The sequence below is a fragment of the Conger conger genome, chromosome 16 (genome assembly GCF_963514075.1).
Source record: "Conger conger chromosome 16, fConCon1.1, whole genome shotgun sequence".
In the NCBI taxonomy this organism is placed as follows: Eukaryota; Metazoa; Chordata; class Actinopteri; order Anguilliformes; family Congridae; genus Conger; species Conger conger.
The window spans coordinates 40291610-40407772 of NC_083775.1; the positions used below are offsets into that span (position 1 = coordinate 40291610).

At 43.5% G+C, this 116163-nt stretch overlaps 3 protein-coding genes across 7 annotated transcripts; all 3 read left to right on the plus strand.

Annotated features, from left to right (window-relative positions):
* The first annotated feature begins 16009 nt into the window (after positions 1 to 16009).
* On the plus strand, positions 16010 to 29148 carry nfatc2ip (nuclear factor of activated T cells 2 interacting protein). Its single transcript, XM_061225320.1, has 9 exons — positions 16010 to 16147; positions 16774 to 16887; positions 17132 to 17186; positions 19206 to 19326; positions 21039 to 21122; positions 21375 to 21582; positions 24887 to 25031; positions 25213 to 25325; positions 27572 to 29148. Exons 1-9 carry the CDS (start codon positions 16121 to 16123, stop codon positions 27731 to 27733), a joined length of 1029 nt encoding a protein of 342 aa, XP_061081304.1. The 5' UTR covers positions 16010 to 16120; the 3' UTR covers positions 27734 to 29148.
* Positions 29149 to 30003: 855 nt separating this feature from the next.
* spns1 (SPNS lysolipid transporter 1, lysophospholipid) lies at positions 30004 to 57221 on the plus strand. Of its 5 annotated transcripts, XR_009705629.1 has the most exons (14): positions 30004 to 30327; positions 35123 to 35326; positions 36179 to 36244; positions 36755 to 36891; positions 37059 to 37210; positions 42206 to 42272; positions 43743 to 43885; positions 44862 to 45014; positions 46268 to 46457; positions 50170 to 50235; positions 50498 to 50596; positions 50842 to 51010; positions 54681 to 56721; positions 56892 to 57221. XR_009705629.1 is itself a non-coding variant. In XM_061225296.1 (13 exons), exons 2-13 carry the CDS (start codon positions 35128 to 35130, stop codon positions 54749 to 54751), a joined length of 1512 nt encoding a protein of 503 aa, XP_061081280.1. In that variant the 5' UTR covers positions 30004 to 30327; positions 35123 to 35127; the 3' UTR covers positions 54752 to 57221. The 5 variants fall into 5 exon arrangements, 4 of the variants coding, with proteins under 4 accessions (XP_061081280.1, XP_061081282.1, XP_061081281.1 ...); XM_061225296.1 differs by having other exon boundaries at positions 54681 to 57221; XM_061225298.1 differs by having other exon boundaries at positions 35126 to 35326; positions 54681 to 57221.
* A 13256-nt stretch (positions 57222 to 70477) lies between these two features.
* LOC133115428 (uncharacterized) lies at positions 70478 to 92292 on the plus strand. The gene is made up of 13 exons (XM_061225336.1): positions 70478 to 70874; positions 76804 to 76935; positions 77333 to 77372; positions 77477 to 77517; positions 78193 to 78253; positions 80703 to 80755; positions 87890 to 87931; positions 88707 to 88758; positions 89494 to 89570; positions 89816 to 89866; positions 90181 to 90243; positions 90457 to 90518; positions 91466 to 92292. The coding sequence occupies exons 1-13, from the start codon at positions 70760 to 70762 to the stop codon at positions 91490 to 91492; spliced, it is 816 nt and encodes a 271-aa protein (XP_061081320.1). The 5' UTR covers positions 70478 to 70759; the 3' UTR covers positions 91493 to 92292.
* The last annotated feature ends 23871 nt before the right edge of the window (positions 92293 to 116163 follow it).

Here is a 116163-nt window from a genome sequence, read left to right on the forward strand (position 1 = left end):
TCTTCCTGTCTCTCTATACTATATACTGTCCAATAAAGCTGAAAAAGGCCTAAAAAAAAAATATATATGACTGGCTAGGGGGAATGGCCTGTAAGATAAACTGAGTGTGCTCAGGCAATGAAGGAGCTGTGCATCCTGAGCCGCCAATCCACTATTTCATACGGGACTCCTTATCAGCTCCCACATTCAGCTCACGGCAGGTTTATTCATTTTAACTACTGCACTGGAACTAACACTGGAGTTAGTGTTTGCTTTGGTGCGGCAGTGTGTGCTCAGCACTCTCTCCCCTCTATCTTAGTAAATAGTCCAGAGGAGGATTATAGCGCTGCCTGAGAAGCACCATATTCTCTAAAGAACAGCTAGCTCTGTACCCCAGAACACCAGCTTTTGCACGGAGCCCCCATACCGGGGTTGTAGTAGTGCTACAAAAGAGCTTGTTGTACAAAATCCTGAGTGACAGTGTGAATGCATTCTGTATTTAACTTTCGTTTGTTTGTTTTTGCGGTCAGTCCATGCACATTTACATCGTTAACAAGCTATTATTACAGCTTGTTTTTCAATTGGACATGATTTACACGTACAGCAGCCTTACACCTGTTGGACGTGATTCATGAATTGCACGTAGTTTCACCAACAGCAGCCTTTGAGACTGTGATTATTCACATTGTGGTGCTCATTAATGGGGCCAATCTGTATGCTAATTTTCCTCCTCGTTCGCATAGCGTGCATCTATCTACCCGTATGCCGGTATGTACAAGTGCAGACTCGCCATGAGACAACAGGTGAGACAATTGGATCCGGTCATGACGAGTTTTGTAAGAGGCTGAGTTGCACGGTCTCGGAAGTGGCGGAAACGTATGTTTTTATTCATGCTCTATTCTGCTTATAGAATGCGTGAATGTCGTCGCAGTTCGGAAGGAGGACTGTCCTCTCTGGAAGAGTGCAGCACACGCAGCAGCAATCAGAGGGCAGGCGCTGATTGGTGTCAGAAAGGACAGGATTTCTATTTTCCCCCCACTAGAGATTCATTAGTTTTCCGGCTGTGGCAGTGTCCGCGCGCATGTGATCGTCTGTTATCGTTGTTTCCCAGCTTTGATGTCATATGGGTCAAGATTATTAACATTTCTAATCAGTGCGGCTTTGCTGATTAACGTTAACAGGCTACGTCTGTCCTGCCTATGCAGTTCTCTACTTCCTCATAATTGTGTGGTCTTTGTACTTATGTATTGCATGTAAACATGGCTGCTTCATGATAGTTACCATGGGTTTTTTTACTTTGACTCTGGGCTAGATTAAAAAAAAATGTTTTCCCCTTGCTCAAGAATCAGTTGCCCCTACAACAGTGAATTGCCTTTAAGCCCTTGCCACGCGTGGATATTTAAACCGCCATGCTAATTAAGAGACCTCTGCAGACAAAGCGATGCTGGGATATGTATTTATTAACATATTCCTGAGTATCCCCAGCCATATGATGAGTACTCTGCCTATGAGCATGATGAGCATAAAACCCTTCAGTAAATTACACTACTTCATTACATTGCACTGGATTGTGTTCACCTGGCAGACACAGCCTGCAGAAGTGAAGAACATCAGTGTTAGTCTGAGGAATAGAAAAGTGTGATATAACCCATGAGTGTAATATTAACCTCCCATACTGCCTGGTACTGCCCTGTAAGGGACACACCGGCAGCTCGGCATATGCCAAAATGGCTGGTGTGGGTGGCAGACTATAGCGCTTATGGTGGAAATGAGCACTGCGTATAAAAAGCATGGAAGTGGGACACTGGCTGGATCCGGTTTGATGGTTCTTTAAAATTTGTTATTAGATGACTGTCCCCAGGAGCAATGCAGGGTTAAGGGCCTTGCTCAAGGGCCAAACAGCTGTGCAGATCTTATTGTGGCTACACCGGGGCTTGAACCACCAACCTCATATACCTAAAGCTGGGTATACACTGTGCGATTTTTGCCATGACTCAAAATTACATTAGCAGACAGGGGTGGTACATAAAGCTGGTACCATAAAGCCTTCACAATATGTCTTTTTGAAACTATGGTAAATATACAATCGTTCCTAACTGCCAGTTTTACTATAAATGTTGAGTGCTATGCTTTGGTGGAATGCAGTATTTATAAACTGTAGCGACCTGTTGAATGTGAGCAATGTAGAAAAGAACGTAGACTCGCAGTGTTCTGGATGATTGAACCACATGATCTTTGGTTTCGATGCGTGTGTAAAGTGTAATTAGCATAATTCCCTACCAGAAATGCCCCCTCCCCCATGACAGTGGCTTTTGCTTGAGAGACTAGGTGGCCAGGCTTATATTATATAGTGAATATAATAGGCTATCATAGGCTAATATTGCACTGTAGGCAATTCACTTTGTATTTGGGAAAGTAATCTCAGTATAACCTATAGCATATGTCTGCATTTCAAATTGGCGTGGCCTAGTCTACTGCATTTTATCAGCCTGTTTGGCAGCGTGTCCATGGGACTGTCAGCAGGTAACATTACATTACTGGCATTTGGCAGACGCTCTTATCCAGAGTGACGTACAGTTGATTAGACTAAGCAGGAGACAATCCACCCCTGGAGCAATGCAGGGTTAAGGGCCTTGCTGAAGGGCCCAACAGCTGTGCGGCTCTTATTGTGGCTACACCGGGAACCACCAAACTTGCGTGTCCCAGTCATTTACCTTAACCTTACCTTAAGTGGTTAGGTTGCATAATTGACTGCATTCGCCTACTGTAACTCTGTGCACTCTTGTCCCTTTTCCGGTAGCATAGGCTGTTGGAGGGTGGTCTTCTATTACCTTTGCCCTAATCTACGTTATTTTTTTAAAGCTAAAGTGCCGTCGAGTTGAATGCACATTTTTAGCAAAATTGTGAACCAACAGTTGCTTTAATTGTGTAATCCGCAATCGGAGCTTTTGCACAAATAAAAGGGCAAAGGGTGAGCTGTTCTGTGTTGGCAGGCAGTGGCCGACATTGTTGCAAGTAGCAGATGGAGAGTGAGAGATTGCAGTGCCGTCACCAGCACCGGGCTTTCGTGGCTTCAGCCAGGAATCTTTTTTGAAGAGCCCTGAAACTTTTAGTGTTCTCCCTGTGTGCTGAGTTGTTCGCTAACTTCTCGACTGACTGATAAAAGCATGATTTCGCCCACAATCTTGTGATTGACATTGCGGACAGCCAATGAGAGTGTAACTGTGGGCGGGCTGTCGGAGACTACTCCAGCCTTGTAATTTTTCTCACAGTTTCTCCACGATTCAAGCAGACTGAAGTTATGCAGCGTTCCATTTCCAACTTCCGACCTCCAAGCTTTTCAGCTGCACGATAAACAAAAAACATGGCTGACGATGAAACACTGGTGGTGTTTATGTGGCAAGTGTATAACCGCATGAACTGTCCGCATTCTGCACTGACCCAACGAAAGTATACCACTTGTTAACTGTGCTCCGGTCCAGCTACATTGGTAATTAATCTACAAAAGTCAGTGAATGGGGGATGGATTCACATATTTTTTTGGGTATTTGCTTTTTACATTTTCCCAAATAAAAACACATTTTCAGACTATACCTTAGCCCCCCTTACGATATACTTCTTGTCTAACCCTAACGCTTAATAAATACATAAAAAATTGCACTTACGATGACTATTGTCTTTTTGTTTAGAACAGCTCTTCATGCGTGTTTTGCTATTTATGGATTTGAAGCTTTTAACGCTTTTAACTTGTAGAAGAACCTATGCACTTGTAAATCGCTTTGGATTAAAAGAGTCTGCCAAAGGACCTAACCTAACAAATGACCTAACCAGCTAACTAATAAAATTGGCAACATTGTTTCACATCAATTCGCACGCAGAACAAGCTGTACCATATGTCAGTATATTTTATTTTAATGTCATGCAGGAACAAATACTTTGCGTTGCATTTTAGTTGATGGTTTACTATTTACGATGTGTGCCTCCATGGGTGCTGCCATTGTTTGTGACGTCAGACAACTGATTCTCGTGAAGTCGGGGTAGATTGATTTGCATCGAGTCCACAGGTACTTTGTGTGGAACGCAGCATTCGCTACGAATTGTGATCTTGACACCGTGTGATGATCGAAGCACGTGCTTCATTACACCAAAAAGTTTAAAAAACATATATGACAAGACGGTTAATAAAAGTAAGTTATCTGTTGCAGCTAGCTAATGTTAGCTGCAAACTGTACAACATTTTACCTAGCTAGTTATATTTAACGTTAGCTATGTAATGTATTTCTAAATTAGTTTGATGAGCAATCTATGAGATTGCTTGATTATATAGCCTACATTTTATGATTAAAACATTTGGTTAAGAAAAGCAATGTGGTAAAAATAGTTTTTTGTCCACAGGAGACTGTGTTTGCACCCATTGTGTTATGCAGACTTTATGCAATCTTCATCTGGCAAAAACAAAGCTATAATTCTATAATTTAGAAATACACATTCCTTAAATTCTTACAAACAACAAAATTTATGAGATTGTTTCGTGAATATGAGAAAAGAATAAAATGAACTATTATATGTTATTGGAAACATAATTTGGAGAAATTAGATCAACAAAATACCTACTGCTTAAATAGTTATACAAATAAGTCATATTATTAGTTATATTAAATAGTCTATACAACAAAGGGTGGCCTGTAGCGTAGTGGTTAAGGTAAATGACTGGGAGCCGCAAGGTCGTGGTTCTAATCACGATGTAGCCGCAATACGATCCGCACAGCCGTTGGGCCCTTGAGCAAGTGTCACGTTTCAGGTCTGCCATGCCATGTTTTATGTTTATTCATTTTGTCTTAGTCACGTATTGTCTTATCATGTATTATGTTAGTCTAGGTTTGTCATGTTGCTTAGTTTGTTTCTTGTTACGATTTATTTTCTTGTCATGTCTAGTTACGATTATTTTACCTTGTTATGTTGAGTGGTTATCGTCTTAGTTCGTTTAGTGTTATGTTTTGATTTATGTTTATTGTTACGCTGACTGGTCGTTGTTTAAACATACACTTTTACATGTCTTTCCGCAAACCTTGTGTTCCGGCTTTCTCTCCCTCTCTTTCTGTCACTCACACCCTAATTGTTTCCATTTGTCTATTTACTAAAACTACTAACGCTAGATCAGGATTGGGTAAAACTAACAAACTAATCATGTGTTCATGTTACATTACGTTTCTCGTGCATGTAATTTACTAATTTACTAATGCTAGGGCAGGATAGGTTTATTACTAACAATTACTAATTACCTTGTTAAACTTGTCATCCATCACACCTGTTTTCCATTCCCTTGCTGCTCTCTAACTAAATGTCTACACCTGTCTACACCTGCATTTATAGCCCAGTCGCACTTCTGTTCTTCGCGAAATTGTCTGCCTCTTGTACGTCAAAGCAACTCTTGAGCATTACTGTCATTGAGTACTCGTTAAGATCCAAGCCTGCCTACCAACCATTGTTTATTGATTTCTGTTTCGTTGACCATCGTTTGTTTTTTTGACCACGTCCACGCCTACAGTTTTTGTACCTTTGCCTCGCTGATTGTTTTATGGTTTCGACTTCCGCATCGCCCTCGACTACGACCCTGCCTGCCGTCCGCTTGTACTTCTGCCCCGCTGACAGCTCTCCTGCTACCGGACCTCCCTGCACGTCTACCGACTACGAGTTCGCCTCTTCCCTTGGCACCGTGCTTTTTGTTTGTTTACTGTTTGTTTGGCTGGATCTACGTGTATGGACTTTGCTTGTTTTGACTACGCTCCTGGGATTCGTCCCGAATAAAGCCCCGACGGGACTTTATCCAACTATTGTTTCTGAGTCGTGCATTTTGGGTCCAACCCCCACGCACCCGTCTCAGAACAAATTCACCAACTTCTACCGAAGGTTCATCCGATCCTACAGTCAAGTGGTCTCCCCTCTAACCAAGCTCACGTCCACTGCGGTGCCATTCCGGTGGAGCCCCGAAGCTGAGACGGCCTTCACCAAGGTCAAGAGACTGTTCTCTTCCGCTCCCATCCTGGTACACCCCGACCCTACCCGCCAGTTTGTGGTTGAGACGGATGCTTCTGACACGGGGGTGGGAGCTGTGCTCTCTCAGGTGGTGGCTGCGGACAACCAAGTACACCCCTGCGCCTTCTTCTCCAAGAAGCTGTCCCCGGCGGAGAGGAACTATGATGTCGGAAATCGAGAACTGCTGGCAGTCAAACTGGCGTTGGAGGAGTGGAGACATTGGCTGGAGGGGGCCGAGAAGCCGTTCATCGTTTGGACCGACCACAAGAACCTGGCATACCTCCAGACAGCCAAGACGCTAAACTCCCGACAGGCCAGATGGGCACTGTTCTTCGAGAGTTTCAACTTCTCACTCACCTACCGCCCGGGTTCTAAGAACCTTAAACCTGACGCCCTTTCTCGCCAATTTAACACCTGTGTTGAGCGTGAGGTTCCTGAGACCATCCTTCCGGCCTCCTGCACCGTGGGGTCCGTCACTTGGAAAATCGAGTCGGTGATCCAGAGGGCTCTACGGGAGGAACCCGATCCCAGGTCCAACCCCGGATTACACCTATACGTGCCTTCAGCCGCTCGGACACAGGTGCTGCAATGGGCCCATTCATCCCTTCTTTCCTGCCATCCCGGCTTTACCCGCACCTTGGCGGTGCTGAAGCGGAAATTCTGGTGGAGTTCCATGATCCCTGACACCAGACACTTCATCAAGGCTTGCACCACATGCGCCAGAAGCAAAGCATCTCACCAGGCCCCTGCTGGACTGCTTCAACCATCGCCGGTGCCCAGCCGACCCTGGAGCCACATTGGAGTGGATTTTGTGACCGGACTTCCCCTTTCCCAGGGTAACACCACCATCCTGACGGTGGTGGATCGATTCAGCAAAACGGCACACTTCATCCCTCTGGCTGGATTGCCCACCGCCCAAGAGACAGCTGACGTTCTCGTGAGAGAGGTTTTCCGCATCCACGGACTTCCCTCGGACATCGTTTCAGACCGGGGCCCCCAATTCATCTCCCAGGTTTGGAAAGTGTTCTGCGTGGCCCTCGGGGCCACAGCTAGCCTCTCTTCAGGCTACCACCCTCAGTCCAACGGTCAAACTGAGAGGGCCAATCAGGACCTGGGGGCCGCTCTACGCTGTGTATCGGCCAATAATCCTGCCGCATGGAGCAAGATGCTTACCTGGGTGGAGTACGCACACAACACCTTACCCTGCGCCGCCACCGGGAAATCGCCGTTTGAGGTCTCCTTGGGCTACCAACCTCCACTGTTCCCTGACCAAGAAGCCGAGATTGCTGTTCCCTCCCTCGCCACCCACATGAAATGGTGCGCCAAGGTTTGGAGGGATGCCAAGGCCGCGCTGTTAAGCACGGCAGACCGTAATCGGCGTTTTGCTGATCGCCACCGCACTCCAGCTCCTGCCTACAAACCAGGTGACTCCGTCTGGCTGTCCACTGGACATTCCCCTCCAAGCCACCTCTCACAAACTGCAACCCCGCTTTATTGGTCCCTTTAAAATCCACAGTATCATCAACCCTTCCTCTGTAAAATTGTCACTCCCTGCTTCCCTTAAGATTCACCCCACTTTCCATGTTTCTTGTATTAAGCCTGTATCCTCTCACCCCATATGTCCCCCGGATCGCCCACCACCTCCCCCCCGCATTATTGACAACCACCCTGCATTTACTGTTAAAAGACTCTTGAACATTCGTAAGAGGGGCCGTGGGCTGCAATACTTGGTAGACTGGGTCGCTCCCAGTCTCATTCTGGACAATTCACTCATTAAGGACTTCCATCGTGACCACCCTGACAAATTCAAAGGACCGCCAGGAGTCGGTCGTTAAGGGGGGGGTCCTGTCACGTTTCAGGTCTGTCTTGCCATGTTTTATGTTTATTCATTTTGTCTTAGTCACGTATTGTCTTATCATGTATTATGTTAGTCTAGGTAGCACTGCCGCCTCACAGCAAGGAGGTCCTGGGTTCGAATCCCCGTCGGCCGGGGCCTCTCTGTGTGGAGTTTGCATGTTCTCCCCGTGTCTGCGTGGGTTTCCTCCGGGTACTCTGGTTTCCTCCCACAGTCCAAAGACATGCAGGTTAGGCTGATTGGAGAGTCTAAATTGCCCATAGGTATGAGTGTGTGAGTGAATGGTGTGTGTGCCCTGCGATGGACTGGCGACCTGTCCAGGGTGTATTCCTGCCATTCGCCCATTGTATGCTGGGATTGGCTCCAGCCCCCTGCGACCCTGTTCAGGATAAGCGGGTTCAGATAATGGATGGATGGATGGATGTTAGTCTAGGTTCGTCATGTTGCTTAGTTTGTTTCTTGTTACGATTTATTTTCTTGTCATGTCTAGTTATGTTTAGTTACGATTATTTTCCCTTGTTATGTTCAGTGGTTATCGTCTTAGTTTGTTTCGTGTTATGTTTTGATTTATGCTTATTGTTACGCTGACTGGTCGTTATTTAAACATACACTTTTACATGTCTTTCCGCAAACCTTGTGTTCCGGCTTTCTCTCTCTCTCTTTCTGTCACTCACACCCTAATTGTTTCCATTTGTCTATTTACTAAAACTACTAACGCTAGATCAGGATTGGGTAAAACTAACAAACTAATCATGTGTTCATGTTACCTTACATTTCTCGTGCATGTCATTTACTAATTTACTAATGCTAGGGCAGGATAGGTTTATTACTAACGATTACTAATTACCTTGTTAAACTTGTCATCCATCGCACCTGTTTTCCATTCCCTTGCTCTCTGACTAATTGTCTACACCTGTCTACACCTGCATTTATAGCCCAGTCGCACTTCTGTTCTTCGCAAAATTGTCTGCCTCTTGTACGTCAAAGCAACTCTTGAGCATTACTGTCATTGATTACTCGTTAAGATCCAAGCCTGCCTACCGACCTACCTGTTTTGACTACGCTCCTGGGATTCGTCCCGAATAAAGCCCTGACGGGACTTTATCCAACTATTGTTTCTGAGTCGTGCATTTTGGGTCCAACCCCCACGCACCCGTCTCAGCAAGGCCCTTAACCCTGCATTGCTCCAGGGGAGGATTGTCTCCTGCTTAGTCTAATCAACTGTACGTCGCTCTGGATAAGAGCGTCTGCCAAATGGCAAAAATGTAATGTAATGTAATCAAGCTCCTTGTTTATTATATTTATACATACAGACTGATAAACATTACAGCAATTTAACGTGTAAAGGTAAAATGCATGGAACACCCCTTCCCAGCTCAGCCCTAAATGACATTGCCTCAGCCCTAAATGTATTCAAACCTTGGTGAAGCCCCTGAGAGCAGGAGTAATAACAAGAGGAGAAGCACTCGGAGCAGCAGCAGGACTGCAACCCCAGCGATGGTGTGGCCGCAATCCAAGCAATGGGGCCGCCGTGTTAGATGATACCGCAAGTACCACCTCAAGTCATCTCAAGGGTGGCTGCATCATTATGCAGGGTAGTCAGAGAAACATCATGTTGCGTAGATTATTATAGGTGACGTCATCAAGAACATATTTTTGAGATCGTTTTTGTTTAGACATTTTGGCTCAAGCTTTCGGCAGTCCCGGTTTGTTTACATTATTGCGTGATGCCGCCAAGTTTAGGTAGCAAATAACAATACTGAATCCTTCTATAAAATAATATTTTATTTAAAAATCAACACGAATGCATCCAATCCGACGCTAAAAGTAAACCGCAATTCAAACGTTTTGCCAAAAACGCGTCTTTGCATAGTCTCCGTGCGCTGTGTTTCTTTGTGTGCTGTACAGTCTCAATGTTCTGCCCGCATAGACACGGCTCTATATATAGCCATTCTACCGAATTGGTTCAAAGTCAGGTTGGAAATATTTTGAAATTTTGTATGTTTTATTCCCAAAACTTTGTCCGTATATATATTGTACCATATCTAAAGTACACATATCTAGTAAAAGAACCGTCAATTTTTATATTGTATTTTCAGACTGTTGGAATGTTTTTCCTCTCCCAAAAATTGTCACTACCGAAACATAGTAATACACTATAGTAAAAAAGTATTATATTAACCTGTTAAGATTGTGTTTCCTTCCCTTCTCTAAAGAGTATTTTTACAAATATTTCTTGAAGGTTTTCACAATTAAATCAATAAAAATGAAATTTTTACCAAATTTAAAAGTTCAATTTATACAATTCATCAAAATCTAAATGCAATCTTTCTTTGTAAAATGCATAATACTGATCATATTGATTCCAGAGTTGATGATTGATGAAATTGAACATACATTAAACCAATCAGTATCATAACATTTTAGTTGATAACTCAATATTCTTTCTTTTTTACAAAAAATCCAGTGTTTCGGTAGTGACTGCACTGTTTCGGTAGTGACCACAGTATTTTGTTTGCAAGGTTGTATCGTATTCCCTCAACCTTATTGCTTAATCTTAACTCATAACATGCCTTATGTTGGGAATATTACAACACAAATGTTTTGTGGTCATTAGAATAATTTTATTTTTGAAGACATAAATGGTTATGGATGAACAATTGTTAAAGTACAAACATTACTTATCAATGGAAAATAATTACCCAAGTGGGTTCAGTAAAAGAGAAGAAGAAAACATTGACAAATAACTGATATTATGCTGTTGCTGTCAGGCTTCTGAACGCTAACCAATGTATCCTCGAAAGGTTTGTAACAAATAGATTCAACATCTTAAAGAAAAATACACCAGAAAGTGATATGCAGTTGAATCTGAATGAATGAACTGATCATGAACACAAATTTCACCACTTGCACACGCGCACACACACGCGCGCGCAATTGTAACAGAGAACCATCAGGATTTCATTAAAACAGCAACTGGTCTTCATGTTGCTTCAAACATTACTAGTATGTCTGACGTTATTGCTGGTAGTGAGCACCTGCTTATTGTAAGCCATCATAAAACGGGTCTTGAGTGGTTAAGCCATCTTGCAATCTTAAAAGACGCTATCGCTCTGGATACTCTTTACAGCCAGGCGAATGGAATGAGAGTGGACACACACCGCTGATGCCCGACTATTGTCATCTCGACTTAAGAACATTTTGACTATGTCCATGGTCTTTTTATTACCAGTTCTCTGATAGGTGAACCTCGGCTGTGGCTTGTCTACAGTCTTGTTGAACTCTTTGTGGGAGATACCTACTGTTTTTCTGAGCAAACTAACAAGTTTGTATTTTCTGAGCAACCTGTCTGAGACAGCTCTTCTGAATGCATTTTTCTCTTTATAGCTGACAGACTTGTATTTTTCTTCATTTGGTGAATAAGTGTATTGTGAAAAAGAAGGGTCTTTCTGATATGAGCAGGAACTCTGTGCTTCTGTACATCCTTCCGAGTTTTCCTTCTTGGGGAACAATTTGACTTGTCTGATGTCAACCTCAACCTTAACCTCTGACACCTTTTTTTATATTTTGCTTCCCTCCGATGTCTTTGACCTTCTGCTTTAGGTTCTGTAATTTTCTGTAGTTATACATTTTTGCCCTTCTCCTTTTCTTGTCTGCTGGTCTATGCTCTGTTGTCTGATCAGCCTCGCTAGAAGTGCTAGGTGGTGTGGAAGCCCTGCAAAATGTCTCCATCTTGCTCTGTCTTTTCACCAACACCCTGTGCTTTTGCTGTCTTTTCCTCCATAATTTTCTGACCTTCCTTTGCTCCCTGTTGGATAAATCGCTGATACATTTCAACTTTCCTTCTTCCTTTCGTTTCTTATTTCTTTCTCTTTCCTTCCTTAAATATTCTTGGTGTTTCACTGGGTCATCCCTCACTCTTTGTCTGTATTCTCTCAGCCTCTCTGCTCCACTTTTTCTAATTCCTTTTGGCATGTTGGTGTCTTATGATTCTTTCTCCCTGAACAATTTCAGATAGAAATCAGCATTATCTACATGTTTACCATTTAGTCCACAAAACATAGCCTAGCTAATGTTAGCCTACATAGTTACCAACATCAGAAGACATAGACTAAACTGTGGTCACACTACTTATGTAGCCCTAGCTAGCTACGGCAACAAACTATTTTCATTTCATCATCTCTCACTCAAACAAAAATGTCCACTAGCCACGATGCTAATTCTCGCTATGTTAAACTCCATTGACTTATGCTAAAAACGTTAACGGTCTAAAAGTCCGTACAGGATGGACAGGAGGTCCCTCCAAGGCAATGGTAAGGGAAACACTGAAAATAGATGATTGAACATTCCATTTTGCTAGCATAACTAAAGAATGCTAGCAAACACATGGCTATAGCAATAGCTTTGCAAACATAATATTTTGCATAAAACCCCAAAAAGTTTACTTTATTGAAGAGAATATGTGTTCCATTCTTAAAGTTACACACTGATTTTCAGACTTTAGAACACATTTATTTCAAAATGATGGGATTTAACTACTTACCATTCCATTTTGTCACTACCGAAATGATCATGTCACTACCAAAACTTTACCATATGTTTCGGTAGTGACTGTTTCGGTAGTGACAATTCTAGCTAACTTTGAGCATAACTAAAGAATGCTAGCAAGCACATGGCTAGCATACACATCTTTGAAGAGGTGTACACACATAAAAACATAAGACTTTGCATAAAACCCCAAAAAGTTTACTTAATTGAAGAGAATATGTGTTCGGTAGTGACAATTCTTAAGGTTACACGCCGATTTTCAGATTTTGGAACAGATTTATATCAAAAGTATGGGATTTAGCTACTTACCATTCAGCCATGAGGGACAGGGATGCAGTGTCACTGCCTGGTCAAAAATGCAGGGGTGTGGCTAAAAACCAGGCTCAGCCAATGGACTAAAACTCTTGTGTTTCGGTAGTGACGTGAAAACTGGTATAGTTTTTTAATTTAAAAATTAAACCCACAATAAATCTAAATCTTCCAACTTCTGTTTAAACTTAATCATAAAGATCTTTGAAATACACCATTGAACAAAATCTAAAAAAATGTTTTAAGTGTTATTTACAGAAATTGAAATTTAGATGTCAGGGTTTGGGACAGCTACTTCCCAATAGAAAGTACCCTATAAATGATGCTTTTGTATATATTTAGCTTATCACTATCTAATTTAATGCCTTGGGTTTAAATAGACCATAACATATTCTTAGTAAATATCTATGTCTGAATACTTAATTGTTTTGTTGAATAGTTTTTCTTGTTGTGGGACCGCACTTTGAACTAATTCGGTAGAATGCCCCATTAATGGTTCCGCCCGTATAGACACGGCTCTATATAATGGTTATTCCCGTATAGAAACGGCTCTATATAATGGTTCTGCCAGTAGATGGTGCTTTGCCTAGAAAATCTGTAACGATGCTGAAAATAAGTAGGCATCATCGAGATAAGAACTGGGGACAGCTTCGGCTTACCAGTTCAATTGGCTCCTATGGGAACTGCTCAATGGCGCATGAAGCCACTACACGGAGGCTGCCATGTTTAATGGGGATTTATTTTGCCACCTATAGGCTAGGTGAAGGAATGAATCAAGGGGCCAGCTTTCTAGCAATCAGTTTCGCCAAGTGATATGAAGTCGCCCCCTAGTGATACTTATATTGTGTCTCAAAAAGCCTCTTTTCCCAATGGACCCAGTGCATTAATGTATGACAGCAAATTAAAAATATTTGCATTTGTATATTGTTGTAATCTATGCTACATTTTTTTCCCCTAGCACAAAGGCAAAGATATACAGTCCTCCCCAAAAGTATTGGAACAACAAGGCCAGTTCCTTTGTTTATGCAATTCACTGAATACATTTGGGGTTGAGATAAAATGATGGAACATGAGACAAGAGTTCAGAATTTCAGCTTTTATTTTCTGAATTTACACCTCGATGTGTTAAACTTCTTAGAACATAGCACCTTTGGTATCAGACCACCCAATTTTTAGGTGAGCAAGAGTATTGGAACAGAGAATATTTAATTAAATGAAACACTTAATATTTGGTGGCATATCCAAGTCTGTGGCCCATTGACATCACCAAACTGATACATTCTTTTTTTGTGATGCTTTACCAGGCTTTTACTGCAGCCTCTTTCCATTGCTGTTTGTTTTGGGGGTGGGGGATGATGAATATCAATAATGATTAGTGAGCCCAGCTCAGAAGCAGCCATGCAAGCCCAAGCCATGACACTTTCCCCACCGTGTTTCACAGATGAGCTTGTATGTTTTAGATAATGAGCAGATCCCTTCTTTTTCCACACTTTGGCCTTTCCATCACTTTGTGAGTGAGTGAAACTGTTACACTTTGGCCTTTCCATCACTTTGTGAGTGAGTGAAACTGTTACACTTTGGCCTATCCATCACTTTGTGAGCGAGTGAAACTGTTACACTTCCAGTTGCCCCGTGTGGCGGAATTCTTTCCCATAGGTTTCTATTGTTTCTATATATTTTATACTCTCAGGGGTGACTGGGATGAAAAACAAAAAATCGTACGTCTTCTGTGCGGCTCAGAAAAATCTGTCCCTGCTGAGTAATTACTTCATGTGTGAATAATTTTGAATTTAAAAGTACTGTCCTAAATAGAATAAATTCAAAGTTAAGTGGACTTCAATGTGGAAATTTCCTTTTTTTGCACCAAATGCTTAAAGGAAAAAACCAACATTTTGGGAAATATACCTTTTGTGCATTCACTGGCTCAATTTCCATGTTAGCATAACATGTTAGTTTAGCATTGAAGCCTATCAGAGTCAGTAGCCTACCTCTTTCTAAGTGAAGAAATACACCTTACAGCAACTCCAAAGCTGTCTTATTTACAAAAGGTATCATATGTATTTGAAATACGAGAGACGTTGTTTTTGGAGAAGTTAGGGGGTTGGAACTAAAACCGCCGAACACGCATGTATCCTCTTCCGTCTTCCACTGGTTGAGCGGAAGGTAGTTTTAACTTCTCTGAAAACAACGTCTCTCATTTAAAAAACAAAAAATTCTGCATGTGTATTTCAAATGGACCTAAGACCTAAGACCTAAGACAGCTTCATAGTTTCTGTAAGGTGTATTTCTCCTATAGGCTTTATGCTAAGTGAAAACGTTATGCTAGCATGGAAACCCACCCAGTGAATGCACAAAAATGAAGACGAAACCAAACATCTCGTCTGGGTAACATGATATTTTTGTCTTTCACGACGGTCACCATGTCAGAATCATAGTGCCATAAATTCTTGCCGTGTCTTGGCAGGGAGAGTGGCAACACTACAAGTATGACCCCGACCAATCATCGTAGGCTGCAGTCATCACACCATCAGCTGTCAACACGATCTTGCAGGAGTTCATGGGTCTTCGGGGAGGAGGGTCAAGAAATTGTCCGTCATGGTTATGATGCTGCCGGTCTTGTGTTCTGCTATTTCTCGGCAACATTTCTCTTTTTTGACTCTGTCACGGTACTCCCTCGAAGAAATGTCAAAAAGGCAGGGGTATTGTTGCCACTCCTCAACGCACCTTTTCTCGGTGTTGGTGTTCCACCTGACCGCAGCAACAGCGGCATCCCTCTTCCTCTTCGCCATCTTCACCTATGTGCACCAGAGACCACTCTGTCAGCCTATTGGCCAGCGTGAAGGAACATGTCATTGACCGTCGTCAAGAGTGTCAACCTAGGCAGGAAAATGCTAAACATTCTGACATGCTACACTTTACATTGGGGTGTCGTGGGGCTCCCCAGACGCCACGTCGCTGATCTTCGCTTATGTCACATTACAAGGGGTGAAGACGCCCGTTCGTCGTTCCCCCCGTAGTCTGATCGAGGCATAAATCGGAAAAAAAGATATATTTCCTTTAAACTGCAATACGTCCGGAAACCGCTGGAGTTTGCGAGCTTCAGGGGCTTGTTACGGTAATCCCTGGTCTGTCCCACTGCACTCTATGTTCTTATACACTCTATGGTCGGTCCCACTGAACTCTATGTCCCCTGGGCTGGCATGGTTGTTTGAATGTTTGAACCAATAAGATGCAAGGTTTTTATTTAATAAACCACGCCTTTAACACCAGAGAGCAAATTAAGCCATCGTAGTATCATCCATTAGTAACGAAGTTGTGGAAAAACGTGTCGATTGGCAGTTGTTACAGCGATACAGATAGTCGAGGGTAAAAGAGGCACCGCCCACCCCTTCAATGTGGAAAATGATGGCTGAAATTGTGGCAAGTGTGGCTTTTCAGAAACGTTTAACAACATTAGCTAGCTTGCTCATATTTCCTTTGTTTTAACGTTAGTCAGTGGTAGCAGCGTGTCTTTATCATGCTTTCTATGCGTTAATTCGTTTTCTGGGGTTACTTGGTGAAATTCGGTTAGCTACTTGGCTAATACCAGCTTGCTAGCTAACTCACATAACGTTAGCTGACGTTAAGTTCGTAGCTTGCACCTTTAGAAACAATTTTGTTCATATTGATATTATTATTAGTTGAATCGGCTTTGACATCAGTTCAAAGATCATCCTTGTTCGCTAATATGAGCTAATTTAGCTTTTTCATTTAACTTGCTAGCTAACTTAGTTAAATAGCACCCGTGGTTGTTTTTGCTATTTAAGGTAAGTTGGCTAGCTAGATGATTTGTCTCGCTCAATACATTTGATTTATTTTTTTCTTTCCCATTTGTGATTCCAGGTCAGGCAACGTGAATTAACTTTCATGATATGACATCGTTTAGCATATTAGCTGTTTCAAAGTCTGGCTGTCCTGCTATTTAGTTCGTGGCGGATTCTGAGAAACGGTCCATATTGTAAGGGTTCTTGTGAGTGATGCAGATTCTTGAGTAACTTACCTTACAGGTGTCTGATAGTGACAGTGATTCGGAGGTCGGGACCCCAGTCAGACCGCCGCCAAAAAGACGACGAATCATCGACCCGTCTGCCCTAATCGCTGTACCCATTTACTCCAACAAAGTGCGTTTCAGATCGTCATGTCCGTTCAGTATTTGTGATAGATTGATAGTGAACTGTTGACTTTTGAGAACCCAAAAACGTTAAGACTGAATGTATGGTTGGTGGAAGTAGATACATAAGTGCCATATGCGCCTATTTTCATGAAAATATAATATTGTGAGATTAACGTTTTGTGGATTATTTAGCTGGGTGTGACAGACCAGTGTTTGTGTTCTAGTAATTTATTTATTTATTTCAATTTTAGGTAAACAGCAGTTTGCAGTTGAAGCCGACTGTTTTCGCGCACACAGACTGTGCAGGTATTGTACACTTTTTCTCTGACTTGCATTAAATCACTCTCTCTGATCTAGTCTGTCACTTTCAGAGTCTGTTTATGTACAATACGGGTATTACTGCACAGAAAAGTGTAGCATGCGCTCCTTCAACAGCTTAAATCTACACTCAGTGGCCAGTTGTTTATTAGCCTTCTTTTTTTTTATGACTTGATCTTCTGCTGTAGCTCATCCACTGGTCCTGGTTTGTTGTGTTGTGTGTGCCGGGTTATTTGAGTTACTGTTGCTTTCATGTCAGCTTGAACCAGTCTGGCTATTCTGCTCTGACCTCTCTCATGAACAAGACATTTTTGCCCACAGAACTGCCGTTTGCTAGATGTTTTTAGTTTTTCCACACCATTCACTGTCAACTCTTGAGACTGTGTGTGAAGATCAGCAGTTTCTGAGATCCTCAAACCCCCCTGTCTGGCACCAACAATTGTTCCACCATCAATTAGAACACATTTCTTCCCCATTCTGATGTTTGGTCTGAACAACAACTGAACCGCTTGACCATGTCGGAATGCTTTTATGCATTGAGTTCCTACCACATGAGTGTGATTAGATATTTGCATTGACGAGCTGGTATACAGGTCTTCCTAATAAAGTGTATATTTGAACTAGGTGATGCTGACAAAGTATCACAAAAAGATACATAATTGAGACTGATTTTGGCATGTATTAAAATGACGCACTGAAGGCGACAGGTCCTGAAATTGGAGAAATGCCTGATGACAACAGGCATGGAGAGGCACTGTCGGATTAACTTGCATCCCATGTAAAATAACTGAGAAAGACTGCACAATGAAAACACAATGGAGCCACAGCCACAACACTGGACAAATCCCCTTTCAAATTTGATGACAATATCACAAAATGAGCATTCTGCATTGTTTTGTCTAGACAGTTTTCCAAAAATGTGGAGACTCCAAAAGGACATGTGGAAACTAAACTATATTATTGGTCTTATGAAGTCCTCTATTTTAGATATAGGCATTGCAACATTTTTTTTTTTTGTCATAAAATGTTTTTGGCATAAAAAATTAATAATTGTTTTTGCCGAAGTGCAACAGTCTCCGGGCTTATTGAAAATTCTACTATCTTTACGCAGGCAAAACTATGTTGTGTTGTTTTATGCAAGCCTAACAAATTATACACCATTAGAAACTTAATGTCATTAGCTAAAATTATTTTCAGTCGTCTTCAATAACATGTATGTAGTGGGTTCTTTGCTGGACAGAAATAGTTCTGTGACTGACTGCGCATGGATAGGGAGAATGCCTATACTGCATTACTGTTACTGGTCATAGAAGCTCACCTGAGCTCACTGTGCTCCAGAGCACCTATACAAAACGTACATAATGGCATTCAGTATTAACTTGATTGATGGACTAGTTCCACTGGTTTGGGCTGACAAACCGTTCCCTTGGACAGAATGCTATTCCTTGTTATAGGTGCAGTGACTTTACCAGTCAAGCTCACACAGACATGAGTCACAGGAAGACGCTTTGCCAGAAATGACCCAACAGGGTGGTGCGCAGTGAGGTGCCTGAAGCCCCTCCCATCTCTGGGTGTCACCCTGTCTGGATTTGACAGCAGACCGTGGGGCTCAGACACTACAGCAGTGCCAGACCGTGGGGCTCAGACACTACAGCAGTGCCAGACCATGGGGCTCAGACACTACAGCAGGGCCAGACCATGGGGCTCAGACACTACAGCAGTGCCAGACCATGGGGCTCAGACACTACAGCAGGGCCAGACCGTGGGGCTCAGACACTACAGCAGTGCCAGACCGTGGGGCTCAGACACTACAGCAGGGCCAGACCGTGGGGCTCAGACACTACAGCAGTGCCAGACCATGGGGCTCAGACACTACAGCAGTGCCAGACCATGGGGCTCAGACACTACAGCAGTGCCAGACCATGGGGCTGAGACACTACAGCAGGGCCAGACCATGGGGCTCAGACACTACAGCAGGGCCCAGCTCTTTCATTCGTTTCTTTCCAGGTGATGATGCAGAGGTGCCAAAACTGTGGCCTCCGTCACAGACTCCGCCCCGTGCAGAGGAGAAGCCAATCACCACCATGCTCTCAGACTCGGAGGAGGACCCTGAGAAAGATGATAAAGAGTGAGCCTTTGAATGCATTTTTATGATATTACTTTATGCCCTGGAATGTCTGTTGCATGTCTTGGATGCCCTGTCTCGCACTATAGCAGAAGCATTAGTCTCCATCAGTTGCAGACGAGCATGCCCATGTAAAACAGAAGTCTCCTTGGCCAGTAGGTGGCAGCATTGGCATTGAAATTAGCACCTGCCTCTAGAGCTGGAATATTAATGTCAGTGGCAGAGGGTGAGCAGTTGGTAAAAAGTAACATTATTGCATTATGTCCATTAAGCAGACGCACTTGTACAAAGTGGGGCAGTAGGGAGCACCATGGCTTCGCAGCGAGAAGATCCTGAGTTCAAGCCTGGCCGAACCTTTCTGTGTGGTGTTTGCATGCCCTCCCCATATCCACCCGACATCCGCTTTCCTCCCACAGTCCCAAAGACATTGGAGAGACAAAATTGTGTGTTCCTGCCGTTGCCCTTGGCCAAGGCACTGGCCTCAGACCTGGAGTTGGTCCCTTGGTGCCGCACTGTGGCTGCCCACTGCTCCCAAGTAACTAGCATGGGTTGAATGCACATTTTGGCTGTAACGCTCACAATTAAATGAATAAATAATTTACTGGAAGCTGTAAAACTACAGAAGCATTGCAGTCTTGAGTTTTCTGTGACACCAATGAGCCCATCAGAGCCATCAGAACAGGACAAAGTCCCAGCGCATAACGAACAGCAAGATGAAACTGTTTGAACTTCACTGGGATCACATAAAACCCTCTGAATCTTAAAGAAGATGGTAGTGCTCAGAATTTGAGAGAAGGCCACAGACGCGGCACAGCTGAACAAAACATCAAAGCAGAACATTGTGGGGTTTTTCCAGCAATGTCCATTGTGGCAAGAGAAAGATACCAGCGGCTTATCCGATTTCCGACCTTTTGAAATGAGCAGACTACCTTGACCTCTTGCCTGTTGCAGCAGTCAGAAGCTCTCTTTCACAGGACACTCAGAAGCGCTCTTTCACAGGACACTCAGAAGCTCCCTTTCACAGGACACTCAGAAGCTCTCTTTCACAGGACACTCAGAAGCGCTCTTTCACAGGACACTCAGAAGCTCCCTTTCACAGGACACTCAGAAGCGCTCTTTCACAGGACACTCAGAAGCGCTCTTTCACAGGACACTCAGAAGCTCTATTTCACAGGATACTCAGAAGCTCTCTTTCACAGGACACTCAGAAGCGCTCTTTCACAGGACACTCAGAAGCTCCCTTTCACAGGACACTCAGAAGCGCTCTTTCACAGGACACTCAGAAGCTCTCTTTCACAGGACACTCAGAAGCTCTCTTTCACAGGACACTCAGAAGCTCTCTTTCACAGGATACTCAGAAGCTCCCTTTCACAGGACACTCAGAAGCTCTCTTTCACAGGACACTCAGAAGTGTCGAACACAATCATGATGCACAACGATCCTCTTTGATCCAGCCTCTACTATTTTAAAAACTGGGTCCATATTCAACGGTCCAACAGTTTAATAAATTAATTGCCCACGTCATGTTTTCATTTGATCCTTGACGCACGACACGTGAAGTAGACATTTGTCCAATGAACGTTATGCTCAAGGAGTAAAATATAATCGACAATCAAATATCAATTTCAACAACAAATATCAGTGTGAAATTGTGAGAGGAAGATCTTCCTTTCTTTATTTCTGGCTAATTTTTTGTGATGGTCTTATGTTTTTAGGGCAAGCTTCCGCTCGCTGTCTCCGCCCCCGCCCCCGCAGAGCCCTCTGGCCAAGGTCACCGTACGGGCCAATCGCAAGATCAGGTGCACTGGTCTTCTTCTGTCCTGTGTGTGCGTGTGCGTGTGAGTGTAATGTGCATGTGTGCTTGTGCGAGTATGTGTGAGTGTGAGTGTATGTGCGCTCGTGTGTGTGTGTGTGTGCGTCAGTCTATTTGTGTACGTTCATGTGCGTGTATTTACTAAGCGCTCTCCCCCTCCCACCCCTCTCTCTTCATCCACCCACATCTGTCACTGTCTCCCCCTCTCTCTCTTCATCCCCCCTTCCACCCGTCTCAGAGAGCTGGACAGAAAGCTGAACGCCATTGGTTCACTCCTGTCCCCATTGCCGGCGGGCACGGGTGGCGGCAGCGCTGCTTGTGACTCTGACGATGACGTCGTCTTCACCTCAGCCCCGCAGGCAGCGCTGGAGCGCGGCGCCCAGTCGCGGGAGATCCCGCTCAAATTCCGCTGCCGCATCGACCTGCACAAGATCCCTGTGCAGTCTGTAAGAACCGACATGCCTACATAGCAGAGTCCCGCTGCTCGCGGGTAGTGATCATTTTCATGTTTGTGGATTTGGTGCTTTTCACTTGTTGAACTGGTTGGGCAGTGCAGTCTTCAACACAGAGATGGTTCAGTGTTTTATTCCATCTGCATTTCAATGAATTCAATTAACCCGGTCATTCGGGACACCCGGGTGGGGCGGTCATGCTGATTGACCCCTGTGATACTCAGGACTCAGGGGTGAGGGGGGTCACGCTGATTGACCCCTGTGATACTCAGGACTCAGGGGTGAGGGGGGTCACGCTGATTGACCCCTGTGATACTCAGGACTCAGGGGTGAGGGGGATCACGCTGATTGACCCCTGTGATACTCAGGACTCAGGGGTGAGGGGGGGTCACGCTGATTGACCCCTGTGATACTCAGGGGTGAGGGGGGTCACGCTGATTGACCCCTGTGATACTCAGGACTCAGGGGTGAGGGGGGTCACGCTGATTGACCCCTGTGATACTCAGGACTCAGGGGTGAGGGGGGTCACGCTGATTGACCCCTGTGATACTCAGGACTCAGGGGTGAGGGGGATCACGCTGATTGACCCCTGTGATACTCAGGACTCAGGGGTGAGGGGGGGTCACGCTGATTGACCCCTGTGATACTCAGGACTCAGGGGTGAGGGGGGTCACGCTGATTGACCCCTGTGATACTCAGGACTCAGGGGTGGCTTAACAGCACAGTGAAGTCCAATTCCTCAGGGAAAGGTTTCGCCCACTGCTCCACAGCAATTATCCAGACGGGTGGTTTTAGTGATTTGGAGGCCCCAGGCATAGACCAGTGTGGGGCCATTCTCCATTTTGCAATCATTTTACAAATGCAATCATAGCTAGTGAACAAAAACTATTTGGAAGCAGCTCTTTTCAGTTGACAAAGACACAGCATGAAAGGACAGACCCAAATGAGAATTCTAACTGAAGAACTTCAAATGATCTTCACTCAGTTTGAAGACAATATGGCGAGAAAAATATAAGTGTTCTATTATAAGATAACAAATTATTTCAAGACAAAAAGTATAGTATAGTGCTATTTGATAAAGCATTTTAGAGCCGCTCTGTGATGGTGGTGGTGCAATTGCTGCTGCTGGATGCTGAGCTGGAGCAGTCCGAGCGGGTGTCTGATTTGTGGTGGGCTGCTGCTGTCTGTTGACACTTTCCTCCCACACTGTACCTGGTTCGAGTGCGGTGGGTGCATGACAGGCTGATGGTGACTGTCTGTCTCTGATGCTAACTTGAATTCATAGTATTCTGTGACGTCACTCAAAACGAACCGCGGCCATATTGTACGGATGCACAGTGCTCCAGTGGGCTAAAATACAAACCTCCGTCAAGGCATGCAGACAAAATGCACAAATGACAACTAGAACCAACCAATACCAACATGAAATATAAAGACACTTTAGATAAACTATCATGGAGACGATATTCCAGTTTGCCTGGAAATAAAGGGAAGAAACATAAATGTAGCTGAGGTGACTGATTAATCTTCCAACACATTTATTACAGCCACAGAGCTGTTTCGCCAACTGACAGACAAGTCAAGATTACTAGCAGAGTGGCCAGTGTGTTCATTTAAAGGTACAATAGGTAATTTCCTCCTAACGGTCAAGAGAGGAACAACAAACAAACAACCTCAAACCACAACACTGTTTATGCTTCCCACAGTCTATGAATATAACACCTAATATAAAGCGTTATTATACAGTTGAGTGTTTTGGAAAACTGACAGTTACAAACGCTAGCCTGCCGTCTTTTCGTAGTGTTCTAGTAAGAAAATGTTCGCCGAACAGGTGAAATCTTGACTTTGGTGTGCTACATAACACTATTTATATTTGTTGTCTTTTTGAAGTAGCTAGCTTTAGCTAACCAATTATATTGTGAGCAAGCAAGTTGGCTGAGTTACTTGCTGGCTATATAGCCTAACTAATATAGTCTACCACAAACGATGCAACTGTAACTTACAGTTTGAGAGAAATAAAGGTTTAGCTAAACAGGGATGACTGAAGACATAAAGAGATAGAAGGAACATGTAGCTACCCAAATTGCACTCCAGACAAGCGATCATTGAAACGGTATACTATTTCTTATCTAGTTAGAAAGCCATACCAGTTTGCTATCAGTAACAAGCTAATTAGCTATTACTAGTTAGATTCCTGAATTGACAAATATCCACCTTAAGCACAACGCTTGTGCAATCGCTACTATGTTCGTATTGCCTATATTTTATCGTAAGCTAACTATTGCTAATGTGCTTGTTGCTACCGATAAGAAACTGGTATTGTTTCATAACTAGATATGTAGTTTTTCGCTTGGATAATAAACAATAGTATACAGAGTTTCAGTGATCGCTTGTCGGCAATTTGAGCAGCTACACAAACAATCAGAATAAGCCCCCACGCCATTGGTTGTTGCAGTTAGAACCAATTCTCAATGAATGAGCTTGAATTGTTGGACAGCTGTACAATGTTTTGATACAGAGTGACGGCCGGACAAATGTACACTTGGAAACCCGAATTTAAGGACTATAAACACAGGCAGAGGGTGCGACAACATCTCAGTGAGCCTTTTTCAATCATAGGAAGGGATTCACAATGGTCTTGTAACAATGTTTTAACACAAAAATCTTACCTATTGTACTTTTAATATGAGGATCTCGCTTAACGTAAATTAGCGAGCGCTAGCAAACGTTAACTAGCCAACTAACGATAAGTAACTCGCCGGCTAATTTTACCCTGCTTTACTAACGTGAGACAAACGTTAACGTTAGTTGTCAACACTGCCATTAATCAATTTGTTCTGGCTAAATGCTACCTTGAATTAAGTGATCAGAACACACACTTCTGCTTTGTGAAGGCAGGAAATCTTTGCGGTTTGTTCTGGCTAGCTATAATTCCTCCTGGCTTGGCTTATCCTCTCCCTCATTCTCTCACCCCTGGGATTCTATAACCGCTGTCGGTTCTGCTGTTGCGTGCCTCCGCACATTATGAGCTCGGTGAGGCTTGGCATGATATGATATTTATCGATTTATCAAATGCAGTAAATGGCCCGCCAGACAGACATTGCTTTTCTGTAACTCTATCCCCCCCTTCTGTTATCGTTGAGGCAGTACTGCACCTCCACACTTGGGGCCAGCTTAATGCTTCTGTGACAAACCTTATCTATTCGGTGCTGATATGACGACCAATCAGCATGATCAATGTGATCATCTGATGATGACACATGAGGGGGGAGGGACTGACCACAGGTTTCTATCACAGACTGCTCCTCTCAGTGTGGCGGTGCAGCAGCTCTCAGTCAGACTTAACGTCCCGCCCTCCCGCATCCTGCTGTTGAGGAAAGACACGGAACTTCCTGTCGACTCCACGGCCAATGAGCTGGGCCTGGGCATCGCAGACATCATCGGTGAGACCCCTATCATGCTAGAGAATGTCGTTTTTTAATGTTTCACGCAGTCAAATGCCTCAGTGTAGTTTCTAGTTTCTGGAGTCATGTAGTTATCTGAGAGGTGCTATTGGCAGTTTTAGTAAACCCCTTGTGGACTCCAGGCTGTCCCCTGTCTTCCGCTCAAACCGCTCTTTCCTAGACTGTGTAGTGATCGCAGAGGGACACCGAGAGAAAGAGAGTGACCGTGACATCATCACCGTACGACTACAGACCAAGGACAAAGGGTCTGCCCAGGACTACTCCGTACACAAGGTCATTACTGACTGGGGCCAGACTACACTTCCTGTTCCTGCTGTGTCTTTATGATATACAGTGGTGTGAAAAAGTGCTTGCCCCCTTCCTGATTTCTTATTTTTTTGCATGTTTGTCACACTTAAATGTTTCAGATCATCAAACAAATTTAAATATTAGTCAAAGACAACACAAGTAAACACAAAATGCAGTTTTTAAATGAAGGTTTTTATTATTAAGGGAGAAAAAAAATCCAAACCTACATGGCCCTGTGTGAAAAAGTGATTGCCCCCCCTGTTAAAACATAACTTAACTGTGGTTCATCAAACCTGAGTTCAATTTCTTAGGATACCCAGGCCTGATTACTGCCACACCTGTTCTCAATCAAGAAATCACTTAAATAGGACCTGCCTGACAAAGTGAAGTAGACCAAATGATCCTCAAAAGCTAGACATCATGCCGAGATCTAAAGAAATTCAGGAACAAATGAAAAAGAAAGTAATTGAGAAAATCAGTCTGGAAAAGGTTATAAAGCCATTTCTAAAGCTTTGGGACTCCAGCGAACCACAGTGAGAGCCATTATCCACAAATGGTGAAAACATGGAACAGTGGTGAACCTTCCTAGGAGTGGCCGGCCGACCAAAATTACCCCAAGAGCGCAGCGACGACTCATCCAAGAGGTCACAAAAGACCCCACAACAACATCCAAAGAACTGCAGGCCTCACTTGCCTCAATTAAGGTCAGTGTTCATGACTCCACCATAAGAAAGAGACTGGGCAAAAATGGCCTGCATGGCAGAGTTCCAAGACGAAAACCACTGCTGAGCAAAAAGAACATTAAGGCTTGTCTCAATTTTGCCAGAAAACATCTTGATGTTCCCCAAGACTTTTGGGAAAATATTCTGTGGTCTGACGAGACAAAAGTTGAACTTTTTGGAAAGTGTATGTCCCATTACATCTGGCGTAAAAGTAACACCGCATTTCAGAAAAAGAACATCATACCAACAGTAAAATATGGTGGTGGTAGTGTGATGGTCTGGGGCTGTTTTGCTGCTTCAGGACCTGGAAGACTTGCTGTGATAAATGGAACCATGAATTCTGCTGTCTACCAAAAAATCCTGAAGGAGAATATCTGGCCATCTGTTCATGACCTCAAGCTGAAACGAACTTGGGTTCTGCAGCAGGGCAATGATCCAAAACACACCAGCAAGTCCACCTCTGAATGGCTGAAGAAAAACAAAATGAAGACTTTGGAGTGGCCTAGTCAAAGTCCTGACCTGAATCCTATTGAGATGCTGTGGCATGACCTTAAAAAGGTGGTTCATGCTCGAAAACCCTCCAATGTGGCTGAATTACAACAATTCTGCAAAGATGAGTGGGCCAAAATTCCTCCACAGCGCTGTAAGAGACTCATTGCAAGTTATCGCAAACGCTTGATTGCAGTTGTTGCTGCTAAGGGTGGCCCAACCAGTTCTTAGGTTTAGGGGGCAATCACTTTTTCACACAGGGCCATGTAGGTTTGGATTTTTTTTCTCCCTTAATAATAAAAACCTTCATTTAAAAACTGCATTTTGTGTTTACTTGTGTTGTCTTTGGCTAATATTTAAATTTGTTTGATCTGAAACATTTAAGTGCGACAAACATGCAAAAAAAAAGAAAAAAAAAAAGAAAAAAAAAATCAGGAAGGGGCCAAACACTTTTTCACACCACTGTATAGGTCGGCCCGTGCCAGATTTTATGTCTGATGTGAAATGTGTGTTATTATAGTTATTAACATTACTTTGAATATAAATTTGGTCATTGTGTGGTGGATACATCCCTCTCTGATCATTTATGGTTATGGTTAAACAATTCCACCACTTTACACTTTAAAGACAAGCTGAAATCCAAATTAACATTTTCCTCAATTTAGTTCATTCTTCATTACCATAAGCATACATCTTAAAGTATATATTCCCCAAAAATTGTGTATTTTCACACCTAGGTCTTTTCCATCCACTTCCTGGCAAACAAGATTTTATGAGATTTGATGGCATCACATCCCCCCCCCCCCCCCCCCAGAGCTATAGGCTATGGCTCTGCATCCCCCTCCTCATTTAACATCAGTCAAATCAACTCCCCGCCCTCCAAAAATCCCCCCCTGAAAAATCTGCTAATTTCTGTTTCAGCTTGCCTTTTAAGTCTTGCTTGCGCCCTAGTGGCTGTGCTGTGCATTGGCTACGGTGGAGGTGAGGCAGCACACCCTCTCACTTCCTTTTCCTTCTCAGGAAGCTCCTCTGGGGTCCGTCCTCTCTCAGTACCTCTCCCACCTGGGCGTGCACTCCCGGCACAAGGTCTGCTTCCTGTTCGACGGGTCAAAGGTCACAGACAGTCAGACACCCTCCCAGCTGGACATGGAGGACGGCGATGTCATTGAAGTGTGGGCCTGACGATGTGGTTGCACGGCAACTGGAGAGGAGGACTTTGGATGCTCTCTCCTCGTCAGTGCTGCACAGGAAAGCAGGGAGGGCACAGCAATAACTCTGCCACTGTCTTAACACCCAGCAAGGTGTACTGGGATATTTGAATAAATATACATTATTGGCTTAATATTAATTTAAGGATTTTTATTTCAGGACAATTGAATAGGGGTTATGTGCAAGTTTGTAAGTCTGAAATGAAATGACATTTTGGTAAAATGGCAGTGTTTGTTTTTTGTCATGTTGCCTGCACTTCACCCAAGTGTGTAGTGTGTAGCTGCTTTGCTGAGAGAGAGCTGGTAGCTGTTGTGAGTATAGCAACACTGAAGCAGCGCGTGTGCTTTAAGTCGATGAACCCAGTTTAAGCTCAACCCTTTGAAAAGTAGGTTTTCTGGAAGTGTTTTTAGATTTTGTCAGTTATTGGGCAAGGGTGAAAGGGCGCCACTGAGGTGTTATTGGTGCCAAGAGTATGGTCATGTGGCAGTAATGTCGGCGAACGATGCACAAGTGTAAATGGTTGGCATTTATATAGCGTATGTATTATGATGGCGGCACGGATGGTGCAGTGGGTAGCACTGCCGCCTCACAGCAAGGAAGTCCTGGGTTCGAATCCCCGTCGGCCGGGGCCTCTCTGTGGAGTTTACATGTTCTCCCCGTGTTTGCGTGGGTTTCCTCCGGGTACTCCGGTTTCCTCCCACAGTCCAAAGACATGCAGGTTAGGCTGATTGGAGAGTCTAAATTGCCCGTTGGTATGCCTGTGTGAGTGTGTGTGCCCTGTGATGGACTGGTGACCTGTCCAGGGTGTATTCCTGCCTTTCGTCCAATGTATGCTGGGATAGGCTCCAGCCCCCCTGCGACCCTGTTCAGGATAAGCAGGTTAGGATAATGAATGAATGAATGTATTCTGATGAATGGTTCAAGACTTCGTTTTCAAATTAACTCTGTCATCAGCTAGTCAGCCTGCAAGGAAGTGCTCTCCCCTGCCAGCATGTAGCCTAAAATATTCTAAATAACTGAGCAATGTTTAATTACATTTTTGTATTCAGCATAAAATATTATGCAGGCCTACTTTTTAATAGAATAAATATGTTTTATAAGTAATTCTGTTGATTCACACCCCTATTTTATTGCGATGGTCATTAATTATGCTAGTGAGATTGTCACAAAATCTCAGGGGATCAAGATAGTGGTGCATGCAGCTAAATACATTTTGGGTATTACTGATGTGAAGGGGGACAAGATTCAGGGAATTTTAGAGAAAGGGTTTGGTGGGAGTCATATACCAGGGAATTATAGATTGTTTTTGTTAATTTTATGATTGCCTATAAAGCTTTGGCAATATGTATTGAAAAATGTCATGCCAATAAATCATTTTGAAATTGAAATAGAGAAATCGAAATTAATGTGGGTTTAGGGATGATGATGGGAGGGTTACATATTTTGAAGAATCTATATGAAGAAATTCCAACGAAATTATTACGTACATTCAGTTTTCCAACCGCCGTTAAACAAAACTGAAGAAGAAGACGTACTAAGTGTTCTTTAAGTCCACTGGGTGGCACTGTAATCCTGGTCCTAAGAAAGTGGTCACCTAAGTTTCACCTTAAAATCAGCAACCTGTCAAGAAACCAGGTCAGTTTAATAATCCGCTGCTTTGACCGACCAATGCAGTGCCGAGTAACTAAACTAACTAAAACCAGTAGACCCAGTGGCTTTAAAAAATTTTTTTTATTGATTGTACCTAGCTGGGTGAGTCCAAGAAAACGGAACTACCATCGTCAAACCTTATAATGCGCCCGTTTGCGTACCATTAACATAACTAACCAATATTGTGGGGTGTTTTTATATGGCCATCTTGCCGTGAGTGTAGGTTTGCTAACAATGGGATCACGAGGATTCTGCGTCTCAGTTCCAAGTGTCACCACATCTCCGCATCGGGCAGGCAATCTTCTACGATAAACTGCTGATGACTTGCACACACACACACACATATACGTTTTATGTATGTATGTATATAATGTATATAATATGTGTATGTATAGTATGTATGTATGTATGTATAATATATGTACATGTATATATATTATACATACATGCATACATACATAGAAAAACAGCTTGGCTTGGTCTGCATGCAAATATATCCTAAAAATAGACACACGAGTAGAGGAAAGTGCTGTTTGCATCCTGACCGCTGATGTCAGTGGTGTCGCAATACTGTGTCCGTCTGTTATTTACAGTTCAATGGTCCGTCGTCATGTGAGATGAGCTGAAGTTTATACAAATTAAACATGGCGGCCGTGAGTGCTCAAAAGCAACGCCGCAGTTAACTCAGTAGGCTAGCGCAGATAAGTACATCAATGTCTTTAGACGGGAACTGAAAGAACGACACTACCTGTAAAAACAACAGAAGTGGCATAAAGCAAGGACAAAGAAATCCAAAGGCATCGGAACGCGTCTGGTTTCGCAAATCACTGCTCTAATTGTCAGGTAAACAAAACAAAATAGCTAGCTAGCGTTAGCCTAGCTAACTAGACAACAAATCACAAAGATAAAGGCTACAGGTAAGTTGGATATCTAGATGGCAATTTATATCTACATATGTAAAATAACGGGTTTGTGCAGTGCGGATGAATGCCCCACTCTGCTAGCTTGATAAACATGCTTAGCTAACTAAACAACCAGTTGCTAGCTAGCTAACGTTTAGCTACGTATTAATTTAGCTTGTTCGATGGTTAAGGCTAAACTTACTTGCCGTTTGCGTTTCAGTTAACTTCGTCTAGAGCTAGCTAGTTATATTATTAGCAGTCCCAGTTAGCTAACGTTAGCTAATTAGCCCAAGCAAGCTATCGTTGCCTTCCAAATTAGGGGGTGCCCTAACTTTATATGAGATAATTAAATGGCTAAGGGCTTGTTCCTCGGAGCTCATGGCTTCAATTCTCGGGTGGTGCGCTGCTCTTTTCTTCAGCAAGGCAATTAACCTGACCTGCTTCTGTCGCGTGTAACTTGTAATCGGTGAAGGCCACTCGGGGTAAGAGCGTCTGCTAAATGTGATCTTTAATAAAGACGTTAAAAAGGCAGCACGTAGCTATCTAAAAAATGTCGCAGCCTTACTATCAAGCTCTCTAGAATAAATATTGCATCAAGCAAGTCATGGCACAGGTAGCCTATATCTGAGGTCCAAGTGTCCTCCAGTCCTGGAGGATTGCATAGGGTTTGGTTTTCGGTGGTCACCTTTCACCAGTAAATTTAAACTACAAATCCCTGCAGACACTGGCCTTTCCGGACTTGAGTTTGGCACCCTTGATAGGGGCACTGTATGGGCATTCAGCTGATGTTCTTAGCCATGGTGACTAAAACGACAACGAATCTGCAATTCCCTGGAGAGAGAGAATGGCCGCCTCGGTTAACAACTTGCTGACTAGCCTATTGCACAACAAACTATTGGACTGTTGAACATCAAAACGTTATACAAACCAGGACGACTACCTGAACAAGTATTACACAGCATTGAGTGAACAACACCAAAGACTTCTGTTGAGTCTAGTGTGTGATCCTAGTTATTTGCATCAGGGGTTTCCAACCCTGGCCCTTGAGAGAACCACCGTTTGCCAGATTTGATTCCGATCCCTGTCTTGATTATTGTTTTGCTGAAACAGAATTTAACACAATGCTAGATTAGCTCCTGCTATCTCATTTAACTATTTTTCCAAAAATGGACTTCAGTTCAGTGTTCAGTCAGCTCGATTCAATTCGTTAGTTGATTCACTAAATGTTCATCAATAAAGTAAAGTAAAAGTGTCTGATTAAAAAAAACAGCTCTTGGGTCAATGAGGCCCAGTAACAATTTCTGTCAGGCTGGATAACACAGACCTTTTGTTGTAAATGGATCATTTTAATTGTGTTGAACACAACAAAGTGTGGTGTCATGTCCCGTAAGGCATTTTTCTACATTTTTTAATGCAATTTTTATGAAATAATTAGTTGTAAATGTTTTACTTCCTGAGCACAACATTCTTGTTGACACCTCACCTTGAGTATTTGTCACTGGCCCTCTTACTTCAGGGATGCAGTTCAGATTGGAATAAAAACCACAACCACTCCTTGGTGGGAGCCCTCAATTGAGGTCACTGGGGTTAAAATAGTGTCCAAGGTCCACAGGGTCATGGTGTTTTATAGGGCACCCCGCAGGAGCCGGACAGACTGTGTGTCAGATATGCGCTTCTTCTCAGAATTAGTGCTGTAGGCCAACAAGCTTATTATTCTTGTGTTTTTGAGCTTTTCGTATCATCCTGGAATATTCCATTTGTGTTCCATACTGATTCAAGTAAAACAGTTGCAATTTTGGTAGAAGTACGATGCATATTTTACCTGCTGTTTTTCCAAGCTGTTTGTAAAACGTCTTCCTACCTAATATGATGTATGTTTTTCCATAATTATAGGATGACATTGCAAAATGTTAACACTGACCACAGGAGGCGGTCAGGAGGGGTTAGGGACTTTTCAGAAAAACCTGCTCTTTACGAATGTTTTGTGGCCATTTTTTATACTAAAAACCAGAAAGAGAAGGCTGATGCATGTGGGCCTTTAATTTTTGTTCTTTCTGGGCTGTTAATGCTTTGTAGATAACGGCAGTCCTATGCTCCAGTATGTTTGTCTAAGCTCTGTGGTATATCAAGCCACCAATACCAGCCCAAACCTGTCAGATTGCTTGACTCGTATATAGCTATATATTGCAGATTGAAAACCATTAGAAACCACACAGGTTTTGTTTGGTCATGTAAGTCACTTGAGGCGGCACGGATGGTGCAGTGGGTAGCACTGCCGCCTCACAGCAAGGAGGTCCTGGGTTCGAATCCCCGTCGGCCGGGGCCTCTCTGTGTGGAGTTTGCATGTTCTCCCTGTGTCTGCGTGGGTTTCCTCCGGGTACTCCGGTTTCCTCCCACAGTCCAAAGGCATGCAGGTTAGGCTGATTGGAGAGTCTAAATTGCCCGTAGGTATGAGTGTGTGAGTGAATGGTGTGTGTGCCCTGCGATGGACTGGCGACCTGTCCAGGGTGTATTCCTGCCTTTCGCCCAATGTATGCTGGGATAGGCTCCAGCCCCCCTGCGACCCTGTTCAGGATAAGTGGGTTAGGATAATGGATGGATGGATGGATGGATGGATGGATGTAAGTCACTTGGCCAGTCTAAAACCTTCAACTATTTCACCCTAATAAAGTCCTTTGGCAGTGTGTTTTGGGTCATTGTTTTTCTGCATGATGAAGTTCCTCCCATTTAGTTTGGATGCATTCCATGTTGGCAGACAGAATATTTTTGTATACTTCTGAATTTTTTGCTACCATCAGGAGTTACATCATCAATAAAGATTAGTGAGCCCACTCCAGAAGCAGCCATGGAAACCCAAGCCATAGCACTTCCTCCACCGTGCTTCATAGATGAGCTTGTGTGTTTTGTACCTTGAGCCGATTCCTTCTTTCTACACACTTGGGTTTTTCCATCAGAGGTTAATCGCCGTCTCATCAGCCCATAAAACTTTGTTTCAGAACTTCTGTGGCCCATCTCTGTACTTATTTGCAAATTGTAATTGCGCCTTCCAATTCTTACTACTGATGAGTGGTTTGCATCTTGTGGTATGGCCTCTATATTGCTGCTCTCTAAGTCTTCTTCGAACGGTTGATTGAGATCTCTTCATCTCTGCCCTGTGGAGATTGTTGGAGATTGTTTGTGATGTTAGGGCGACATTGGCTCAGGAGGTAAGAGCAGTCAGGGTTGCCGGTTAAATCCGGCCCTGGGTGTGTCGAAGTGTCCCTGAGCAAGACACCAAACCCCAAATTGCTCCTGACGAGCTGGTTGGTGTCGTGCATGGCAGCCAGTCGCCGTGTGTGTGTGTGTGTGTGTGAATGGGTGAATTTGAAGCATCAATTGTACAGTGCTTTGGATAAAGGCTCTATATAAATTCCAACCATTTGCCATTTACTATGTCACTGACTGATGACATTTCCTTCCCAGCTCTCAAAATGTTTCTGTCATCAACTGCTGTTGTTTTCCTTGTTCGACCTGTTTGATATCTGTTGCTCAGTATGCCTGTGGTTTCTTTCTTTGTCAGGACATTCCGAGTTGTTGTACAATGGCTTGTGCAATGACTCTGATCGATTTCCCCTCTTTTCTCAGCTTCAAAATGGCTTGCTTTTCTCCCAAAGACAGCTCTCATGTTCATGTTGGTTTATCTTGTCTAACACAAATGCAGTCTTCACAGGCAAAACCCAAGGCTAAAAAGAGTAGACATTCAGAACTATTTATTGTTTAACACATCAATCTAACAGGACACATCTGGGCAACAAGAAACAACTGTCACGTTTCAACAACTTTTGCTCATCAAAAACAAAGGAATTGACCAATACCTTTGGAGGGGACTGTATATACTTATAAACCTCTGCTGTGTTGGTGTTAACATAGCCTTCAGTCTTTTTGAGGAATTTAATAGGTAAATTAGGAATGTCCAAACGTGCGCCCATGCTCTCTCATGCACACACGCACACACACACGCACACACACACGCGCACACACACACGCACACGCACGCACGCACGCACACACGCACACACGCACACACGCACACACGCACACGCACACACACACACACTCACTCACACACTCACACGCACACGCACACGCACACGCACACACGCACACACATACACACTATATTTCCAAGAGGGTACTATCTGCTGAGTGGGGACTATGAGTTCTAGAACATTTGCTGACACACACACACACACACACACACACACACTGACTTACTCTTCCCCCACTTCCCCATAACAGAGATGGCTAAATGCATGTATCACGAGTTTCTTTGACCTTTCAATTCCCAGTTTTTGCATGACGCTATAGCAACAACATACACCAAGTAACAGCTATGTTGCCAAAGGCTGTAAATATTAACTAATTAATTTCATTATAATCTTAATATCAGTTTTTTACGTTGTGCCATTACTACTTTCCTCGACTCCTACAGTCTCAAGTTGTACATTACATTACATTATTGGCATTTGGCAGGCGCTTTTATCCAGAGCGATGTACAACAAAGTGCATACCCATAACCAGGGCTAAGTGCGCTGAAAGACCCTAGAGGGAAGTACAATTTCAATTGCTACCCGTACAACAAAGATAAGGACCAGGGCCCATCTTTTTTTTTTTTAATAAACAAATAAACAAACAAGCAACAAAAAATATTTTTAAAATACAAGATGGGGGAAAAAAAAACATTGTATGAATGAATAATAAATGAATAAAAAAAAAAACCAGGTAAAGGCCATCCGGAGAGAAATAAGATGAGGCTTGTGTGTCCATACAGCAGTGATGGCCCTCGCTGAGCCAGACTCCGATGCCACGCCCTTCTTCAGCGATGACAGCGAGGCCGAGGGGGCCGACGGGCCGGAGGCGGGGCTTGGCCAGGAGTTGCCGCCCAGCGGGGTGACCGATCGGAGGGCGCATCTGACCGTGGGTGTGCTCTGCTTCATCAACCTGCTGAACTACATGGACCGATTCACTGTGGCTGGTACAGCACTGCCCCTGTCCTGTGTCCTGAGTCTGCCAACATCACAACTGCCCCAGATCCATTTTAGACTAACCCCACTGAGTCTGCCAACATCACAACTGCCCCAGATCCATTTCAGACTAACCCCACTGAGTCTGCCAACATCACAACTGCCCCAGATCCATTTTAGACTAACCCCACTGAGTCTGCCAACATCACAACTGCCCCAGATCCATTTCAGACTAACCCCACTGAGTCTGCCAACATCACAACTGCCCCAGATCCATTTCAGACTAACCCCACTGAGTCTGCCAACATCACAACTGCCCCAGATCCATTTCAGACTAACCCCACTGAGTCTGCCAACATCACAACTGCCCCAGATCCATTTCAGACTAACCCCACTGAGTCTGCCAACATCACAACTGCCCCAGATCCATTTCAGACTAACCCCACTGAGTCTGCCAACATCACAACTGCCCCAGATCCATTTCAGACTAACCCCACTGAGTCTGCCAACATCACAACTGCCCCAGATCCATTTTAGACTAACCCCACTGAGTCTGCCAACATCACAAGTCACAAGACACAAATTTGTGTTGGGATTTATATTCAGTGTCCCAGTATTCCAAATAGGAGCGCTTTGCGGTTTGGATTTGTGTCATGGCTTGGTTTACTCTAATCTGAGTTTGGTTAGCAGTGCTGGTCTTACTATGATTTGCTTGTTTACTAAATTCACCTGTGCCGGCTAATTTCCAGATCACCTGAGGGGACTGGACTTGAGTTTTGTGTGCCTCAAACCGGAGGGAGTTTTAATGGAGATGTAGCCAACATTTCACAGGTCTTTTTTGATTGTCTCTCCCTCTCTCTCAGGTGTTCTTCCAGACGTCGAGCAGTTCTTCCAGATTGATGACAGCAAGTCTGGGCTTCTGCAGACGGGTAGGATTCAGTCCACAGAGGGCGTGTGCGTGTGCGTGTGCGTGTGCGTGTGCGTGTGCGTGTGCGTGTGTGTGTGTGTGTGTGTGTGTGTGTGTTGGCCAGTGCGGGACCCAGAGGGCTCGGTGTGTTCAGTGAGGATGATGAAGATGGGGATGGGATGTGCTTTTCCCTCTCCTTGTTCACCTTTGAGCCAAGCTTTGAGTGTAGGATGTTGCTGTGTTCAGTAATTCAGTGTGATTCATTGTGGGAAGGGTCTGTTGTCAGTCATACATGATCAGCCTTCCCAAGATATACTTTTATTAGAGATGTGTCAGGTGCTAACATTAGCTGTAATGCTTGTAGAAATAAATGGTAGCAACAGTTGTGAATGGCAAAGGAGTACTCAGCCTGTTGCTGCTCTAAAAGACTGAATGGAAGTGGATTGGTAACTTCATGAAGGGTGCTGCTCCTGATAACAATGATTATAAATCCTTCCTCTCTGTCTGCCCCCCCCCCCCCCTCTTTTCTTAGTGTTTATCTGCAGCTATATGATTCTGGCTCCGGTGTTTGGTTACCTTGGCGACAGGTACAACAGAAAGCTGATCATGTGCGTGGGCATCAGCTTTTGGGCTATGGTCACTTTAGCCAGCTCCTATACGCCCAAAGACGTGAGTCCGTCCTTGTCTGTCCTCCTATTATACCTGACAGATTCATGATGTGCAAAGGAAGCCATGTATAATTGGGCTGCTCTGAAGCGTGTCAGGTGTAACGTGTAAGGGCACACAGATGGGACTGAGGGATTTGACTTTATGCCCCTGTGCACTCGCTCCCTCAGTATTTCTGGGCGCTGCTCCTCACCCGAGGTTTGGTGGGGGTGGGGGAGGCCAGTTACTCCACCATAGCCCCCACCATCATCGCCGATCTCTTCGTGAACGAGAAGAGGACCCGGATGCTCTCAATCTTCTACTTTGCCATCCCTGTGGGCAGGTGAGGGCAGTTCTACAACTATGAGGACAAGTGTTAACCTAGCACACTGCATATTGTGCTTCTCTATCGGGTAGCACACTGCATGTACAGTGCTTCTCTATAGCCTAGCACACTGCATGTACAGTGCTTCTCTATAGCCTAGCACACTGCATGTACAGTGCTTCTCTATAGCCTAGCACACTGCATGTACAGTGCTTCTCTATAGCCTAGCACACTGCATGTACAGTGCTTCTCTATAGCCTAGCACACTGCATGTACAGTGCTTCTCTATAGCCTAGCACACTGCATGTACAGTGCTTCTCTATAGCCTAGCACACTGCATGTACAGTGCTTCTCTATAGCCTAGCACACTGCATATACAGTGCTTCTCTATAGCCTAGCACACTGCATATACAGTGCTTCTCTATAGCCTAGCACACTGCATGTACAGTTCTTCTCTATAGCCTAGCACACTGCATGTACAGTGCTTCTCTATAGGGTAGCACACTGCATGTACAGTGCTTCTCTATAGGGTAGCACACTGCATGTACAGTGCTTCTCTATAGCCCAGCACACTGCATATACAGTGCTTCTCTATAGCCTAGCACACTGCATGTACAGTGCTTCTCTATAGCCTAGCACACTGCATGTACAGTGCTTCTCTATAGGGTAGCACACTGCATATACATATGTTTCATGTTGTTCCCACAAATAAGTGCCGCATAAGTCATCACAAACAGTGGAATTGCCCATATATTTGAAAGGTCCTTAGCAACACAAAAACTGGCCTTCACAAGTTTCCCTTGTGATTACAGTAAATTCATTACTTTACCATAATTACATCTGTCAAGAGAAACTTTGAATTAATTTTTAAGATTGGTCTTGTCCATTTGTAACGTCAGTCACAAAAAGCATTTATTTTATTGCAGCTTTGATGTTTTTAGCTTTCCATCATGATTTTCTTTTTTGTGCCTCTTACTCAAGGCTATGAGTAACTTATCCATAGCAAACAAAACCTCAGCTCGACTATTTCTGCTGACAGGGCTGGTTTTGAAATATGTAATGTCAGTCACTTTTTAAAAAAGGATCAGAATTTCATTCAATTAATTTAAGCTCTATATACAAATGTTAATTTTACCCAAATCAATAGATACGACCTCATTTGGATGTTGAAAATTGGAAATAGTTTTCTCATGTTCATACTGCCTGTTCAAAATGATGTGTTCTACTCAAACATACAAGTACTGAAATTCATTTTTAGTTCTAAGTATTTTGTCATTAACGGCAAGGCTCCACTGCAGCCATCAACGTCAGCTAGTTTGTCAATGTACAGACAATCGATCGGGTCCCACAGAACATTTTATTTTTCTCCCTCTATAATAAGGTGCTCGTCATCCATTTGTGCTTGAAGTTCTGGCCGGGAGTGTTAGCTGTGCTCGTTCACAACACCTGGAGTACATGCAGCATCTTGTAACCCACGTGAATAGCCACCCACTTCATAAGTTGTATGGAGTTAAATAAGAAAAAATAAGTTCAACAACTACATTTCTTAAAATCAATTCACTAAATGGGAATGCACATGCGCGTCAACCATCGTGAAATGAACCTCGGCGATTCTCTAACTTTGACGCTGCCATCGAACGTGACGCGATGGCTATTGTGGACCCACTGTAATTAATTATAATTAATCGCTGTCCTGCTCTCCTCTCAGTGACTGTTGCACGCTCCTCTCTCCTCTCAGTGACTGTTACACGCCCCTCTCTCCTCTCAGTGACTGTTACACGCTCCTCTCTCCTCTCAGTGTCTGTTACATGCTCCTCTCTCCTCTCAGTGACTGTTACACGCTCCTCTCTCCTCTCTCAGTGTCTGTTACACTCTCCTCTCAGTGTCTGTTACACGCTCCTCTCTCCTCTCAGTGTCTGTTACACACTCCTCTCTCCTCTCAGTGACTGTTACACGCTCCTCTCTCCTCTCAGTGACTGTTACACGCTCCTCTCTCCTCTCAGTGACTGTTACACGCTCCTCTCTCCTCTCAGTGTCTGTTACACACTCCTCTCTCCTCTCAGTGTCTGTTACACGCTCCTCTCTCCTCTCAGTGACTGTTACACGCTCCTCTCTCCTCTCTCAGTGTCTGTTACACTCTCCTCTCAGTGTCTGTTACACGCTCCTCTCTCCTCTCAGTGTCTGTTACACACTCCTCTCTCCTCTCAGTGACTGTTACACGCTCCTCTCTCCTCTCAGTGACTGTTACACGCTCCTCTCTCCTCTCAGTGACTGTTACACGCTCCTCTCTCCTCTCAGTGTCTGTTACACACTCCTCTGTCCTCTCAGTGTCTGTTACACGCTCCTCTCTCCTCTCAGTGACTGTTACACGCTCCTCTCTCCTCTCAGTGTCTGTTACACGCTCCTCTCTCCTCTCAGTGACTGTTACACACTCCTCTCTCCTCTCAGTGACTGTTACACGCTCCTCTCTCCTCTCAGTGTCTGTTACACGCTCCTCTCTCCTCTCAGTGTCTGTTACACACTCCTCTCTCCTCTCAGTGTCTGTTACACGCTCCTCTCTCCTCTCAGTGACTGTTACACGCTCCTCTCTCCTCTCAGTGTCTGTTACACGCTCCTCTCTCCTCTCAGTGACTGTTACACACTCCTCTCTCCTCCCAGTGTCTGTTACACGCTCCTCTCTCCTCTCAGTGTCTGTTACACGCTCCTCTCTCCTCTCAGTGTCTGTTACACGCTCCTCTCTCCTCTCAGTGTCTGTTACACGCTCCTCTCTCCTCTCAGTGTCTGTTACACGCTCCTCTCTCCTCTCAGTGACTGTTACACGTTCCTCTCTCTTCTCTCCTCTCAGTGTCTGTTACACGCTCCTCTCTCCTCTCAGTGTCTGTTACACGCTCCTCTCTCCTCTCAGTGTCTGTTACACGCTCCTCTCTCCTCTCAGTGTCTGTTACACGCTCCTCTCTCCTCTCAGTGTCTGTTACACGCTCCTCTCTCCTCTCAGTGTCTGTTACACGCTCCTCTCTCCTCTCAGTGTCTGTTACACGCTCCTCTCTCCTCTCAGTGACTGTTACACGTTCCTCTCTCTTCTCTCCTCTCAGTGTCTGTTACACGCTCCTCTCTCCTCTCAGTGACTGTTACACGTTCCTCTCTCTTCTCTCCTCTCAGTGTCTGTTACACGCTCCTCTCTCCTCTCAGTGACTGTTACATGCTCCTCTCTCCTCTCAGTGTCTGTTACACGCCCCTCCTCTCAGTGACTGTTACACGTTCCTCTCTCCTCTCTCCTCTCAGTGTCTGTTACACGCTCCTCTCTCCTCTCAGTGTCTGTTACACGCTCCTCTCTCCTCTCAGTGTCTGTTACATGCTCCTCTCTCCTCTCTCTGTGTCTGTTACATGCTCCTCTCTCCTCTCTCAGTGTCTGTTACACACTCCTCTCTCCTCTCTCAGTGTCTGTTACACGCTCCTCTCTCCTCTCAGTTACTGTTACACGCTCCTCTCTCCTCTCAGTGTCTGTTACACGCTCCTCTCTCCTCTCAGTGTCTGTTACACGCTCCTCTCTCCTCTCAGTGTCTGTTACACGCTCCTCTCTCCTCTCAGTGTCTGTTACACGCTCCTCTCCTCTGTGTCTGTTACACGCTCCTCTCTCCTCTCAGTGTCTGTTACACGCTCCTCTCTCCTCTCAGTGTCTGTTACACGCTCCTCTCTCCTCTCAGTGTCTGTTACACGCTCCTCTCTCCTCTCAGTGTCTGTTACACGCTCCTCTCTCCTCTCAGTGTCTGTTACACGCTCCTCTCTCCTCTCAGTGACTGTTACACACTCCTCTCTCCTCTCAGTGACTGTTACACACTCCTCTCTCCTCTCAGTGTCTGTTACACGCTCCTCTCTCCTCTCAGTGTCTGTTACACTCTCCTCTTAGTGACTGTTACACGCTCCTCTCTCCTCTCAGTGACTGTTACACGCTCCTCTCTCCTCTCAGTGTCTGTTACACGCTCCTCTCTCCTCTCAGTGTCTGTTACACGCTCCTCTCTCCTCTCAGTGTCTTTTACACTCTTCTCTCAGTGACTGTTACACGCTCCTCTCTCCTCTCAGTGACTGTTACACGCTCCTCTCTCCTCTCAGTGTCTGTTACACGCTCCTCTCTCCTCTCAGTGTCTGTTACACGCCCCTCCTCTCAGTGACTGTTACACGTTCCTCTCTCTTCTCTCCTCTCAGTGTCTGTTACACGCTCCTCTCTCCTCTCAGTGACTGTTACATGCTCCTCTCTCCTCTCAGTGTCTGTTACACGCCCCTCCTCTCAGTGACTGTTACACGTTCCTCTCTCCTCTCAGTGTCTGTTACACGCTCCTCTCTCCTCTCAGTGTCTGTTACACGCTCCTCTCTCCTCTCAGTGTCTGTTACACGCTCCTCTCTCCTCTCAGTGTCTGTTACATGCTCCTCTCTCCTCTCTCAGTGTCTGTTACATGCTCCTCTCTCCTCTCTGTGTCTGTTACACGCTCCTCTCTCCTCTCAGTGACTGTTACACACTCCTCTCTCCTCTCAGTGTCTGTTACATGCTCCTCTCTCCTCTCAGTGTCTGTTACACGCTCCTCTCCTCTCAGTGTCTGTTACACGCTCCTCTCTCCTCTCAGTGTCTGTTACACGCTCCTCTCTCCTCTCAGTGTCTGTTACACGCTCTTCTCTCCTCTCAGTGACTGTTACACGCTCCTCTCTCCTCTCAGTGACTGTTACACTCTCCTCTCTCCTCTCAGTGACTGTTACACGCTCCTCTCTCCTCTCAGTGTCTGTTACACGCTCCTCTCCTCTCAGTGTCTGTTACACGCTCCTCTCTCCTCTCAGTGTCTGTTACACGCTCCTCTCTCCTCTCAGTGACTGTTACACGCTCCTCTCTCCTCTCAGTGACTGTTACACGCTCCTCTCTCCTCTCAGTGACTGTTACACGCTCCTCTCTCCTCTCAGTGACTGTTAAACGCTCCTCTCTCCTCTCAGTGTCTGTTAAACACTCCTCTCTCCTCTCTCTCTCAGTGGCTTCGGCTACATTGTAGGCTCCAAAGTGAATGATGTGGCAAAGGACTGGCACTGGGCTCTACGGGTGAGTTTTTTTTCATGAGGTGTGTGTTTGTGTGTTTGTGTGTGTGCGCCCGCCCGCCCGTGTGTGTTGGTGGTTTTGAGACCGCAATTGCATATTGCACGTGTCTGCTCATAACATGAGCAAACTATCCACATAAACAATGCCTGATTATTGTGTGGTTAAAGACTGCCAAGATAATATTGTGTAAAAAAAAAAAAAGGAAACTTTTGTACAGAATAGGATGGGTTTTGCAAAGACAACGGTTCTAAAGCCAGATGCTGTGCCAACTGTCAATCAAGAGCAAGATAAGGTTTGTTCCTTTGAAGACAACAACAGTTGATGACAGAAACATTGTGGGAGCTGTCAGAAAAAAGGTGAATTCAGCAGTCTAAAAACACATGCAGCAAGCCAATGACTGAAAACACACTGCCAACACAACAAAGGACTTCATTCGGGAAGGTTTTAGACTGGCCAAGTCAATCACAGACCTTAACCTGATTGAGCATGCATTTCACCTCCTGAAGAGGAGATAGTTTTGGGGAGTTTGCAACATGGCTCAGGCCGTAAGAGCAGTCGTCTGGCAGTCAGAGGGTTGCCGGTTCGATCCCCCGCCCGGGCTGTGTCGAAGTGTCCCTGAGCAAGACGCCTAACCCCCAAATGCTCCTGACGAGCTGGTCGGCACCTTGCATGGCAGCCAATCGCCGTTGGTGTGTGAGTGTGTGTATGAATGGGTGAATGAGAAGCATCAATTGTACAGCGCTTTGGATAAAGGTGCTATATAAATGCCAACCATTTACCATTGACCATTTAACTGAAACAGGCTGCAGTAAAAGCCTGGAAAAGCATCACAAAAGAAGAACGAAGCAGTTTGGTGATGTCAAAGGGTCGCAGGCTTGACCCTTTGACCATCCATAACGCAGTGCCAGTGTCACTCCTTCATGTAATCGAATTAACGCAAGGCTTCACATTGAGGACATAATGTTTAAACCATTGTAAGCACATTTAAGATGATGTAGCCGGAGAATAGATAATTAAATTAGATAATAATTAAAACTATGATGTCTCCTCAAAAGAAGTCCTTACTGGAGGCTTGAGGAAGTCAGATGCAGCACTCCAGTGCGTTGACTACAGTCTGTGACACATAGCAATCTAGGTAACACAGAAAGTTTTGTGACAATTAAACTGGCGGGCTGCCACAGTTGAGTTTGAGAAATGCCAGGATATTTGTTGGTTACGTTTTTTTCTTAAATTCATGTCATTTTTTTTGTGGTCATGCATGCGTGTGTGTGTGTGTATGCGTGCGTGTGTGTATGCGTGCGCGTGTGTGTATGCGTGCGTGCGTGCGTGTGCGTGTGTGCACGTGTGTGTGTATGCGTGCGTGCGTGTGTGTGTATGCGTGCGTGTGCGTGTGTATCCGTGCGTGTGTGTGTGTATGCGTGTTTGCGTGCGTCTGTGTCTGCGTGCGCGTTTTAACTGCTCTTGTGCCCGTAGGTAACTCCCGGCTTGGGGCTGTTGGCGGTGCTGCTGCTGGTGGTGGTGGTGAAGGAGCCGAAGAGAGGGGCCATTGAAGCTCGTCCAGAGCACTGCCTGCACAGAACCAGCTGGGCCTCAGACATCCTGGCGCTCAGCAAAAAGTAGGCCCCTCTGCCCCTGCCCTGCCCTTAATTCCTTCTCTATCTTCACCTGCTGCCCCCAACCACCTTCTGTATCTTTGTTTGCGGTTCTGGTTATGGCTTATATTCATATTTGCGGTTGTGTTGTGCTTATGGTTTGCGTTCATGTTTGCGGTTGTGTTGTGCTTATGGTTTGCGTTCATGTTTGCGGTTGTGTTGTGGTTATTGTTTATGTTCATGTTTGAGGTTGCGTTGTGGTTGCGGGGCGACATGGCTCAGGCAGTAAGAGCAGTCGTCTCATTGGCTCAGGCAGTAAGAGCAGTCGTCTGGCAGTTGGAGGGTTGCCGGTTCGATCCCCCGCCTAGGCTGTGTTGAAGTGTCCCTGAGCAAGACACCTAACCCCCAAATCCTCCTGACGAGCTGGTTGGCGCCTTGCATTGGTGTGTGAGTGTGTGTATGAATGGGTGAATGAGAAGCATCAATTGTACAGCGCTTTGTATAAAGGCGCTATATAAATGCATTGGTGTGTGAGTGTGTGTATGAATGGGTGAATGAGAAGCATCAATTGTACAGCGCTTTGTATAACGGCGCTATATAAATGCCAACCATTTACCATTTGTGGATTATGTTCATGTTTGCGGATGTGTTGTGGTTATTGTTTATGTTCATGTTTGCGGATGTGTTGTGGTTATTGTTTATGTTCATGTTTGAGGTTGCGTTGTGGTTTATGTTCATGTTTGAGGTTGCGTTGTGGTTATGGTTTATGTTCATGTTTGCGGTTGTGTTGTGGTTGTGGTTTATGTTCATGTTTGCGGTTGTGTTGTGGTTAATGTTCATGTTTGCGGTTGTGTTGTGGTTTATGTTCATGTTTGCGGTTGTGTTGTGGTTTATGTTCATGTTTGCGGTTGTGTTGTGGTTAATGTTCATGTTTGAGGTTGTGTTGTGGTTGTGGTTTATGTTCATGTTTGCGGTTGTGTTGTGTTCTCCTCTCCCACAGTATGAGCTTCATCCTCTCCACCCTGGGCTTCACCGCGGTGGCGTTTGTGACTGGATCTTTGGCCCTCTGGGCCCCAACCTTCCTCTTCAGGGCTGCTGTCTTCACCGGAGAGAAGCCCCCCTGCCACTCTGAGCCCTGCGATACCTCCGACAGGTGAGTCTGTGGACAGGTAACACTTCTGATACCTCCGACAGGTGAGTCTGTGGACAGGTAACACTTCTGATACCTCCGACAGGTAATACTTCTGACACCTCCGACAGGTGAGTCTGTGGACAGGTAACACTTCTGACACCTCCAACAGGTGAGTCTGTGGGCAGGTAACAGTTCTGACACCTCCAACAGGTGAGTCTGTGGGCAGGTAACACTTCTGACACCTCCAACAGGTGAGTCTGTGGGCAGTTAACACTTCTGACACCTCCAACAGGTGAGTCTGTGGGCAGGTAACACTTCTGACACCTCCAACAGGTGAGTGTGTGGGCAGGTAATGCCTCCGACAGGTCTGTCGGGTAAGTCTGCACAGGTAGCACCTCTGACAGGTGAGTCTGTGCTATCAGACATATAGGTTCTGGAAAAGGTTCAAAGTAGGGCAACCAGATTGATTCCATGTATAAAAGATGAAAGTTATGGGACTTAAGATGCTTAATCTCTTAGTAAAAGCTTAGTAAAAGGAGACTTAGGGGAGATTTGATTGAAGCTTTCATCATTAAAGGGATTAATGAAGTGAACTACAGGCGATTCTTCAGGGTGAGTGAGCATTGCTTGTCTGAATGCCGTGTTCTCATCATTATGTTATGTTAAGTTGGGGCTCCGGCAGGTCAGTCTTTAGACCGATACAGTCTCCGACAGGAAATACCTTTCGCAGTATTCCTATCGATGGGACACGTTAACAGAAAACGGTCAAGGGTGAAGAGAGTGGACTCATACCCTATACCATGAATGCCCCTATACCAGCCGTTGGAACAATTGAACATTGTGGATTCCATTTCGAGATTCTAGATTTATAGAAAAATTTAAAGTTGCTGTAACACAACAAGGAAAACGGATTAATATGGTCTATTTCAAATGCCCTCTGTCTGGATATTACAACACTCATTTTGTACTCGAAATAGAGGTGAAGAAGATTAGCTGTTAAACACAAGAACAAATGCAAACAGAAGAGGCTGATCAGAAACGATGAACTTCTTGCTTTTGGAAAGGTCACATAGCTGCACTGAAGGCCGCCTTCAGAATCTCAAATTGGCTGAACGGAGAATGTAGGCAGCATATCAAACTGTTAGAAAATATGCTAAAGTATCATCATCATCATAGCTTTCGCTGTATTATTGTAATTATAACTGTATATAAGTTAATATAAGCATGTTCCTGTATTTTGAGCTGAAGGCTAAAAGCTGTGTTATGTCCCCCAGCCTGTATTTTGGGATAATTACCTGTGTGACGGGAATCCTGGGCGTGGCCAGCGGAGTGGAGGTGAGCCGGAGGCTGAGGCAGACCACCCCACGGGCGGACCCGCTGGTCTGTGCGGCCGGCCTGCTCCTGGCTGCTCCCTTCCTCTACCTGGCCATCGTCTGCGCGCAGGCCAGCACCGTCGCCACATACGTGAGAGCCGCCTCTCTCCGACACTCTGACAGCTTACAGTTATGATGCGTTGTGTGTTCAGTGATGCTCTTCTGCATACCACTGTTGTAATGTGTGGTTATTTGTGTTACTGTCACCTCCCTGTCAGCTTTGACCAGTCTGGCCATTCTCCTCTGCAATAGTATATACTATAGCAATAGTAACAACAATAACAAGAATAACAACATCCATAAAGATAATAAATCAATGAGACATGTACAGTCAGGTCCATAAATATTGGGATGTGCTTTAACTGCAGACTTTCAGCTTTAATTTGAGGGTATTTGCATCCAAATCAGGTGAACGGTGTAGGAATTACAACAGTTTGTATATGTGCCTCCCACTTTTTAAGGGACCAAAAGTAATGGGACAAACTAACAATTAATCAAACTTTCACTTTTTAATACTTGGTTGCAAATCCTTTGCAGTCAATTACAGCCTGAAGTCAGGAACACATAGACATCACCAGATGCTGGGTTTCATCCCTGGTGATGCTCTGCCAGGCCTCTACTGCAACTGTCTTCAGTTCCTGCTTGTTCTTGGGGCATTTTCCCTTCAGTTTTGTCTTCAGCAAGTGAAATGCATGTTAAATCGTATTCAGGTCAGGTGATTGGCTTGGCCATTGCATAACATTCCACTTCTTTGCCTTAAAAAACTCTTTGGTTGCTTTCGCAATATGCTTCGGGTCATTGTCCATCTGCACTGTGAAGCGCCGTCCAATGAGTTCTGAAGCATTTGGCTGAATATGAGCAGATACTATTGCCCGAAACACTTCATAATTCATCCTGCTGCTTTTGTCAGCAGTCACATCATCAATAAATACAAGGGAACCAGTTCCATTGGCAGCCATACATGCCCACGCCATGACCCTCCACCACCATGCTTCACTGATGAGGTGGTATGTTTTGGATCATGAGCAGTTCCTTTCCTTCTCTTCCCATCATTCTGGTACAAGTTGATCTTTGTCTCATCTTTCCATAGGATGTTGTTCCAGAACTGTAAAGGCTTTTTTAGATGTTGTTTGGCAAACTCTAATCTGGTCTTCCTGTTTTTGAGGCTCACCAATGGTTTACATCTTGTGGTGAACCCTCTGTATTCACTCTGGTGAAGTCTTCTCTTGATTGTTGACTTTGACACACATACACCTACCTCCTGGAGAGTGTTCTTGATCTGGCCAACTGTTGTGAAGGGGTTTTTCTTCACCAGGGAAAGAATTCTTCTGTCATCCACCACAGTTTTTTTCCGTGGTCTTCCGGGTCTTTTGGTGTTGCTGAGCTCACTGGTGCGTTCTTTCTTTTTAAGAATGTTCCAAACAGTTGGCCACACCTAATGTTTTTGCTATTTCTCTGATGGGTTTGTTTTGATTTTTCAGCCTAATGATGGCTCATATTGAGAGTTGACAGCAACAGATTCCAAATGCAAATAGCACACTTGAAATGAACTCTAGACCTTTTATCTGCTCCTTGTAAATGAGATAATGAGGGAATAACACCCACCTGGCCATGGAACAGCTGAGCAGCCAATTGTCCCATTACTTTTGGTCCCTTAAAAAGTGGGAGGCACATATAGAAACTGTTGTAATTCCTACACCGTTCACCTGATTTGGATTTAAATACCCTCAAATTAAAGCTGAAAGTCTGCAGTTAATGCATATATTGTTTGTTTCATTTCAAATCCATTGTGGTGATGTATAGGGCCAAAAAGAGGAGAATTGTGTCAATGTCCCAATATTTATGGACCTGACTGTATGTGTACCTTTTTCAATTGCATGCGTGTTATCACTGAGCCTATGTGTCTCTGCTTTGTATCTCTGTTGAGGGCCTGATAACTATTCAGTGTGTTTTGGGACTGTTGTTCCAGTGGTCCAGACAGGAGTTTTTGATGTGTTTTATAATTTGGTTGACTCTAATGGGCAGTTGTGAAGCAGTGCTGGTGTGAAGCTGGTTTGTTTGTGTTTGTGGGTGTTAATGTTAGTCTAGAAAGGTTCAGAACCAGCTGACTGAGGGGATACTCTTGGGTTTGGAGTGCCATGAATTGTAATGAATGAGTTTGGTGGACTCATTTTTAGATGGTCAATGAAATGCAATGCCCTTTTCTGAATTTGAATGAGAATTGGGAATCTGCCTAATTCAGCCCTGCATGCATTATTAGGGGCATGTCTATGTACTTGTAGTATTTCAGTTTTTACAGAATTCTGCATGCAGGGTTTTCCCATGTGGTTTAGTCTTGCTGACTGAGTGGACCTCATATTTCACTTCCATATAGCATAATAGACAAGGATGACAGTGTCAGATTTTTGAGCAGATTCTAATGGGAATATTTATTATCCAGGTAGTCGTAGCTTAGTGTGTGTTCTAGCGTGGTGCTAGAGTAAAGAGGCATCTGCTTTCCTGAGACCCGGGCTTCTTTCGGAAGATCATCATTTTTGTCTTTGTCAAAACTGGGCCTTGACAGTAAATTTGACAGTGTTGGGGAAAAATGCCCTTTTTAACATTTCACAGGTGAACATCGTCTGATGAAACAGATCCCAGTAAAAACAACGATAGCTATACTTGAGTTTAACTTTCGTATTTATTTGCAAAGTAATAACAGAAAGTGAAAAAGCTTACCGGCTTTCTGATTTGAATCACACATAGTAAGACTTATACACACTTTTCCAGAAAGACATGAAGCTGGCCATGAACATTTATCAGTATTTTGTCTTCTGAATACCCCTTGTTGATGGTAAATAGGCATTTATATAGCGCCTTTATCCAAAGCGCTGTACAATTGATGCTTCTCATTCACCCATTCATACACACCCTCACACACCAATGGTGATTGGTGGCCATGCAAGGCACCGACCAGCCCGTCAGCAGCATTTGGGGGTTAGGCGTCTTGCTCAGTGACACTTCGACACAGCCCGGGCGGGGGATCGAACCAGCAACCCTCCGACTGCCAGATGACTGCTCTTACTGCCTGAGCCATGTCGCCCCTTGTTGACCTTGCTGTAAGACCAGAATGTGCTAGCTGAGAAGCGGAGACATTAAGGTCAAAGGCCGTTTGTCTGCTGGAAGAGAGCACTTAAGACAAAAAGTGGTCTAATAGTAAGACAATATTTCTCCAGCAGGTCCAGAGGCTGCTGTACCCTCTGTGCTAACACCACCATTAACTAACTCATTTATGTAGATATTGAACAATGTTGGACTCAAACTGCGGCCCTGTCTCACTCTACGACCCTTTGTCAAGAAATCAGTTCTTTTTTTTGCCAATTTTACAGCGCACTTGTTAGTCATATAAATTGACTTAATTATGTGATACACTTTACCCCCTACACCCACAGTGCCTGTTGAACCTGTTCCTCATCAAGGTGCTTCTCAGTTTTGTGTCTTGTGACTGTGGTTAGGAAGTGTACTGTCTTTTTAGGACCAGATTCATTTTACTTTTCATCAATGCTTTTGTGTGCGATTCCCAATAAGTGATATAATTTAGTTTCAGTTTAGTTGCAATGTGGTTGATTGTAATTGGTTTTGTAGTTTTGTTCTGACCCTGAACCAGTGAGGGGTTTGTATGTGTTGGTGTATGGTTCAGGGCCAGTTGAGTGAGGGGTTGTTGGAGTGAGGGGTTGTTGTTGGTATCACAGGGCTTTGTATTGTCTCTCTCTATCTTCCTCCATTTTGAGTCACAGTATTGACTCCATTCCCTTCCCACCCAGGTGTTTATTTTCTTTGGAGAGACCTTCCTGTCCATGAACTGGGCGATTGTAGCTGACATACTGCTGGTGAGTCCCTCTCTTATCCTTCTGCTGTAATGATGCTTACACGTGCTTTAAACACACTTTACACACACTTTACAGCACCACCAGCACTTACACAGTGTGAAACCATGCAAATGGTTTTGCTTCCTCTTTGTGGCTTCATAAGAGGCTAGGTGAAGAAGCTGGAATAGGACATGGGGCAGTGTCTCTGCATGGTAAAAGTGCTGCACCTCAGTACAGAACTGAACAGAGGTCTGACTTGCCTCTCATCTCTCATTTTCTCCAGTACGTTGTTGTGCCAACACGTCGCTCCACAGCCGAAGCATTTCAGATTGTGGTTTCCCACCTGCTGGGAGATGCCGGGAGCCCCTACCTCATTGGTGTGGTCAGTACCATCGCCCTATTGGCTGAAACACACCTCCCAATGTTTGACATGCACTCAGACTCATTGGCTCACACACTCTTTTTCAGTAGTTTTCAGATCAACATTCTTTCATTTGTATATTTTGGATGGTAACACATTTTGTTGAACATGGGATCTGCAGGTATTGGTTTGAGATTTTAGTATTTAGTATTTATGCATATAAGTATTTATGCATATAAGTGTACCAGCATGCACTCCCTCCCCAGGTGTCAGACTCCCTGCGGAAATCAGACTCGTACCTCTGGCAGTTCCGCTCTCTCCAGCTCTCCCTCCTGCTCTGCTCCTTCGTGGCTGTAGGGGGCGGGGCCTTCTTCCTGGCCACCGCCCTCTTCGTGGAGAAAGACCGGCAGCTAGCGGAGAGCTCTGCACACTCAGGTGATAGCACACGCGCAACCACAAACACAACCCACTGACCAGCTGAAGTCCCTAACCCCTACCCCTCTGCCTCCTGCGGTCAGCTCTCTGTGTTAGCACAGTCAGCTCTCTGTGTTAGCACAACCTCTCTGTGTTAGCACGGTCAGCTCTCTCTGTTAGCACGGTCAGCTCTCTGTGTTAGCACGGTCAGCTCTCTCTGTTAGCACGGTCAGCTCTCTGTGTTAGCACGGTCAGCTCTCTGTGTTAGCACGGTCAGCTCTCTGTGTTAGCACGACCTCTCTGTGTTAGCACGGTCAGCTCTCTCTGTTAGCACGGTCAGCTCTCTGTGTTAGCACGGTCAGCTCTCTGTGTTAGCACGACCTCTCTGTGTTAGCATGGTCAGCTCTCTGTGTTAGCACGGACAGCTCGCTGTTAGCACGGTAAGCTCTCTGTGTTAGCATGGTCAGCTCTCTGTGTTAGCACGGACAGCTCGCTGTTAGCACGGTAAGCTCTCTGTGTTAGCATGGTCAGCTCTCTGTGTTAGCACGGACAGCTCTCTGTGTTAGCATGGACAGCTCTCTGTGTTAGCAAGGACAGCTCTCTGTGTTAGCACGGACAGCTCTCTGTGTTAGCACGGTCAGCTCTCTGTGTTAGCACACTCAGGTGATAGCACACGCGCAACCACAAACACAACCCACTGACCAGCTGAAGTCCCTAACCCCTACCCCTCTGCCTCCTGCGGTCAGCTCTCTGTGTTAGCACGGTCAGCTCTCTGTGTTAGCATGGACAGCTCTCTGTGTTAGCACGGTCAGTTCTCTGTGTTAGCATGGTCAGCTCTCTGTGTTAGCACAAGCTCTCTGTGTTAACATGGACAGCTCTCTGTGTTAGCACGGACAGCTCTCTGTGTTAGCACGGACAGCTCTCTGTGTTAGCACGGACAGCTCTCTGTGTTAGCACGGTCAGCTCTCTGTGTTAGCACAAGCTCTCTGTGTTAGCATGGACAGCTCTCTGTGTTAGCATGGACAGCTCTGTGTTAGCATGGACAGCTCTCTGTGTTAGCACGGACAGCTCTCTGTGTTAGCACGGACAGCTCTCTGTGTTAGCACGGTCAGCTCTCTGTGTTAGCACAAGCTCTCTGTGTTAGCACGAGCTCTCTGTGTTAGCATGGACAGCTCTCTGTGTTAGCATGGACAGCTCTGTGTTAGCATGATCAGCTCTCTGTGTTAGCACGGACAGCTCTCTGTGTTAGCACGGACAGCTCTCTGTGTTAGCCCGGTCAGCTCTCTGTGTTAGCACGGTCAGCTCTCTGTGTTAGCATGGACAGCTCTCTGTGTTAGCACGGTCAGCTCTCTGTGTTAGCACAAGCTCTCTGTGTTAGCATGGTCAGCTCTCTGTGTTAGCACAAGCTCTCTGTGTTAGCATGGTCAGCTCTCTGTGTTAGCATGGTCAGCTCTCTGTGTTAGCACGGACAGCTCTCTGTTAGCACGGTCAGCTCTCTGTGTTAGCACAAGCTCTCTGTGTTAGCACGGTCAGCTCTCTGTGTTAGCACAAGCTCTCTGTGTTAGCACGGTCAGCTCTCTCTGTTAGCACGGTCAGCTCTCTGTGTTAGCACGGTCAGCTCTCTCTGTGTTAGCACGGTCAGCTCTCTGTGTTAGCACGGTCAGCTCTCTGTGTTAGCACGACCTCTCTGTGTTAGCACGGTCAGCTCTCTCTGTTAGCACGGTCAGCTCTCTGTGTTAGCACGGTCAGCTCTCTGTGTTAGCACGACCTCTCTGTGTTAGCATGGTCAGCTCTCTGTGTTAGCACGGACAGCTCGCTGTTAGCACGGTAAGCTCTCTGTGTTAGCATGGTCAGCTCTCTGTGTTAGCACGGACAGCTCGCTGTTAGCACGGTAAGCTCTCTGTGTTAGCACGGACAGCTCTCTGTGTTAGCACGGTCAGCTCTCTGTGTTAGCACAAGCTCTCTGTGTTAGCATGGACAGCTCTCTCTGTTAGCATGGACAGCTCTCTGTGTTAGCACGGACAGCTCTCTGTGTTAGCACGGACAGCTCTGTGTGTTAGCATGGACAGCTCTCTGTGTTAGCATGGACAGCTCTCTGTGTTAGCATGGACAGCTCTCTGTGTTAGCATGGACAGCTCTCTGTGTTAGCATGGACAGCTCTCTGTGTTAGCACGGTCAGCTCTCTGTGTTAGCACGGTCAGCTCTCTGTGTTAGCACGGTCAGCTCTCTGTGTTAGCACGGTCAGCTCTCTGTGTTAGCATGGACAGCTCTCTGTGTTAGCATGGACAGCTCTGTCTGTTAGCACGGTGGCGAAAGTGTAGCTTAAGTGGAGAGAATATAATTGTGAAGGAGAGGGAGAGAGGAGCAAAATAACTGGTAAATAACTAACTGACAACTACCCCTCTGCCTCCTGCGGTCAGCTCTCTGTGTTAGCACGGTCAGCTCTCTGTGTTAGCATGGACAGCTCTCTGTGTTAGCACGGTCAGTTCTCTGTGTTAGCACGGTCAGCTCTCTGTGTTAGCACAAGCTCTCTGTGTTAGCACGGTCAGCTCTCTGTGTTAGCACAAGCTCTCTGTGTTAACATGGACAGCTCTCTGTGTTAGCACGGACAGCTCTCTGTGTTAGCACGGACAGCTCTCTGTGTTAGCACGGTCAGCTCTCTGTGTTAGCACAAGCTCTCTGTGTTAGCACGAGCTCTCTGTGTTAGCATGGACAGCTCTGTGTTAGCATGGACAGCTCTCTGTGTTAGCACGGACAGCTCTCTGTGTTAGCACGGTCAGCTCTCTGTGTTAGCCCGGTCAGCTCTCTGTGTTAGCACGGTCAGCTCTCTGTGTTAGCATGGACAGCTCTCTGTGTTAGCACGGTCAGCTCTCTGTGTTAGCACAAGCTCTGTGTTAGCATGGTCAGCTCTCTGTGTTAGCACAAGCTCTCTGTGTTAGCATGGTCAGCTCTCTGTGTTAGCATGGTCAGCTCTCTGTGTTAGCACGGACAGCTCTCTGTGTTAGCACGGACAGCTCACTGTATTAGCATGGACAGCTCTCTCTGTTAGCATGGACAGCTCTCTGTGTTAGCACGGACAGCTCTCTGTGTTAGCATGGACAGCTCTCTGTGTTAGCATGGACAGCTCTCTGTGTTAGCATGGACAGCTCTCTGTGTTAGCACGGTCAGCTCTCTGTGTTAGCACGGTCAGCTCTCTGTGTTAGCACGGTCAGCTCTCTGTGTTAGCACGGTCAGCTCTCTGTGTTAGCACGGTCAGCTCTCTGTGTTAGCATGGACAGCTCTGTCTGTTAGCACGGTGGCGAAAGTGTAGCTTAAGTGGAGAGAATATAATTGTGAAGGAGAGGGAGAGAGGAGCAAAATAACTGGTAAATAACTAACTGACAACTAGATCAACAGGGTTCTCAAAAGGTGTCGAAAGGCTCAGTTTATTTAGCAACGTCATTCGCATTCACTAAAGTTTCTGGATTCTTAACACACTGATGGAAATGGGGAGGAGTTATAACTGGGTGATATCGTCGTGTTTGGGGTGGAGCTCATTTTCTTTATTGTCGGCTAACGTTCAATTAGCGATGCACTAAAAATGAAAGAAGTAGATTACACATAAAATTAATCTGTGGGGAGGAACTGCATATGAAATAATGATTGTTGAGTTTGAATAATTTTTATGTATTTATATATTTATTTTTCTCAGGCGATGAACCCATTGTCGTGCCAAAGAGAGGGAGGTCCACGAAGGTGCCCGTTTCCAGCGTTCTGATTTGACGACAGGAGGAAGTTACGCTGGGAGAGTCCTGAGGAAGCTCCAGGGGGGAGTGGCCAAGCCTTTCTGCCAATCCCGCCGCTGCACACACGAATAGCCAAGGACTGTTTCCTGTTTAGGGAATATTTTAATGGTTATTTATTACTATTGTCTTTTTTTTTGTTTTGTTTATATTGCTGTTAATTCTTTGTTTGGGAACATTCTGATTTGCTTGAAAATGTACAATTATTGTAAGATACGGACTTTCTAAGATTGGTTCAGCATAGCTATCCGAGTTCCTTTCCCCTACTCTGTGTGTGTGTGTGTGTGTGTGTGTGTGTGTGTGTGTGTGTGTGTGTGTGTAGGTGTGGGGACAGGCTGTTTGCCGCAATCCCAGTGCTGCCACTAGGGGCAGTGACAGGTATGCAGTGACAGATCTGTTTTCATGAAGACGGGTTCATATAATCACATCTCACCGTCTGACGGAAGCCCGTTTAGAGTATTTTGGGAGCTTGGAGTAAAAAAAGGGTTTAAGAGTACAATACTGAATTTTGATGAGTGTCACTGTTTTAAGAGTTTAGGGTGGTTTGTTCGGAATGCTCCCTTGTAGTTCCCTTGCAGTATTTGCCTCACAGAAACCAGGGGTGGTAGTTGAATTAAACCTGTTCTTGTCAAGGGGAAAGACTAAAATAGTTATGGCAAACTTCAGGGATATTTTACCACTTGTGTGTGTTCTGTTGTTGTGATACTTTTCCATTAATTGCACAGTTTTCCGTTATCTTGCCTCACCTAGTTTCTTGGGTCTGAATCAAAAGCTAAATTAAAGCGCTATTAAAACGAAAATGGAAACCAGCACAATCTGCAGCTCTTTAGAACCAGGAGCGAGGACCACTGGTCTACTGTATAATCCTGCAGTGTAACTGCTCTACTGTATAGTCCTGCATTGTAATGGACACAGCATCATGCTTCTACATATTTCTGGGTTTTACTTCAGTCTCGGACTATTAATCTCATTGTCTTAAAGGGGCAGTTCACCCAAAAAAATGTTAGATACAGTTCCCCTTGATATAGTGGACCTCTCTGGATCTCATCTTCCATACTAATCAATGCACCGTCAATTTACATGCAAAAAAATCAACAGGAACATCTCTGTCCGAATATACTGACGTAGTTACAGACTTCAACAGAGCTCAAAATAGCACATTTAATCGAGAATTAGTCAACCATCCACTCAAGCACACACAAATTCAAAAAGTCATCAAATCTCAATGTATTCACATCTCAGCGAAACTATCTGGATGCTTAGATGGTACTCTGGGTAAGTGAAAACGTACTTTGATAAAAATGTTTGGGCGAACTGCCCCTATAAGACTACTAATGGTTTTTTAGGTCAATATCATTCATAATTATAGTCTATGTTCACCGAGCCAATGACTAATAACCATGAATGATAACCATGCTTCATTGCTTATCTTGGGAATTATACTTCCTTGTTTAGAAATAATATGCAGGTTTGTTATCGCAATGTTCTGCAGTTAAACGTTTGAGGGACTGTGGAGAGACATAGGGGTTCTTCTGGTGGCTAGTGGACTGGCTGCTGCTGAGGAAGCCTCTATTTTGGGACAGGAAGTGCAGACTGTGGCTGTGTTCAATGTAGTAGGAGTAGTATGCTGGTGTGTGGTTGTGAACACTGGTCTGTTAGGCCATTTCCTGTGTTTACATGATGCTCTCACAGTGAGTGACCTCCTCCTCCCAGGCCAATCGGCATGGATACAGTCCCTGATCTTCCTCACTAGTCGAGATCTGACAGGACTTCCACCAATCACAGAGTGCAAAGGTAGAACCGTGCAAATGGTGATTTTTAAATATTACTTCCTTGTCATCCGCAGGGAACCTGGGAATATATCCACAAATCACACTTGCCAGTGGTCTGTCTGGTTGTGGCAAACATACTTTGCCATTGGCAGAGCCCCTCCGTTCATATACACTACTGGTCTCCAACCCTGTTCCTGGAGAGCTACTGGGCCTGCTGGTTTTTGGTTTCACCTGTATAATCAGCACCCTGCTGAGACACAGGTAGCCAGGTGAGGTGAGTTAGCTGTGTAATCATCTGCTCTAATTGATTAAGTGCAGAGTAACAACAGAAACCAGCAGGCCCTGTAGCTCTCCAGGACCAGGGTTGGAGACCACTGAAGCACAGTCAGCCGTCAAAGAACGTGAGGCAACTTGACTTGAACATTAATGAGGACTTTGGAATAGTTTTCTTTGTTATGCCTTTATTGTATGTTGAAGAAATGATCATGAGATGCCAAGGGTGGGCTTCAGTTTGATTCCTTTTTTTTCTTTTTTGTTCTAACAAAGGCAATTGTTATATTCTAACTATGTTTTTTTTTTTTGTTTTTTTTAAAGAAACGTGTAACAAACAATATAAAATTGCTTTTTAGTGTCATTTTGTTGTCAATTTTTTTTCAATTAAAGGATGGTTAAAAATTGCTTCAGTCTGGTATCCAGCTTTGACTCTGACAGCTTTTTTGGTGGATATCTGATCTCAGTCAGCTGGTTCTGTTTTTTTGCACATCATCTTTGTGCCTGTTGTGTATGTTGAATTAGCATTCTGCAGTGCTTTTTCTAAGCTGTCTAGGTCGGTTTCCAAAAAGGCCATTTGGTGAATCCGAAGGGACACAGGGTAAACAAATTATGGGTCTTTTGAGGCTTGAATTACTCTACATTGGATACTACATTACCCTGGAAGAAATTTCCTGAAATGCACCTGTAAAAACTTCTCACTTTCCCCCTGCCGTCACCCTCCCCCTACCTGAATCTCCCTCTCCTTGTTCTCCCCACTGGCAGCAGCAGATCCAGAAGATTGTAAAAAAAAATAATAATAATAATAATTGCAATAATTAGAGTAATAACATCTAGTAAACTACTATAATGATTTCAGGTCCAATGGTTTTTTGTCAAATACCCATCCCCCATGAACAAGAGATAATTTCACACGCCATTTATTATTCACAAGCAGGCCAGCTCCTTAAAAGAATAATTGGATGCTTACCAATATAAAATGGGGTCATGTTTCGGAGAATCCTTTCTTTTTAGATGGAAATATCATTTTGTTGACGGGTAAGCAGTTATATTGTTGTTGCTAGACAATGTTGACCGAATTGATACCGTTATGTTTAGTTGTGAATGGAACCTCCAATAGTGTAGAATGAGCTTGCGTATTCATTTTGAATGGTGATAAAGACCACTTTCACTGCAACTACTTAGCCGTGAATTATTACCGTGCATTTACTGGGAAATAATGCACACCCCTCCAGCCAATAAGAAACAAGTATTTAGTCAACTCGTGGTATAATACCCTATTATTCACAATGATCCTGTTCACACAAACAATGGATATTGGATTTTATTTTAAATCTTTTGTATCAGCGGGAAAGTTAATTAAAATACGTATTTTTGATACAATTCTTTATTGTTAGTTATCACATGACTAAAACAACCTCAAGCTAAATTTAAAAGCTGATGCCAAAATAAAAGCCATTTACTGATTGTCCGATTCATAATCAGAATAGTCGATTATTCGTTTCAATAGTCGATTATTGCGTCCCCCCACCTCGTTTTGCCACCCACGTTACAAAATAAGCAACTGCTGTCGCTAAAGCAATGACATAGCAAAATAGTTTTAATGCTTTCATACAGTACAGTATATCTTGTGACCACATTGACATTCGGGCCTGCGTGATAAGGTTAATATCTGGAAAGAAATCCATCCATCCATCCATTATCTGAACCCGCTTATCCTGATCAGGGTCGCAGGGGGGCTGGAGCCTATCCCAGCATACATTGGGTGAAAGGCAGGAATACACCCTGGACAGGTCGCCAGTCCATCGCAGGGCACACACACCATTCACTCACACACTCATACCTACGGGCAATTTAGACTCTCCAATCAGCCTAACGTGCATGTCTTTGGACTGTGGGAGGAAACCGGAGTACCCGGCGGAAACCCACGCAGACACGGGGAGAACATCCAAACTCCGCACAGAGAGGCCCCGGCCGACGGGGATTCGAACCCAGGACCTCCTTGCTGTGAGGCGCTGGAAAGAAATGCTGTTGAATTTTTAGGAGATTTCAAACCATGGGACGAAGGACTCGATTGGTTCACTTTACCAGGGGGAACCGCTGAAATGTAGCAAAATGTAAGTGTGGTTTTGACCCTATGTTCAGAGATAAGAGTTATTGATTCATGCGATACTGGTGTCAAAACGTGAATTTAAATGTAGCCTAATTTACGCTGCAGCCTATGCATTTTCAGTCTATAACCAGGCATTTCAAATTTCATTATCAAAAACATAACTAGATTATAACAGTGATAGACATAGATAGCTAAAAGGGTTGCACAATTCAAAAGGTGTCTGTCTTTGTCCACCTGTCTTTGCTTTAAATACATTAACGCACAATGCAAGAAAAGTGTCAAAAGTTAAATGAAAATGCAATCATCAAGGCGGGGCGACATAATGCCAATGCCACTGTAAGAAAGGTGCAGAAACCAACATTGATTCAAGTGCACAGCATTTCTTAATTTCCCCATAGGCTTTATTTGAGAAACTCACTACCTGAGTAGGAAAATAACATAATATTAGTTATTGTACCATGGTTTCATTTTGATACCATAGTTTTTTGTTACCTTGTAAAAATGATATACCGTTATATAGGCTACTCTATAAAACATCATTATATCTTTAAAAATATATATATTCAATGGTATCTGGAATTATAAAATCAGTAGCCTAATAATATTGTCCGCTGCCAACTGCATCGGCACACGTGCTAGCTTCATGTATCAATGTAACATTAAAGGTAATAGGTAATTTTGGACTCCTAACAGTCAAGAGAGGAATTGCAACAACAAACAACCTCAAACCACAACCCACAGTCTATGAATATAACGCGTATATAAAGCGTTATTATACAGTTCAGTGTTCTCGTGCACTGTTTTGGAAAGCTGACAGTGACCAACGCAACAGAGCCTGCCGTCTTTTCCGTAGTGTTCTAGTAAGAAAATGTTCGCCGAACAGGTGACTTGAATTTGGTGTGCTACACAACACTATTTATAGTTTTTGTCTTATTGAAGTTTTCACTTTAGCCAGCCAACTATATTGTGAGCAAGTTATTTGGCTACGTAACTAGCTGGCTATAAAACTAAGATAAGATAATCTACCACAAATGATGCAACTGTAACTTACAGTTTGAGATAACTATTGCTTATCTAGTTAGAAAACAATACCATTTCGCAATCTGTAACAATAAGCAATTTAGCTATTACTAGTTAGCTTCCCGAATTTACAAACATCCACATGAAGCACAACACTTGTGCAATCACTACTGTTCATATTGCCTATATTTTATTGTAAGTGGATATTTGTAAATTCATCAAGCTAAATATAGATAATTTGCTTGTTGCTACCAATAACAAACTGGTATGGTTTTATAATTAGATATATATGTGATGTTTGAGTTTATAATAACCCTGAGGGCATCCGTAGTGTGTGACGTCATGGATTGTAATGCTATGCACGACAGTTGAAATAAATAACATGAACGGGGTAGCTGCGTGATTCTTTGAGCCAAGAGCTAGCAATATAAGTGTCTGATCTAAGTAAGTATTAAGAGGCAGACATAACAATGGCGACGATATAGCGAAAGTAAAAGTTTAGTTAACTAAAAGTGAGTTAAGATAGCTAAACATGGAGAAATCCGGAATACAAAACTTCAAATGTTTTGACGATCCCTCCACGCTTGGTCCAAGATGGACGAGGTGGTTAACGTCGTTCGAGCTATTTGCGGACGGCAAGGGACTGATTTTGGGTGACGGCGCTACAGATGCTACGAAGCAGAGAAGAAGGGCTTTGCTTTTGCACCTTGCTGGCCCAGATGTACAAGACATCTTCCAGACACTACCAGACACAGGGCCGGCGACAGATTATGATGGAGCGGTCAGAGCCTTGAACGAATACTTCGTGCCGCAGGTGAATGCTGCATTCGCTCGTCAGACTTGACTCAGAACTCAGGCGAGACCATTCAGCAGTTTGCTACTCGTCTGCGATTAGCTGTTAGGGACTGTGGTTATGGTGCAGATGTGAAGAACCAGATAAGAGATGCTATATTGAGCAGGTGCACGTCGTACGTCGATGTACGTGAGAAGAAAACTGCTAGAGGAAGGCGCCGGTTTGACGCTTGTGCGCGCACTGCAACTTGCCTCGCAGTGTAAAGAAATTGAAACGCAAATGGCGGCAATGTCGGGCGCAACCATCGGAGACAGAAACTGTTCACCACGTTGCACAAAAAGAAGGGAGACGTGGGACACGGTTCAAAGAACATTCTAGATGGAAGCCATTGGAAGGAGGAAACGAGAAGAAGTGTTACAGATGTGGACACACGGATCACTTCAGGAAAGATCCAAATTGCCCCGCTTGTGGACAGACTTGCCGTAGATGTAAAGGGAAAGACCACTTCGCTACGGTTTGTCGTACCAAGTCTAAAGAGTCAAAACAGGGTGTGAGGAATGTAGAAGAAGAAGATGAATATGCATTTGTTGTAAAAGAGTGTAACATGTCCGAGAGACTTACCTTTTCTGTGGGAGGAGTAAAACTACAGATGTTAGTTGACTCGGGAGCAACTAGTAATGTGAAGATACATGGGAGGGACTGAAATCAAAAAACATAAAATGTCAGTCATATGTTCCCAAGGCAGAAAAGAGGTTATATTCTTATGCCGCTAGTGAACCACTGCCCATTAAAGGTGCATTCAAGTGCAAGATCACAATAGGTGACAGAACAGAACAGACAGAGTTTGTGGTGGTTAGGGGTAAAGGTGAGGCTTTACTAGGAAGAGATACAGCTATGAGGATTGGAGTCTTGAAAATAGGAGTTGATGTTGCAGCCGTAGTGGACACAAAGCAGTCACTAGAAAGGCAGTACCCAGAGCTATTCCAAGGGGTTGGAAAACTGAACTCAAAGCAGGTGAGCTTATACATCAACCCAGACGTGAAGCCTGTAGCACAGCCTCTAAGGCGTATACCATTCAACCTCCGGGGGGCAGTAGAGTCCAAGATAAAAGAACTGATAGACATGGACATTATAGAACCAGTAAATGGCCCTACCCCCTGGGTAAACCCTGTGGTTATCATACCAAAATCAGATAAAGATGTGAGACTATGCTTGGACATGACACGGGCAAACCAGGCTATAGTGAGAGAAAGGTACTCCATTCCAACCGTGGACGAGATCCTGCAAGGCTTGAATGGATCAACTGTGTTTAGTAAACTAGACCTAAAGTGGGGATACCATCAGCTAGAACTGAGCCCAGAGTCGAGAGGTATCACAACCTTCGCAGTACACAATGGAGTGTACCAGTACAAGAGGCTGATTTTCGGTGTGTGCTCAGCCAGCGAGCAATATCAGCACGAGGTGGCAAACGCACTGACGGGAATAGAAGGAGTTGAAAATATCTCCGACGACATAATAGTACACGGACCAGACCAAGAGACACGCGACAGGCGTCTCCATGCCGCCCTGAACAGACTGATGGAGAGAGGTCTGACCCTGAACCCAGACAAATGCCAGTACAACATGGACAGGTTGGTCTTCATGGGCATCTTGTTATCCGAGAAAGGCATCGGACCGACCGCCGAGAGAGTGCGAGCTGTGGCCAAAGCTCGTGAACCAGAGAGCGCCGAGGAAGTGAGGAGCGTCTTAGGACTGGTCGGTTACAGCAGTAGGTTCATACCACAATTTGCAACATTATCAGAGTCGCTGCGACGTCTAACAAGACAAGACGCACCATTCGAGTTTGGCAAGGAACAGAGAGATGCATTCAATGCACTCAAGAACGAACTAGCAAGAGCAGGTACTTTAGCATATTTTGATAAGGATTCACAGACCAAAGTAATCGCTGATGCAAGCCCTGTGGGATTAGGGGCGGTGCTAGTTCAAATCCAAAAAGGGAAAGAGGTGCCAATATATTATGTAAGTCGTAGTCTGAGTGATTGTGAGCGTAAATACTCGCAAACCGAACGAGAGGCCCTGGCTCTTGTGTGGGCATGCGAGAGACTGCATCCGTATATTTATGGCCGACAGTTCGCTTTAGTAACCGACCATAAGCCCCTAGAAGTAATATACGGACCATACTCCAAACCCTGTGCCCGCATTGAGAGGTGGGTACTCCGCCTGCAACCGTACGACTTTAAAGTGATGCATATCCCAGGCAAGAAAAACATTGCAGATCCACTATCACGACTATAAGGAGAGACAGCAAAACAGGAGAAACACCACCACGGCTCGGACGAGTATGTGCGGTTCGTGGCTGTCAACGCAACGCCAAAAGCACTCACAACCAGAGAGGTGGAGGAAGCCTCGGTAACCGATCCAGAGCTCATTGAGGTGAGGAGAGCAGTCAGAAATGGACGGTTTGAGAACTGCAAAGCATATGCAGTCATAGCGAATGAACTGTGTGTAGTAGGACACTTAGTCCTCCGTGGGACACGGATCGTGCTACCCCCAGCTCTACACGCAAGAGCACTTAACCTAGCACATGAGGGACATCTAGGGATTGTGGGAACAAAACAACATCTCAGAACAAAAGTCTGGTGGCCTGGAATAGATAGAGCAGCTGAGAAACACTGCAAAGAGTGTCATGGGTGCCAGATAGTGGCCAGACCCGACCCACCAGAACCGCTGAGGCCCACACACCTTCCTGATGGACCCTGGCAGGATGTGGCCGTGGACTTGCTTGGTCCCCTGCCAACCAACCAGTCTATCCTTGTAGTGGTAGATTATTACAGTCGTTATAGCGAATATGACATCTTGACATCCACGACAGCTGAGAAGGTTATTGATAGCCTTGAGTCAATATTCAGCCGTCACGGTTTAGCAGTCACCATCAAATCTGATAATGGTCCGCAGTTTAAATCTGAGTTGTTTCGAGAATACTGTGAGAGCAACGGCATCATGCATCTGAAGACAACACCCAAGTGGGCTCAGGCCAACGGAGAGGTCGAACGCCAGAACGCATCACTGATGAAGAGAATCAGGATCGCTCATTCAGATGGTCTTGACTGGACAAAGGAGCTGAGAAAGTATGTGACTGTGTACAGAAGCATTGAACATCCCACGACTGGGAAGAGCCCAGGAGAGCTACTCTTTAAATGCAAGATAAGAGGGAAACTACCTGACATTAAAGAGGCACGCGCAGCCGCAGACATGGAGGTGCGTGACCGAGACAGTGAGCTTAAAGGCAAATCCAAACTGTACACTGATGACCGCCGGAGAGCACAGTGCTCAGAGATTGAAGTTTGGGGACACCGTACTCATAAGGCAGGACAAAGTGGACAAGTTTACCACTCCCTTTAAAGCCACACCACACAAAGTTATCAGTCGAACAGGCAGTCAGATGATAGTAGAATCTCCAACAGGAGAGCGCTATGCGAGAAACAGCACATTCATAAAGAAATACAGTGAATGGGCCGGACGAGACAACCCAGGAACAGAACCAAACACAATGGTTGAAGGATATCACAGTGGACTCTGATAGGGACCCAGTGACTCCGCCGACACCCACTGACACCTGCATGTCAGACATGCCCAGCGCAGGTAGACCTCAGCGAACCAGACAGGTGCCTCTGAGACTGTCTGACTATGACCTAACCCACTAAGAGTAGAGGCATGGGAGGTGTCAGGGGGGAGAGTGTTTTATTATTTTGTTTCATTGACTGATATAATTGATTGATGTTCAGGAATAATGTAATCATTTGATTATTCTGTGAGATACAGGTTTGAAGGTATCTATGGAAAAAAAAGTGTTTATATAAAAAGTTGAAAAATGTATTTACAATTGTTCAAGAAAAAAAGGGATGTGATGTTTGAGTTTATAATAACCCTGAGGGCATTCCGTAGTGTGTGACGTCATGGATTGTAATGCTATGCACGACAGTTGAAATAAATAACATGAACGGGGTAGCTGCGTGATTCTTTGAGCCAAAAGCTAGCAATATAAGTGTCTGATCTAAGTAAGTATTAAGAGGCAGACATAACAATTTTGGTTTTATAATTAGATATATAGTCTTCGCTTGGATAATAAGCAATAGTATACGGAGTTTCAGTGATTGCTTGTCTGGAGTGCAATTTTGACAGCTACACGAAATCTGAATAAGCGCCCACGCCATTGGCTGTGGCAGTTAGAACCAACTTTCAACCAATGACCTTGAATTTCTGTACAGCTGTACAATGTTTTGATAGAGTGACGGCCAGAAAAATGTACACTTTTTCACAAAAATCTTACCTATTGTACCTTTAATTATGCGCTCTCTTGGGAGAGAGCAAAGCGCCTACTGCTGCTCTCTGCGCTGACAGCTCGCGATGCAACATAGTCACTTAATCACAATCCGCGGTGAGTTTGTTGTATTTTCTGTCAGCTATTATTATTTGTTTTCACATATTAGGTAACTAGTTAACACATTCAGTTCTATCAGCATTTACCCGGAGTAAACTACCCTCAACAGTAAAATAGTTGTAACGTTAGAAGAATAAAGTAAACCATATTATATGCTACACAATCCCTAAGGTTAGCTAGGGCTATCATATCTTCTGGCAAATACAGTAGGGGCCCCTCCCTCAGCTGTTACAAAATACTTTATATGTCTATCACATATAAAGTATCTTTCAGTCAGTCTATGAGAATCACAAAAAAATATATGTGTATAGCTAATAGACCAGACCAGCGAATCCGGGTACTTTGAACTACTTTGAAGTACACGCCCCTGCTCGATCGATCCGGTGAGAATGTGCTGAAGTGATTTCGTAACTTCAGTGTGCCTCCGGACTTGGCGCAGGTGCAGATAGAGACTAGCTTTTAACATTGCTTGTTCCCGTAGTGAGCCAACTTGCACACAATCTAGATTTAAATGATGTGATATAATTTTTTTCATTGTTGCTACTAATAAGCAGCTTACATAGTTTAGTCTTCATCAATTGCAGAATAGGCTATATCCCCTGGCGCAATGCAGGGTAATGGGCCTGAAGTTATTGCTCAACAGCTGTGCAGCTCTTACTGTGGCTAGACCAGGCATCAAACCTGTGCACTTGTGGGTCCCAGTCATGTACCTTAACCACTACACTACAGGCTGCCCTCTGGGAGACAATGTATACGTTGGACAATACAGATTTTCGGCTGGGATCAACCTTCTGGTCTTTGTCAGTTGTGCAGATGTTTTTGACGACCCCTGTCAACAGTAGGCTATATTGATACCGGTGCAACCTCCCCTGTTACGGTAACATCAATTTCAGGTGCTTGTAAAAGACTACATGGGCTACAGTATACTGTACGCCTACCAAAACAAACTTTCAAATAAAACGGACACACAGTAACCGTGTTTTATTTTATTAATGCAATTAGCAATTTGAGCTCTAGCAATGTCCTTGTAGATGAGTGAATATAGGTTCAAGTGTAATGGCCGTCGTCACGGTGTGTCAGTCAAACAGGGAAGGAGGCAGGACTTCTCTTAACCAGTTTAATGGCAGGTGGTAAGGATTGGGTTTGGATGAGTGTGTGTGTGGTCTAGGGGAAAACAGAATGTACAACAATCAGCATAAATATCCAGTTGCTAATATTTATGTTCTTGCTATTACTGCACAGTGTATAATTAACTTCTCAGAACGTCGATATTTCTGTATTATAAATCCTTTTTTTGATTGGTCTTATGTAATATTCTAATATTTTCATGAGCTGTAATCCATAATTAAAACAAAAAAAGGCTTGAAATATTTCACTTTATGTGCAATGAATCTAGAATATATGAAAGTTTCACTTTTTGAATGAAATTATGGAAAAATGAACTTTTCCACGATATTGTATTTTTGAGATGCACCTGTATATGGATTAGCTACGAGTACAGAAATAAACATACTCGAACGATACCCAAAGAGCATATCACTCTGATTAAACAAACCGACGGACATCATATAACATGTCTTGTGCAAGTAAATTGCAATTTAGCCAACATGTAGCCTTTACACCATTGGTAAACACTGAACTTGATACAAATACTAGACACAACACATGGTGTGAATTCCGTCTAAACTATACACTTTACAACGTGCACAAATCGCATAAAGCGTCATATTAATAAACAAAATCTCTCGATAATGATAATAACATTACGTGATGATAATGATAAACGCATGATAAACAATCGCAAGTCAAAATCAGACTCCACCTTAGTGAGCAGGCTGGTTCCTCCAAAACTCTCGACGATGTATGCTAAAAGTGTATCAATATATCCATATTAAAGTATGATATGTACCCTGTATAGTTTCAAACTGATTAACTGCTAAATTGTGCTAGAATTACACAGTGAACCTATATGTAACCAGAGTTTAATATAGCAGCCAGCTGGCGGGGGGAGGCGTCTCGAACTGTGTCAAGGACAGCGGGCAAAGCGAGATATGCCTTTACAGCTGGTTTCTCCGGGACTCTCGATGTTTTATGCCAGAAGTGTATCTATATGCAAGTGACTTATAATTAGTATATCCCATGTACGCTGCTTGTTATCAAATCAAATGAACCTAGAACATTAATTATAGCTGAGCTTATGAAAACGCAAGAAACCACAGTGAAAACTGTTGAAATGAGAGCAAAGAATGCAAAGAATGCAACCTACATTTAGTCACTTAGAAGAGAATAATTAATCAAATGTTTAGTATGTCTGTATATTAGAAAAGAATATTAGAAGATAATATTAATCAAATGTTTTGTATGTCTGTATATTTTCAATGATTACTGCTGCTTAGTTCGTCTTATAAAAGCGAAAGATACAGAGTGACGTGTATGGATGACCTGTGTGTTAGAGGGGGGGCATCCAGAACTTTATGAGGTCTGGTAGTTTTCCACTCTGCCAAGAGCAGGTGCGGGGTGAAGTGAGGACGGGGGGAGTCCTGAACTTTGTTCGTAGTTGGCAGAACGCCCTGAACTTTTTACAGAGCTGGCAGCATAAGGACCTTTGGCGATTTGCCACAATGACGTTGTGGGAGGAGTTAAGATAAGAACATTGTTGAGGAGGAGTTGTAGGTGGAGTAACTGTGTATAAAACGGGTGTAAAAATGACAGTCGGGGTTCAGTTCTGGAGAACTGATCTGGCTTTTTGCGCTTCTGCTAATAAAGTCTGATTTTCCTGAAGAACTTGCTGCCATGGTGTCGTCTTTTCCCTCGTGAAGATGTTTTTCGACAAATTGAAGATTTGGACTCTGTCGTTTCCTAGACACGACAACTTCCCCGAATATAAACGGTAGCATTGGTTTTAAACTAGGCAGGAGAAATGCGTACCTATTTACTTTTATTCAATTATGCACGACTAACTCTTCAAGCAGCACCCCTCCCCATCCCTTCCTACCTCCCTGTGAACCTTAATTGTTGTCTTTGTGATTTACTTTGTGTTTCGGTATTTTTAGTTGGCTTGGTAAGTAGTATTTGGATAGTTAAGTTTGGTCACTTTTGCTTTGTTGTTGTTTGTTTGTTTATTTGTTTGTTTAAAAAAAAAAAAAAAAAAAGATTAGGCCCTGGTCCTTATCTGCGTTGTACACGTAGCAATTGAAATTGTACTTCCCTCTAGGGTCTTTCAGCGCACTTATCCCTGGTTATGGGTATGCACTTTGTTATACGTCGCTCTGTTATACGTCGCGGCTCGCAATGAGCATGCGGTCAGTGCTCTACAGGCTGCGCCACCGAGACGCCCACTGTTGGGCTTATTTTAAAACCAAAATAGATGAAATTACTACTGCATTCTATTGTTTCATTTCCTCATTTGAATCTGTATTTGTTTCTGCAGTCCATGTTCTGTGGGCGACAGCAGAACCAGGAGCATCTGCACAATATTAATGTAATTTATTTGTCATCAAGAGTGAGTCTAGGTGCTGCAGATTGCTCCCGTACTGTCGCAGCTCATTGATACACATGTTGAACGGAGTGGGGCTCTGCCTCACTCCGCCCCTGGGAGAAGAATTCTGTTCTTTTTTTCCAATTGTGACTCCACATTTGTCCATAGCTGGAACCAGTCTGGCCATTCCCCATTGACCTCTCTCATCAATAAAGCATTTCCGTTCGCTGAGCTGCCGCTCACTGGATGTTTTTTGTTTATCGCACCATTCTGAGTAAATTTCAGGAGATCAGCAGTTACAGAAATATTCAAACCAGCCCGTCTGGCACCAACAATCATGCCATGGTCAAAATCTGAGATTACATTTTTCCCCCATTCTGATGGTTGATGTGAACATTAACTGAAGCTCCTGACCCGTATCTGGGGCGACATCGGCTCAGGCGGTAAGACCAGTCATCTGGCGATTCTCGCCCTGGGTGTGTCGAAGTGTCCCTGAGCAAGACACCTAACAAAATGCTCCTGACAAGCTGGTTGGTGCCTTGCATGGCAGCCAATCACCGTTGGTGGGTGAGTGCATGTATGAAAGGGTGAATGAGAAGCATCAATTGTACAGCGCTTAGGCTAATGGCACTATATAAATGCCAAACATTTACCATATGCAAGATATTATGCATTGCACTGCTGCCACATGATTGGCTGATTAGGCATGATTGCATGAATAAGTAGGTGTACAGGTGTGCCTAATAAAGTGCTTGGTGAATGCATATTTACATTTGTGATTTAAATAATTAGGAAGAAAATTGGTACAGAACATGCATGACTGTATTTCGCTCATCTGTCTCATGCAGATGGTGGTGTGGGTGGGGTTGGTCGGCCCCAGACAGTCCTGGATGGCTGGGCTGGTGGTGTGGGTGGGGTTGCCGAGTCGCAGCGGGTTTGTGCTTCCCTGTAGGGTCCGGTGGGAACTGCCTGTTTGTGCAGGTGAATGTGGTCCAGGAGGTCATGGGTTCCGAGGGTGGAGTGGTGTGCCAGGTGGACGTTGGGTGGGCGTCGCTCTTCTCTCAAATTCAAATTTAAAATGTTTTATTGGCATGACAACATTTGCACTTGTTTTGCCAAAGCATTTCAAGGAACATGTGAAACAAATAATACCAGCATGATATGATTATAAGAATAGTAAAAGAATTCTCTCTCTCTCTCTCTCTCTCTACCCCTCACCCCATTGCCGTTATCAGGGCCTCATCCACCCACTTCTGGTTTCTCTTTGAAGGAGGGCCCTTCACTTCTGACTGCCTGTTTGGTTTCCTGTTTGCAGCAGGTGGGGTGGGGTGTAAACCAGCCTCACACCGTCTTGTACTGTGGCACAGCAGGGGGATGGGTTCCACCACACTGCCAACACAGCGTCATGGCAGTTCAGTCCCCCAGAATGAGTGATCATGGAGTGAGGACATTTAATCACCTCAAATACAATGAGTGGAGCCCTGAAGAAAACTCAGTTTAAATGCCAAACCTTCACACATTTATTGAATATTTAAATGATTCTTATATTGAAAGGCTTTTTGGAGCATCACCCTACTCTTCCACCATTACATCATTTGCCACTACCAACTGCCATTTTGTATAAATCAGTATGTAAGCACATTTAAAAACACAGTTGAGCTGTTTGAGAAGGGATGACTCTTTTTCCGTTTCGTAGGCTTGATGACAGTGATAAACCTTATCAGAGGAAAAGGGAGTGCAGAGAGAGAGGGGGAGGGGTAAAAAACACGTGTTCTGGGAGGTGAGTGGTGGAGAGCAGAAGCGATAGTCAAACTGATGACAGGCAGATCTAGATGCAGAATAGTCATACTTCTGGGGAAGAGTACACTGGCAGGGACAGTGACCATAAATCTTCAGGTAATAATTAAAGACAGATAGCAACAAGAACAAAATGATGAATAAGAAATAAAGATAAAGAAATTGGACATAAATGCAGAGGAGAGAACGGTTAAATAGATAAGACACAGGTGTGTCTCATGAAGAGAGGCAGCAGGGGCTCCCATCTGAAAATGGCGGAACTCAGAGTGTGACTGTTGGTGTGGTGTCTTCGGCTACGTAGTGCATGTGGCCAGTTTACCGCTTTTGTTGCAAGATTTTGCCCTTCAACCAAAAATCTCTGGGATATTCTACACAGCTTGTACAACACGAGAACAACCTCTGCAACAGCTGCAAATCTGGTGAGTTGTTTGAATTGTAGGCATCAGGTATTAGTAATTCAAGTCTTTATTCCAGAAATGCCAATACATATGCAATACATACTCTGTATATTCTAGAAAATAGTTATTCATTCTCTTTTTTATGTTTCAACAGTGATGTAAAGCAATACTCAATCTAGGCGTCTTTATTAACTCTGTGTCAGGTCTGGGTTCTGCCATGTCCTGTGGTAACTGTCCCCTTTGCAGTGCGGTTCCATCTGTGCTATTAGCATGTCTCTGTGGTACTCATGGTCACTGCTGTATGGCAATGTCGCACTTATGTGGTGTGGCACCTGGGCGGACCGGGTGACCAGAGGCATTATAACCTCATTATAACCTCATTATAACCACCAGGGCTTGCACCTTACTGAGGTTCTGGCTCTGTATTGACCGTTTTTTTGAGGTCTAAGGAAAATAATGATAAAGCTTAGCTAGCTGTGCCCTGTTGTGTAGCATAAACAGTATATATTCTGTTTAACAGGCACAGCAGGGGACTCAGGGTGTACCGTGTGAGCTTTATTCCATTGCGAATTACAGGAAATCCACTTCCTGTCAATTCAACACTGAATTCAACCACAAAGAGAGAAAAACACTTCAAGTATTTTCAAACGCAAGCAGTTGTGAAGTCCTGTGTCATCGTCAGGAATTTGTTTATTGTGACAGACTGTGGTACGTATAGTATCCCTAAATCTGTAATCATTCACTTTCACATAATCTGCTGCATGGGAATGAGATTTACAAATGTTACGATTTATGGTCACTCCTAGTAAGTTCATCTTGCACATATCCGCAGAATGTGAGTATTGCCCATGCATTAAGTACAGCCATGGCATATACACATTATATATAACATGCATTAAGTACAGCCATGGCATATACACATTATATATAACATGCATTAAGTACAGCCATGGCATATACACATTATATATAACATGCATTAAGTACAGCCATGGCATATACACATTATATATAACATGCATTAAGTACAGCCATGGCATATACACATTATATATAACATGCATTAAATACAGCCATGGCACATACACATTATATATAACATGCATTAAGTACAGCCATGGCATATACACATTATACAGTGGTGTGAAAAAGTGTTTGCCCCCTTCCTGATTTTTTTGCATGTTTGTCACACTTAAATGTTTCAGATCATCAAACAAATTTAAATATTAGTCAAAGACAACACAAGTAAACACAAAATGCAGTTTTTAAATGAAGGTTTTTATTATTAAGGGAGAACATGGCCCTGTGTGAAAAAGTGATTGCCCCCTAAACCTAATAACTGGTTGGGCCACCCTTAGCAGCAACAACTGCAATCAAGCGTTTGCGATAACTTGCAATGAGTCTCTTACAGCACTGTGGAGAAATTTTGGCCCACTCATCTTTGCAGAATTGTTGTAATTCAGCCACATTGGAGGGTTTTCGAGCATGAACCGCCTTTTTAAGGTCATGCCACAGCATCTCAATACGATTCAGGTCAGGACTTTGACTAGGCCACTCCAAAGTCTTCATTTTGTTTTTCTTCAGCCATTCAGAGGTGGACTTGCTGGTGTGTTTTGGATCATTGTCCTGCTGCAGAACCCAAGTTCGTTTCAGCTTGAGGTCACGAACAGATGGCCAGACATTCTCCTTCAGGATTTTTTGGTAGACAGCAGAATTCATGGTTCCATTTATCACAGCAATCTTCCAGGTCCTGAAGCAGCAAAACAGCCCCAGACCATCACACTAACACCACCATATTTTACTGTTGGTATGATGTTCTTTTTCTGAAATGCGGTGTTACTTTTACGCCAGATGTAATGGGACACACACTTTCAAAAAAGTTCAACTTTTGTCTCATCAGACCACAGAGTATTTTCCCAAAGGTCTTGGGGAACATCAAGATGTTTTCTGGCAAAATTGAACTCTGCCATGCAGGCCATTTTTCTTATGGTGGAGTCATGAACACTGACCTTAACTGAGGCAAGTGAGGCCTGCAGTTCTTTGAATGTTGTTGTGGGGTCTTTTGTGACCTCTTGGATGAGTCGTCGCTGCGCTCTTGGGGTGATTTTGGTAGGCCGGCCACTCCTGGGAAGGTTCACCACTGTTCCATGTTTTCGCCATTTGTGGATAATGGCTCTCACTGTGGTTCGCTGGAGTCCCAAAGCTTTAGAAATGGCTTTATAACCTTTTCCAGACTGATAGATCTCAATTACTTTCTTTCTCATTTGTTCCTGAATTTCTTTAGATCTCGGCATGATGTCTAGCTTTTGAGGATCATTTGGTCTACTTCACTTTGTCAGGCAGGTCCTATTTAAGTGATTTCTTGATTGAGAACAGGTGTGGCAGTAATCAGGCCTGGGTGTGGCTAGAGAAATTGAACATAGTTAAGTTATGTTTTAACAGGGGGGGCAATCACTTTTTCACACAGGGCCATGTAGGTTTGGATTTTTTTTCTCCCATAATAATAAAAACCTTAATTTTGTGTTTACTTGTGTTGTCTTGTATTGAAATTTGTTTGATTATCTGAAACATTTAAGTGTGACAAACATGCAAAAAAATAAGAAATCAGGAAGGGGGCAAACACTTTTTCACACCACTGTATATAAGTATCCACATTATGATTACAATAAAATAATGGATATTCTAGCATCGGCAGCACGGATGGTGCAGTGGGTAGTAAGGTCCTGGGTTCGAATCCCCGTCGGCCGGGGCCTCTTTGCATTTGCATGTTCTCCCCGTGTCTGCGTGGGTTTCCTCCGGGTACTCTGGTTTCCTCCCACAGTCCAAAGACATGCAGGTTAGGCTGATTGGAGAGTCTAAATTGCCCATAGGTATGAGTGTGTGAGTGAATGGTGTGTGTGCCCTGCGATGGACTGGCGACCTGTCCAGGGTGTATTCCTGCCTTTCGCCCAAAATGTATGCTGGGATAGGCTCCAGCCCCCCTGCGACCCTGTTCAGGATAAGCGGGTTAAGATAATGGATGGATGGATGGATATTCTAGCATCTCAGTAAACCAGTTGGTCACTGTGACTAAACCACCTATGAATGCTACAGTATGTGAAATGCCCACATTAAAAAAATAGTGCAAACCTCTTGAAAGACACTCAATTTCATTGTGAGTGGTATAAATCCTAACAAAGCATGCCACTATGAGCCAGTACAGTAGGGTATGCTAACTCATATAAGCCTACCTATCAACAGCTAACCTAGCCCCCAATACAGCTTCACCTGGCATTTGTCTATTATGGCTAATGTGAATATAACAATATCAAAAATATGACACTAGGTAAATAATTGAAATGTTACAAGCAGGAATATATGTACAGTATAAAAGTCTTAAGCACTCAAGATGTTTTTAAATGTACAGTACAGTCTATAAGTATTTGGACAGTGGTACAATTTCTGTTCTTTTTGCTCTGACCTCCCAACACATTGGATTTCTGATGAAACAATGAATATGAGGTTTAAGCCAAAAGAAAATAAATTGTACCACTGTCCAAAAACTTGCGGACTGCACTGTAAAGTGAGATTTATTTTTGTTTGCTGCATTAATGTATCTGTAGAAAAGAGCAATTTTGAGATTCATTTTCCGAACATTCATTTTCCAAAGCATTTAATGTTCCAGGGAGATTTTTCCATTTCATAAAATAAATTAACACGTTAGGTAAGCAGTCCTTTTTAGATTAAGAACTTGGGCAAGGCTATCTGTCTTTTAAGGCCATTTAAGTATTGACTGGGCCAGAAAATGAGAGTAAATGTATTTAAATAAAAGTATATAGTATTCCCATTGTTCGGCAAATCTGAGGAATGAAAATGACTCTGGTAAAGTTTTGTTCCTCTGTCCATCAATATTACATTATTAATTATATGATTATTATACAGTGCATCCGGAAAGTATTCACAGCACTTCACTTTTCCCACATTTTGTTATGTTACAGCCTTATTCCAAAATGGAATAAATTCATTTTTTTCCTCAAAATTCTACACACAACACCCCATAATGACAACATGAAAGAAGTTTTTGCAAATGTATTAAAAATAAAAACATGTACATAAGTATTCACAGCCTTTGATCAACACTTTGTTGATGCACCTTTGGCAGCAATTACAGCCTCAAGTCTTTTTGAATATGATGCTACAAGCTTGGCACACCTATCTTTGGGCAGTTTGCCCATTCCTCTTTGCATGGTATTGGCCAGGTGATGAGCGGTGCCTGGTTTCCTCCAAACATGACGCCTGGCATTCACGCCAAAGAGTTCAATCTTTGTCTCATCAGACCAGAGAATTTTGTTTTCTCATGGTCTGCGAGTCCTTCAGGTGCCTTTTGGCAAACTCCAGGCGGGCTGCCATGTGCCTTTTACTAAGGAGTGTCTTCTGTCTGGCCACTCTACCATACAGGCCTGATTGGTGGATTTCTGCAGAGATAGTTGTCCTTCTGGAAGGTTCTCCTCTCTCCACAGAGGAACGCTGGAGCTCTGACAGAGTGACCATCGGGTTCTTGGTCACCTCCCTGACTAAAGCCCTTCTCCCCCGATTGCTCAGTTTAGATGGGTGGCCAGCTGTAGGAAGAGTCCTGGTGGTTCCGAACTTCTTCCATTTATGGATGATGGAGCAGAAATTTTTCTGTACCCTTCCCCAGATTTATGCCTGGAGACAATCCTGTCTCGGACGTCTACAGACAATTCCCTTGACTTCATGCTTGGTTTGTGCTCCGACATGCACTGTCAACTATGGGACCTTATATAGACAGGTGTGTGCCTTTCCAAATCATGTCCAATCAACTGAATTTACCACAGGTGGACTCCAATTAAGCTGTAGAAACATCTCAAGGTTGATCAGTGGAAACAGGATGCACCTGAGCTCAATTGAGCTTCATGGCAAAGGCTGTGAATACTTATGTACATGTGATTTCTTAGTTTTTTATTTTTAATAAATTTTCAAAAATCTCAAAAAAACTTTTTTCACATTGTCATTATGGGGTGTTGTGTGTACAATTTGGAGGAAAAAAATGAATTTAATCAATTTTGGAATAAGGCTGTAACATAACAAAATGTGGAAAAAGTGAGGCACTGTGAATACTTTCCGGATACACTGTATGATTATTATATCATTATTATATATTAACCAATCTTCCTCTAATTCACTGTCCCAGCCACTAATTTTAAAACAAGAGGACATATTTTATTAAAGACACATTCAATGAAATTTCTTTCAACTGTAACTATTTTAACTGTATTTCTGTTTTGTTCAGAGTTTAATATACCTGTTTGGTTTAGATTTGTACACCAGGCATGAAAAGAGCTCTTCTATGATTATGTTGTCATTGTTTTTGTCTTTGTTGCTGTTTTCATTGTCGTTATCGTTGTCATTGTTGTTGATATTGTCATTCATAGTGATGTATTCATTGTCTTTGACATTGTCACTGTTGTGAATGTGGTCATTGTCTGTGACATTGTCACTGTTGTTAAGGTGGTCATTGTCTGTGACATTGTCACTGTTCTTAAGGTGGTCATTGTCTGTGACATTGTCACTGTTGTGAAGGTGGTCATTGTCTGTGACATTGTCACTGTTCTTAAGGTGGTCATTGTCTGTGACATTGTCTCTGTTGTGAAGGTGGTCATTGTCTGTGACATTGTCTCTGTTGTGAAGGTGGTCATTGTCTGTGACATTGTCTCTGTTGTGAATGTGGTCATTGTCTGTGACATTGTCACTGTTGTGAAGGTGGTCATTGTCTGTGACATTGTCACTGTTGTGAAGGTGGTCATTGTCTGTGACATTGTCACTGTTGTGAATGTGGTCATTGTCTGTGACATTGTCACTGTTGTGAAGGTGGTCATTGTCTGTGACATTGTCACTGTTGTGAATGTGGTCATTGTCTGTGACATTGCTGTTGACCTCCATGCTTGTCCAGTGTGTACGCAGGCTGCAGTAATGGAAGCCGCAGCGCTGGGATCCTGGGACTTCCTGAGTGGAATTCTGCTGCTGGTGTCTGTGGTCTTCCTGATTGGCCTGTGTGGTGGTTGCCAGCGGTCCGCACACCGCAGTAAGAATGTTTTTTTTTTAACATTATTATATTGCTTTTTACACTCAAAAATTGCAGAAAAAGATTATAAAATGTCTTCTTCTTCTTCTTCTTCTTCTTCTCATTATTATTATTATTATTATTATTATTATTATTATTAGGAGTAGTATTTGTAGTACTAGTAGTATTACTATTATTATTATTTATTTATTATTATTATAGTTGTTGTTAAGATCATTGTCATTATCATTATGAAACAATGACAATGCTAAGGAGGAATACTTAGAGGTGGATAGAGAGGGGGAGAGAGGGAGAGAATGAGCAGAGAGGAAGGAGAAAGGGATGGGAGGATGGGTTAAAGGAGAGTAAAGCCAGAAAAAATGTTACCATCAATGAACAGAGATTTCTGTCTCCTCAGCGAGCATCCCAGAGCCTTTCATGGATGACTACATCCAACAGTAAGAGCTCAATCTCTCCACTATGCAGCTTCTTATGATAAGAGAAATTTTGCTTTTGTGATTTGTAAACATGTACGTCATTACAATTTCTCCTCACTCTGCAGGGGCCCCAACCTCCAAGGATTCCGAGTCCTAAGACCTGCATGTAAATAAGTGTATTTCTTATCTGAACTTGTAAGATCTGCATGTAAATAAGTGTATTTCTTATCTGAACTCATAAGACCTGCATGTAAATATGCGTATTTAATACCTGAACTTGTAAGACCTGCTTATAAATATAACAAATTCAAAGCCTTTCAACGGTAAGAACACGCTATATTCACGGGAATATGTTTGAACGGAAAATGTGTATTAATTACAACAGAGACAACAACCGAAACAAAGAAACAACAAAACAAAGATATACGTATTTGTGCTGGAATTCGTTAACATGTGCACAACCAATAATTACTCAACAGATAACAATGGGAAATAATGGCTGCATGTCCTTTTTATGACAGTCGAAATTTGATATCCGTGTGTATGTTCATTGACCGGAATCCGCGGAAGCACATTTCCAAAGAGAACGTCCTTTCAAAATGGCAAAAGTAATAAGTCCCGAAAACAAAAGTAATCCAAGTTTGCCATAATTTGCGCTGCTTAACTCATGAGTCATACATGCTTTTATCAGAGGGCTAAATGTATATATACATTTATTAATACTGTGCGGACATATTTTAGTGCAACTAACTTATTTAAATTAAATATTCTACACATTTTGTTTATTGTGTGTCTATCACATAAATATGTATATTTCTTATATGCATATTTCTTCTTTTAGGCACAGCTCTTCCTGTTTCCAGCAGAAGTTCAGGAAACTCCACCCACCTCCCTTTTCCCAGGTAAATCAGTGACATCACTCCAGACTGGCAGGGCCCAGCATAGTGTCAGAGCCCTGCTGTATGTGTGACAGTGTCAGAGCCCTGCTGTATGTGAGCCCTGCTGTATGTGTGACAGTGTCAGAGCCCTGCTGTATGTGTGACACAGTGTTAGAGCCCTGCTGTATGTGTGACAGTGTCAGAGCCCTGCTGTATGTGAGCCCTGCTGTATGTGTGACAGTGTCAGAGCCCTGCTGTATGTGAGCCCTGCTGTATGTGTGACACAGTGTCAGAGCCCTGCTGTATGTGAGCCCTGCTGTATGTGCGACACAGTGGCAGAGCCCTACTGTATGTGAGCCCTGCTGTATGTGCGACACAGTGGCAGAGCCCTACTGTATGTGAGCCCTGATGTATGTGTGACACAGTGTCAGAGCCCTGCTGTATGTGTGACAGTGTCAGAGCCCTGCTGTATGTGAGCCCTGCTGTATGTGTGACAGTGTCAGAGCCCTGCTGTATGTGAGCCCTGCTGTATGTGTGACACAGTGTCAGAGCCCTGCTGTATGTGAGCCCTGCTGTATGTGTGACACAGTGTCAGAGCCCTGCTGTATGTGTGACAGTGTCAGAGCCCTGCTGTATGTGAGCCCTGCTGTATGTGTGACACAGTGTAAGAGCCCTGCTGTATGTGTCACGTTTCATGTTTGTCACGTCATGTTTCATGTTTAGTTATTGTCTTGGTTATGTTATTGTCATGTCACGTATTATGTTAGTCTAGTCTCACCACGTTTTTATATTTTTTGTCATGTTATGTTTCATGTTTAGTTCTTGTTACCATGTATTTCTTAGTCTTGCCATGTCATGTTATATAGTTTATTGTCATAATTTTGCAAACTTGTTATGTCACGATTTATGTTCCATGTGATGTTGTACTGTTCATTGTTGAGCATACACTTTTTTTGTGTCTTTCTGCAAACCTTGCATTCATGCTTTTTCTCTCTCTCCCTTTCTGTCACTCACACTTCCTTAATTGTTTCAATTTCCCTTGTCTATTTACTAATCTACTAACGCTAGATCAGGATTGGGTAATACTGATATTCTAACCATGTGTTCATGTTGCCTTACGTTTCTTGTGCATGTCATTTACTAATTTACTAACGCTAGGGCAGGATAGGTTTATTACTCAGAGACTGACTGATTGATTTATTAGATGGTCTTCTGTTGCTGTAGCCTATCGACTTACAAGGTTTGAGGCCTTGTTTGTCAGAGATTCTCTTCTGCATACCACCGTTGTAATGTGTGGTTATTTACAGGGTGGCCTGTAGCGTAATGGTTAAGGTAAATGACTGGGACATGCAAGGTCTGTGGATCTAATCCCGGTGTAGCCACAATAAGATCCGCACAGCCGTTGGGCCCTTGAGCAAGGCCCTTAACCCTGCATTGCTCCAGGGGAGGATTGTCTCCTGCTTAGTCTAATCAACTGTATGTCGCTCTGGATAAGAGTGTCTGCCAAATGCCAATAATGTAATTTGTGTTACTGTCACCTTCCTGTCAGCTTTGACCAGTTCTGTGTTTTTGTCTCTAAATTGCATCTAACACACTATAAAGACTGTATATCAGTTATAAATTCTGAATAATATTCAAAGAAAATGGTTATTTATTTTTCCAGTAATTACATAAATATACCGTGACTAGTAAGATAATTATGAAAGGCACAAAAGAAAAATCATGATTTTTTTTGTGACTGACCTTACATATGGACTAGACCAATCTTTGGGGCCATGTACTGGAAAAATGTCTCTCTTGACAGATGTATTTATTGTAAAGTAATCCATTCTGTAATCTGAAGGCCAGTTTGTGTGTTGCTAAGGACCTTTCAAATATATGGGCAATTCCATTTCTGGTGATGACTTTTAAGTGGCACTTACCTCACCAGTTATTAGCCTAAAAGCATTTTTGCTTACTGCAGCTCCCACCAGTGGTCAAATGACTCAAGTTTTTTTTTGTACATCCTCAGGAAGGGGTACTGAGTCTATGGACCAAGATCAAAGCTTTGCTGAACTATGAACTAACTTCCTGTTTTGTGACTTTGCCGCCGATTTCGATTGGCTGTGATGAACAAATATTTTCAACCAATTTTGGTGAAGATTGGACAAAATGTGTGGCCCATGAAGCTTTTAAAAACTTTTTCTGAAAATCTAATTTTGTAATTGACTTCAGTGGGAGCGTTGAACTCGGAATGATCCAAGGAATTCAACGGTACCTCATTTTTGAAAATTGGGCATATGACATTACATGCATAAACGTACCCCCCCAAATCTGACCCATTGGCTGTGCTGGAGCGCTCGAGGTGGAGACATGAAAAGCCAAGAGAAAAAGATGATGAATTGTAATATAATAAGACAATGTAGGAACACACTGCCTACGCAGCTCCACTGCTTGACCCCCAATTATCTCCTTATCTTCTCCTGCGTCTCAGTTCTCCCAAGCCTGAAAGGATTCGTCCTTCTTCCTACAGCCCTCCAGCAGATGGTAAGTTCTCTCTTTCTCAAGATTCAAAAGATTCAAGATTCAAATGTGCTTTATTTGCATGACAAGTGAACTTGTGTTGCAATGATATACATTAAAGGAGAACTGTCATGATTTTTTGACTTGAGTTTATTTGGATTGACTGCTTAAATTATGCGTGTAGGCATTTTTAAAATCACCGTCAGTGTAGCCGTTTCCTAGATATGGGGAAAAACAGTGACGTCACTGGACATGTTTGGCTTTGACTCTCCAGTGTTTCCCAGAAGGTAACAGGCCCTAAAACTCCACCCTTGAACGCAGAGACCGGAACAAATTTGCTAATGTAACAATTTGCCTACTACCTTGATTCAAAGAGTCTTCTATCATCTTCTGTACTAGCATACAAATATCACAGAACCTAACTTAGCAAGTCTGAGTGATATGACGCACAGCTCTGATGTTGCCAGGTTAGAGGACACTGAGGGAACAAAACCAGTGCAATTCATGACCTCCTCTGTAACCATCGCATCACGTTTGATGGCTGCGTCAAAGTTAGAGAATTGAGGTTCATTCCCATGTAGTGAATTGAATTTAATGTCATTGTTCTGCTTTTTTTTCTTATTTAACTCCATACAAATTATAAAGTAGGCGGCTATTGACGTGGGCAACGTCATCACAGACTGTAATTTATCTAGCTAGCTAGCAAACTAGCCCCGCTCACATAAGATTTATAAGAGGCCGAGGCTAGATAGCTGGCTAAATTAGCTGATTACAACTAAACCAGAGCATCGTTGCTTAATCTATGAGTGAAAAATGTCGACATCCAATGTAAAGTGAGCTAGCAAAAGACAACACTAGGCTGTCAGATTGATCAATGATGGCGATGGCTGCAGTGGAGCCGTGCTGTAACGTGGTGAAGACCTGGCCTCATATCACTCAGGCTGGCCAAGGTAGGTTCTGTGATATCTGTACGCTAACGTTACCGTGTCATGTGACCGCCTGCATGGGTGGCCGGCTAAAAACCAGACTCTGTGTATAAGGGTGGAGACTGAGAGCCAGACTCTGCGTATAAGGGTGGAGACTGAGCGCCAGAATCTGCGTATAAGGGTGGAGACTGAGCGCCAGACTCTGCGTATAAGGGTGGAGACTGAGCGCCAGACTCTGCGTATAAGGGTGGAGACTGAGCGCCAGACTCTGCCTATAAGGGTGGAGACTGAGCGCCAGACTCTGCGTATAAGGGTGGAGACTGAGCGCCAGACTCTGCGTATAAGGGTGGAGACTGAGCGCCAGAATCTGCGTATAAGGGTGGAGACTGAGCGCCAGACTCTGCGTATAAGGGTGGACACTGAGCACCAGACTCTGCGTATAAGGGTGGAGACTGAGCGCCAGACTCTGCCTATAAGGGTGGAGACTGAGCGCCAGACTCTGCGTATAAGGGTGGAGACTGAGCGGCAGACTCTGCCTATAAGGGTGGAGACTGAGCGCCAGACTCTGCGTATAAGGGTGGAGACTGAGCGGCAGACTCTGCGTATAAGGGTGGAGACTGAGCGCCAGACTCTGCCTATAAGGGTGGAGACTGAGCGCCAGACTCTGCGTATAAGGGTGGAGACTGAGCACCAGACTCTGCGTATAAGGGTGGAGACTGAGCGCCAGACTCTGCCTATAAGGGTGGAGACTGAGCGCCAGACTCTGCGTATAAGGGTGGAGACTGAGCGCCAGACTCTGCATATAAGGGTGGAGACTGAGCGCCAGACTCTGCGTATAAGGGTGGAGACTGAGCGCCAGACTCTGCATACAAGGGTGGAGACTGAGCGCCAGACTCTGCGTATAAGGGTGGAGACTGAGCGCCAGACTCTGCGTATAAGGGTGGAGACTGAGCGCCAGACTCTGTGTATAAGGGTGGAGACTGAGCGCCAGACTCTGCGTATAAGGGTGGAGACTGAGCGCCAGACTCTGCGTATAAGGGTGGAGACTGAGCGCCAGACTCTGCGTATAAGGGTGGAGACTGAGCGCCAGACTCTGCATATAAGGGTGGAGACTGAGCGCCAGACTCTGTGTATAAGGGTGGAGACCGACCGAGCGCCAGACTCTGCGTATAAGGGTGAGAGTTACCAGACTGTGGTCTGAGAGTTGTGTTTGTGGCACGACAATAAATGCATTCATATATTCTGAGTCCATGTCTGTAGTGGGGCGGCATGGATGGTGCAGTGGGTAGCACTGCCGCCTCACAGCAAGGAGGTCCTGGGTTTGAATCCCCGTTGGCCAGGGCCTCTCTGTGCGGAGTTTGCATGTTCTCCCCGTGTCTGCGTGGGTTTCCTCCGGGTACTCCGGTTTCCTCCCACAGTCCAAAGACATGCAGGTTAGACTGATTGGAGAGTCTAAATTGCCCATAGGTTTGAGTGTGTGAGTGAATGGTGTGTGTGCCCTGTGATGGACTGGTGACCTGTCCAGGGTGTATTCCTGCCTTTCGCCCAATGTATGCTGGGATAGGCTCCAGCCCCCTGCGACCCTGTTCAGGATAAGCGGGTTAGGATAATGAATGAATGATGAATGTATAAATTATGATGGGCTATATATCATTTTAGCAATGAGAAAAATAAATGAATATGCTGAAACTAATCTGCAATCATATATGTGAGTTTAGTGCAAATGAACCTGAGCATGTCCCTTATCTGACTCAGGTCCACTCCTGCTGTAACTGCAGTATAGCTGAGGGGCTAGGCTGAGCGCTGTTGCCAGGGCTACGCTGCATGGGCTGGCGGGGGCTGGGGACTGCGTGCGGGGCAGGGGGCTGGGGACTGCGTGCAGGGGCAGGGGGCTGGGGACTGCGTGCAGGGCAGGGGGCAGGGGGCTGGGGACTGCATGCGGGGCAGGGGGCTAGGGACTGTGTGCGGGGCAGGGGGCTGGGGACTGCGTGTGGGGCAGGGGGCTGGGGGCTGGGGACTGCGTGCAGGGCAGGGGGCAGGGGGCTGGGGACTGCGTGTGGGGCAGGGGGCCGGGGAGGTTGCCTGGTGTCCTGTTGTTCTCCCTGTGGCTGCTGGTGGAGGCCATGCCCAGTGTGGTGTCCTTTATGACCTTTTATGACCGAACATCTTCTCCCCCTCCTTGTTGAGGTGTACCTGGCCGTAGGCGTGGTAATGGCGAATGCGCCGGCAGTGGGCCAGGTGGACGTTCAGCAGCAGGGCACAGCTTCCGGACACCTCCACATTAATGCCGTGGATGACTTGCTGTGGCACGCCCGCTCTGGGCAGCAGGATTCTGATGATACTACGTCAGTGTTTCTCAACTCTAGGCCTCGGGACCCACCTTCCGGAATATTTTTGTTGTATCCAGACATGATTTAATGACTGAACGAATCAAAATCAGGTGTGACCTTCTGGCAAGTGGGTCCTGACATGGACTTGAGCTGAGAAACACTGGACTAGGTTAGTAGTTGTTGGTCCCTGTGTGAATCAGGATGTGTTTGGCATTACCCAGTCTGTTCTGATAACAGTTCCAGTGCAGTCCGTGTCATTGGGCAGCCGTTGGAATGAGACAGGAGTTTGTGTTAGTTTTGGAGGGGTATTTTTTTTGTGTGCAGTGGAAGATGGTGCCTATAGGTGCTCCCGCGCACTGCCAAACCGTCTCCTACCTGTGTTTGTTTTTGTTCTGTTTGCTGTTTTGTCTCTGTTCACTGGTAATGTCTCGTCTTTCATTGTATATGATCGGCAAGCCTTATTGAACATCCGTAAGTGCGTTGAAGCTCTGTGCAAGGGGAATTTGGCTGGCCAGAAGCTTTACCCCCCTCCTCTACTCTCGGCAATACCAGCGGGCATTTGCTGCCCGTCATGTACGCTCCACCGTGAGAAGCGCTGCCAAAGACGGGGGAAGCGAGGAGGTGTCTAACGTGCTAACGTGCTAACGACCGCTCTCTTGTGCTTACCGGGCGTTGCCACTTCATCCCGCGGCCATTACTGGAAGTGAGACACGCCTATCATCCCGGACTCGTCAGTCTCTCACTTGCGCTACCTTTCCTTCTCCGGAACCTCCGCTTGCTGAAATTTGCCCTGCCGTTGGTCAGCAAATCGGTAACTACAAAGATGGCTCTGGTTAATGCCAGATCACCCAAATGAAATAAGCTATTTATTTCTGATTTCGCAGATTTTTTTTTTTGTCAGTCAAGATAGAATGATAGAATTATGATCCGCTCTAAGCCTTTGGTTACGTTTTTATCGCTGGTTGACTCATTCAATCTTGTTCAGTCCCAACACACCAATGACCCAACACACCAGTTGGGTCACACCCTTGATCTTGAGTTTTCCTTTGGCCTTCCCGTTTGTAATGTTGCGCTTTGCGATGCTTGCGTCTCTGATCATAACTCTGCCTTCCTCAACTCCTCTGCCTGTCATTCCAGTTCACCGCGCTCACTATTATAACTTTAATATCAAATGACTTACTGTTGACAGCTGACACCAGAGAATGCTCTATTTTAGTTTTGTTGGACTTTAGCACTGAATTTGAGATGGTTGACCATGCTATCCTAATTGAAGGGTTTTTGCATTCAGTTGGCATTCAAGGCACTTCCCTAAAATGTTTGCCTCTTATCTAAAGAACAGGACCATCTCAATTCACATCAAATGCTCCTCGTCCTCCTCTGCTCCCATTCCATGTGGAGTCCCCCAGGGTTCCATTTTAGTGCCATTTCTTTTCTGCCTGTACATGCGCCCCCTCAGCTCTATTATAGAGAAACGTAATATCTCTTTCCACTGTTTGTGGATGATATTCAGCTTCACCTCCCTTTGCTGACATCAAAGACTGGATGACTAAAAACTTCTCCTGCTAAATGAAAGTAAGATGGAGGTGAACCTGTTTGGTCCGCCTGACTCTCTTACAGGTCTCTCTATTGACCTAGGGCCTCTGTCCCACTGTACTAAACCCCATGCCAAAAACTTGGGTGTCATTTTTGATTCCACCCTTACATTCAAGAAACACATTAATTCTGTCATTAAAACCAGCTTTTTTCAGCCATAGCCAAAGCCAAGCCCTTCCTTTCATTTCACAATTTAATTTTTGTATATGGCTGTAGGTCTGGCAGTGGGGTTCTGTGTGTAGAACAGTACATTATACCTGACCCTGTTCTCTCCTGGTCCAGAATAGCAGAGTCAGGCTTTTACTGGTCTGACACCAGAGTCCCTGGGGAAATCCTTAGGACTTTGTCTCTGTGCTGTTTCTTAGCCTTAGCTGACTGGATGTGTCTTTGTGCTTAGCCTTAGCTGACTGGATGTGTCTTTGTGCTTAGCCTTAGCTGACTGGATGTGTCTTTGTGCTTAGCCTTAGCTGACTGGATGTGTCTTTGTGCTTAGCCTTAGCTGACTGGATGTGCTCAGGGTAGAGTCCTTTTAGTCCTTCTGCCTGGGCTGGGGGTTCTGATTGGCTGGCTGGAGGTGGGATTGGTACATTTTGTTTTAGTGTGAGCATTATTAAAACTGAGTTAATACTAATTAGGAATGGTAAAATACAATGGTCATGTTTTCCGCCAGGGGGAGCTGTAAGTCATACAAATGTAAATATGTTTCCATGTTTTTCTGCCACCATATAAAGTGAAGCAAACGTACAGTAAGTTGTCAAGTGGTCTTATTTAAAGTATGAAGTTGCCTCACATTTGGATCAACTGCTGCATGCTGATACACTGGAGGCAATATCCCAGGGCTGGACGGCTTGCCTGCAGATTTTTATAAAGCGTTTTGGGAAATTATTTATTGGGATTTGCTTTGTGTTGTGCATGAGTGATTCGGAAGGGGGAGTTACCACTAAGCTGTCGATGTGCGGTTCTGTCCCTTTTTTCCAAAAAGGGTGACCTGTGTGTGTGTGCGCTAAAGAACTGGCAGCCTTTAGCCTTACTCTCTACTGATTATAAGGCAATAGCAAGGTGTCTTGCCAATAGACTTAAAAAATACATTGGTGCTGTGGTACACCTGGATCGGTCTTATGGTGTGCCAGGGAAATCTATGCTGGATAACCTGTTTCTTATAAAATACATCCTGGGTCTGTCTGCTCGATGTGGCTTAAACTTTGGAGGCATTTCATAAGATCAGGAAAAGGAAAATATTTCATTTTTGTGATTGGACCGGTACAGGCTGTGCAGTGGGGACAGGGGGTATGCCCCCTCAGTTTCCAAGTCTTGAAATAGGGTTTAAGCTTTTAGGGGTATATCTGGGATCAGAGCATTGGGTGCCGAAAAACTGGGAAGGTTCAGGCAGTTGAGATTAAGCTCTGTAAATGCAAATGGCTGCTTTCGGAAATGTCATACAGAGGTGGGGTGCTGGTGGCCAATAACATCGTAGCATCCTCCATGTGGTACAAGGCTGCTCTGCTAGATCCACCCAGGGGTTTGCTGACTGAAGACCAGAGGAAGCTGGTGGACATCCTTGGTGTGGGTGCCACTGGATATGAGCAGTCCTGTATTTGCCTGTGCAAGAGGGAGGACAGGGACTAGTGGACTTGGAGAGAAGAGTGGGGTCTTCATCTCCAGGCCGTGCTGCAGAGAGACGATCAGACCGGAGGCCTCCCACGGACGTCCTGACTCCTAGGGCCCGGACGTCCTGAGTCCTAGGGTGCATCCTGACTCTTAAGGTGCATCCTGACTCCTAGGGCATGGACGTCCTGACTCCTAGGGTGCATCCTGGCTCCTAGGGCACGGACGTCCTGACTCCTAGGGAGCATCCTGACTCCTAGGGTATGGACGTCCTGACTCCTAGGGAGCATCCTGACTCCTAGAGCACGGACGTCCTGACTCCTAGGGTGCATCCTGATTCCATGTCCTCTACTCGTCTCCTCCAGAAAAGGAGGATCATTTTTTTAAATTTTGTGATGCACCCCTGGTAACCCTGAACGAACCAGGGCCGACTAAAGTAGGCAGGCAATCGAAACAGCACCCCCACCTGGGGGGAGGATTTCACTGGTCTTGATTGGCTTGATTAAACGTGTGCCCCTGTTCAGAGATGACCCAGGTTGAATACAACTGTGCCATTATAAAAGGAACAGAAATGTAAAAAACAAACACGCTGGTTATCATTGATATCCGCTGTTTTTAATTAAAGCCCTTAATGACACCCTTTTACCTGTATCCCTTTTAAGTGACACATTAAATTAATGAATTATTGTGAATATTATTTACAGGAGGAAGCCTTCACAGCTATGACAATCCTGCCTCTCAAATTGGTAATTATTTGTATTTTTATTTATTTATTTATTCATGTTTATGTGTTCATACTTCAGCTATGAGATGCCACTGATACCTACTGACACTGATATTTTGAACTGATATTCACAAATTAAATCTTCCTCTTGCAATAATACATTTGTGTCAGCTTGCACAAAAGGGAATTGTGATTGAAAACATGATTAAAAGTTTACTGAACTGCTAACCTGAAAGACAATGTGGGCCTCATTTATGAAACGTGAGCTGAACAAAGATCACCGTAAATCCTTCAGAAATGCGTTCACACAAATAATGTGGGATTTAAGTTGACCTAAAATAAGCAGTTCATATTCACCAACAAATTTGTCTGAATTAAATCAGTTTGCAAAGAAAAGTGGGCTAAAAGACAATATCAATTGATATGAAGTGTTTGACTGTAGTTATAGGTGGGACAACCAGTTATTAAGCGTTAAGTGGGCAATTATTGTAAAATGTAAAATGATTAACTTTTTTCATGAAATAAGTGAAATTTTAGAAATGTGTTTTGTATTTACTCAGGTTCTCTTTGACTCATATTACGTTTTGTTTGAAGATCTGAAACAATTAAATGTGACAGATATTCAATAATGTAGGAAATCAGGAATTCTTTTTCACTGCAACTATCTAAAATAGTTAGCACAATTTACCAGAGGGATGTGTGGCTGTCCTGCTCTTCTTTAGTGAATGCTGGCAATGTGTTATAGTGTTTACAGTGTCCAGAAAATAAACATCCATGAGTGGTTTTATTCTCTACAGGTGACTATATCAATGACAGTGAGGAGGAGAACGAGAAAGGAGAAGGTTACATGTGAGTGTCCATCTGTCTGTCTGTCCTTCTGTCTGTCCATCTGTCTGTCCATATGTTTGTCCATCTGTCTGTCCGTCTGTCCGTCTCTGACTTGTATAAATGTGTTCTCGGATGTTTGTGTGTCTCTGTATAGCACTTTAAGGTATTTATTAGACTTATTTTTTAGACTTATTGTTCTTCTGCTACTGTAGCCTATCCGCTTAGAGGTTTGATACATTGTGTGTTCAGAGATGCTCTTCTGCATACCACTGTTGTAATGTGTGGTTATTTGCGTTACTGTGACCTTCCTGTCAGCTTTGACCAGTCTGGCCGTTCTCCTCTGACCTCCCTCATTAACAAGGCGTTTTTGCACATAGAACTTCTGCTTGCTGGATGATTTTAGTTTTTTGCACCATTCTCTGCAAACTCAAGAGACTTTATGTGTGAAAATCCCAGGAGATCCGCAGTTTCTGAGATACTCCAACCACCCTTCTGACATCAACAATCATTTCACGGTCAAAATCACAAGATCACATTTCATCCCCATTCTGTCATTTGGTCTGAAAAACTGCTGAACGTCTTGACCATGTCTGCATGCTTTTATACATTTAGTTGCTGCCACATGATTGGCTGATTAAATATTTGCATTAACAAGCTGGTGTACATGTCTACCGAATAAAGTGAGTGAGAGTGACGGTGAGAGTGAGAGAGAATAAGTACTAAATGCTAACTATGAATACTTCCTGTGTGCTTCAGAATGGTGTTGCCAGGTCCTCCTGTGGCCATGCCCATTGGCAGGTCTGAGCAGAGTCTTGTGTCCTCACAGAGTTCAGGTAAAGGAGACAGAAACTGGAAGAGAAACTGCTGTATAGAAAATGTCCATTGCAGTTATATTGATTATATTTTGCACAGTGGAAATATAACAATAGATTGCAAAATATAATAATACATTATATTGTGCTGATTTGGCCTATGATTTTGTAAACTTGTGTGTAAAGAAAAATGAATGTTTTAATTTAAATGTCTTGACATTTGTTTTGTTATTGTCATGGATTCCAAACTTCCTGGCATTTTGTAGAAAGGGGCGATTACATTAATGTGCCTGTGCCTGAGGAGGAAGATCGTTCTGGTGAGAAATCCTGTTTCAGACTTCACGTTATTTATCATTTGCATACGTAATTGTCGACTCAAGAGGACTATTATTATTATTATTATTATTATTATTATTATTATTATTAATTTTACAAACAAATTAAGCGTATTTGTATGTTCATAATCTGTACATTACATACATCTGGACGTAATCTGCATGTTAACATATCCATTTCCATGACACTTGGCAATACTAATATGGAGCGTTAAACACATACACTCTGTTTCTCTCTGTCTCTCTGTCCCCTCCCCCCTTCTCTCCTTCACACACACATTTGTGTGTATTCACAGACACCAGCAGTCAAAACTACATTAATGTGCAGGCAGGTGGAGAACACTGTAAACTTTCCCCAGGTTGGTACTTTTTGAATATTTGTAGAAATATGAATTTGCAACTCTTTGTGCAAATGTTAGTGTCAACGAAAAAATGTTTTACTCATGGGTGATTGAAGAAATTGGGGTTATGGTGCTGCTCTTAGCTGCAGGTGAATTGGGGTGTGATGGAGGTATGATATTCTGTATGCTGCTGTTCATTTGATCATATCTGTATGCTTTCTGCATCTCCAGGGATCTCCCTTGATAACATGGAAAGTGACGACAACAGCATCTCTGACTATGTGAATACGGAGGTAAGCCCAAAATCCATGTATTTTCCTCTGTCAAATACCCTGCAGACTTCTACACAATACTGATGGGAGAAATATTTTACATTTACACATTACCAAATGCTCTAATTCGAGTGACTTTTACAGTTTTTTTTCTGCATCATGGCGAGAATGAATGAGCTGTCTTCCTTGTCCTCACTAGTGCTGTATTTCCAAACAGTTTATTTTGGCAAGCCAATTGTTTGGCCTATGTCTCTGACTGTTTTCTTATTTCTCAGCCTCATAATGGCTTCTTTCACTGTCATTTGCCAAACTTTATTTATTTATTTATGCATTTATGCATTTATTTATGCATTTATTCATTATATAAATAAATAAATAAATAAATAAATACATAAATAAATAAAAAAAATAAAAAAATAAAAAAGATATATATATATATATATATATATATATATATATATATATATATATATAAATATATCTATTTATTTACCAGGGACAGTGCATATTAATCAACATTTCAGTTTCCACCTCAATATAAATGTGGCAGAGTTAGCTAATGGGCTAATTTTCATCTCTGGTCCTTATGTTGACAAACACCAATCACAGACTCCAATGACAATCAAAAGCCTAGAATCAACACCAGACGCTGAAAGCTTTCTTATAGCTGCACTAAGGAAGTGATTGAATACACCTGACTAGCCAGAAATCAGATCCCCTAAAATGGAGGGACTATGTATAAAAAGTGATGTAATTCCTACACAGATCACCTGATATGAATATATGAATGTAAATACCATAAATTCAAATGCAATGTGCTGGAGAGCCAAAAACCAGCAATTATACCTCTGTCGAAATACTTTCAGACTGCATTGTATAACTGATAACTTTATAACTGTTAAAGTGACAAATACTACAAAAATCTCTCTCTCTCTCTCTCTCTCTCTCTCTCTCTCTCTCTCTCTCAGTTCATTAAACATACCACTTGCCAATAAGAGATGCCTGTGTAAGCTTCACAGACCAGCTATGGTGGCACGACTGCAACCACTCCAAGGGAAGCTGTTGGCAGAAGCTGGGTTGTTGTTTTTTTACTTAATTAAACAATTTTTTAAGGAGCTTCAGTTAATGTTCACATCAACCATTAGAATGGTGAAAAAATTTGACCATGACTTTGACTGTGGAATGATTGTTGGCAGACAAGGTGGTTTAAGTATCTCAGAAACTGCTGGGACACTAGTCTGCACACTAGTCTCTAGTCTCTTTTTAATCCAGTGAGCAGCAGTTCTGCAGACAGAAACGCCTTGTTAATGAGAGATGTCAGAGGAGAATGGCCAGACTGGTCAAAGCTGACAGAAAGGTCAGCACACATTACAACAGTGATATGCAGAAGAGCATCTCACAATGCATCGTAACTCTAAGTGGGGAGGCTACAGCAGTAGAAGTCTAAAAAATAAGTATAATAAATACCTAATAAAGTTTCATGTTTTCATGCATGTTTCATGTTAAAATTTTAGTCCAGTCTTTATTTCATTCAATTTAAAAATGGAAATTTCAATATGTTCAATTTATTGCAACACAAATTCAAGTTATGCCATTCACATGAATGTTCTGCTGCCACTAATCTCAGCCTGTAAATGATTTCACAGTATATTGTTCCAGTAATTCTTTTGTAAACCTGGTTTTTGGACTTGCCTGTTTTCCAATTATGAACTTGATTGTACTACCTGTTTGCTGGATTTGATCCTTGCCTGCTCAGTCTGCCTGCTCTGTATTAAAGCCTGCCGTTTTCACTCCATCCCTGAGTCTGCGAGTGGTTCCTCTGTCTGCAGCCATGGCACTCACCTATCACATTTATTTTCAACTTTATCACATTACTTCTCCTTTGTCCAGTAATGCAGCAATGTTTGGTCAAATTGTCGTGAGCCACGGACCCCTTGGCGAGCTCAGACCTCACGTTCCCACGAGCAGTACCTCACAATGAGGTGTCTCGGGGACAAACTCAAGTACTCCGAACGTCCTGGAGCCCTGGTAAGTTCTACTGAACTTCCAGCCCAGTCTCGAAGTGAAGGGTGTGATGCAAATCTGGTAATCGATGTCCTGTATTCAATGTATTTCCTCTAAAGACTCTTTATCACATATGATTATAGTAAGATATACTTTATTATAATCAATCAAAAGAATAGAGTTATACAGATTACAGTGTACATATCATCTTTTGCAGTTTGCTAATCACATGCAAGTTACATATACCCCTCTTAGCTCTTTCTAAATTACCTTTCCACCACGATGTTTAAAAATCAAGGTACACCCTTCCTATATCCATCCTCTTTGGCCTTAGCCTTATCCTATAGCTCCCCCTTCTTGACGTTTAAAAAGAAACTATTCCTAGAATATTATATTTATCTAAATATGATAACTTCTCTACATTTTTCTACTTTATATAGTACCCTAATGAGAAATAAAAGATATATAAAAGTAAACTTATAATATGTTACTTTTCCTACTTCTACAAGTAATATAGATTATAATTACCACTCCAGCTTGGTTATAGTTGTTCTGCGTGGCTCTTTCTTCACCAGCTCGTAGATATCTTCTGAAGCCGAATTCTGGGATCCTGCTCTAAGGTCTAAAAGCTTATCCCTTATATATCTTTTTTGCATACAAAAGTGTACCTTTTTTGATAAGAAATGCCCCCATTATGTCAAGCGGGAAGACATTTATCTTTTATATAACCTGTTTTTTAATGATCATATTAATTATTTCTGTTTTTCCAATTGTCATTTTCTCATACCTCAAAAGAACTGTCCCCAATATTTTATTTCATGGGCCCCTCTGGTTTGGGAATTTCCACCATCTTGATATACGAGTGGAAAAACACTAGCCCTTATGTTGTTTTTAATGAACCTATTCATCACTGGGGTCTGTTTCAGTTTCATAATCTCTCCTTGACTTCCTCCAAACTTTGATCTCATGCAAGCCAGACGTTAAAGCCTGCCACCATCTCAACACCCTCTTCAGGTGCCCCTTTTTGTGGTGCCTTAAGGGATCTACAAAGGACATCCAGCCAATAGCTGAGTGTAAATTATCCGCCATTAATCATTAATTTTCTTTCGGTATTGACATCCCTTCCGTTTTCCTTATTTTTGTTTTTCTTTAGCCAGGCATTGTGCCCCTCCCCTGTAGGGTTGGGGTATTCTCAGTCAGAACTTTAACCTTGCTCCTTAAAACCCTAAATCTAAGTCCCCCGACTTCAGACTCCTCTACTGACAAGTATGGCTGCTCATTCTCTGAACCACATATTTTTCTTCTTACGGGCGTTCTTACTACCACCTCGATGGCGTGTGCGAGGGGTTAACAATGCATTCCTTTCTAACCCATCCCCCGTCAATCTCTCATCAGGGGGGCCTAGGGCCGGGTCCTCGACAATATGATCAAACCTTTGGGTATGCAGAAGAAGCAACGGAGATCGTTTAAGCACATGGTAGAAGGGTGTGATAAGTAAAAATGTGTTCTGGTTCCTAAAGATTTTCTAAAATATTTATGCCAGTAAATTTTAAAAATACACCCCATAGGACTGAAAACGGTGTGTCGTGTATAAAGTACAAAGTACCATTTAGGGGTGAATATTTACTACCGAGCGGCACTGCATTCATCCTGAAAATGAGCTTCGTATGCTGCTTTGTTTCTGTGCTTGAGCTTTTTGTTATGTTCCTGGATTCTGTCTGTCTGATTATATTGCCTGGTTATTTATGGCTGTTTCCTGACCTATGTCTGATATTATGATCATTGATTATTGCCTTTCCCTTTTGCTTTAGTGTTTATTGTCAGTCTTGATTTATTTTGTGTATTTTGTTATTTTCCATATTTACATTACTTCTGTTCATGTCTGATTTCATTGCATTCATAGGTTCAGCGTCTGATCCCAGTCTGTGTCATTGCAACACTCCCCGTCCTGTGAATAACACCACTTTGGCAATTTTCATGACTCTGGTTTAATACTTCCTTCTCACCTCGCTTTCTGATTCCCAGCTGCAGTCCATCTGAGTGTAGATAATTACTAATCAGTACTAATTAACACTAACACTGTTTGTCTTTTGAGTTTAGCTAATACATTCCTGTTGTATATATTTACTAGTATTAACCACGCTTTTTGGGTTGGGTGATTATTTATTTTTACACGTGAAATAACAATATTAGTGATTCCCAATTCTGTGCGTGATTCCCAATTCTGCGCTGTAACTTTCAGTATTGCTGTGCCTTGCTGCTATTCTGGAGCTCTCTTGCTCGTTACCTTCTTACCCTATCCTGTTCTTACAAATCTATCCTCACAGTCTGCCTGCTAGCCCCAGGTCATGTTGTGTGCATACAGTTTCGTTCTACTCTATATCTGGCCTTGCGTTTACCTCTGGTTATGTTACCTGATTCCCTCGTGCAGTTCCCCTGTGTTAAATGTTTAGTCTCGCCCACTCACACCTGCTCCTGAATAGAATGCCCATTTCCCTGTGTATATATATCCCAGTCTGAGCACTCATTCCCTGTCCAATCGCTGATCCTCATTCTGTGCCCAGTTCCTAGTATGCCAGTTTGTAGTGAGATTCTTGAGACACCCTTCTGCCTGATTTCATGTTGCCTTGCCCTTCTGTTTTGTTGGTTTTGACTTTTGCTGTGTCCAGTGATTATTCTCCTGCCTGCTCCTTTTGTCTGAACCTCTGATACCTGGCTACGAACTTAATAACGAACCGTAATAAAGATGACGATTTCTGCTCATCCCTTTCACAAGATTCCATTTTCAAGTTTTTGTATTTTTCACTGTCCATTTTTTGTCAATGTAAGTCTTATAAGAGACTGTTGTCCTATAAAAAATTCTAATACATCAGATGAGGAAGATCACAGATTTAAAAAAATGCAATTAAGTTATTTAGGCTTTTTCAACTCATTTTATGTTTTGAGTTGAAAATGAATTCAATAAAATGAAAAAAAAAACATTATGATTATGACTACTCAATAGGTGATTAAATGCATTTACTTTCCTTGTGTATTTTTGGGGGAAAAAGTTATCCCTATTACATTTAATCATTTTGCTGAGGCAATTGCTAGAAGAGTTATGACCATTTGTTTTCTATAGTGCCACCTATTGATGGCTTTATATCACACCTCTGGGGCGTAAGCACAGTGGTAGTTTTATTTGTATAATTTAACATTGCAGGGGTTAGAGCTCATTATATCAATAGAGGCCATGCCCACGGAAATAATTGCCTTACTGCTGCCATTGGTTTGAATGTAGTAACTATGTTTATGGAATATTTTTTTATTTTGGTTGGAAGATGTTGTGCACCATATTTCATGCAAATTGCTATCTAGGAGGAAATTGATTTTTCAGGTTTCTCACAAAATTCAAAATATCAAAAATCCAAAATGGTAAATTACTATGTTCCAAGAGGATTTTTTGTTAATCTGGAGCCCGGGACTCAAATGATTCAGGAGTTACAGTGGGCTCCAGTATTATTGGCAGCCTTGGTGAAAATGAAGAAAAACAGCTTCTTTTTTTTTACTTTTAGACTTTAGTCTTCTACTGCTGTAGCCTATACTCTGAGAGCAGGGGTTCCAACCAATTACCTTCATTTATTTTTCTGACAGAAAAACCCCCATAAAAATGCTACATTCATACAAACAAACTCTTTGGAAGGGTGGCACAAAGACAGCCCTTTGCACAATAAACATGCTTGCGACTGGGCCCATTGTTCTGAAGCCTGATAGAACAATCTGGCCAGGTATGGACCCCAACGCAAGAAGCCCTATGATTCCAGGGACAGAGGCTGGGCATGCACGAATCCGAGCTCTGGTCCTTGAACCAAGGCCTGGCGAATCTACACCAGATCTGCATCCGGAACCCCGTCTGCCCCCACCTGAGTGCCACGCTGGAGAACCCGTCTCCTGCAGAACCGGACTCCTGGAGAACCGGACTCCTGCAGAACCGGACTCCTGGAGAACCGGACTCCTGGAGAACCCGAATCCTGCAGAACCCGACTCCTGGAGAACCCGAATCCTGCAGATCTTTCCTGTCCCAGTGTTCCCTCCCGTTGCCCTTCCCGACCGAGCGCTCCAGGGTCGTCAACGTCAGCATCTGCTGGCTGGGGAGCATGAGAGTGGGGCACGGCATTCTGGGAGTCGGGCGCCCCCGAGTGCAACAGTTTTCGCCCATGAAGAGGGTCTTTGACCACACTGCTTCCGGGCCTGCTGTCACGCGTCAACTCGACTGAAGCCGCCAAGTCAAGTGCTCTGCCTCAGACTACGCCATTGAGTTATGGACCCTGGCAGCCTTAGCAGCGTGGGATCACACAACGTTACATGGTGCCTTGTACAACGGACTGTCTGACTGAACTCAATACGAGCTAACCACCTGCAGGCTACCTGTTACTCTGGACGGGCTTATCCGAGTGGATTCCCATGTAAGGGAGTGACGAGCCGTGAGACTTGCCCGAGAACCCAGTTACCCCAGAGCCACACCCGTCCCACATTCCAGTCGTCAGCCCCGAGGTGAAGACCCTAAACCTGAGCCCATGCAAGTTGGCCGAATCAGGTTTTCGGCGCAGGAATGGGACAATCAAAAGCCAGTAATCCAAGACAAAGCCAAAATCGAGATGCCAAAGAATAGTGGTAAAACAGTCCAGGGTCGAAAATCCAGATAATCAGATATGCGAGGTACAAACAGGGCAAGGCAAGAGCGTAGTCAAAGAGAAAAGAGAAAAGAAACAAGAAATCAACCAGGCAGACAAAACAGAAGGGGTAAGACAATCTCGTAAATCGGGGTGTCTCAGGAATCTCTAATAAACGTAATAATCGGCACTGAGTAAACAGATCAACGTTCAATGTGTGCAGCTGAGACTGGGGTTTAGATGACTGAAGGAAGTGTAGCATAGTGTAGTATAGTGTACTGTTGCACAGTGTAACATAGTGTAGCATAGTGTAGTATAGTGTACCGTTGCACAGTGTAGCATAGTGTAGCATAGTGTAGTATAGTGTACCGTTGCACAGTGTAGCATAGTGTAGCATAGTGTAGTATAGTGTACTGTTGCACAGTGTAACATAGTGTAGTGTAGTGTACCGTTGCACAGTGTAGCATAGTGTAGCATAGTGTAGTATAGTGTACCGTTGCACAGTGTAGCATAGTGTAGCATAGTGTAGTATAGTGTACTGTTGCACAGTGTAACATAGTGTAGTGTAGTGTAGTGTAGTGAGGATGATCTAACACATAAACATCAGGTGAGAAACATGAACGGGCAATAATCTAATGATGAGGGATGCGGACTGGATTCACAAAGACATACATGTAATACAAATGGCTCTGGACTAGGGAGTAGACAATTGTACAGAGTTAAACATGGTGATAGGGGAGAGTAGGTGCCAACACTTTGCTGAATCAAGGCAAGCAATTTAGGGATAGAACAGGGAGGCGGAGTTATAGAGCAGTATTGAAGTAGAGGTAGAGTTAGCCAGTTAGTTAATGTGATTAGTTAGATAGTTAGACAGACAATTAGTGTGTTAATATAATTTAATACTGTACAAAATCTATGTTAGTAGTTATTAGTAGATTAGTGCTTTCTACAAACATAAATGGAGGACAAGCAGGAAGTAAGAGAAAACGAGGCTGAGAAGGAATCGTGGGAAACCGGAAAATTCCAAAACCACCCGAATAGTGGAGCACGCAGACAGGGGAGTGACTCGGGCTCAGAACTACAGAAAGACACAGACATCACGGGAAGACACGTGCTACGAATATGAATGAGAACAGAAAACCAGACATGATAATGAAAAATAATAAATATACAAGAATAACAAATAAAACTCACAGACAATAATCAGGAACATTACATCATGTTCTGTATCATTTTGCTACATTGCATATATTTTATAAATGAGACATACAATACAACTACTGAACTACGTAACATGTTTTTGAGCATCACACTGAGAGGAAAAAAGAAACCACAGTATTATATCATATTGAAAAACACATACAAACACGCACACACACTATTTAAATACACTTATGTATTTAATACACTTATCTATGCATATGGCTGAAAAACTGATCCAGGGTCAGGGAGGTCAGAAGTATTTTGCCTTTCATTGGAGACAGGTGTATTTGCCTTTCATTGGAGACAGGTGTATTTTGCCTTTCATTGGAGACAGGTGTATTTTGCCTTTCATTGGAGACAGGTGTATTTTGCCTTTTATTGGAGACAGGTGTGTTTGCCTTTCATTGGAGACAGGTGTATTTGCCTTTTCTAGCAGTGCTTTCTATTTCCAAATCAAAATTGATTGATTGATTAATTGATACTTTTATTTTGACAGGAAAAACACACTGCACAAAACAATATTGCCCAAACAATAATACACTTTTAAACATGATGTTTTTAGAAGACTGGCTATAAAGGAAAGGGGGTGACTCGCTAAACTACCAAAACTATGCAAAATGTAACTACCTGCTTCAGAAATGAATTACATGTTTGTCATTTATGCATGACGGAGATAGCGTTGATGATCTGATAATTAGACTACCTTGCTTGCTAGTACAGAAGCTAGTAAAGACAAAATTACAGCATGAAGGTAGCAACTGGCAAGTCCTACTGACCTGCTTCATAGTTTTTTAACGAATATATATTTAATCGTGGTTTCATAATTAAAACGAATGATGAGTTATATCATTCATCACAAAATTGATATGGTGTAACCCAGGTAAAACGGAGGTAATCTTCATCCCTGCTCTAACCTCTCCCTTCTCAGATTTTTCCATCTCACTAGGGGATACCACAGTGACCTCATCCCCTAGTGCAAGAAACCTTGGAGTAGTGATGGACAACAGGCTATCCTTCTCCGAGAACATCGCTACGGTGACCCGGGGGTGCAGGTTCTTCCTGTACAACATCCGGAGAATCTGACCCCTTCTCACCACCTACTCCACTCAGTTCCTTGTTCCTGTCCCGCCTGGACTATTGCAATTCTCTGCTGGCTGGCCTTCCAGCATCTGCCATCAGACCCCTACAACTGATCCAGAATGCTGCAGCCAGTCTGGGCACCCCCCCCTGCTCAGCAACCTGCACTGGCTGCCTGTTATGGCTCGCATCAAATTTAAAACTTTGGTATGTAATGTAATTTGCACTTTGTTGTACGTCGCTCTGGACGTCTGCTAAATGCCACAGAATGAATGAATGAATGGTGCTCGCATACCAGGCAGTTAAGGGATCAGCCCCTGTATATATTCAATCCCTTATCAAGACCTATACACCAACAAGACCCCTCCGTTCTGCCTCTTCGTGCCGTCTGGCGCCTCCCCCTCGCCACACCTGCACTTCACGCTCACGACTACTGTCTGTCCTGGTCCCACGGTGGTGGAATGACCTCCCGGTGGATGTCAGAACGGCAGAGTCTCTGACCTCCTTCAAGCGCAGACTGAAGACTCATCTCTTCAGGCTACACCTTTCCCTCCCTAACTCACCACCTAGCCCTAGACTGTAATGGCACTTATGTATAGATTGTATAGATATTGTTACCTGTATAGATATTGTTGTTTTTTATTGGCTGTTGTATTGTATTCCGGTTATTCTAGCTGCCAACTGTGGTATGCTAGTTTGAAAGTTGATTGTACTCTTCAAGGGTTCTGATTATCTGTTTACACGAGGACTCGGAACTGTACTGTCCTCAGGTCCTCTTAGCACTCATAATTGTGTTTGATTTGCACTTCATTGTACGGATAAGATAGGATAAGAGCGTCTGCTAAATGCCATGTAATGTAATGTAATGTGTATTTTTCTGTGGATACTACTATAGATTGGTTACTAGGCAAGTCCCCGATGGTTTGGTCATGACGTCATCACAGCTAGGCCCCACGTAGGCTGACTCGCCCATGCCCTGCCGAGCCCTTGAGATGGCCCTGAAAGAATGCACTCAGTTACACTGAAATGCAAGGAATGTCCCTTCTCCACTCCACTCCAAATTATGTTGACTCAGCCTCAAACGTATTCAAACCTTGGTGACGCCCCTGCATGTCAGTTTAGTTCTTTTCAAACCTTGTTGCTAATAGTCCTCAATGTGTTTGCAATCAATTTAAAACCAATGGATGTATGCTCTGGATGGCAGCTAAGTCATTGAAATGCAGCCTGAACCACCAGCCTTCCGGGCTCCAGTCCTGTACGCCCAGCTTAGCCGGGCTACCGTAGCTACGGGTTTAAAATAAGCTCAACAGGAAGCTTTAACTCAGTGGTAAATTAACTGAAGAAGAAAGCATGTAGGGCATTCTACACAATAAATAAAAACATCCTCCATGTCGAGAAGAAAGCTCCAAACAATGCATGCAACATGCATGTGCAATGGGGCGACATTGGCTCAGGCGGCAGGAGCAGTGGTCAGACAGTCAGAAGTAAGTAAGTACATTTTATTTATATACCACCTTTCACAGACAGAGTCACAAAGTGCTTCACAGGATCAAAAATAACAACAACAATAATAACAATAATAATACATAAAAGAACAGTCAATAAAACCAACAAATCACAAATAAACGAACATGAAATAAATGGAAATACAGTCACAAAAACGGCTAGATGAACACCTGTCTGAAAAGATGTGACTTTAGCTGCTTTCTAAGAATTTCCACAGACGCCACAGCTCTTAAGTCCGGTGGAAGAGAATTCCACAATTTAGGTGCCACCGATTCAAAGGCTCGGTCACCTTTAGTTTTGAGCCTAGTGCAAGGGAAGGGAAGGGTGCCTTGCATGGCAGCCAATCGCCGTCGGTGTGTGACTGTGTGTATGAATGGGTGAATGAGAAGCATCAATTGTACAGCGCTTTAGACAAAGGCGCTATATAAATGCCAACCATTTACCATGCAGGGCAGAATGAGGCCAAAACCCATTATTGATTAACATACAAAAAAGGGCAGTTAAGTTTTGCATTCACCTCAAAAACAGCCACCCCACTCTGATCATTACAAGGCTCTGAAATACCAGAGATGAGCTCAAAGAAGAGTCCCCTCAGCTAGCTGGTCTTGAGCCTTATTTCATTAAGCCCTCCTTACACAAAGCAGCCTCAAGACACCACAGAAATTAGAGTCAACAAACTTATACCAAATCAAACAAAATAGCAGCAGGCTTGGCTCCCCAGACAGGACAGATTGAGCTCACTGTGAAGAGGTGGAGTCAGAGCTTCATTTCCTCACCAAATGTGAGAAATACAGGAAGGCAAGGTCACTGTACTTTCCCAAAATAAAATAAATCTGCCCACAATTTGAGAGAATCTCAGACACAGAGAGACTGGGAGAGAAGAGAGAATGTGTGGATTTGGCAGCCCAATACATTGTCACTTGCTGCCACAAACAAACAGAGTAACAGAGTAACAATGACACCAAAAATCAAAATAAAGAAAGCTCTATTATAGTTCATTATCAGCTGTATATGTTGCAGATGTGCATGTTATGCATTTGTTCTGTATGTTTCTTGTAGTTCAATTTGGTGTTGCTTATTTGTTTGGGCAAGTAAGCATAGCTTTATCTTCCAGTTATACTTTTACTTTTAGCCCATAAGTATTTTGATTACGGATTCTTGAACTTTGTGCAGTAGCTTAAGGACTGAGAACAGTGCTTTTAAGTGTAGCCTAATTTCTTATTAAATCCATTATTATCAAAATTATTTTTTCTGTTATGTTCCATCGTTGTATTGATGGATCAATGTTGAAACAAAGCTTGTTCTACTTGTTCTACAAGCTTGTAATTGTGTTTTATATTATAGAAGAATAAGAAGTGATACTTTTCTTAATTTAATGGAGTCCTGAGCCACATTGAGCTATGGTATAAGAATATGCTTCCAGGCCAAAAATATAGTATGTCAAAGAAATTATCATAGCCAAGGCAAATGTGAACAACATCTTGGAGAAATTGTCCTGGTTCAGTCTGTGGTGGCGCAACAGGCTAAGATACAGCAGACTTGCGGTTGCAGTTTGTTGCAGTTGCACACCGGGGTGTGGCAGGGTTAGCTGATCTCCGCACAATAAGCGCCTCGGACGCCTAGGAACCACGGATGATTAGAGAGATGAGACGTCTTGAAGAAGGCATGTGGACGGTATATCTAACACTAACTGGAACTGGAACAGAGGGGGGTACAAATGGCTTCTAAATTGGGAGAAAAAGGGAATAATCTGAAAACACATTCACATGTGTATTCAACATGAAAGTTTTTATGAAGCATTCCCAAAATGTCCAAAAAGGATTAATCACCCTAATGCTCTAACCAACCTGCATCACATTTAAAATGGAACTTTGTTTCAAAATTTGGTTAACCAGAGCCCTGTTTAATTAGCCATTTAATTATCCATTAGCCAGAATATTAACAGGTTTATCTTTAGCAAGTCCAAATCCTGTAATTAGGCATGCCTGTATATTCATTCATTTACGATATTACTAAACAGTCACCTGAATATGACACACTATACCTTGTTCAAGATGACATTCCGCTTAGGTATATTCCTGGAAAAAATACAGGTCTCAAAAATGGCTGATCTGATTTCAGAATAAACTTCAACTTAGCAGAGAATCTTTTTAAATATCTGGCATCCCCATTTTATGGTGGTCACAGTATTTTGTATGATATTTTGATAATTCGAGACGTCAATGACTCAACCACAAGGGGGCAAAATCGATAGAGTTAAGAATAAAATTGTCTCACCTGTGCCTTTACAGTGCAAGAGTCAGACAGGTGGGTCTCAGTATCAGTTTCAATGCTAAATATTGATTATTTAAAATGAGGTAAATTAAGGGGATTTATTTAAGTGAATAGCGGAAGAAATTCCTTTCCTCCAATCCAAATTACATTTAATCATTTGAATTTGGACATGAATGCAATAAGTTTTTGTATTATGACTACAATTTTTTAAAGAACATTTTAAGAAATTAGCTCTAGAATAATTAAAAAAGCAACATTTGCATATTAGTAAAAAAAAAAAAAGTGAGACACTATCGACGCTTTTAACGAGGTTGCCAAGGAATTGAAGGAAATAAGAAATGTTTTGTGTGACCTAAGCTGCACATCGAAAGAATTACTCAATAAATAGTGTTATTTGTTTCCATACCTATCACATCAGAACCACACACTGGCGCACGGCAGCTGCATTTGGTTCAAACGCCGGAGTCGGTGCCAACACAACCAACAGCTTCAGGCGGTAAAGCCACATTCCTCAACTGTGCCGCATTATGTAGGACAGCGCACGTTCTCAGAACATCCCAGACCTTCTCAGGCTTGTATTCAGGTTTTCCTCCCGAGGAATCTGCCCTTCAGAGGCCCGCACCAGCACGTGCCTGGGAATAGCGCACGTTGTAGTTGCTCTCAAAATTAACGTTATTATATTTTAAGGCAAAAAAGTACAAGTTTAAATTCAAATACGATTACATACGCTGTCCTACTCTGAAATGCCTTATTTTAGGTTTTCCTAACTCCTCTGTTTTCCCTGTCATTTTATATATTTTAGTATTAGTATATTTAGTGTAGTATATTTTATAATTGAGGAACACAGTACAACTGCATGATTTAGAAACATGTTTTGAACGTCACAAGAAAGGATAAACCACACAGCATGACCCCACAAACATACGCACACACGGTATGCATTCGAAACTATAATTATTTGTGATGTTCATCACATCCAATCGAATCATATTTGAAGTTAAACTTGTAGTTTTTTGCCTTAAAATATAATAACATTCATTTTGACTCCCCAAAATAATGGCTAAATTATACTGACTAAATATTGAATCGCCATTCCCATAATGTCTGTAGGCAAATTGTTTATGCAATGCCTCTGTCACCATATAATTTTGGCCTAATCTTTTGGTGCTCCTGGTCAGAAAAAATGATGGAAGATGAACTAGCAAGACCAAATTCCCAGTGACATTCATTTAAGTGTATTTGCACATTACATTAATGGCATTTGGCAGACGCTCTTATCCAGAGTGACGTACAACAAAGTGCATACCCATAACCAGGGATAAGTGCACTGAAAGAACCTAGAGGGAAGTACAATTTCAACTGCTACCTGGGCAAGAAATAATGCAATTTAGAAAATAACCAACTTGTTTCTGATCTTCGGTTCATATATCCATATATATATACAGTATGTACACTCACTGAGCACTTTATTACATGACCAGCAATACAATGACCTAAAGCATACCTCAACATCAATACAGAAATTATTACAGAAATTCTAATTCATGTAACTTATATAATTATAATTAGAAAATTCTACCTTATAAAATATAGTGCTTTTCTAGACACTCAAAGTGCTGACAGTAATGAGAGGGAAACTTGCCATATAATGTATAGCACCCACCTGGGTGATGTAGGGCTGCCATTTTGTGCCTGAATGCTCACCACACACCAGGTGGAGTGGTAGAAATGGTCCTGGGACAACAAATTCTATGTGCTGCAGTGGCCGTCTCAGGTGCCAGATCTCAATCCAATCAAAAACCTGTGTGCTGAACTGAACAGGGCGGTTGATGAACGCAAACCCAACCTATTATACCTACTAATAATAATACATATTTGCATATATTTTTCTTAACAAAATTACAATGTGTTATGAAGTAATTGCAACAACACAAACATCAGTCAGCTATACGAAGGCCCTAAAATATAATGTATACAGTGGCACAGTATTCAGACCCCTCTGTGGTTCTGTGGTAGTAATTTTAAATGGATTGCCATTTTTTTCCATCAATCTGCACACAATAACCAATAATGATGAATTGAAAACATGTTTTTAGAAATGATTTATGCAAATGAATTAAAAATCCAAAACTCAATACTTTGTTTGGTAGCAATTATAGCTTTGAGTCTTCTTGGATAAGCCTCCACAAGCTTTGCACACCTGGATTTGGGCAATTTATCCCATTCTCCCTGGCAGATCCTCTCAAGCTCCATGAAATTGGATGGGAAGCATCAGTGAACTGCTATCTTCAGGTCTCTCCACAGATGTTCTATGGGGTTTAAGTCTGGGCTTTGGCTGGGCCACTCAAGGATTTGACACAAAACAACTGTAGCCCCAGTCTGAGGTCATGTGCACTCTGGAACTAGTTTTATTCAAGGACCTCTCTTAATTCCCTCTATTCTGACCAGTCTCCCTGACCCTGCCACTGAGAAGCACCCCCATAGCATAATGCTGCCACCACCATGCTTCACCGCAGGGATGGTGTTAGCCAGGAGATGAGCAGTGCCTGGTGTTCACCAGACATAGTGCTTGGAGTTCTGCCCAAGCACTATCAGACCAGATAATCTTTTTCCTCATGCTCTCAGTCTTTTAAATGCAGTTTGAATCAAGAGCAGCTTCCATCTAGCCACTCTTCCATAGAGGCCTGATTGATGGAGTGCTGCTGAAATGATCATCCTTCCAGCAAGATCTCTGCAGCAGGTCTCTGCAGCTGTGTCATCCTGGGAACACCCAAAGCTTTAGAAATGATTTTATACCCTTGCCCAGTTCTATGCCTCAAAACAATTTTATCATGGCAGTCTACAGTGTTCCTCGGATTTCATGGCTTGGTTTTTGTCCTCACATGCAGTGTAAGTTGTGGGACCTTATACACTGTACAAAGATGTGTGCCTTTCTAAACTATGTCCAATCAATTCAGTTTGCCACAAGTGGACTCCAATCAAGTTCTAGTCACATCTCAAGGATAATTAAAGCAAACAGGATGCACCTGACCACAATTTGGAGTGAATATGTAAATGAGAGATTTCAGTTTTTGATTTTGAATAAATTAAAAAAACATGTTTTCACTTTATCATTATGGGTTATTGAGTGTAGATTGATGTATGAAATGCCGATTTTATCCATTTAAAATTACACCTACAATAAAAGAAAGTGTGCGTGAAGTGAAGAGGTCTGAATACTTTCTTAAGCCGCTGTATAAATGCATCATTGTCCACATTCAGGCCCACTCAGCAGCAATGGCTCCAATATTAACATAAAAATACAGAAAACAATAGCACTGGCACATTGGCTACTGTACTCCACTCATTGGTTGAGTGAGTGCTAAGAAAGAGCACAATCAGACTGAAGCCACAGGGGCAGCTGATGCTAAGGTCACAAACCTGGATGTCCAACAAGCTGGGCTGCCTGTGGCCTGTCAATCATTTCTGAGTTAGCTCACTTGTTCAGACAAATACAGTAAACATCATAACAGATATTATTTTGTGTTTTGAACACACTTGCCTAATGTGCTGGCTAAATGTATCTTAAAGCTTATAACTGAATCCATAATTGAAACACTTATGTAGCCAATAGTTTTATTCTCAAAGAGCAAATACACAGTGCAAATAAAGAGAGAGGTGCTAGCCTATGCACACAATTCTTTTGTCTGACAAATTCCTGTTAAAAATACTCCTGTGATTAATGTGTGATATTTATTTTTCTTTCTGCTTAAAGGCAAATTGTAATCATTCCAATGCTGTGAAAGACTAAATGACAGATATATATGGAATGTGGAATGGGTGGGATGATGAATTGACCTTCAACATGCAGAACAGCACTGCCAGTTCTCACCAGATGAAAGAAGTCAGTCCATGTCACCCCTCTACTTGCCCAACTCCACTGGCTCCCCACCAAGTCCCCCTCCTGACCTATAAGGTGGTAAATGGCCAAGGCCCCACCTACCTCAGTGACCTCAGCACCATCCATGAACCCTTCACTCCAGCCGTTCCCTACTGCTCCATTTCCCCTTACCCGCCTCTGGACAATGGGTGTGCCCCGTGCCTCTGGAACTCGCTCCCTGATGACCTTAGGACTGTCTCATCTCCTGATGCTTTTAAAACAGGCCAATGCTTTCTAAATCTTTCTCTTTTTTTCCCTGCCCACTTTTTTATTATTATTACTAACACTGGTATTTACTTTACTTTTTTCAGCAGACACAATTTAATTTTTTACAGAGCTGTGTTGAATTAAATGTTTCATCATACTTACACCCCCAGAGCACCCTTCTTTGAGCTTTTGACAGTAACACATTATACCCACTAGAGATGTTATCTGAATCTACAAGTTATCCCGGGGAAATGTCCCCCCAAAATTCGGCAAGGGACATGTTTTTGCATTATTGTTTAAGAATACAATGTGGGGAATATTAGTGAAATAGTGTTTCAAATAAATATAGACCAGAATAAAATCAAACCAATTGCAAAATATGCCAAAGGTAATCCTTATTGCTGCGGTTCTTTATTGCTGTTTGTAAATTAATTTTCTGTTTCTGTTTTAATCACTAAGCAGTAGTCGAGACTTCTTCTGATTTTTATTAAGTATCAATACGATTAATTCACAATACTCAGTACTGTCAGATTGTACACATTTTATCAACTTTTCTATGCAGACTTCTTTCTCCGCACTCACACTCTGAAAATAGATTGAAGTGGAAAATATCCGCAAGGCGTAGAAAACGAATTGAGATCAATTATTAATTTAAAGGAAAGTTTAGGGCTGCACCAATTTTGAGCACACCATACGCCACTGGTGCAAATGGAACATACAATAAATAGGCAATGCATGAAACAGTGATGACACTTGCTGCAAGGGCGTCAACAAGGTTTGAATACATTTGGGGAGTCAAAGTCATTTAGGGCAAAGCGACATTCCATGTATTTTAATGTACCTGAGTGCACCGTTTAGCTCTTAATGTTTTATGTTGAACTATACCTGTTTTACTTCTCTTGTGAGTTTCCCTGGGCCTAAATGTGCTAATGCACACTCATTGTGTTCCGAACAGAACACAGAGAAGCGGCCACTTCCACCAGAAGCTAACGTCCATTCAATGGTGGTTTTTCCCCTGAGGAATATGGTTTATGATTATGGTTGCTTATTGACTATCCCAGACTCCAAAACCCTTTGATATCAATGGGACCAATAATTATAGAGAAAACGACAAATAACTTATCAAATCCCTGTGTTCAGAAGACAGTGTTAGCTCAGAGTGTTCTGAACAGCACCTTAACTGCTACAGTTTTGTACGTTGTTATACGGCCTGACTCTCAACAACAGCTTCCCACCACGCTGTCATGGGGAGCACCATGTGGTAAAGCGGATGTCCTGTTGACTCCGGTATTACATTGCATTACAGGCATTTAGCAGATGCTCTTATCCAGAGCGAAGTACAATGAAGTGCAGATCAAACACAGGGACAATGTGTGTGTGTGGAAAGTACAGTTCTAGCATAATCACATAGACACAACTTGAACCTTTGAAGAGTACATCAACTTATCAACTAGCATACCACGGTTGGCAGCTAGAATACCCAGAGTACAACAATAACAATATATAACAATATACATAAGTGCTATTATAATCTATGGCTAATCATGGTGGTGAGGTAGGGAGGGAAAGGTGCAGCCTGAAGAGATGAGTCTTCAGTTTGCGTTTGAAAGAGGTCAGAGACTCTGCTGTTCTGACATCCACAGGAAGGTCATTCCACCACCGTGGGGCCAGAACAGACAGCAGTCGTGACCGAGAAGTGCAGGTGTCATGAGAGGGAGGTACCAGGCGTCCCAAAGAATTGAACGGAGGGGTCTTGCTGGTGTATAGATTCTGATTTGTAATTGAATGTATACAGGGACTGATCGCTTAACTGCCTGTTATGCAAGCAACAAAGTTTTAAATTTGATGCGAGCCATAACAAGCAGCCAGTGGAGGTCATTGAGCAGGGGGGTAACATGAGAATATCATTGAATACCAGAAGGGCTGTGGCATTCTGGATCAGTTGTAGGCGGATATTGGAACGCCAGCCAGCAGAGAATTGCAATAGTCCAGATGTTGTACAGGAAGAACCTGCATGCCCGGGTCACTGTAGTGATGTTCTCAGAGAAGGACAGCCTGTTGTCCATCACCACTCCAAGGTTTCTTGCACTGGGGATGAGGTCACTGTGGTATAGAGCAGGGATGAAGATTACCTCCGTCTTACCTGGGTGGAACTTTAGATGGTGGTTGTCCATCCAGCTCTGGATGTCTCTCAGGCAGGCAGATAACACGGCCAAGGGATGTGGTGTAGGTATACTGCTAAATGCTATTAACGTCTTTTCATCATAGATGGCAGGAGCAACAACTTCATATAAGCACATTTAGCATTAAATCACTCTGCAACCACAAAATTACAAGTCTCCATGTCATCAGCAAATTATCAACATGTTGCTTCTCATTAGCTATGAGTGCACGGTCAGATTTGTGTACCAAATCCAACAACAAAGATTACCTTATCTATCCTTGGCTGGCCAGTTTCATGGGATGTCCCAACATTTTTTTTTCCCAATTGCATTTGACATTGGTTGCAGGTTGCCATCAGTAGGCCACGAATGTAGTACTGGACTGTACTGGACTTGGCTCACTTGTGTTCAAACAAATAAACAAATACCTAAATGTAAATTAAAATATTCCTTCCTCCATAATTAGAGGGTATAAACGATTCAAATCCATGATCTAAGATAGATGCAATGGGAACTACCTAGCACTCATTTACTATTTGAATTTTCTGAAACAATTGTGTTTGCCCTCCATTAAGACACAATGTGAACAGCTTTGCTGAAAAATAAAAAAGCCTTTTTTGTAAGTCACAGGGTGTGGCAACAAAATTCAGAAAAGACCGATTCTTAATGAAAGTCTGTTCTTTTTTGAAGACTATAGAACTATGTCAACAATTTAAGGTTGTCAGAAATTTTACGTCATCTCTCATATTATAAATGTGGCAGGACTAAGGCAGGTATTGCATAAGTAAAGCCAGAGCTGTAGAGGAACAAAGTATATACTTCAGCTGTACAATAATTTCAGCTGAAAAACCACATAGGCCACGAGCTGCCACTGAATACTATACTCATTTGTGTGTCTGAAAAGCATCCCAGTACCAGGTAAGTGTAAATATATTTTAACATGTATTATTTGTTATAATGCAATTTGGATTTCTAATATATCTTTTTCTGTTGTAGAGAGCACACCAGGCAAAAGGGCTAGTCCAATAACATTGAAATATTGGGTTGGTTGTAATCAGTTTGACCAAAGCAGGGATGAGCATCAGTTTGACCAAAGCAGGGATGAGCATCAGTTTGACCAAAGCAGGGATGAGCATCAGTTTGACCAAAGCAGGGGTGAGCATCAGTTTGACCAAAGCAGGGATGAGCATCAGTTTGACCAAAGCAGAACTAATATTGAGGAACAAAAATAATCTAATCTATTTTTTGTTGAGCAGTCACAATAGTGTAGGTGCCTGCTGAAATGGTTTAACTTCCACAGCAGTTTCCCTGGTCGAATGTGATGTTTCAAATTCATGCTAGTTTCAAAGCCACATGCAATGGAAGAGACTGAGGTGTCCCTGAAGACACACTAAATCACTCTTGTGTGTACATGGGCAGTCAGCTACACACACACACACACACAATGTTACAGCATATTGGTTTGGAAATAGAATTTTAGAAATAAAGCTGCTTTACATTTAAAGACTAAAAAGTATCATCTGGAAAAGGGTGATTTACATTTACATTTTAAAATATTATTGATGTTATAAATATTTAATGTTTAAGAATAAAAGTATTTGTTCTTTATTTGCAAAGGATGCACTGTACCTTGGACCTGTTCAGACATAATTATCGTTTAAGTTCTTGTGTAAATTTCATCGTGTGGGTCTGATTTAAGCACATTTTCTGTTCCTGTTACATCCAGCCCAAGCTAGTTGCAACACATGAATGGATGCCGTGACGGAACTCTTTGCATTAAATCACACATTCCGTGGTGTAGGTTTCCTACAGGTTTTCTCCTGCAGTCCAACGGCATGCAGGTTAGATCAGTTGAAGAGTCTAAACTGCCCCTTGGTGTACTTCTGCCGTTGCACTTGACCAAGGCCTCAGAACTGGAGTTGGTCCCCGGGGGGCTAAATCCTAGGTAATTATGTTGTTCCCTTAGAAGGCATTGATAACCACACATAAAATTACAAAAAAATATCAAAGTTTGAGAGCTCTGGTATTAACACTCAGCATGAAAATTTGGAAGTATTTTCTCACACATAGAGTGGCCACTGTGTGGAATAGCTTGCCAGGTCATGTTGTAATTCATGTTAGGTAGGTTTTCAACACCAGGCTGGATTTAAGTAAACTAAAGCATTGTTGGGCTGAATAGCCTGTTCTGTTCAGTAATGTTAGGTTATCTATGAATGTTCTTCACCAAATGAAATCCTCCTGTATGTACTCATTAATACATACTTGTCAGGCTTCAGAACAAAGAACCCAATAGCGAATTCATAGAAATTCCAATAAAAGTATTTTCAACAGGTTAACAGGTGAATGTTGACTGCTGGCAAACAGGAGTGTAGTAGGCCAAGCAGTTCATAATCAATAATCCAGGCAAGAGTTTGTTAACAGCGGTTCTTGGACTTTTTTACTGGGGTGGCTAAGGGGGCCATATCTCCTGGCTTTGTGAGCACAAAATGTTTTTGGGGGTATTTATGTTTTTTTTGTTGTTTGTTTGTTTCATGTGCGAAAAAATGAGGCTCTTACTTTAGGGCACTGTGTGCTAAAACAGGCAGCATACAGTACAGTACATATACAGTAGCCATGCCACACTGCCTGTTTCAGCACACAGCGCCCCGAAGAGACTTAAAATTGCACCAATTGTGACTAATCTGAATTACATAGTATATTAAACATGACATCATACATTGTCATCAGAAGACAATTAGATGTTTATGGACCAAGAATAAAAACAAATTGTTTGACAATATTTAACACCGTTGTGTTTGGAAGAACAACTACAAGGTGTAGAGCCTGCCATGGTACACCAACATAATACCATTTTACAGGCTTGTTTCAATCTGAGAAGAAGAATAACATGAAGTGACTGGATAAGTAACATGCATCAGAGCTGGTGAGAATGTGTGAGAATGGGGTGTGCTTATTGAGGACTGATACATGGCAGCCTGCTGGCTCCACCCTCTGCCTATATCAGGACTTCCTGCTCCAAGAGCCACTCCCAGAGAGAATCACCAAACACCTGAGCGGATCCAAAGACGAAGTGGACCGCACATAAAACAGGCTCGGCACCGAAAGAAAGCAGAGTACCGCAAGGGAAGTCAACCGGAGTGAGAAGGGGAGCGAAATCTGTGCTGTGTGCTAATTGTTGTGATCATCATTTTGTGTAGGAGAACCTGTAACGTGTACCCACTCGTGACTGGCTGACCAACCCCCTTGGATGACGGGAACCTGGACTGACTGAGAATTCGCTTCTGTGTACCGAACCTGAATAAGGTACCCAGAACATTCTCTTGGGTTAGGGCTCCAATGAAAAGTCGGTGTAGATGTATTCCCCTGGGCAAAGAATAAATTCATTTTGTTGTGAGACTTATAATTATTTGGCTTAGTCTGGTAGCAAACCCACACTCCCCGGCATTTGTCTCACCACACAGTCAATAATGTGTTGAATTGTTTGCTCAAATTTATAGTGACCGCAGAAACCAAAGCTGAATGGAATGGTGCTGTGTTGAACATGTTGTTAACATGATGCTAAAATCATGACTACATTGAATCTCTTCTAGATTAAAAACATACATTAAAGATGAAAGGAAAAAACCTGGTTGCATTGTTCCTGTTTTTAGGTAAGTGAATCCATATATCAACATGAATAGGAATTGGTGAAAATAAGACGTGCGTTACAAATATTTTCAATCATAACAACTGCAGCCCTGACAACTACAGCAGGACCCATAACAACTGCAGCCCAAACTACAACTGCAGAAATTACAAGAACTGCATCGTCGACGACAACAGCTGCATTGACAGCAACTGCAGCCCCAAAGACAACTGCAGGCCCCCAAAAAACTGCTGCATCCACTACAACTGCAGCTCTGATGACAACTGCATCCCTGACGAAAACTGCATCCCCAACAAGTGCAGCCTTGACAAAAACTTCTGCACCAATTAAAACAGCTGCTCCAACTACAATTGGAGCCCCTACTACAACTGCAGCTCCCACTACAGCTGCAGATACGAGAATAACTGCAGGGGTGAGTACAACTACTGCATTTACTACAACTACATCCCTGACTACAACTGCATCCGCAAAAACTGCAGCCTTGACAACAACTTTTGCACCAATTACAACTGCTGCTCCAAAAAGAACTGCAGCCCCTACTACAGCTGCTGCAGAAACAACAACTGCAGCCCCCACAACAACTGGAACCCCCACAAAGACCGCTGCACCTACGACAACTGTATCCCCGACTATGACTGCAGCTCCCACTACAACTGGAACTGCCACTACAACTGTGGCACCGATTACAACTGTAACCCTGACGACAACTGTAGCTCACACTACAACTGCAGAAACGACAAAAACTGAAGCGCCGACTACAACTGATTCATTGACAAAGACTGCAGCCTTGACAACAACTGTAGCACCCACTACAACTGAAGACCTGATGACAACTACAGCCCCGACTGCAACTGCAGCCCCTATGACAACTGCTGCAGAAACTACAACTGCATCCCTGACTACAACTGCAGACCCAACAACAACTGCAGCCCCTACTACAACTGCTGCACCCACAACAACTGCATCCCTGACTACAACTACAGCCCCCAAAACAATTGGAACTCCCACTACAACTGTGGCACCAATTACAACTCCAGCCCTGACTTCAACTGCAGCTCCCACTACAACTGCAGCCCCAAAAACAACTGCTGCATTGACTACAACCCCAGCCCCGACTTCAACTGCAGGTCCCACTATAACTGCAGCACCAACAACAACTGCAGCCCCTACTACAACTGCTGCACCCACATCAACTGCATCCCTGACTACAACTGCAGCCCCCACAACAACTGCTCTACTGACTACAACCCCAGCCCCGACTTCAACTGCAGCTGCCACTACAACTGCAGCCCCAAAAACAACTGCAGCCCCTACTACAACTGCTGCACCCACAACAACTGCATCCCTGACTAAAACTGCAGCCCACAGAACAACTGGAACCCCCACTACAACTGCGGCAGCGATTACAACTGCAGCCATGACTACAACTGTAGCTCCCACTATAACTGCAGAAATGACAGCAACTGCAGCACCAACTACAACTGATTCATTGACAATAACTGCATCCCTGACTCCAACTGCAGCCCCCACAACAACTGGAACTCCCATGACAACTGTGGCACCGATTACAACTGCAGTCCTGCCTACAACTGTAGCTCCAACTACAACTGCAGAAACAACAAAAACTTCAGCACCGACTACAAGTGATTCATTGACAACAACTGCAGCCCTGACAACAACTGTTGCACCCACTACAACTGCATCCCTGACTACAACTGCAGCCCACAGAACAACTGGAACCCCCACTACAACTGCGGCAGCGATTACAACTGCAGCCATGACTACAACTGTAGCTCCCACTATAACTGCAGAAATGACAGCAACTGCAGCACCAACTACAACTGATTCATTGACAATAACTGCATCCCTGACTCCAACTGCAGCCCCCACAACAACTGGAACTCCCACTACAACTGTGGCACCGATTACAACTCCAGCCCTGACTTCAACTGCAGCTCCGACTACAACTGAAGCCCCAAAAAAAACTGCTGCACTGACTACAACCCCAGCCCTGACTTCAACTGCAGCTCCCACTACAACCCCAGCCCCGACTTCACCTGCAGGTCCCACTACAACTGAAACCCCAACAACAACTGCAGCCCCTACTACAATTGCTGCACCCACATCAACTGCATCCCTGACTACAACTGCAGCCCCCACAACAACTGTAGCTCCAACTACAACTGCAGAAACAACAAAAACTGCAGCACCGACTACAAGTGATTCATTGACAAAAACTGCAGCCCTGACAACAACTGTTGCACCCACTACAACTGAAGACCTGATGACAACTGCATCCCTGACTACAACTGTGGCACCGATTACAACTCCAGCCCTGACTTCAACTGCAGCTCCTACTACAACTGCTGCACCCACAACAACTGCATCCCTGACTAAAACTGCAGCCCACAGAACAACTGGAACCCCCACTACAACTGCGGCACCGATTACAACTGCAGCCATGACTACAACTGTAGCTCCAACTATAACTGCAGAAATGACAGCAACTGCAGCACCAACTACAACTGATTCATTGACAACAACTGCATCCCTGACTCCAACTGCAGCCCCCACAACAACTGGAACTCCCACGACAACTGTGGCACCGATTACAACTGCAGTCCTGCCTACAACTGTAGCTCCAACTACAACTGCAGAAACAACAAAAACTTCAGCACCGACTACAAGTGATTCATTGACAACAACTGCAGCCCTGACAACAACTGTTGCATCCACTACAACTGAAGACCTGATGACAACTGCATCTCCCACTACAACTCCAGCCCCCAATACAACTGCTGCACTGACTTCAACCCCAGCGCCGACTTCAACTGCAGCTCCCACTACAACCCCAGCCCTGACTTCAACTGCAGGTCCCACTAGAACTGCAACCCCAACAACAACTGTAGCCCCTACTACAACTGCTGCACCCACATCAACTGCATCCCTGACTACAACTGCAGCCCCCACAACAACTGTAGCACCAACTACAACTGCAGAAACAACAAAAACTGCA

What these genes read in the sequence shown, in the direction of transcription:
- nfatc2ip (XM_061225320.1), top strand. Translation starts at nt 16,121, where the DNA reads ATGTGGAAAATGATGGCTGAAATTGTG. An exon ending in CGCGCACACAGACTGTGCAG is followed by an intron (nt 17,187 to 19,205) that starts GTATTGTACACT and finishes GTTTCTTTCCAG; the next exon opens with GTGATGATGCAGAGGTGCCA. An exon ending in GGGCATCGCAGACATCATCG is followed by an intron (nt 25,032 to 25,212) that starts GTGAGACCCCTA and finishes GCTCTTTCCTAG; the next exon opens with ACTGTGTAGTGATCGCAGAG.
- spns1 (XM_061225296.1), top strand. Translation starts at nt 35,128, where the DNA reads ATGGCCCTCGCTGAGCCAGACTCCGATGCCACGCCCTTCTTCAGCGAT. An exon ending in GTCTGGGCTTCTGCAGACGG is followed by an intron (nt 36,245 to 36,754) that starts GTAGGATTCAGT and finishes CTCTTTTCTTAG; the next exon opens with TGTTTATCTGCAGCTATATG. An exon ending in ACTGGCACTGGGCTCTACGG is followed by an intron (nt 42,273 to 43,742) that starts GTGAGTTTTTTT and finishes TTGTGCCCGTAG; the next exon opens with GTAACTCCCGGCTTGGGGCT.
- LOC133115428 (XM_061225336.1), top strand. Translation starts at nt 70,760, where the DNA reads ATGTGGCCAGTTTACCGCTTTTGTTGCAAGATTTTGCCCTTCAACCAA. An exon ending in TGAGGAGGAAGATCGTTCTG is followed by an intron (nt 89,867 to 90,180) that starts GTGAGAAATCCT and finishes GTGTATTCACAG; the next exon opens with ACACCAGCAGTCAAAACTAC. An exon ending in ACACTGTAAACTTTCCCCAG is followed by an intron (nt 90,244 to 90,456) that starts GTTGGTACTTTT and finishes CTGCATCTCCAG; the next exon opens with GGATCTCCCTTGATAACATG.